The sequence below is a fragment of the Hemicordylus capensis genome, chromosome 6 (genome assembly GCF_027244095.1).
Source record: "Hemicordylus capensis ecotype Gifberg chromosome 6, rHemCap1.1.pri, whole genome shotgun sequence".
Classification (NCBI taxonomy): domain Eukaryota; kingdom Metazoa; phylum Chordata; class Lepidosauria; order Squamata; family Cordylidae; genus Hemicordylus; species Hemicordylus capensis.
This window is the reverse complement of record NC_069662.1, coordinates 29,707,714-29,851,892: the sequence shown is the minus strand read 5'-3', so window position 1 is coordinate 29,851,892 and position 144,179 is coordinate 29,707,714. Positions and strand designations below refer to the sequence as shown.

The following is a 144,179-nucleotide window of genomic DNA, read 5'->3' as shown; positions in this document are numbered from 1 at the left end:
CTGACATGATTTGCTGACCAATGACCGTAATAAATCTTACTACTACTACTATTATACTGACAAGATTAAAATAATATTAAATTATCAAGTTTCCTTTTTGAAATACAATAGACATATTTTCAAGAGGTTGGCTCAGATATGGCTCACACCTTTATTCTCAAGAGGCACTTTCTCCTTCTAACAGTGGTCATAGGATAGAAATGCATTATTTTGTTGCACAAACTGCCCTTCCCATGAATAATCAGATTCCACAAAGTCTTTGTTACCATTTTGCATTGAGTTATATCATTCCTGGAAGGTTAAAAGTTTTAAGGCTCATTATATAATTATATTTAATTATATATGCCTGCCAGGAATGACAAACAGGAAGTACTTTTCAGAACTTTCAGGATAATCTCAAGCTTGTCTATCAACCTCCTCTTGAGTAAGAGGCCTTGAAGGAAAGTGCCCCCCCCACCATGGTTGCATACTATCTCACTTCATTTCCCTGCTGCAACTTTATTATGCAGTTTTCTCTCTGATCATGACTATAACAATTTATGTGAAATGATTAAATAAATAACCATAAACAGGGCAGTAATGTCCAATGTATTTGAATTTTGCATGGTTATTTTTGTTTGTGTGTTTGCATGTAATTTGCAATTATTTCTTCACAAGGGCTATATAATGGGTTGAAAATACTGAGTTCCTGAGTTGGTTACTGTTGTGTGTCCCCCACCCCACACCGCCCCATTGTGCAGCTGTTTTTTCAAATGTGATTTAGAGCATTCATGATGAAGTTTCTTAGATGGCCAACAGATATCCGTGGTTGACATGAGAGTTGTGAAAAGGAAAACCAGCAGAGACCCGAAATGATGCACAGTAGAACGTTAGTGGCTGCTTGCCTTTTCCGAGACACAACTCTTCACTGAAAACAATGGCACTTATCTTAAAAGTAAAGGTAATTATGCTTCTGAGGTGGTGGTTTTCCATTGGAGGATGGAACATACATGAGGCTGGAAATTTCACACTTGGAAAAGTAATATACAAAATCCAAATAAGGGATGCCAATAAATCATTTATCAATTTGTTACAACCAGAACTCATATTTCTTCTTGACAATGAAATGGTGGGGACACCTATTACCATGCCTTGACTAAAATTTGGTGGAACTCTAGGGTCAGATAACATTGCTTTGGGGGATTCACCAAACCATTTTACCCATCCTTGGAGATAGCAGAAATTTAGATGGAGTGGCACAATTTCAGCTTCTGATTGGGTCTATGCTTCCAGTTTAACACAGTAAATCTTTCACTAATTACCACTAGCAGAGGAGGAGAAAACTTGATACTGTATGTCTGGAGCAAATCCCCTTGTTGCAGCTCCACAATCATTCATGATCTGATGCAGAATTTACCCAAATACTCTCTGCAGTTCAGTCCTCTCAACTTTTTTCCTAATTAATTTTATTATTTATTTTCAAATATTCCATCCTGCCTTTCTTCATTGGATTCTGAAGAAGGCTAACAACATAGCAGAAGCATTGTATAATGGTTAGAGTGCTGGATTAGGACTGGGGAGACCCAAGTTCAAATCCCCATTCAGCCATGAAACTCACTGGGTGACTCTGGGTCAGTCACTTATCTTTCAGCCTAACCTACCTCACAGGGTTGTTGTGAGGATAAACATAACCATGTACACCACTCTGGGCTCCTTGGAGGAAGAGTGGGATAATAAATGTAAAAATAAATAAATAAAATAAAATATCAGGCCTACAGAGTGCCAGGGCTTTTCCAGGGATCTTGACTACAGGGCAGGTGACATGTTCTAGCTGCTTAGGATCTTTGGATCTAGGAACTTTCATCGGGATCGGTGGTCTCAGCTGGGGCATGCTCTTCCCCCTCCTGTGACAGGGTCTCCTCCAAGTGGTCTCCAATTAGCTCCTGACACATGGAGAACTCATTACAGAATATAACCTGGAAGTGGCTAGGACACAAATGGTTGTGGTAAGGTCCAGTTTCTTAAGGAAAGAGCACAGCCTGCCTGCCACACAACCAAAAATGGTATAACAAGAAAAAATGGTCTATAAATGTTACAATAGCTCTCATTATATCCAGCTCAATGCATAATTAGTAGCTGATATCTGGACTAATGAAGCACCGGTGCAACAGGAGAAGCATTGGTGTAGCACCAGTACTTCTAAACAGTTCCAGACTACTACACTGCAGTGTGTGTGTGTGTGTGTGTGTGTGTGTGTGTGTGTGTGTGTGTGTGTGTGTGTGTTTCAACTATCTCCCCTTCCCCCCCCCAAAGCCCTCAGGACCAAAAATATTTTCCTGAGGGCAGGGTGACCCTCAGGGACAAATGGGGGGGGGGGTGTTACAGAGCACATTCTGGCAATGGTGAGGTTGATAAAATTCTTCTCCCACCCCAGCAGTGCTCTGTTATTCAGCATGTCAGCCACTTATATCTACCTAGCTTCCTATCTCTCTATCTCACCCACCAATTCATATACTGCTTTTCATCTGAAGAGTTCACATTTACAGATTAGTTTCTGAATGTTCTGCCATCCAGAAAAAACATATGAGCTAGACAAAAACTTCAGCAGGAAAACCACACTAAATCAAGAACATGATTTGCACACTCTGTATGTGGGGTTTTTCGTTAATGAATTAGATACCAAGATATTGATTATTTCATACAAAATACTGCAAGAAAAACAGATAAAGCAGCTACTACACAACATTTATATAACAGATGTTTTTAATTAAGTGATTTTATAATGAAACACAAGTAGGCAGCAGGGTTATAGGTGGACAAGAGCCATCATGCTTTTCATTGGAAGCTTCCAATAAAACAGCGTCCATAACACAGCTTGGACTTAATTATTTCTGGTGCTGTAGATTATTGGGTTCATAACTGGAGGCACTACAGAACACATCACAGCAAATACTTCATTCAGATTAGCTGAAGAGATGTAAGACGGCATTAAGTAGGAAGAGACAGAAGTACTAACCAGGGCATAGCTAGGGGAGAGGGGTCTTCACTGCTGTTCTCTTTAATTTTTTTCATCTGTGTGTGAAAGAGTTTTGTTCTGGGTGGCAGTATCAAGGCAGTGTGTGTGCATGTGCATTCAGAATGTGGCTTTCCTGATTCAACTTGAGTGGGATCTAAAATAAACTGAGTGGTAATCCCAAAACTTGTGAGTGCACACACATGTGCACGCCTTAGAGGGAACACTGGTCTTTAGGGATATGCACAGAACTGGCTGGCCTAGTTCAGTATGAGTCCGGACCAGACTTGAACCTGACCAGACCAGTTCGGTCCGGCACCCCTTAGAACACCCCCACCCGGTTTGGTTTGGTCCTGGGGGGGGTTCATGAAGTTTTTCTAAAAAATTTTTTTACCTTTAGCCCCTTTGGGGGGCTTCCTCTAGGCCATGGGGGATGTCCACGAAGGTTCCCCCTCCCCCCAGCAGCCTCGTTCATCACCGCCATGGCCCATTTTACACCCTTTTCCAGCATGGCCCAGAGCCTTGCAGAGGCCATTTGCACATGCATGGCAGCCATTTTTTTAAAGAAAATTTTTTAAAATGGTGACCGTGAATACGCAAATGGCCTCTGCAAGGCCCTGGGCCATGCCAGACCTCACAGAGGCCATTTGCACATGTGCAGCGGCAGAGGAAATGGCCACCATGCCAACTTATGGAGGTCTGAACGGGCTAAAAGTGGGGGGTAAAATGGGCCATGGCGGTGATAAATGAGGCTGGCAGGTGGAGGGGGAACCTTCGTGGACCCACTACGGCCTCAAGGAAGCCACCCAAAGGAGCTAAAGGTTAAAAAAAAATACCAAAAAGAATCACGAACCCCTGAACCATCAGGGGGGTTCATCTGAGGTCGGAACGAAGGAGGGGGGGTCAGTAGAACCTAACCCCTTCTGAACTGTTCACACATCCCTACTTGTCTTCACCCCTTTCTCTGGAGGCCCCTCAGAGTGAGGGAGATAATGAAGAAAATAAGGAGGGGTAGATTTGGGGGCTTTCAGGAGCTGGGAGGCCCATGTCCTTTGAATCCATTTGCTCAATTATCGCTACACCTCTGGTACCAACCAATAGGGAGACAACTATGAGGTGAGGTGTGCAAGTGGAGAAGTTCTTTTGCCTGTTCTCCATAGGGGGCATTTTCACTACAGTGGTAAAGATCCATCCAGATGAATGAAGCACTGGCACTTTCCTTCAACCAACTCAACTGTGCTATAAACTTCACCAACCTACATAAGGGGGGGGGGTAAATTTCAATAACCTCTTATTCATCAGGAAGCTCTCTCTGCTATAAGAAAATATGTCCCTGAGGGCTGCGCAACCCTCAGGTACATATTCCTCATTACACTTAGGACTTTTGAAACTCTGAAATTCTGAAATTACTGAAATCCACTCCCCTCATCCCTATATAGTCTGGTTACATCTGTAATGAAGTTGAGTCTCTTGCAGAGAAGAGCCTTTTAATATGATGTTTAAATTTATACAATAAGCTGTTTTATAATGAAACACAAGTAGGCAGCAGGGTTACAGGTGAACATGTGCTACTGTGTTTTTCATTGAAAGCTTCCAGTAAAATAGCTTCCACAGAGCAGCCTTGACATCCTTATGCCTCATGCTGTAGATTATTGGGTTCATCATTGAAGGCACCAAAAATTATATCACAGCAAGCACTTCATTACGGTATCACGGTGGGGCGGAGAGGTCTAAAACAATGCCAGTTTTTCTTCACTGTATGCAGTGCAATGCACTAAAAGTGATTCCCATCTATCTCCTGCCAGCTTATCAATCTAATTTCACCAATTGATTTTCCTCTGAGGAGCTCACACTAGCATATTGCTATCCAAACATTCTGCCCTTCAGACATGTTTATGAGCCAGACTTGCTATGCCTCAGCAAGAAATCTGTGCTAAGGCCTTTTTTTTTTTTTTTTACATCTGATATGTACATCTCTAGGCAGTGTACAAAGTTTAAAACAATAAAAAAGTAAAAACATATTTTTTAAAATCCACAAAACACAATTAAAACAATCTCATAAAACAAGTTGTTAAAACAAATTATTAAAATTAATTCAAGTTAAAAACTTGCGAGAACAGCTGCATCTTGAGGTTCTTTTTTATTCTCCTGGAAGCTCTCTCTGTCACAAGGAAATATGTCCCTGAGAGCTATGCAACTCTCTGGTACGTATTTCCACATTACACAGAGCACTTCTGAAATGCTGTAATTCCAAAACTCTGAAATTACTGAAATTCACTCCTCCATTCCAGATATAGTCTACTTATGTCTATAGTGAAGTTGAGTCTGTTGCAGAGAAGAGCCAGTGGTTAATTCATCTGGATATCAGCCAGTGTGGAGTGAGTTTGTTTTTAAGGAGTACTTTAGAGACCAAAACATTGATTATATTGCACAAAACATTTCAGCAAAAAGAGATAAGGCAACTGTTACCTGATGTTTAAATTTTTAAATTAAGCTGTTTTATAATGAAACACAAGTAGGTACAGGGTTAAAAGTGAACATGTGCTATAGCATTTTTCTCTGAAAGCTTCCAGTAAAACAGCTTCCGCAGAGCAGTCTTGACTTCCTTGTGCCTCATACTGTAGATTATTGGGTTCATCATAGGAGGCACCACAGAATATATAAGGACCTGACCTAAACTGTACGAAGAGCTGAAAGTTGGCATGAAATAGGCTGGGATGATAGCACCAATTAACAGGGAGACAACCATGATGTGAGGGATGCAAGTGCTGAAGGCTTTTTGCCTGTTTTCCATGGAGGGCATTTTAAACACAGCGGTGAAAATCCACACATAGGACATCACAATGAACACAAAGCAGCCCACACCTATGAATGAACTAAAGAGGAGAGCCCAGATTTCATTGCGGTATGAATCAGAGCATGAGAGCTTGAGCAGATGTGGGGCTTCACAGAAGAACTGATGAATGATGTTGGAGCAGAAGGGCATTGAAAAAACAGTACCTGTGTGCAGAGTAGCATTAAGCAGACCTGCTATCCATGCACCACCTGCCAGCTGCATACAGGTTCCCCATTTCATCAAAGTTGCATAGTGCAGTGGGTGACAGATGGCAAGATATCGGTCATAGGCCATGGCAGTGAGAAGGAACAAGTCTGATGATATGAAGAAGAGGGGGAAAAAGCATTTGTGCAGCACATTCAGAGTATGAAATTTGTGTTGTGTTAATGAGGGCATTTACCATGGACTGACGAATGGTGACAGAAGTGGCTGCAAGGTCAACAATCGATAGGTTCACAAGAAAGAAATACATTGGAGTGTGCAAGTGAGTATTAATGGCCACCAAAGTAATGATGAGAACATTTCCCACCAGCACAACCAGGTATATTGTGAAGAAGATCACAGCATGTAATATCTGAAGTTCTTGTTTCTCGGAGAATCCCATAAGGAGGAAATATTTGATGATGGTAACATTGGACATGATTTCATTCTTTAATCAATATTATGATGGCTGTATTAGACAGTTGAAGTAAGAAGAAAGATAATCATGAATACAATACAACTTGAGGATAATGGGTTTATCAAATAGACAAATTATACCAAACATTTTATTTTAATAATTATGTTTTAGGAGGCCAAGAAAGTAACTGATCATCTGCTTTAAGCTAAGAAACAGCACATTGAGGTACTAATTAAAATGTAATGAGGAATGATCCCAGAAGAAAAAATAGTCTACAAAACTAATCTAGTTAAGTATATTACTGTAAAAAGTTATCTTAGGGACTAAAAGTAGTGGTGCTCTCTAAATCTGTAATACTGATCTGGAATACAAATAAGCCTAATTTGCATTGCTTGGGCTCCCTATATGTGATAATGTCGGGGCCATGGAGATAATGTGCCCACTGTGATGTCATTGGTGGATGTGCTGATACACTCTTAGCATGTCCGCTAATCACGTGTGAGAAGTGTTCATCCAAATCAACTTTCTAAATGCATTACAGAGGTCATTTGGATGAACACCCCTCACATGTGATTAAAGGACATACAGAGAATGCACCATTACGTCTACCAGTAACATTAGGGCAGACACATTGTTCCTCACTGCAGCTCTGATATTATTTTATGGTCATTATTATTATTATTACATGTATATCCCACTCTTCCTCCAAGAAGACCAGAGTACATGTTTATGTTTATCCTCACAACAACATTCCTGTGAGGTAGGTTAGGCTGAGAGACGCATGACTGGCCCAGAATCACCCAGTGAGTTTCATGCCTGAATGGGGATTTGAACTCAGGTCTCCCTGGTCCGAGTCCAACACAGAACTCGCCCTGGATCAGTTTCAGTTTCTCTCAGACATTTGTCTGCCGCTGGTAATATATTAAAAAATTGTATATATGTGCAGGTAAAAGTAACCATTTTTATCCACATCCTGGATACGAATTACATCTCCAACTTCACTAAGGGATATTTATTGGTTAAGGGAACTAAGGGTGAGTCCTGGAAAGCACTGGCCCTTGAAAAGAACAATGCACAACTTCTGAGCTTATCTGACTAAGTTTTAGGAACTTATCCATACCAAATAAATGATTGCTTTTTGAAAAATTAGGAGTGTTTGAAATTAAGACAAATATGAGAATAGCCATACAGTTATCACTTTCTTCAGCCAGCATACAAAAGGGTTTTGTAATGGCATAGTCAAGATCTTCACATTTTACCTCACAAAGATAAAAGTTAAATTTTCTCTTGTATGGGTCCAAATTTCTGGCATATGAAGGACCTGATTCAGACCTGCTTCTGACATTTTCCCCTGATTGTGTGTTCAAGGTATGTGTGGGTAAATAGGAAACACACTGCTGGGACACTTGCATAGGTCTTGTGGTAGCAAGCATGACTTGTCCCATTAGCTAAGCAGGGTCCACCCAGGTTGCATATGAATGGGAGACTATAAGTGTAAGCACTGTAAGATATTCCCCTTAAAGGATGGAAGAGCAGAAGATTCCAAGTTCCCTCCCTGGCTTCTCCAAGATAGGGCTGAGAGAGATTCCTGCCTGTAACCTTGGAGAAGCTGCTGCCAGTCTGGGTAGACAATACTGAGCTAGATAGACCAATGGTGTGATTCAGTATATGGCAGCTTCCTATGTTCCTATGACCTGCAATGCTATTTTGACAGGGATATCCTACAAATGGATGCCTCCAGTTCCACAATAGCTAGCATCTGAGCCGGAACCATAGGTAGTTGTGCAGAAGCATCTTTAAATCCCTCGGAACCTCCATTCATCCCAGTCTCCACAATCAACAATAGTGGGTCATAATGAAGGCATTATACTCTCTTCCAAAATTTCCTTCAAGAGAACCAAGCAATCCCTACCCTTCCATACTTTTCCGAGCAATCAAGAACTTCCTTGTCCCTCACATTTATTACCTGACTCATCTATAAGATTGAAAAGACCAAAACCTTTCAGAACCACTGGGCACCTCAATTTGCCTTCACTTCTAGTAGTGCTCCTTCACATTTTCCCTGCTTCTTATTTATCACATCACTCATTCTCCCCAAATTTCTGCCTTGCCTGAGAACATCTACAAAATACTTTGAGATCCCTATGTTCAGAAGCAGCATGTATCAGACCACCAGAACTAACAGTATTGTTCTCTACCTCATTCATGGATTCTTCATGCAAAGACTTCATTTTCATCTTCCTGGGTACTGACTATATGCAATCAAAGCAGCTCATGCATGAATGGACAGAAGCTCCATCAATGCAGAAGGGGCTTTTTATTGATCTCCCCTTGTCTACATCCAAACCTAAAAGGTGGATTTGGGGTAGTGCAGGGAGCTGGTGAACTCAGGAAGCTTGTATGAAATTTATTGCACTTTCATTGCTTTAGGATACAATTCACATTAAATACAGAACACTGAGCTAGAGAAATTATTGATCAAGAAACATAGAAATCTATAAAGATGATCTCGCACTTCTCCTATTATATTAATCTTAACAGAAATCTTCTATAACTCCACCAATCTCCATTATTAGATCTAGAAGCAGGGGTAAGCAGCGATGTGGCCAAATTTGCAGATGATACCGAACTCTTCCGGGTAGTGAAATCCAAAACGGATTGCGAGCAGCTCCAAAAGGATCTCTCCAAACTGGGGGAGTGGGCGACAAAATGGCAAATGCGGTTCAATGTGCAAAGTGATGCACATTGGGACGAAAAACCCCAACTTCAAGTATATGCTGATGGGATCCGAGCTGTCGGTGATGGACGAGGAGAGGGATCTTGGGGTGGGGGTGGACAGCTCATTGAAAGTGTCGACTCAATGTGCGGCAGCTGTGAAAAAGGCAAATTCCATGATAGGGATCATTAGGAAGGGGATTGAAAATAAAACGGCTAACATTATAATGCCCTTATACAAAACTATGGTGCAATTACAATTCTGGTCACCACATCTTTAAAAGGACATTGTTGAACTGGAGAAGGTACAGAAGAGGACAACCAAGATGATCAGGGGCCTAGAGCACCTTTCTTATGAGGCAAGACTACAACACCTGGGGCTTTTTAGTTTAGAAAAAAGACGACTGCGGGGAGACATGATAGAGGTCTATAAAATCATGCATGGTGTGGAGAAAGTGGAGAGAGAGAAATTCTTTTCCCTCTCACACAACACTAGAACCAGGGGTCACTCCATGAAATTGATTGCCAGGAGGTCTAGGACCAACAAACGGAAGTACTTTTTCACACAACGCATGATCCACTTGTAGAACTCTCTGCCACAGGATGTGGTGACAGCCAACAACCTGGATGGCTTGAAGAGGGGTTCGGATGACTTCATGGAGGAGAGATCTATCAATGTCTACTAGTCAGAGGGCTGTGGGCCACCTCCAGCCTCAAAGCCAGGATGCCTCTGAGTACCAGTTGCAGGGGAGTAATGGCAGGAGAGAGGGCACACCCTTAACTCCAATCTGTGGCTTCCAGCAGCATCTGGTGGGCCACTGTGCGAAACAGGATGCTGGACTAGATGGGCCTTGGGCCTGATCCAGCAGGGCTGTTCTTATGTTCTTAATAAGCTTATTGTTTTGATCAGAGGTCATAATATAACATAAAATAACATAAAAGAGAAATAAGAAAGAACTCAGTATACCATAGAATTATTTCAACAGTCTACTTAAACTAAAACCAATGCTGCAGTTTAGAACAGGGCATGGCAGCTATAAAATTGTTTCTAAGTTTGTTTGTGTTTGTTTGTTTGTTTGTTTGTTTGTTTGTTTTAAAGGAAAGCATAATTGGCAACTTGAGAACTGGCATATGGAAACACACTGACAAGCATTCCACATCTGAACCTTTAAACATATCTATAATCTGTCCCAGCACTTTTTCCACTGATCACATCATAGATGGAACAGTATAAAACATAGTGGATAATGTCCTCTCCTTGGCCAGCACCACAAGGACAGAGGCTCTGTTCCACTGGAATTTTGCAGAACCTCCTTTCAAGATATGCCATAGGCATAGTATGGAAGCATAACATTGTGAAAGCCTTTCTCAGTGGTGCACAGGTAATGTGAGCCAGATATTGTGAGAAGCTTCTGAGTCTCGTTGATGGAAGGTGTATATAGGAGCCGGTGAGTGAGTGAGTGAGTGTGTGTGTGTGTGTGTTGCCCTAGCAACCAGGCAAAGAAGGTTCATGGGGGGGGGGTTAAAATAAAAGCATTTGTGACAGAGGAGGAGGAGATTTGGTTGTATTGGAGTAAAAGGTGGTTTGGGCTGAGGATTGAGAGCTTGGGGTGTGTGTTCTGAACAGGAGAGATTGTGTAGCGGGGTTGTGTGGAACTTGAATGGTTAATGTGTTAAGGCTGTGGAACGAGCAGTGTACTGAGCAGATCCTAGTTATCTTAATTCCCTATAAGTTACAATTTATCCAGAAGGAAAGAACCACTCAGAAAGTGGAACAGCTGATGTATCAAGAAACTTGGTAGAGAAGGTGGTGGGCCCTAATTTGTGGTGATCTTTATTCTAATCAGTAAATAATAAGCTTGTTCTTGTTTTTATTCTATACACCAAGTTTTGTTTCATTTATATCCTGAACATATATGCTTATCCTGAACTAGCAAAGCTATGACGCCAAAGGTATTGAGTACTGAGAGCAAGGTAACAAGAATTTATATGGTGGCAGCGAGGGGAAATAAAAACTGAATTAATAATGATCAGAACCTAGAGACTAAATGGTCACAGAACAATATAAAAACAAATCACCTCCCTGAAACTGAGAGGGGCATCAGGAAGGGACCCTGACTGTCTCTTATAATAGTGGTACCAAAGTGAGAACTTTGAAGACTGCACCACGGTACCATCTCTATAGGCATCCCATTCAAGGAGATGATCTCTGATAAGTTCTCTGCTCCAAGATCTAAGTTCCTCCACCAGGAACTCTTGGATTGGCAGCTGGAACGCCCCGAGAAAGGCCCAAAATCTTCCTTAGGAAATTGTTCTGGACTATTTCCAGCTGGGCAATAACCTTCACATTCTACCCCCTAATCTCAACACCATACATCTGAGATATCACCTTACCCTGGAGTATGTTTAGGAGCCATTAACTGCCCTCCTTTAGAATAGAAGAACTTCAAAATGGCCCTCACTGAATGACAAGCAGTTGCTAAAACAGTGGTAAGATGTACCTTCCATGCAAAAGTCTTATGGAAGAAAATACCCAGACATCTGAAAAAGGAGCATTGTTCTATTTGTTGGGTGTTAATTTACCTCCTTTGGTTGATGTTGCTATTACAAAAGACTACTACAAAAAGAAAGAGCCTACTGAACCTCTGATTAATCTATTTTTCTGTTTCTTTCTTCTACTTTCCCCCCAAAGAGATCACTATGGCCTATATGTGTCTCTCAAGTGTTGTATTAAAGAAGGAAGTTGTGTTAAAGAAGTAGCCATTTATATTTTTAAATATAATAACCAAAGTACTATGTTTTATTGTGTATGTACAGGAGAGTATAGTGCGTGGAGGGGGGGTTGATGGCAGCTATTATAAAATGCTGATATGATTTTTTTTTAATTAAAGCTTTTTTGTTACAAAAAGGAATACTTTGGAGGCAGAATAAAGACTATTTTCTGCAAGAGACTGTGATGAAAACAATCAATGCAGCAATTAGAGATGTAGAAAAAGTTTTTTAATTAGGTAAATCAATAATTAAACACAAGCAAGGGGCAATGTTATAGCTGAATATGAGCATTCTTGGTTGGAAGCATCCAATAAAAAATCTTCCACAAAGCAGTTTTGACATGCTTATTTCTCATGCTGTAGATTATTGGGTTCATCATTGGAGGCACCACAGAATATAGCACAGCAAGAACCTCATCCAAATTGTATGAGGAACTGGAAGTCGGCATTAAGTAACTAAAGACACATGTACTAACTAAGAGGGAAACAACTATGAGGTGGGGGATGCAAGTCGAAAAGGCCTTTTGCCTGTTCTCCATGGAGGGCATCTTCAACACTGCAGTGAAGATCTGCACATAGGACATCACAATGCATACAAAGCAGCCAAGACCTAAGGATGCACTAAAGAGTAGAGCCCAAAATTCACTGAGGTATGAATCAGAGCATGACAGCTTGACAAGTTGTGGGACTTCACAGAAGAACTGGTTGATGATGTTGGCACAGAAGGGCATTGAAAAAATGGTACTTGTGTGTAGAGCAGCATTAAGCAAACCTACCATCCACGCACCACATGCCAGGTGCATACAGGTTCCCCAATTCATCACAGATGCATAGTGTAGTGGGTGGCAGATGGCAACATATCGGTCATAGGCCATGGCAGTGAGAAGAAACATATCAGATGATATGAAGAAGAGGAAAAAAAATACTTGTGCTGCACATTCCGTATATGAGATCCATGTTGTGTTCATGAGGGCATTGACTATAGATCTGGGAACCGTTGCCGAAGTAGTTCCAAGGTCAATAATGGATAAGTTGACAAGAAAGAAATACATCGGGGTGTGGAGGTGGGTGTTAAAGGCTACCAAAGTAATGATGAGGACATTTCCTAGCAGCACAGTCAGATACATTGCTAAGAAGATGACAACATGTAAAATCTGAAGCTCTCGTTTCTCAGAAAACCCCAGGAGAAGGAAATCTGTAATGATGGATAGATTAGACATGATTTCATTTATTAATATGATGGCTACATTCGATGTGACTTCATGGCTGTTGAAGAAAGCAGAAAGATAATTATAAATACTTTGCTTCTTGAATAAGATGGTTTTATGAAATAAATTATTTTAAAATTTCACTGATATCCTGATTAAAGAAGCACCGTTGCTTCTGAAAAGTTTAAATATCTCCTCTCCATTGCCAGCTCAGATATGAGGGCGCATTGCTCAGCACCCAAGAAGACACAAGACACAAGGTATAAAATAAGGGCCACAATGTTATTAACTCATAATCAACTTGTTAAAGAAAAGGGATTTGCTCTCCACCCCATTCAGTGTGGTATATCCAGGCATGTGTCACCAGGGCATGCCTCGCCTATGGCACAGGGTGACACACCTTGGCTCCAGGCAACCCCAATGCTCTAGAGTGGGGGCTGTCCATCCTAGCCGGCCTAAGTCCAGGCCTCTGCCATAGCAGCACACCCCAGTAGCCGTTCAGCGATTCCATGGAGCTTAGCCTGACAGAGTAGATCAAGCAACGGCAGGTCTCTCTGAGCCATGCATTCTCTAGAGAGTTGCCCTAGCCAGCCTATAGCCAAACGCTTGCCTGAAGGTGCTCACCAGCCTCCGATGTCATTTCCAACCTGCCATATAGTGACCAGGAAGGGTTACAAATTTAACAAGCTAACCCAAAAACAGTACAGTCTAAGGCAGGCGAAAAAGGACGCACACCAACAGCCAATCAGGTGAACGCCCCCAAAATTCCTGCCTGGCCCCAAAAGGCAACCAGCTTGAAACCCAAACTGTACCTTAGGGAGGAAGGGAGGGATGGAGGGAGGGAGGATGCCTTCCAGAGATGAACTGAGGCTTGTCAGTGTCGGAGGTGGTAGCTTGGTGGAAGCTCTGCCCCCTGCATGGGCCCTTTGGCCAATCAGAAGCCCTGAAGCCTCGTGCTTCTTGTGGAGGGCTGTGGCAAACAGGCTACGGTGCCCAGTTGGGCGCCGAACAGCAAGATTTTGACAACCTCTCCTTCCCCAGAAAGCTCTCTGTGCCACCTGAAGATATGTTCTTGTGGGTCATACTGGTGACACAGAGGGCTTGTGAAAGTTCCCCCTATGCATACGACCGCTGTTAGTTTGGAACTCTTCAAAAGCACTGGTGCTTCGTTGGGATATCAGCCATTATATTTTTCAGATTATGTTTTTTCTGTAGGAATGATCTTTGAATTGAGTTTTAACTTGCACCATGCTTTTATCCCTATCTATGCTTTTTATTAGTTTTTAAAAACATTTTTTTAATATTTATTTTCTTGGTTAATTGGTCCCCTGTGGAAGGCATCTTCTATTTTGCTGGTCAATAAACTGTAATAAAAATTATATCTACAAAACTATTGTCTATCAGTTCTAACCTAAATGGTTCAAGCATACATAGAAGACACTTCATTTTTTGCGAGAGGGAAGATTTTTACCGATCCCTCCTTTCCCCCTAAACCCCTCCATCCCCCATAGAGTCCTGTTCTGGAGGGCCCCCTCACCCTCAAGAGCACATTTCTGGGGGTGTAGGTGTCTTCTGAAATGAGGACAGGATGGGGAAATGCACATGCATAAGGTTCTATCCCCTTGTGTTCCTTAGAATACAATCCAGATTTACATGCAGAATACTGAGGTAGATAAAATGGCCATATACATAAACTGGCCATCTCTTTTATCCTAAGAAATAGTATGCTGAGGTACTAATTGCCTTTATTGAGGAACTGGCAAAAAGAATTGGCTAGACTATAAAACAGTCAAGTATATCAGTTTTTAAAAACTGTGTTGTACCCAGGTTTGGGAGCTACATGCTCCCAATTTTCAGTTTTGTGGAAGCAAGGAAGGAGAAAAACCTGTGTAGAAGTGATTGTGTGTAAGCAAGGTAGGAGGAAAACCTGGGTAGCTTTTCCTCCTACCTTGCTTCCACACAATCACTTCTACGCAGGTCTTCCTCCAACCTTGCTTCTGCACAACCGAAAATTGGGAGGCTACACAGCTCCCAAACCTGTGTACAACAGTTTTTGATAGTGTGAATGACCTCCCTGACTAGTGATATTGTCTAAGTCTGTAATTATTTGATTTTGAATATAAATGTGGCTAAATAGCAATGCTTGGAAATATTCCTAATCAAACAGCATTTCTCTGAGATGTTTCCCTACAGCTATGAATCAGAGATGGGCAAAATATTTCTTAAAAGTATTTTAGACACAATACTCAAGCAAATATAATTTGTATACAAAATACAATATACTTGGTAAACAACCAATAAAAATACAAAAGAATATTTTAAAATACATCTTAAAATACAAAATACAATGCCTGAAAAAAGGAAACCATTTTGAGATGTTTGTTACTTATCCATACTTGTTTATATTTCCTTTACACACTACAAGTTTTTCAATGATTTTCAGATCACTCAAGTTGTGCTTTCTGGGATTATGAATCACCCCAGCAAAGGAAAATTACTGTTCTACAGGATCACTTGATATTAGACATGTATTATATCTTTTAAAAGTAGCCATCAGACAATGAGATATCCATCCCACATACTAAAGTGTTCAGATTTGTTCTGCAAAAACTGGAGTTATTTCAGCTTTTTAAACACTCAATCATTTCAATAATTCCAAAGCATCATAATACCATGTTCCTTTTTTGCTATGTTAGCTATGTTTTTCCATTGTCTACAGGCATTGGGAGTGGGAGGTTATATACAAAGTATGTCAATAGAAATCAAAACACAACAGGAGTATCCAGTATTATTCCTGCTTATAGTAGACCCATTGAAATAACTGAAAGTTAGACATGGCAAAGGCAGTCCTATAGCTGTGGCATAGTCAAATGAGCAGAAAGTTGTATTTAAGGTGAAGCAATCATACAGTCAAATCATATAGGGAGGAAAACAATGTTTTTAATCCCAATTAATCTGCTCCTCCTTTCCTATTTCCTCTATACTATTTTTGAAGCACGGTGGGTGGGGTTGGTGTTACAGGAGTGACTCAGAAGGATTCCCCTAAACCCAAGCTTTTACTCAGGAAGAAAGCTAAAGCAAGCTTCTAGTTTATATACAAATTAAAAGGATGTATTTGTATATCATCCTACAAATAAAAAAATAAAGAAGTTTCTAACTTCCTCATTAGCCAATGTGGTGTAGTGATTTGGTTGTTGGATGAGGATTGGGACACCCAGGTTAAAGCCCTCATTCAGTCAGATCACTGGGTGATCTTCTTGGTCACTCACTATTTCTCAGCATAGCTTACCTCAAAAAACAGTTGTGAGGATAAAATGGGAAGAAACAAACTTGGGATACTGTACATGGAGTCATCTGCTTCTATGAGGCTGAGGCTCACCTTTGCTCTCTCTGACCAAATTTAGAGGCTGCTGTGAGGGGAGAGATGGCTTTTAAAGCTTTAGAAGCTTTTAATCCAGTCTAAGCAAGCATGGCTGCTTGATTACCTGTATTGTTCTGTGTGTCCCAAAGTGATACTGAGGCTGTTCTCAAGATCAGCCTAACCCAAGCATGGGCAACCCAGCCTCAGTTAGGCTGGTCACGTGAAGCGTCAGGATCCTCACGGATCCCAGCACTCCTACACATCACACTCAAGCCCTACTGCAATCAATCACCCAAATTAATCACACCTAATTTGAGCCCATTTTTATTGTTAGATTTATTGTTAGATTTATATACCGCCTTTCACTAAAAACAACCCCAACCCCATTGATTTCATTGGACTGAAGTGGGACTAATCTTACTTGAATCAATGCTTTGTCTATAGTCAACTAGCAAATACTCCAGGTAGCCAATAAGCTGAATTGAACTGAAATACTCAAGGCAGCCTGTTGGTAGCCCCTAATGATATAGCACTCAAAAAGAGAACAGCAATGTTTATTTCGTAATACAAACACATTAGCAGACTATTTAAAAAAAAACCAATTAAGGGGAAAGGAGGATACAGAAAGGAACATTATATTAGAACACATAAGTCAAAGGAGAAACAAACAGTGATGGAAAGAGAAAGAAACAAACAGCAGCAATTGAGAGAAACCAGGGAAACGAATATCTCCGAAAGCAGACTGAAGATGGCAAATACCTCAGTGTCCCTTCCTCCAGCTTTGCAGACATCGGCTCTGTGCCTGGCTGATTCTGTGCCTGGCTGGAGAGGAGAGCTGGCAGGACTCTCTGCCTCGCTGGAGAGGAGAGCTGGTCTTGTGGTAGCAACCATGACTTGTCCCCATAGCTAAGCAGGGTCTGCCCTGGTTGCATACGAAAGGGAGTCTAGAAGTGTGAGCACTGTAAGATATTCCCCTCAGGGGATGGAGCTGCTCTGGGAAGAGCAGAAGGTTTCAAGTTCCCTCCCTGGCAGCATCTCCAAGAGAGGGCTGAGAGAGATCCCTGCCTGCAACCTTGGAGAAGCCGCTGCCAGTCTGAAAAGACAATATTGAGCTAGATAGACCAATGGTCTGACTCAGTATGTGGCAGTTTCCTATGTTCCTATGTTCCTATGATTTCAAGCAGCAGTAGATGTGCTAAGAAACTGTAATTAAAAGGAATGTGTGGCTCAAATGGATGTCTAGAGATTAATTCCCTAGAGATCAGGGACCCAGAAGGAGGAGGAAAGATTTTTTTCTTAGTCTGAGAGACTTCTGGGTTTTGCAGTATTACTCCAAACCAGTTTGGTCAAAGCAACCAGCCTGTCCAGTCCATTTGACCAAACTGGTTTAGCAGTTTGGGCGAGCAATATACTTGTAAAGGGGAATCCAGTGAGGATTCCGCTTTACATGTACAGGGGTGGGGGCCTCTCTCAAATGTAAGGGGCAGCCAGGCCAGGGTGGCAAGAGAGGTAATAATCTCCTTACCTGGCCAACATGGCTGCCTGCACTGCCACTCACCACTGCTCGCTCTCCTGGTGCAGCCCCATGCATGCTCCTTCCTCCTTTATACTAAGCCACCTCTAAGCCAATGGCTTGGTAAAGGAGGAAGGAGAGTTCTTGGGGCCATGTCATGAGGGCAAGCCATGGCAAGCAATGGCACCAGCAGCCATGACGGTCAGGTAAATAGCTTATTACTATTCCTCACCACCCCCGCCCAGCTGCCCCTTACCGTTGCCAAACTGGTTCACCCGAACCAGGCCTGGTTCACTTCAGTCATGGACTGAACTGTCCCTGGTTCAGTCCACAATCAAACCTCTGAACCAGCTTGGCTCGAGGTGAACCAGTTCAGCAAGGAACCATTTGTGCACAGTCCAATAGTAAGTTAGACTACTAACAGTCTAGAGGTAAAACTTTTAAATTACAAAAACACTACAGCAGATTTTTAATATAAGATTATCTTGTGTTTGGACAGTGGAGAACAACTCCCCTTGTTCCCCAGTGCAACATCCCTCCAGTGGTTGTTGCTGGGGTCTACCTTGCATTTCCTTTTCAAATATGGGATCTTTGGGAATCATCTTCTAATTCTTTTTCTATGGAAACTGCTTTGAGAATTTTTTGTTGGAGATGTGCATGGTTTGAACCACAGTTGAAGCACTTTTTGGGAAATGGGACAGAGAAATTTAATTAAAAGGAGTTTCTTGCTGGGGCAGCACACATCCCAATAATGCCCAAATGGTGCAGCACATGCGTGTTTTCCACACATGCATGGGCTCCATTTGCATGATCAGTAACACCATGCTGAACACACAAATGGTGCCCACGCATGCATAGATACCATGTGCATGCTGGCACCATGCGAGTGTTATTGGGATGTACTCCATCCCAGCAGGAAGCTGTGTGGGGTAGCAGAGATCAGAGATCATGAATGGTAACACTGGTAAGATAGGATTACTTAACCATTTGGTTTGCAAGTGATCATAGTATTAAACTTTTTAATGTGTGGATTTTTCCTAACTTCTGCCTTGGTCATCTGGATGAAGGCTGGTGGGGAACTGAGAGAACAAATGAAAAATTGTATTCAGAGCTCTCCTTCTGAATTGAGAGCTCTCCTTTTTTCTTAAATTTCTCTGTCCAATTTCCCAAAAAGTGCTGAGAGGGACAGCTCGCTGCATGCACGAGACTAGCGAGGAGGAAGAGTGCAGCGTCCAGACGAGTTCAGCCTGCAGCTGCAGCAGGAGGAGAGGTGGAGGACCAGGACAGCCCCCAGCCGGGAGCAGTAACTCTCCCTAGTCTCTCTCCAGCAGCTGCCTTTGTTCACAGTTTGCCATTGATTCTTGCCTACCAACCCAAACCACAAGGTAATTCTTTTCCTCCTTTACTTCATTTCAGCGGTAGCAGCTGCAAGGAGGGTGGTCACTGCCAGCCATATGGAGTGTGTGTTGCTGCCTTGCTGGGGGGCAGGGGTCTTCAAATGGCGGTGAGGAGGCCACGCCACCACTGCCACTAGCAGCCGTGCTGTGGGGAGGGAGGGAGGGCGGTGCCAGCCAATGTGTTTTGTTGCTGGCCTGGCACCATAACAGCAAAGGGGAAAAAATGCCACCAGATCACTTGGCCTTGCCACCAGGCCCAGCCATGCGCTTGCATATTCTTCTGTCCTGCCTGTGCTGCCCAGCGGCCACAGGGCAGCAGGGGTGCTCCCTTCGCCACCAGCCATGTGCATAAGGCAGGTCTCTGCCCAGAAGATCTCTACCAGCGGTCTAAATGCGTGCACAATCCGCCCCTGCCCCCATATTTCCACAAAAGGCACTGGAGACGCATTTATTCACCAGGCTGGAGAGAGCTAGGGAGAGTTACTGCATTAGGTTGCTGCAATACGTTACACATCTATTCACCCAGGCTTTTAATTAGATTCATGGTTTAAATTTTTAATGCTGGTTTTAAATTATTGTAATGTTAATATTTTTAATGTTTACAGTAAATGACTTTAATTGTTTATTTGATTTAGTTTTGCTTTTAACTGCTAATTGGATTTAATCGTTTTTATTTGTTGTAAAAAACCAATACTGAGCCATTTTTGGAGGGGTGGTATATAAATAAAATAAAATAAAATAAAATAAAATAAATAAATAAATAATTCTCGTGTGTGTGTGTGTGAGAGAGAGAGAGAGAGAGAGAGAGAGGGAGGGAGAGGGAGAGAGGAAGAAAGAGAGAAGACATGTAATAAACATAGGCCTGGGTACCAGTGAGTTTTCAGATATTCAAATACATCTTAAGCACTACGTACATCATTTCATTAGTAAGCGTGTAAGACTAAGAAGCTGGGACTGTGTCTATTCATCATATCCTATTTGTTGTACTGCTAGTGAGAAAAGTTATTCCAATTTCTTAGATAAGAGTTGAGAGGCAGTGATTTAAAGAAGTCCAAGGGCAGCTGCTTGAATGCACTCTTTTTTACTTGGTTACTCAGCACTCTTGAAGCAACTCTGAGCTGTAATTGTGAACTGTCTCTCCACTGAAGAGTATTTGTGTTTGAGTAGACATAGAGAGAAAGACCCAAAATCTTCCTTAGGAAATTGTTCTCGACTATTTCCAGCTGGGCAATAACCTTCACATTCCACCCCTTAATCTCAACTTCATACAACATCTGAGATATCACCTTACCCTGGAGTATTTTAAGTGTAGGAGCCATTAACTGTCCTCCTTTAGAGCAGAAGAACTTCAAAATGGCCCTCACTGAATGACAAGCAGTTGCTAAAACAGTGGTAAGATGTAACTTACATGCAAGAGACTTATGGAAGAAAATACCTAGATATTTGAAACAGGAGCATTGTTCTATTTGTTAGGCATTAATACCCAGATATTTGAAACAGGAGCATAGGTCTATTTGTTGTGCATTGATTGACCACCTATGGTTGATGTTGCTTTAAAAAAGACTACTACGAAATGAAAGAGCCTACTGGATCTATGATTAATCAAGTTTTCTGTATCATTCTTCTACTTTCCCCCCAAAGAGATCACTATAGCCTATATGTGTCTCCCAAGTGTTGTATTAAGGAAGGAAGTTGTGTTAAGGAAGTAGCAATTTTATTTTTAAATAAAAAACCAAAGTACTATTGTTTATTATGTATGTACAGGAGAGCATAGTGTGTGGTGGGGGAGAGATTAATGGTAGCTATTATAAAATGTTGATATGATTTTTTTAAATTAAACCTTTTTTGTTACAAAAAGGAATACTTTGGAAGCAAACATACAGACTATTTTCTGCAAGAGACTGTGATGAAAACAATCAATGCAGCAATTAGAGATGTAGAAAAAGTTTTTTAATTAGGTAAATCAATAATTAAACAAAAGCAAGAGGCAATGTTATAGCTGAATATGAGCATTCTTGGTTGGAAGCATCCAATAAAACATCTTCCAAATCGCAGTTTTGACATGCTTATTTTTCATGCTGTAGATTATTGGGTTCATCATTGGAGGCACCACAGAATAAAGCACAGCAAGAACCTCATTCAAGTTGTATGAGGAACTGGAAGTCGGCATTAAGTAACTAAAGACACCTGTACTAACTAAAAGGGAGACAACTATGAGGTGGGGGATGCAAGTGGAGAAGGCCTTTTGCCTGTTCTCCATGGAGGGCATCTTCAACACTGCAGTGAAGATCTGCACATAGGACATCACAATGCACACGAAGCAGCCAAGACCTAAGGATACACTAAAGAGAAGAGCCCAAAATTCACTGAGGTATGAATCAGAGCATGACAGCTTGACAAGTTGTGGGACTTCACAGAAGAACTGGTTGATGATGTTGGCACAGAAGGGCATTGAAAAAATGGTACCTGTGTGTAGAGCAGCATTAAGCAAAGCTACCATCCACGCACCACATGCCAGCTGCATACAGGTTCCCCAATTCATCACAGATGCGTAGTGTAGTGGGTGGCAGATGGCAACATATCGGTCATAGGCCATGGCAGTGAGAAGAAACAAATCTGATGATAAGAAGAAGAGGAAAAAAAATACTTGTGCAGCACATTCCGTATATGAGATCCATGTTGTGTTCATGAGGGCATTGACTATAGATCTGGGAACCGTTGCCGAAGTAGTTCCAAGGTCAATAATGGATAAGTTGACAAGAAAGAAATACATCGGGGTGTGGAGGTGGGTGTTAAAGGCTACCAAAGTAATGATAAGAACATTTCCTAGCAGCACAGTCAGATACATTGCTAAGAAAATGACAACATGTAAAATTTGAAGCTCTCGTTTCTCAGAAAACCCCAGGAGAAGGAAATCTGTAATGATGGATAAATTAGACATGATTTCATTTATTAATATGATGGCTACATTCGATGTGACTTCATGACTGTTGAAGAAAGCAGAAAGATAATTATAAATACTTTGCTTCTTGAATAAGATGGTTTTATCAAATAAATTATTTTAAAATTTCACCGATATTTTTTCTAAAGAAGCACCTTTGCTTTTGAAAGGTTTAAATATCTCAGCTCCATTGCTGGATGATTGCTGGCTCACAAGGGCACATTTTGGAAACCTCTCCTTCCCCAGAAAGCTCTCTGTGTCACCTGAAGATTTGCTCCTACGGGTTGTGCTGGTGACACAGAGGGCCTATGCATATGACAACTGTTACTTTGGAAGTCTCAGAAGTACTGGTGCTTTGTTGGGTATCAGTAATTACATTTTTCATATTATATTTTTTCTGTAGGAATGATCTTTGGATTAAGTTTTAACTTGAGCCATGATTTTATCCCTATCTATGCTTTTTATTAGTTTTTTTTTTAAAAAAAAATTCTTATATTTATTTTCTTGGATTATTTGTCCCTTTTTGAAGGCATCTTGTATTTTGCTGGTCAATAGACTGTAATAAAAATTATATCTATCTAGGAACATAGGGACATAGGAAGCTGCCATATACTGAGTCAGACCATTGGTCTGTCTAGCTCAGTATTGTCTTCACAGACTGGCAGCAGGTTCTCCAAGGTTGCAAGGAAAAAATGGGGGTCCACAGAATGGAGAAGGAAAAAAATGTACAAAACCCATGAACAGAAAATGATAAATAATAAATGAGAAAGGATGGATGATAAAAAATACAATGACATGATTCCAAATAAGTATACAACATGCAATGGAAAAATAAGAAAACAGTGTATACAGGTATCCAAACAGAGTCTGTGATGTCTTCAGACTCTGTTTGGATACCTGTATACACTGTTTTCCTATTTTTCCATTGTATGTTGTATCCTTATTTGGTATCATGTCATTGTATTTTTACATGTGTTATACAGATGTGTTTGATTGTCTTCATGTGTGTTGAGAGCTGGTTATTCATTATTTATCATTCATCATTTATCATTTATTATTTATCATTTTCTGTTCACTGGTTTTGTACATTTTTTTCCTTCTCCAAGGTTGCAGGCAGGAATCTCTCTCAGCCCTGTCTTGGAGAAGCCAGGGAGGGAACTTGAAACCTTCTGCTCTTCTCTGAGCAGTACCTGAGGGGAATATCTTTCAGTGCTCACACTTCTAGTCTCCCTTTCATATGCAACCAGGGCGGACCCTGCTTAATAAGGGGACAAGTCATGCCTGCTACCACAAGCCCAGCTCTCCTCTCTCTAGACCAGCTCTCCTCTCTCTAAGGATCTAACAATTGCCCATGAGTTCTAACCTAAATGGTTCATGCATACATAGAAAACACATTTTTTTTTTTTGCAAGAGGGAAGATTTTTACCAGTCCCTCCTTTCCCCTTAACCCCTCCATCCCCCATACAGTCCTGTTCTGGAGGGCCCCATCACCCTCAAGAGCACATTTCTGGGGATACAGGTGTCTGCTGAAATGAGGACAGAATGGGGAAATTCACATGTGTAAGCTTCTATCTACTTGTGTTCCTTAGAATACAATCCAGATTTACATGAGGAATACTGAGGTAGGTAGAATGACCATCCATAAACCGACCATCTCTTTTATCCTATGAAATAGTATACTGAGGTACTAATTGCCTTTATTGAGAAACTGGCAAAAAAACAGAACCCTCTAATTAAGTATACAGTTTTTTAAAAACTGTGTTATACCTAGGTTTGGTAGTTTGTGCTCCCCATTTTCAGTTGTGTGGAAACAAGGTAGGATGAAAACCTGTGTAGAAGTGATTGTGTGTAAGCAAGGTAGGAGGAAAACCTGAGTAGCTTTTTCTCCTACCTTGCTTCCACACAATCACTTCTACACAGGTCTTCCTTCAACCTTGCTTCCACACAACCCAAAATTGGGAGCACACACCTCTCTCAAACCTGGGTACAATACAGTTTTTGATTGTGTGAATGACCCTGACTGGTGATATTGTCTAAGTCTGTAAATTATTTGATTTTGAATATAAATGTGGCTAAATAGCAATGCTTGGATATATTCCTAATCAAACAGCATTTCTCTGAGATGTTTCCCTAAAGCTGCGAATCAGAGATGGGCAAAATACTTCTAAAAAGTATTTTAGATACAAAATAACCAAGCAAATATAATTGTATACAGACTACTATATACTTGGTAAACAACCAATAAAAAGAAAAAATAGTATTATAAAATACATCTTAAAATACAAAATACAATGCCTGAAAAAAGGAAACCATTTTGAGATGTTTGTTACTTATCCAAACTTGTTTATATTGGGGAGGGGGGTGTTACAGGAGTGACTCTGAAGGATTCCCCTAAACCCAAGCTTTTACTCAGGAAGAAAGCTTAAGCAAACTTCTAGTTTATATTCAAATCAAAAGGATTTATTTGTATTTCCTTCTACAAATAAAAAAATAGAGAAGTTCCTAACTTCCTCATTAGCCAAAGTGGTGTAGTGATTAGGTTGTTGGATGAGGATTGGGAGACCCAGGTTAAAGCCCTCATTCAGTCAGATCACTGGATGATCTTCTTGGTCACTCACTATTTCTCAGCATAGCTTACCTCAAAAGACGGTTGTGAGGATAAAATGGGAAGAAAAAAAACTTGGGATACTGTACATGGAGTCATCTGCTTCTATGAGACTGAGGCTCACTTTTGCTCTCTCTGACCAAATTTACAGGCTGCTGTGAGGGAAAAGATGGCTTTTAAAGCTTTAGAAGCTTTTAATCCAGTCTAAGCAAGCATGGCTGCTTGATTACCTGTATTGTTCTGTGTGTCCCAAGGTGATACTGAGGCTGTTCCCAAGATCAGCCAAACCCAGGCTCGGTCAGCCCAGCCTCAGTTAGGCTGGTCATGTGAAGTATCAGGATCCTCATGGATCCCAGCACTCCAATCACACACGAGCCCTACTGCAATCAATCACCCGAATTAATCACACTTAATTTGAGCCCTATTGATTTCATTGGACTTAAGTGGGACTAAAACTTACTCAAATCAGTGCTTTGTCTATAGTCAACTGGCAAATACTCAAGGTAGCCAATAAACTGGACTGAACTGAAGTACTCAAGGCAGCCTGTTGGTCGCCCGTAATGATATAGCATTCAAAAAGAGAACATCAATGTTTATTTCATAATACAAACGCATTAGAAGACTATTTTTAAAAACTCAATTAAAGGGAAAGGAGGATACAGAAAGGAGCATTATATTAGAACAGATAAGTCAAAGGAGAAACAAAGAGTGATGGAAAGAGAAAGCAAAAAACAGCAGCAATTTAGATAGATAGATAGATAGATAGATAGATAGATAGATAGATAGATAGATAGATAGATAGATAGAGTTTATTACTGTCATATACCAGCTAAGCAGCAATTGAGAGAAACCAGAGAAATGAATATCTCCAAAAGCAGACGAGATGGCAAATACCTCAGTGTCCTTTCCTCCAGCTTTGCAGGCATCGACTCTGTGCCTGGCTGATTTCAAGCAGCAGTAGAGGTGCTAAGAAACTGCAATTAAAAGGAATGTGTGGCTCAAATGGATGTCTAGAGATTAATTCCCTAGAGATCGGGGACCCAGAAGGAAAAACACGCAAAATACTGTTTTCTTAGTCTGAGAGACTTATGGGGCTTGCACTATTACAGTGCATTCTGTCCATTATTTGTTCCAGTGCATACTTGGTGAAATCAGTAGGTGGGAGACATGGAGGAACAACGTGGACATTCTCAGAGCAAAGAAAATGGTAATTTTGTTCAGGCATTCAGCCTGTGTAACCTGGCTAGAAGAAGAATGGGAGCACACTGACTAACCACACCTCAGTGTACTCCATGGCCATTTCCTTTGCTCTCTTCATATTCAGAGCTCAAATGGCAGTGCAAGCACTGAACCGGGAGAGTTTCTCCCCATGTTCTGGAACTCTGGCTGTTCAGAATTCAATAATTGCCATACTCTTGGAATCATCTCTGCTGACCAGGCAAAGAGGCACCTGTAATATATAGTCACCACCTACTGGTCCAAACAATGTTGTTTTATTAACAAAGGAGTTCACATTACACATACTTCAGGCAGCATCCACCTTGTGGCACACAGCTCACAAGCTGAAGAGGGAAGTACTTTGAACATGCTCAGGCCACTAGACAAGGAGAGCCCCACGGGCATGGTGTGCACGGAACCAAAAAACGTGGTTCATTTTGAAATTGAATCAATTCAAAACTGAACCACATTGCTTCAAACCAGTTTGGTCAATGCAACCAGCTGGTCCAGTCCATTTGACCGAACCGGTTCAGCAGTTCAGGCGACCAATATACTTGTAAAGGGGAATCTGGTGAGGATTATTCACATATGGCTTTATGTCTTGTGGTATCTGAAGACAGAATCTGCTTCACAGCAGATTCTCAAGTTTTTTAATACAGAGCATTAAATGGAAAGTTCACATAGTGTCAGCTCCTCTCCTCAATCCCTGACAGATATTTTTCCTGTCCGTTTGCACCAACTGGCTCCAGGTTTTTCCTCCAACCAAGCCTTGCTTGGCTGGAGGATATGAGAAACCTTTTGTTTTGTTTTGTTAAACAGCAGAACACTCGATCTTGCCAAATCTAACCCAAATCTTTGCTGATTTTTTAGAAAGAACTTGCCTTTGTGAGTGAATGCCTTCATCGCCTCATTTCTCTCCCCACCCCCATCCCCACCCCACCCCCACCCCACCCCCACACACACAGTCCAGAGGCAGGGTAGTTTAAAGTGGAAATCATTGCATTCTCTGTCATGAAGAAAAATGCAGGTGAATCAGCTCAAAAAGGGGGGTCAAGTTACAGCAGGCTGTAGTCTCCATTCTGTATATGGAAAACCTATTTTAAGACCCACATTTTGCAGTTTGTGCTTGCATTTAATTTAGGAATGTCTCCCTCCTGCTCCCCTGGACTCCCTCCCCAGAATTTCACCAGTCTTCTAAAAACCGGGTCATGACCCAGCCATGCATAGTCCCACTGCGCAGGCACAGCAGCCTCCAAAATGGCTGCTGCACCAGGGAATAGGCCCAGAAAGGGCCAAAGATGCCCAAACCAGGCAAGTTTTAACTCCCTAGGAGGCCAACAGGGGGAGGGGGAACCTCCACAGACCCCACCACCACCTTGGAGAAGCCCCCGGAGGGGATACGTTTTTTAAAAAATGTAATTGCTCATCGAAGCCACTGGAATGAACCGAATCAGGGGAGAGGGGATTTGGAAGGGGGCCAAAACCGAACTGGCCCAGTTTGGTTCGCATTCGGTTCAAACTCGAACTGAACCAGGCCAGGTAGTTTTGTGCACATCCCTAATGGATAGTGGCCTCTGAAAACCCATGTGGGTGTGAAGGCTGATCTAAGATAATGACAGGGTTCCTCACTCCCTTTCCAAGGACTGTGTTTCCTGTGGCACCATGCACAGCAGAATCTATGGGGGAAATATGCTTGTCTGATCTAACCACAACTCTCCTCTGCTGCTTAGTGGCAGGGGTGTAGCCAGGGGAGAGTGGGCCTGTGTTCATATAGTGAACACAGGCAGCATCCCCACTCACAATGGTGCTCCCCCAGGGTGGAACACATGCATCCCTCACCCATCCCCTCCACAATGTTCAATTACCTCCCCCAGCTGCAGCTGGCCACCTGCCATCACCGCTACCACCAGCCACCTCCACTTCCTGCTGCCCGGCTCCTAGGCCTGTTCTTCTTTCATCAGCTCATCAGGAGAGCATGCACACACTCTTTCCATTGGCCAGAAGTCCAGCCAGTGGAAGGAGAATGAGCCTGGGAGCTGAGCACATGGCCAAAGGAGGTGGCAGCAGGTATCCAGTGGCAGGAGCTTGTTGGCACCACCAAACACTTGGCAGCTCCCAGATCTAGGGTGTGATTGGTTCTTTGGGTGCTCTGGGTTCTGCTCCTGCTTAGTGAAATAAAAAGGGAACATCAACCCAGTAGCATGTAGGATGACAGAACATTCAACTAGGGTGTTAAAGAAGAGGGGCTGATTATCATCAATGGCAAAAATCTTTTATTCAGAGTTATTGTGTTGCTTCATTAACATCTATCTATATATTTATTTCTCCTAGAAGTACGCATCGCTAGTCCCATGTGTGGCAGCTCTCATGAGAGTCCGTGAGCAGCTGCCCATTAGTGACAGTGATGGGAGAAAATAGTGGGCGGCCAGCTGGTGGGAGCAGGCGGTGGCAGGCAGGCCGCCGGGAGCAGCAGGCAGCGGTGAGCCAGCCTGGCCACCAGGAATTGGCTGGCAGATGGGCAGGAGGAGGTGGCGGGCCGTTTTTCCAACTGGTTCGCCAGCTAGAAACTGCGAATGGGCAGGAAGGAAGAAGTGTGCTGCTCCTGCCAGCAGGCAGGTGACATGAGCAGGCAGCAGCTGCTGGCCCAGATGGGCTGACATGAGCAGTAGGTGGCAGCGGGCCAGCCTGGCCCCCAAGAATGGGCGGGCAGCAGGAGGTGGTGGGCTGGCTTTCCAGCTGGCCCGCCTGCCAGAAACTGTGGGCGGGTGAAGTGGGCGGGGATGGGGGAGAAGCAGGCTGGTGGAGGTGCAGATGTTCTGTGCCCGGCCCAGCTAGTAATAAATAAAAGACTTTTCCACTTCATCCTGCCCATCACTTCCTTCAGATTCCCTTTCACCATCTTCATCTTTTGCCTGCTCAAATCCTTCAGATGCAGCCTAATCCCTAAGCCCCTCACATTCTGATGCAGAGGTCTCCTCCGCAGATATCTTTCTAAGCAGTTCTGCCACGCTTGCTTTGCTTGTCAGAAGCCAAATGTAAGTGAAAGCAGTTGCCCCAATCCAGGGCTGAGCTTCCATTGGACAAGAGGAGGTGATTCCACCTGCAAAGGCGTATCTAGGGAAAATAGCGCCTAGGGCAAACACTGAAATTGCGCCCCCTGTCCAAGCATCTGACACCCATCTTTCAGATAACTTTACCATAATATCAGCTGAAAAATACAAGTCAAGCTCATTAATCTTTTAATATTTCAAAAACTATTTAGCAGTGGACTTAGCCAGACCAAAAAATGCTGGAAAACTACAAATTTCAGTACGTGGGGCTCATGAAATACCCAAATACTATGTGGAGATGTACTTGGAAAACTAAACAGAAGTGCCTGTCTAATTCTCTACTATGCATTGTAGCATCACCATTACATAAGTTTTAAAAATCAATGGAGAATTTGACTTTTCCCAGATACTCTGTAAATAATTAAAGGATATGCAGAGTAAACTGTGTCACTGCTTGGAATATTTCTAGTCTTTCAGAAAGACAGTTAAAAAGAGAGAAAGAGAGCAAGAAACTCCCAGTGGGCCTTAATATTAAGGGTTTCACACTGATTCATAGACAAACTCACCATTAATAGCCATATTAGCAAGACATCACATTTAACTCACTTATCACAAGAAGCAAAGTAAGAGCAAATGAATACAATCCAAGCTCTTAAGCATCAGCTCAGTATTCACAAGCCCTGATTCTCTGTACATAGTGCCAATCTGAATGTGTGTACAGTGTCTTATATTATATTTTTTAATTATTATTTTTACCCGTAGCCCCTTTGGGGGGCTTCCTAAAGGCTGGGTTTTGTTTTTTTCCAAAGATTCCCCCTCACCCTGCTGGCCTCGCAGGGACCATTTGAGCATGTGCAGTGGCCGTTTTAAAAAATAATCTTTTTTTTTAAAAGGCCACTGAAAACAAAATGGCCACCGTGCATGCTCAAATGGCCTCTGCAAAGCCTGGCATGACCTAGAGCCTCACAGAGGCCATTTGAGCATGCACAGTGGCCATTTTGTTTTTGGCAGCCATTTTTTTTTAAGTAGTTTTACCAAATGGCGCCCCCCTTCAAGTGGCGCCCAGGGCACGTGCCCTGCCTGCCCTACCCCTAGATATGTCCCTGTCCACCTGGGCCCACCGAGTTGGAGAGGCCCCCAAGGGCAGTCACCCCTTGTCCATGAGTCACCCTCTCTTATTCTCCTTATTTGCTGCTGCCCAGGCGAGCTGCCAAGTCAGCTAAGCAGCCGCCGATCAGCTGCTTCAGTTCTGCCCACCCATCAGCTGTGCATTCAGGACACGTGATTTCATCTCTCCTGCCTGCCGAAAAAGAGAGTAAAAAGTGCAAGGCTGAGAGGGACGGCTCACGGCATGCATGAGACTAGCGAAGACGGATGGAGTGGAGGACTCCCCTCATGGTGCCACGTGCATCCGGAAGAGTTCAACCTGCAGCTGCAGCAGGAGGAGAGGTAGAGGACCAGGACAGCCCCCAGCCAGGAGCCATAACTCTCCATAGTCTCTCTCTAGCAGCTGCCTTTGTTCAAAATTTGCCATTGATTCTTGCCTACCAAAGGTAATTCTTTTCCTCCTCTATTTCAGTTCAGTGCTAGCAGCTGTGGGGAGGGCGGGCACTGCCAGCCATGTGAAGTGTGTGTTGCTACCTTGCTGGGGGCCAGGGGTCTAAACAAGGCAGTGATCTAAACAAGTCCAAGGGCAGCTTCGTGCATGCACTCTTTGGTTACTCAGCACTCTTGAAGCAACTCTCAACTGTGAACTGATTGTAATTGAGAACTGTCTCTCCACTGAAGAGTATTTGTGTTTGAGTAGAAATTGGGTGATATGGAAATTTTATCTGCATTTATTAATCTGTGATGGCTCATTCAGACATGCTAGTCATCACTGCTGCATATAACATATGTGAATGGGCCCCAAATCCATGAAACTGAAATTTGAGCTCATTTCTTTCAAGTGCCACAGAATCATGATGCATCTCTGTATTTTACTCTCAGGTTTAAAAAAACACAGAACATCTCATTAATATTGATCATGGATAACTTTACTCCAGGAAAAACCACTTGGTTTGCTGATCAAATCTTGCTGGTCATGGGCAGTGGTTGGAGTACTGTAGTAAAATCATTTTACATTTCCTATAGATCCCCCAACTTTCCCAGTAATTCTCCTTTTTCATTTAAGCCACAGCAATATCTGATGGATCCAGAGGGATCACTTATGTAATTATTAGGCAGGGGAACTGCAGTCCACCAGTCTGTTGTGTGGGATCACAGCCTTTGCTTGCTGTTCTTGTCTACCTGACAAATATGTTGGTTTTTAAAAATCCTGCCATGCTACAGCCCTGACAAAAATTGTTAAGCTTGGGACAGAAGCTTCCTTTGGAACCCACAGAAGGGGAGGAGAGCTGGTCTTGTGGTAGCAAGCATGGATTGCCCCCTTTGCTAAGCAGGGTCCTCCCTGGTTTGCATTTGAATGGGAGACTATATGTGAGTGCTGAGCATGAGTGTGGCAGGCAGGGCCTCCGCCACCCCACAGCGAGGGGCCCATTTTGAAATCTCATCCCAAGGCCCACTCCAACCTTGCTATGCCCCTGACCCCAATAAAGACAGGACATACATAATGGAATTAAGTTAAAGCCACACTTTATTAACTATTAACAAGGACCTGTAATCATGCAAAAAGTAGCCATCTATTTTACTAGAGTTCAGGCAACTCCTCCCACCATGCAAACAGCCTCAAAGAGAGGTCTGCTGTAACCCTTATGGGCATACCAACTGAGCTTACAGTCTGCCAGCCGTCTGTCTACTGCCTTAACATCCTCTTCACCACACAGATTCCTGTGTTGAAGGGGGGATTCTCTAAGTCACCTCTCACCAAGCCCCAAAGATCTAAGTGGGTGAGCCAAACAACTTCCTTAAGTGGCTCCATTCCCGGACCCACCAAGCCCCAAATCCCTGAGGGGCTGGTCCATGGAAACCACAGTCGCCTTAATGGTGCTTCTCGTTGCACACGGACTTTCAAATGGACCTCCCTGTTCCAGTACTCACCAGCCTGTGTGACCAACCTTCCTACTTAACAGTCCGCAACCCTAGGATCAGTCCAGCATAAGAGTGCAACAGAGAAGAATAGGCCAAAACAATTTTTTTCACCAAGAGCCAAGTAGGTAAAATTTTTAAAAATCCTACTCAACCCACAAGGTCACCAGCTGACCCTTCACTGTTATGGGAGGGTGGGCGGGCATTGGACCTGGCACACAAATGGCTCATTTGGGGCAGGGATGGCCTCCCCACTCCTGAATGATCAGTCACTTCAAAAGCACATGCCCTAACAGATCAGTGTATATTTACCCTGCCTCGATGGAGTCCAACAGCAACTCCCCCCTCCCCATTAGCCATATTGGGAACTGGAGATCAAAGTGGCTGAGTGAACACAGGGGCTGTTCACATGAGCAGCCCTACTCGGGCTTGTACAGCCCTACTGGGATAGAACTGCTAATGTGGTGCACTGGGATCATGGCCAATCTCAGCCTTGCCTCATGGGGTAACCCAGGGTTTTTACCTGGGCTTTTACCTCAGTAAAAAGGCATGAGCGCACACTTCTCCCCAGGTCCCTGGTTGTGTGTCTACTCAGGCTGCAGGCAGCCCAAGCCGACATGGAGCCAGGCTCCTAGAGTGCCCAGCTGAGGGGAAATCCTTCATGCGGTGCATTTAGGAATATCTGGAGGCCAGACTGCATTTCCCCAGCCTCTAGAATGCCGCGCTGCCAGGAGCAGCATGGATTATGTGGGTGCATGAGCTGCACAGCCCATGAAGAAAAGGTCATCTGGTGAGAAGGTAGAAGCACTCCTGCCTCCCCCCACCCCAACCCTCCCTGCCCAGTGAGAAAGGTTGTTGAAGGGAGGGCTCTCTTATCTGGCATCTTTGGCTGAGGGCTTCTAGTGGTGTTTTCAGCTGGAGTCTGGCAGGTGTTGCTCTTAGAGGCACTCTTGGTCAAATGGACACCTGGACTCAAAAGCTGGTTGGAGTCAGTCAGGCACCCATTCACTCAAACAATCAAAACAAAAAAGAACCCCAAAGAAAAGGAACAGGGGCGTAGCTGTAATTGGGCAAATGGGTTCAAAGAACCCGAGCCGTGCCCAATCAGGAGCTGCCATTCGCAGCCCTGACATGCCCCCCGCGTCTGACGTCAGACGCGGGGGCAGCAGTTTAGATCCCGAGTGGGGGCCGCTCGGCCTCTTCGGGAGCTAAACAAAAGGCTAGCACTGTGAACGCAGTGCCAGCCTAACTAGCTCCTGAAGGGGCCACGCGACCCCTTCAGGAGCTAAGACTGGTGCTGCATTCACAACGCAGCACCAGCCTTTGTCTAACTGCCGAAGGGGCCACGTGGCCCATCTAGCAGTTAAACTGCTTCTCCCGAACGGAGCCTCAAGGCTCCGTTCGGGAGCCAGACCACGCCTCCCCTGCGGCTGACGTCAGATGCGGGGGGCGTGGCTATCCCCTGCATCTGATGTCAGACACAGGGGGCGGGGCTATCGGGGCGCCCGCCGCGGCCACACACGGGCCACTGGCGGGCTAGCTACGCCCCTGAAAAGGAAAACAGTTAGTTTCTGGGCAGACTGGGCAACAGACAGAAGTCACAGCACACCAGCCTGCAAAAGAATAAAAATGAAAATTCCATCCAGACAGCAGCAGCAAAGAAGAGGTCCAGGAAGAGGGGGGAAACCTGCACAGCACTGCAGTTATTTAAGCCACTGGGGTGGGGTTAGCCACAAGCAATAAGGGGGGGGGGAATCCACATAAGGGGGGGAAATGATCAGCACAGCAACACAGTTATTAAAGCCGCTGGGGGCTAGCTAGCTACAAGCAATAGGTTTGGAAGGGGTGGAGATCCAAAAGCAAAAAACCTGCAGGGGAGGGGAGAAACATACAAGGGGAAAAATTTCCAAGCAGCACCCAGTTAAGCCACTGGTGCTGCTGGTACAATTTTTAAAAATGAAGAATAAAATAAAAGCAAAGCAGTTGCTGGCACTGCAATTAAAAGGATAAAAGGGTTGGGGGGGCAGGGGTGTATCTAGGGTGGGGCAGGCAGGGTACGTGCCCCGGGAGCCACTTGAAGGGGGGTGCCATTTTTTTTAAATGAAAAAAAAAATTTAAATGGCTACCGAAAACAAGATGGCCACCACGCATGCTCAAATGGCCTCTGCAAGGCCGTAATATCTGGGAAAAGTCCAATTCTCCATTTATTTTTAAAACTTATGTAATAGTGATGCTACAATGCATAGTAGAGAATTAGACAGGCACTTCTGTTTAGTTTTCCAAGTACACCTCCACATAGTATTTAGGTATTTCATGAGCCCCAGCATACTGAAATTTGTAGTTTTCGAGCATTTTTTGGTCCGGCTACATCCACTGCTAAATAGTTTTGAAATATTAAAAGATTAATGAGCTTGACTTGTATTTTTGAGCTGATATTATGGTAAAGTTATCTGAAAGATGGGTGTCAGATGTTTGGACAGGGGGCACAATTTCAGTGCTTGCCCTAGGCGCTATTTTCCCTAGATACGCCTCTGGGGAGAGGGCAGGCACTCTCTGTCTCTCTCCACTCACTGCTGGGCCAGGCAAGCAGGCAGTCTCTGCTCTCCTCTCAGTGGTGCTGCTGTCTCTCTGTCTCTGATCCTTCTCTCCTCTCCTGAGGCACAAAAAGCAATGGCTCTTCCTGCCTCCAAGCAGCCCCTTATATACACTGTGAAACTCCCTCCTTTTGGCTCCCACCCCCCAGCCAATGGGTGCACAATTGCCCAATTCAACACTTGATTGTAATGACAACAAGCCAACCAGAAACAAGGAGATCTCAAGCCAGTGCCAGAGAACCAACCAGCAAGGGGAAAACATGGAGACAAAATGGTGCCCGAAACGCACATCGCATGAAGTGATTTGCTGTGAATCAGTGCTGATTCGATTCTAACACAAATCAGCTCCTTTATTTCAAGGGCAATTCAATTCATGTTCAAATCAGTGAATCACCCCCCAATTCTGCATGAATCAATCTGTGCACTAATCAACTCGCACATTTCTATCAAACACTGTACACCAACATACTGAAAGTGATAAATTTGGCTTCATTAAATAGGTAACTTCCCAACAAAGAAAGCCACAATGAAGCTGACAACAGCCAGAAATCCGATGCACCCCAGAACACAGTAAAACATAGCGTCATTACACTTCACTACACTTTACTACAATAAGCCACCTAATGGCGAAGTGGGGAAATGACTTGCCTAGCAAGCATGAGGTTGCCACTTCGAATCCCCGCTGGTATGTTTCCCAGACTATGGGAAACACCTGTATCAGGCAGCAGCAATATAGGAAGATGCTGAAAGGCATCATCTCATACTGCGTGGGAGGAGAGGCAATAGTAAACACCTCCTGTATTCTACCAAAAGAAAACCACAGGGCTCTGTGGTCGCCAGGAGTCGACACCGAATTGACGGCACACTTTACCTTACAATTTCTTCAGCTAGAGTGTGAGTGTCCAGATCAAGGAATGGAAGAGTAGTACAGAGCCACACAGTACAGATCCCTGCTTGAATAAGGAAGCAGGAAATAACTGAGATAGCCAGTCCTTTCCCACCAATTTTATATCTTACCTGGGATCCTGGCTTAGTGGTTATGAAAGCCAGAACAACAGTGATGGTTTTGACATTTTTGTTTCCATTAAGGCCATGCTTTGCAGATTGCTTATAAAAAGGGGACTCATAATCTAACTTCTTTTTTAAAAAAATTCATGGACAAAATATTATGTTTTAACAAAACTTCGAACTTCAGTTTTTTTCTAGAATCATTGGGCAAGTTTCAGACTAGGTAGTCATGACTAAATCACCACTGAAATCAGTGAGGCAAATTAGGCATGAGCACCATTATTTTCAATTGGATTTAATCATGACTAACTTTGTCTGGATGTTGCCCACTGAACTTGTGGGAATGATCAGTTACCACCATACCTGCTAGTCAAGGGCCCTGGGAATAAACCAGAAAATTAGGAACTTCCTGCCATCCTTTGAAGTTTGCTTCCTCATCCACATTTATAAGATAACACCACCACAAATCACACAAGTAATGAGGTTACTGTAAAAAGAGAAGTGAACTGGGGGTGGGATAAAATATTTTAAATATCTTTTTAATGTTTCTTCCAGATTCACATTAACATACAATTGTAGAAATGACAAATACATACAAGTATATGCAAGTGGAATGATTACTTGCTTCTTATTAGCAGACAGTCTTTGCTGTTCAGTTCAGGCCTGAAAACAATTATATACCATTTTGGAGTAAAGATACAACCGAGTAATCCAGCACTGGAGGCCAAGATAGAGAAAATCTCCACAGCCACCATGGATTTTCCCTTGGTGCTCAGATAAGTTGGTACAAAGGATAGCCAGACGCTGGAAAACATCAACATGCTGAACGTGATGAATTTGGCTTCATTAAATGTATTGGGCAATTTCCTAGCAAAGAAAGCCACAATGAGAGTGACCAGAGCTATAAATCCCATGTATCCCAAAACACAATAAAACATAGCAACAGATCCTTCATTACATTCCACTACAATTTCTCCAGCCAGAGAGTACATGTCCACATCTCGGAATGGAGGAGAAATACAGAGCCACAGAACACAAATCCCTGCTTGAATTATAGAACAGGAAAGAACAACTGAGTTTGCCAGTCCTTTCCCCACCCATTTCCTTATCCGGGCTCCTGGCTTAGTGGCCATGAAAGCCAGAACCACAGTGATAGTTTTGGCTAACACAGAAGAGACAGCTACTGAGAAGATGACGCCAAAAGCTGTTTGACGTAGATGGCAGGTCACTGTCTGTGGCTGGCCAATGAATAGCAAAGAACAGAGGAAGCAGAGCAGGAGGGAGATGAGGAGGGTGTATGTGAGATCCCGATTGTTGGCTTTGATAATGGGAGTATGCCGGTGTTTAATGAAGATTCCAAGCACCACAGCTGTGATCAGAGAGAAACACAGTGCCAGTGAAACTAAAGTAATCCCCAAAGGTTCATGATAAGACAGGAAATTCAGAACCTTCAGAAGGCATTGGTTTTTGTCTTTGTTTGGATATTGATCTTCTGGGCATTCATGACAGTCATCCATATCTGGGGAGAAAAAGCTTCAGCAATTTAAACATACTGGCTGACATTCAGACTAACACTGAAACAGTGCAATGAACAAAGATGTACCCACGCAAGAAGATCTTGTAGGAGAGAAGATGCTCAATGCTGTTCAGTCTCTTGTACTTCTGGTCTGCTTGCACAAGCAGTGCACCTGCACAAGGGTGGCAGATAGCTTTGCATCATTCTGTCCAACATATGTGGACTCAGGAAGAAGTTTCACTGCAGGGAGGCACACCACAGGATACTCAAGAGCACCAGCACAAAACTAATATGGAACTCAAGGTTCCAACTTAGTGGGACTACGTGGTGTAACATCTTTGCACTAGTGCACCAAGTGTAAGTAACACCAGTGCAGTGTTAGTCTGGATGTCAACCACCATAATATTTCAATCACATATATCTGATTAGAACAATGAAATCTCAAGCAGTTGGACAGGAGATGATCACACAATCTTGAATTGTATTTTGTTCGTTTGTTGGTAATTACTTAGCACATTTCAGTAGGTACAAATATATGAATGCCAGTGGGTTTTCTTTTGATTAGGATTTTTTGTATTATTTTATTTATATTGCTATGATTATGTATACTCCTTGCTTTATCGGATGCTTTAAACTTTGTTTGCTTTGTCCTTTTTCTGGTCAGAGACCATAATAAAGATGATTCTGATTCTGTACGATTCTATGAATGTCCCAGTGTTCATAAAACTGTTTTCACTGAAATATTTATCTGTAGCTAAATTCTAAACACACCAACATTCTAAACACACACAAAAATAAAATAGGAAAGGGGAAATTTATTTGGAGCAGCATGTGATCAGGGATTGAGGTTCTAATAAGCTAACTAAAGGCTCCCACGTCAACCTCCTAGAATACCGGTAACTGCCCTCCAAGAATTTTTCAAAGCACTGGGTTGCTTTGTGTGGAATTAGTACACCTGTTTCTTCGTGGATTTCTACTGGACTATGTCAAGGCCCTGCACAGGAGCAGTGCAGTTCCATGAGCTGAAAGAAGGAGTGTTCCATCTCACTTGTTAACAACAACGTGCCCCTTATTTCCACTTGTTGGAACTCTTTAAATACAAGTGGCTGATAAATTAACTGCCTCATCATCCTTGTAGCAGGATGAATGGAGTGCCTCAACTTGGCTACTGGATTTTCTTCCTATCTTTCCCAACAAAATGTGTTGGAAAACTTCCTATCAAAGATAGCTACCATATGTAAGAAAAGCATATGGTAACAAAAGCCACTGTGCAGTGGTGTACAGTTCCCTGACAACTATGGATCCCTGTTGGGTAAGCTTGTGATATCTATGGTAATAGCTACATTGCAGTAGAACAATTTAGGATTTCAGATTTCAGCTGTATCAGTGGGAGGAGTGCATGAATCAAGGGTGAATTATTATTGAAGAGAGTGAATAACAGAAATAGTACCTCCCTTGGGTTGAACAACAATGGCTAACAAGATGGACAGTGTTACAGCTCCATAACACTGCACCTGAGGCTGTTCTACTTCTAAGGCAGCCTCAGTACTGTTCAGATGTAGCAGTTGTAAAAGCAGCATTTATGCAGGTTTCCCCATTCATGACAAATCTATAATCTACCTTGAATTATAGTTCTCTTTGGAATTCTGCTGGGAAGGCCCCATCCCATCTTTATATTCAGACTATATGTGAATATTCTTCTGATCGGCTGACTCCCAAGAGAAGTTGTGGGTGCATAAGCCAGATCGATCGATCTCTCTCCCCCTCCCCCCCCCTCTGTTGTACACCTCCATGATGTGCACCAATACACTGAGTCACTCCTGTTACAAATTTCATGGGCATGTGTAAAAAGTTCTCATCTACAAAAGAGTGCCTGCTTCTCCTGTATTGATAGTACTGCTAAAATAATTGTAAGCTGCATAATCTAAATACTTTTAGAATATTGACTTTTCTTGTGTATTCCTGACTATATTAAAGCATTGGTCATTGGACCTTGTTGCACCTTGTGCACAAGCATATATAATCTCCATTCATGCAAATATCTCTGTATAGCAGGAGTTCCCAACCTGTGGTACTCCAGATGTTGCTGGACTACAACTCCCATCATCACCAGCCACAAAAAAACTTGTAGCTGGGAATGATGGGAGTTGTAGTTCAGCAACATCTGGAATAGCACCAGCTGGGAACTCCTGTTGTATAGCATTGTATTTTATGTCTCCTACCGCTATGGTCAGAAATCTTCCCTTCTGGACATGGAACACAGTCATAGCAACAAAATGGCTCCCCCTCCTTCTTCTGTTTGCGGTAACCTGGATGGCAGTTGTCGTTACACAAAGAGAGTGGTACAGCCTATCCATGTAAAAAGAAAAAAAGAGAAAGTTTTTACTCTGCCACCAGGTCCAGGTAAGCAAGGGGGACAGGGAGAGGGCAGGGGAAGGCAGGAGGAGGGAGGAGGAGGAGGAGGAGGGGAAAGGGCGCTGCAGGGGGGCATTGTCCAACAAACATGTCAGAATTTTGACTGAGTTCCACAATGACAGGAAAGAATTTTGTCAGAGTTCAGACTGTCAGAGCTCCCTCCTGTTGTAGAACTCATTCTGACCATACCTGTTGGAACAATCCAACTGCACAACCCTAGTGGTCATCATTTGTCATCATTGGTGCACTTTTCCAATTGGCATTTTACTCTATTATTTGCAGGCAGATCCCACCTGATTGAACTTCCTGTGCCATGTGATGAACTCCTTATTAATGGCGAACTCTCTTCCCAGTGGAGCCTCAGGATCCATCTTTCCTACTTTCATTCTTACAAAAGACATGTTTGGGAAAGTAACCCAATTGATAATGTCATATCCTGTTACTAGTTCACCATCCTTATTGAAATATACAAGGTCCCCAGCACTGTTGTTAAAAGAGATGCTCCTCAGAAAAGGATGAAGCTAGATGGAAACAAGCAAAGACAATCTTAGCAAATAAAATGACAACAATGGAGGAAGGGGCTTTCTTTTCCTCTTTCACCAGGAGATTTTACAGACAGGGCTTTCCCCCTGAATCCACTCCTGATTGGAGTGTGTCAGTCCACATATTCACTGGATTTAACCCAACCTCCCTGCGGGCTATCAGGGACCAGGACAGACAAGGCATTGTTTTTCCCCAAAAGGAGGGGGAGAATTCTGGCTTAGCCGGACGTGTGTCTGATTTAAGATAATCCTCTACTTCCAGTGGCTTTTGAAACAAACCTCAATGTTTCTGCTAAGCTCCGACACTTGTCTTTGATGTGCGTAGGGGAGCAGCCAAGGGCTATGTACTCCACCTAATCCCCCGGATTAAATTGTCTCGAATCTTCTACGAAATTGATTCGCTCCTCGGATACCCCACAGCATAAAGCCCTGTCTGTAAAACCTCCAGGAGATTTTGAAGCACTGGCTGTTGAGGTTTTGTTGTTGTTTTTTCTCATTCCAATGAGGCCCTGTTATGAAAGAGCTTGAAATATTGAAAGCTGTGCCATTATCTGGTGCCAGCACCAGAAAATATTTTTAGGGAGGGCACAGAAGGGACCAAGTGCTCCACATGTTAGAGGTGAATCTTTGTCCCAAATGTTAGATTTCAGTTAGATTTCGGAAAGAAAAATAATGGTGAAATACTTCCTCCCTAAACAGAAATACAAGCAAGTCCATGGAAAATTCTTTGCTGAACCATTAACAAACTGGAAGCTTGTGGAAAGGTGTTGCACTGGTGCAAAGCTGTTGAGCTTGCTCCTTGCGTTATGTCTGAGTTTGCATTCCAACTAGTGTTGCACAACCTTTAAAAAAACCAAACATAAATAGCAGACCATTTGTGTGGCAAGCAAAGTTGCACTAGCACAAGACCACATAGTCATGTCAAAATATGCTTGTGGAACACTAGATTAGAATTAAAGCTCAGATGTAATGCAAGGGGCTAGTGCAACAGATTTGCACTAAGGCAACGCCTTTACACAAGCATTCCATTAGTGAGGATGTCAGCCTTTCTATTTACTGTCTTGCATGTTCTGCAGTATTAGGAGGGCATAATGTAGGGACATAGGAAGCTGCCATATACTGAGTCAGACCATTGGTCTATCTAGCTCAGTATTGTCTTCACAGGTTGGCAGCAGCTTCTCCAAGGTTGCAGGCAAGAATGCTTTGGTAGTTTGTTGGTTCAATAAAGAAATCTTGTCCTATAAAAAAATCTTGTCCTATCTTGGAGAAGTCAGGGAGGGAACTTGAAACCACCTGCTCATCCCAGAGCGGCTTCATCCCATAACGGGATATCTTACAGTGCTCACATGTGGTCTCCCTTTCATATGCAACCAGGGCAGATCCTGCTTAGCTAAGGGGACAAGTCATGCTTGCTACCACAAGACCAGCTCTCCTCTCCCATAGGAGAGATAACAAGAGCTGTGTAACCGCAAGAGGCTGCTTCAGAGCTCAGCCAGGATACTGCTGAGCAGCCAAACACCCATGGATAAACACTCATTTATCTCCTCTCCTTCTTCAAGTGATATTTAGCTACCACTGGAGGAAGCTAATAAAGAGCCGCCTTTGGCCAGTTCCCAGAGACATGGATGAAATCCTTTCAAAGTGTCAATCCAAATGGATAGTGGCCGACATCCAGCCTAGCACTCCACTGATGCAACACTGCTGGCTTCCACACTAATGCTGCAGCATCAATTTCCCCTTCCCTCTGAAGTCCACTGTAAAGGAAAGGAAAGGTTGTGCCATTGAGTCGGTGTCAACTCCTGGCGACCACAGAGCCATATAATTTTCTTGGAAGAATACAGGAAGGGTTTACCATTGTCTCCCCCAACCCAACAGTATGAGATGATGCCTTTCAGCATCTTCCTATATCACTGCTGCCCAATATAGGTGTTTTCCATAGTCTGGGGAACACACCAGCTTGGATTCGAACCAACAGCCTCCTGCTCTCTAGGCAGGTTACTTCCCCGCTGTGCCATTAGGTGGCCTGTCATTTGACCTTCAGGGATATATTTTCAGGAGGCACAGTGAGTTTTAGAAGGAAGATAGGAAGCTGCTATATATTGAGTCAGACCATTGGTCTCTCTCACTAAGTTTTGTCTACACAGACCGGCAGCAGCATCTCTGGTTGCAGGCAAGAGACTCTCTCGACCCTATCTTGGAGATGCCAGAGAGGGAACTTGGTAGCTTCTACATGCAAGCAGGCAGGTGCTCCTCCCAGAGTAGCTCCATCCCCAAAGGGTGCTCACACACAGTCTCCCATTCAAGTGCAAACCAGAGCAGACCCTGGTTAGCAAAGGGGACAATTCATGCTTGCTACCAGACGAACAGCTCTCTCTCATGAATGGGGAATGGTAGAAAATCACCCTTCCTGCTTATGCGATGGCACAGAATTAGTGTAAAGGTCAGCACTATTGCACCAGCACAGGGCTAATCTGGATGCCATCCAATATTAAGGGTGTGCAGAACTGGTTCAAATTTAACTGGTTTGATTCAAGCCAACCCAGTTCAAACTCAAACCGGGCTGGCTAAGAAAAAGGGCAGCCAGTTCAAGTTCAAACCAAACCGGGCCCGCTCCATTACAGACTGGTTCAAGCTGGTTTGATGGTTTGAGAGGCTATGCCTGTAAAGGTGAATACGGTGAGGATTCCCCTTTACAAGCAAAGGGGAATCCTGCCTTTAAAAGGCTGCTAAGGGCAGCCATGGTGGTGATGAGAGGGCACTTTACCAGCACTGGTGGCTCCTCTAAATTCTGGTGCTCACCCCCAGTAGTGTGGCCCATGCGGCAGTGTGATTCTGGCCTCTGCGCATGCATGGAGGCCAAAACCATGCCACTGCACTGCCAGAGGGGAGCATCAGGGTTTAGAGGAGCCGCCGCTGCCAGTAAGTTGCCCTCTTGCTGCCCTCCTGGCCACCCTTAGCTTTTTAAAGATAGAATTCCCCTTTGCTTGTAAAGGGGAATCCTCATCAGATTCCCATTTATAAGCATAGTCCCTTGGACTGGGTCGTACCGGATCAATCGAATGAACCGGACTCCCAGTCCATTCAAACTAATCGGTTTGTGGAGTGTCAGTTCACTTGAAACTTGGTCCTAATTTGAACCAAATCTCTAGAAATGGTTCTGTGCACATCCCTAGCCAGTACATTTAACTTCACTGAGCAGTCACTTGGTCAAGTCCTACTTCAGAGAATGAATTACTCAGTTAAGCTATGATCACTCCGACATGCACAATGGAGCTAATAATACGGGTCTATCTGAAGTGGTGATATAATTTAATCAAAGCACTCTGAACACTTGAAAAGTGTTATATAAATCCAAAGTATTATCTACAGCGCAGGGAAGGCAACTGGGTATATGGACACTAAAATGGGCCAAGAGAGAGAAGCAATATCCTGTGCAATATCATGTAGGGCTGTTTGAGCACTTGCATAACATTTCACACTCACTGCTCACGATTTTATCTCAAAATGCATTGGGATTGCAGTTAGTGGCTGATGTCCAAACAGAGTGCTTGTACAAACATGTTGTGCACTAGCTCATTGCAATTCACTGGGAGCCTGCATTCTAGACTAGTGGTACAGTAGCACAAACATCCTTGCACCTGCACAAGAAAGTGAAAAACTTGTTCAACTCCTGCTGGGAAGCTTCTTCCTCCACCTGATTTCATTGCAGAGAACATTCTCACAAGAGCACAAAGTCAACATTTTGCACAGCTACGTGGTTTTCTTGCATGTGCACAATCTGCCACTGTTTTCAGTAAATTTATCAGCTGCACCTATGGATTCTGCTGCTATTACAAAGTATTACTTACTTTGTTTTACCTGCCAAGCTTGCAAATTTGGGGGTTCCAAGCTGTCTCCATCCCCCAGCATTGTCCTGTGTTTCTTTTTCATTGAGTTCATGGCTTGTGCTATGGCATGGACTGCATTGTATATACTGTAGCTTTGGGAAGTCATGCTCATTTCAAAAAATGTCCCAGGAAGGTTCTCCAATTTCTCCTCCCCAGTACATCTGCCTGTTTTCTCCTCATCCTGTTTAGGATCTGGAAGTATACAGTTGAATGCCTGTTCAAGGAAGACCCTAACAAAACCATCTTCTTTTGGCCAGTGAGAACTTATAATATGAAGGAAATCTTGGAAACCAAACACCTCATTCGAGTTTACAGTGAAGGACAAAGCACCATGGAAGAAGTCAATATTCAAATTCCTAGAAAACATGTTTGATGAGAATTCCCACTGTGCTGTCATAATCCACACTTTACCCATCACTGAATCAGCAATATTTTCTAATTCTGTCTGATAGAGAAACCATTTCAAACATAATACGGTAGGAGCATCTGCATTTATGACATATACTTTGGTCTTGGTTCCAAAAAGTCCCATGTTCTCTCTTGAAAATGAGAAGAAAATGTTAATTGTGTCTTCAGTGGAAGTAAAGACTGGTAACTTATCAGTGAAGGCAGAACAGATGCCATTCTCAGAAAGGAGTGGCATCAAGATTTTCAGAAACTTTTCACCTTTATCATCATCTAGTGCGATCATCCCAATCCATGTCCATTGGAAATACAGAAGTAACTGAATAATGCCAGTATACTGATAGCGTTCCTTGGGGACCATCTGGTAGATGGAAGGGAATTGGATGTTAGCATTCATCACTGGAGCAAAGAAGCAGTAGGTGACCTAATTTTAAAAAACAAAACCCTGAATAGTTACAACTGATTATAGATAGTTATGTCTCTCTGCATGTCCCCGTAGTACAATACTTCATAAATCATTATGGCTGACATCTTGATTATTGAAGTGTCAGTGCCAGGGCCTGCTCTAGAATAAATAGTGCCCGGAGTGAAGAGTACCTTTAGTGTCTCAGCCCACCCCAATAGTTAGTTTATCAGTGTTGCCCAGTTGTGCAATTTGTGCAAGCTCAGTTTAGCACACCCTTCAGATAGGTGCCCTAGGCAACTACTAAGCTCACCCATCCCCCAGACCAGCCTTGTTTCATATAGCAGTTTTGTGTTCCTGGTTAAGAATCCAGACTAAAAATATAATTCTCCCTTTCCTTCCACAGGACTGTGTTAGTCAGAAAGTCAGTCAATGATTTCAGCAAACTCACAACAATTTAAATGACTTAAAACAATTTAAACAATTTAAATGTTCTCAAAAGACTTAGTGCAACAAGCTAGTGCAACAGTTCTGAACTAGACCAATGCCCTCTCACAAGTGGTCTGATGCTCTTAATGTCAACTACTAAAAGGAACAGCAGATAGGAGGGTAGCCTGTTCTGGGTGCACTTGAAAAACTAGATATGCAGCTTGGTGGTACTACTGGACTGAAATGTGCTGCCTGAGTAGTGGCCAAGAGAACATGTCTTCAGATTAGCCTCGTGTGCCAGCTGCACCTTATTCTTAGCAATGAGATTATGGAGCATATATTGATTTAGTAAGATCTAGATGAAAGGATTGCCATCTGCTTTACAATAGAGATGTACATGGAATTGATTTGGCTGGTTCAGTTTGAATCCAGACAGGATTTGAACTGACCCAGCACAACACAGCTTTGGGCTTGGCAGATCTGAGTCCGATCCAGTTTGGCCATCGAACTGGGCTGAACCAGTTCACGGGCTGGTTCGGGGATAGTTGTAAAGGGGAATCCTTGAGGATTCCCCTTTACAAGTAAGAGGAGGCATTCTCTAATACCTAATCCTAAAGACTGTGCGGGGGGGGTGTGAGCAAAAGGGTCCTTACTACCTTAAATTTTCAGGTGGTGGTGACAAGTCATTGAAAACATTGGAGGCAGCAGGGGGAGCCCCCTCCAAGCCCCCTGCCCCCTGCCAGCTTCCCAAATGACAGCCCAGACTGGCTGTAGCCCAGTTTGGGCCTCCACGCATATGCAGAGACCATTTGCATCACCACGTGATTTGCATGGTAATGCAAAGGGACTCAATTTCAATCCATTTCAGTTCTTTATTATTATGGTCATTCAGTCAGCAAAGCAAATGGACTCTGTACATGAGTGGAGGTCACAAAAACTGCCTCAGCACATGCGCAGAGGCCCGAACCTGGCTGCAGCTGACCCAAGTTGTCATTCAGGAGGTCGGTAAGAGGCCTAGAAGAGCCCCCACCATCGCCCACCACCATCGCCCACCACCATCTCCGATGTCTTCAGAGACTCTCCATCACCACCACGGCTTGAACATTTAAGGTAATAAGGACCTCCGCCCCCCCGCCTTTATGATTTGGGAATGTCCCCTTTCCCTTTACAGGTATCCACAAACTGGCCTCCAAACTGATTCTTAGAACTGAGGCTGGTCCGGTTCAAACTTGGACTGGCACCCCACTTTGGGGGTGCTGGTTCATTTCTACCTCGGACCAGCCCAACCGGCCCAGTTCAATTCAAACCAGAGTTCAAATTGAGTTGGCTTGCACACCCCTAATTTACAATGGGCTCTTTTAATGAGTGTTCAAAAGCTATTTCTACTTCAGAATATAGCAATTAGATGGATGGGAACAATATCACCATATTCCTGAAAGAACTGCAACAGTTCTTTGCTAGGCACAATTTCTGATGCTGCTTTCAACCTTTAAAGCCCTAAAATCCCTGGTTACCTAAAGATACAACAGTGTGTCTCATACACACAGCTTCCCACTATGTACTGAGATCTTCCAGAGAGATCCTCTTGCAAGTGTACTCAATGTCCATGGTGCCCTAGGTAGGTATGAGACCAAGGGCCACATTGGTAATGTCAGCCAGTTGTGGAAGACATGGTTCATTCATGAAAGGTCACCTGAGGAGATCCTTCTTTCCCTCCCTCCCTTTAGAACAGGGGTGGGAAACCTTGGAAACATCCCATTATGCCAAGTCTGGATAAATTTTTTCACAGATTCTGCTTCCAAACTTGATTATTTATTTTAGAATTCAGTTCATTTCACAATGATTTTTTGTTTTCTATTGCTGATTTCTATTGTTAGCCCCTTTAAGAATCCTGTCTAGCAAGTGAGTTAAAAATGTAAGAATAATTAAGTAGCTTCTGTGCTTCATCCTTTTTAATTGTTCCTGAGCAGAACTGGGAATGTTTGTACAAAACTAAACTCCTCACCCCCACACACAAAATTAACATTGCATCTTCCTTAGCAGGAAACCAATAGCAAACCCAACATCAAGCTCAGATGCACATTATATTTCCAGATGTGTGGCTACACACTGGAGTATTTCTGAGCACTATGAATGCAATGTTTTTGATACCTTTTACTTGAAAAAATAAAGACAACAGCCAGACATGTCTGTTTTGTGCCATTCAGATTTGTATCTTTCTTTGTCCCGAAAGAACAGCTCCTACCTGCGGAATCTTGTAGTTGCTTAAGATATTGGCCATGTGGAGGGAAGTTTCAGAATCAAGATTCCCTATGACAGCTAACAGATTCTTCTGGATGTCACAACTGTAGTTGGGGACAATCCTCTTCAAGTTGAAGAGAAGGTTCAGGGTGTTCTGATAAGTCATTTTTGCATTAGAGTAGCTGTCATAGATGTGGAATCCCAGGCTGACATTTGGTAAGACCTTGGGATTTTCATTGACCTCCTTCAGGGCAAACAGGAAAGCCAGGACATGCTGGTAGTTCTTTGGCTGTATACTAAAACAAGTATTGGATGATGCATTAGATAGCTACTCTGCCCCCCATGAATGTCTTGCAATATTTTTTGTTACCTTGAAAGCATCAGCTAGGAATGTGCATGGAACTGGTTCGGAGACCCTTTATGGGCTTCCAAACCAGTTCGAATGGTAGCCGGTTCCATGGGTTCGATGGCGGGGGTGCTGCTTTAAAACCAGGCGAGGGTGCACTTACCTCTTCCTCCACTCTTCCCCTGCCGGCACTCCTTTTTTCACAGTCGGATACGTCCGGTTGTATCCGGCACAACTGGATACGGTTGTATCCAGCGCATCGGATACTTCCGGTTGTATCCAGTAAATGGGGGCAACAGAGCGGCAGGGAGGTTTGCTGCCGCCCCAATGGTCTTTAGAAAAAAGGTGTGCCGGCGGGGGAAGAGCAGAGGGAAGGATAAGTGCACCCTCCCCACTCTAAAAGCAGCACACCCCACCACCATCCAACCACCCCCGCATGGTTCTGTGCACATCCCTAGCTTCAGCTTCATGGCATGAAACTGTACATCATTTGAGTTATACGTATTATTACTACTGAGGAGTGCATATTCCCAACAGTACTGTAGGTACATAAAATGGAAATAATAATGAATTTCTGATAATTTTTTAAGTATTGCAATACACATAACAAAGCAAGATGCAGGAGCAAACTCATCAGATTCACTAGATTTAGGATTTTGGAAGTTTCTGAATAGCTTTTAGATCCCCCGCCCCCCTTCAATAGGACTTAAATCAGATGAAGGATGAATTGGTAGTGGGGAAATTTATATTCTCTCTAAAGAATATAGTTTAATGTTTGGGATGGGTATTTTTACTGCAGAACACAGTGGGTGTTTGAATTACCTATACGGCAGGGTTTGTTCTCCTCTCTTTATCCAGCAGGTTCTCTGGGAGGTTCAAAATTCCATATGGATGCCTAGATTTAGACTTTGTGTGGCTAGTCAATTAAATATATTTTACTCTTTAGATATACTATTACTATTTTTGTATCTTTCTTATGAATGGGTGTTTTTTTTGTATGGATAAGATCTTGTTTGTAAACATGTATGTTTGCTGGAATCTCAGAGATGTAACATTTTCTGTTTTTACTTATAATACTAATAAAAGCATTTAAAAATCTTTTTTTAAAAAGCAGGGTAAGAATCTGATCCAAAAGATAAACCAAAGCAATGCAAAAGATCAAGAAAAACTGTAATATGTTCCAACATAGACCTACAAAAGACAATATAAATGGGTATTTTAATAATATAGGTTAATAATGCTGCATAAAATTGCTTGAAATTTAAGGATTGTTTTAAAAAGTCATAATACGTTAAAAGTCCTCATATATATGCTGGTTAGGTAATTAGTTTGTGTATTTTTAAAGTCCTCAGACATGCATTGACTAGATAGTCATAGTCTTGTGATTCTAAGTGAATTTGAGTCTTTATAGATCCTTATAAAGTCAGATGCATTTTGACTCATAGTCTTCCTCGGTGACTTTCCATGTATTGTTCTCACGAGGGCATAGTGCCTCCAAAGTCTTTTTGATTCAAATACATTTTCACAATATTTCCAAGGTCCCCTTCTCACTCAGTGGCACATGTTTCTTCTATATGGTGTCGTAGTTAAAAAACATAAGCCACTTATCCAAATACAGTGGCTAAAAGTTCAAACATATAGTTTACAGGGCTAATTGTGTGTATACAACTCTTCTGAGCTGTCTGTGTATACAACTGTTGCAAACTGCCTGCTCTTTCCAGAGTTTTGCTCACAAGGCAAGAAATTCATATTGAGGACCCAAAATGTTATCCTGGCAAAGTTTCAGTAAAATGAGTCATTTTGCACAATAATGGTATGCCATCCATCATTTCTAGGCAAACATAGGAATTAGAACAGTGAACAACCAACAATGGGTCCTTATTCCAAGCAAATATCTTTTCTGTATCCCTTCATATGCAAGTACAAATTCATATAATTCATAAAGGTAAAGGTTGTGCCATCAGGTCAGTGTCAATTCCTGGCAACCACAGAGCCATGTGGTTTTCTTTTGGTAGAATACAGGAGGGGTTTACCATTGTCTCCTCCCATGCAGTACAAGATTATGCCTTTCAGCATCTTCCTATATCGCTGCTGCCCGATATAAGTGTTTCGGGGAAACATACCAACAGGGATTCAAACCAGCAACCCCTTGCTCCCTAGGCAAGTTACTTCCCCGCTGCACTATAAAGTGGATTAGATTAGATTCATACACTCACATAAACATTTCTCACATGACTTCTACTCTACTACTCGCAAATAGAAACAGATGACCAAATATTTTATAATACCAGTTGCACCTGCTCTGTTGAATCCTCATCTAACCCTAAGCCAGAATGGTCATAAACATTCTATAGCACCTCAGCAGCTGAGCTAATTATTAGATGTATTCAGTTTTAATCAACTAAAGTCAAAGTCCACACAGGCAAAAATTTTAAAAAGACCGCAGCCTTTGTTTACTTCAGGTTTTTGGTCAACTTTGATGGGAAAATAAATTTATGGGACACAAACCATGATATGCAATATGTTCTGTACTGTAAATTTTTATACCTCCTTTACAGCCACAGTATTAACCTAAAAAGTTGCTAGAAGCTGGCTCTGACCTCACAGATATATAGACTCCTGCAATAATATTGTTATATAAAATGTAAGGCAGCTTTTTAGTAATTTTCTAAGACATTGCTTATATTATCCACATTTATTGGCTGACATCCTAATGAAGCATGAAGGATATCATTCCACCACAAAGCTTCTGCCCTAACCACTTGTGATAAGTCTGGAGCTTGCATTCAAAACTAGTGTTATTTTGCACTTCTGTTTTAAATGGAACTTTTGCACAATTCCACAAATCTATGGCATTTTTAGTGCAATTCTGTGAGCTTCTTGTGCTAGCACAACTTGACTCGTTACACAAGCACTTTGTTCATCAGGATATCAGCCAGTGGTTTCAATCTGTTCAAACTGTATGTAATGTGAATAAAATCCTTACACTGTTTCCTCAAAAAAGTTTGTCTTTGGGTCTTCTACAAAGGACATGGTTTCAAACATGGCAGTGAGCTGAGAAACAATCCCTCCAATAATGAGGTCACCAGCCTGGTAATATTCATGTGGGATACGGAGGGGATCTCTCATATTGCACATAGAAATATGTGCCTTGCATTCATTTGGAAAGAGCAGCAGTAACAATAAAATATTCTCAACATAAATTATATTGCCATATTGAAGGCACATCCTCTATTTTTAAGGAGCTCAATACAATCCAACACTAGATTAATTACACCCTGACTTCAATCATATCTTGATTTTTCTGATTGATTTGAAACCTATCCTCTAATATTCAAAGAACCTGCAACAACTTCCAACACTTGAAGGCTAATGTCACAACTTGTCTGTCTTTCACCCAAGCACTAAATAGTACTAAAGTCCTTTGAAAAACAAGTTTTTCGTTTATTTATTGTTGCTAGCAGCCTCCAAATGTCCGGGAGGGCTTTGGCAAGTAGGATATTTAATCACAGTGATTTGAGATAATGACAATTACCTCCCTGAAGGACACTAGGTGGCACAAACAATGGAGAAAACTTGTGTGGAGAAACACAGGAGAAATCTGACTACAATTCTACTCCTTGAGCAGGCGGAGCAATATGATGCAAACTGATGCACCATGAGCCAATGTTTTTGGCCCTTGGAAGATGGCAGAGAAATATTGGTGATGTTTTGCACTGAAATGGTGGTGTAGCTGCTGATGTATTCTGGGTCAAATTAGCTGTGCAAATGTGCTTTTAAGAGATAAACTAGAAGTGACTCTTCTCTCCCCCCCCCCCAAAAAAAGATATGCAAGGGTCTCACATCATGATCAGGATCACAGAAGTACACATGAAGTGGGGAAGTCAGCTATTTCCCTGTGCACTGGTTTCCTGCTGAAAATCCCACCCACTCAGAAGATTCAGTATTGCATTGTTCAAAGACATTAGCTGACTTCCAGACTAACAGTGCAGTGGTGCTTTGGGGGAAGGGTGATTTTAACCAAGCTCCCTTACCTCCTGTCGCATGAGCTCCGGGAACATATTTTGGGAAGACACAGTGAGCTTCGGAGGAAAGGGGAAATAGGTGAAAATCCTCTCTCTCCCATAGCACCAGCGCAGTGTTAGTCTGGATGCCAGCCACATAGGTTCACATGCAGCTGCTCTAATAGAATCTATGCATACTGAATAATCTAATTGTTTGGGGGAAGCAAGCAAATCAACAACAAAAATACCACATTGGAAGCAGAGCCCCATCACTTTTAAATAACTATGCTTTAGTCTGATTTCTGAAGGGAAGAAATTGTGAGATCCCTATATCCATGTGTGTATATATCACCCTCTAATAACTTTTGCATTTATAGTTGGATACACACCAACTTCATAGCGCATCGGAGGGGCTCCTCAGGGACCCCACTGGGGGTATATTTTTGACAAACTGTCATATTGGACATATTCGCACGTAATGTGGAACTGCAGGTCCAATGGACCTGCGGTTCTGCTCCCCCTACCCCCACTCTCCCATGCAAATTAGGACATACTGGAGAGCTCCCTCTCCGCTGTCAGAGAGACTGCATCAAGGAGGGGAAACTGCCTGCTGGAACTTCCATCTTGACTGAAGGACAGCCCTGGCAGCCAATAGCAGCTGGAGCAAGGGAGGAGTTTCCTTCCTCAACTCTGGTTACAAAACAACCAGACTGCAGTGTCGCATTTGGACACAACACTGGCACTGCAGAACTGGAGCTCCAGGTGGCAAACCTCACTACAAACCGAAGGTACAAATAACTGTCCGGGGGAGAAACCACAGGTCCATTTTCTGCTGTAACTGCAGTTGCCTGCATTTGGGTGTTCGGAAATTGAAACCGGAGGCCCTTTTACCTCCAGTTTCATGTTTCGTGTGAATGTGGCCATTGGTTCAAGATGGCAGCCACTCAAAGTATAGGCAACACACATCCTCTGTAACCCATGCACTAACAAACCAAACCAAATTTACAGCACTGGGGAGAGAGTCTTAAGAGTGATCATGTTTTAATAACTGTAGATTAGGCTTCATTAGTTCTACTTATAACTACTTGTATTAATTTCCATTTGTGATGGTTTCTGCAACCGCTGCCATCATTTTATTTATTTATTTATTTATTTATTTATTTAAAATATTTCTATACCACCCAAAATATTTCTATACCACATCTCTGGGCAGTTTACAATCAAAATCATTTAAAAGATTAAAAACATTTAAAACCCAACATTAAAATTATTTAAAACTATAAATCTAATTAAAAGCCTGGGTGAATAAATGTGTCTTCAATATCTTTTTAATAGATATTGCCAGAGATGGCTTTTTTAAAGCCAGAGATGGGGAGGCTCTTATTTCAACAGGGAGTGCATTCCAAAGTCCAGGGGCAGCAATGGAGAAGGCCCATTCCCGAGTAGCTGCCAGACGGGTTGGCAGCAGCCGCAGGTGAACCTCTCCAGATGATCTTAGCAGGCAGTGGGGCTCATGGTGAATAAGACGTTCTTTTAAATACCCAGAGCCTACGCTGTTTAGGGCTTTATAGGTAATGACCAGCACCTTGTATTTTGCCTGGAAAAGTATCAGCAGCCAGTGTAATTCCTTCAACATAGGCGTAATATGGTCTCTCCTAGATGACCCAGAGACCAAACTGGCTGCCGCATTCTGAACCAACTGCAGTTTCCGGACTACATAGAAAGGTAGCCCCACACAGAGCACATTGCAGTAATCCAGCCTAGAGGTTACCAGCATATGTACCACTGTTCTGAGGTCATTCATCTCAAGAAACATACATAGCTGGCCTATCAGCTGAAGCTGATAAAAAGCACCCCTGGCCACCGCCTCAACCTGGGACACCAGAGAGAGGCTCAGATCCAGAAGCATCCCCAGACTGCACACCTGTTCCTTCTGAGGGAGCATGACCCCATCCACAACTGGCAGATCAAAATCATCTCCTGAGTTTTGACTCCGCACAATAAGTACTTTCTTCTTATCTGGATTCAGCCTCAGTTTCTTATCCCTCATCCAGCCCATTACTGCCTCCAGGCAGACATTTAGGGAGGTTATGTCTTCTCTCTTGATGATATTGACATGGAGAAATAGATTTGGGTGTCACCAGCATATTGATAACACCCTGCACCAAATCCACTGATGATCTCTCCCAGAGGTTTCATGTACAGTAGATGTTAAACATCAGAGACAGTATGGAGCCCTGAGGGACACGATACGAAAGTTCAGATGTTGATGAACAATAGTCTCCAAGAGACACCATCTGGAATCTGCCTGTGAGGTAGGAGCGTAACCACTGCAAAGCAGTGCCTCCAACCCCCAATCCCCTCAGACGTTCCAGAAGGATACTATGGTCAATAGTATCGAAATCCACCAAGAGATCCAAAAGGACCAACAGAGTCGCACTCCCTCTGTAAATTCCCAATTGGAGATCATCCATCAGGCTGACCCCATAGTCCACCCGAAAGTCAGTTTGAAATGGGTCTAGATAATCAATTTCCTCCAAGACTGCCTGGAGCTGGGAAGCCACCACCTGCTCAATCACTTTGCCTGTATTTATCTGCTACAGATAATCTTCTATAATATTTATTGCTCTCAAATAATGGGGGAATGCTATGGGATTTGGGTGTTACTCCAATAGAGAATGTCCATATATTTTAAAGCCAAAGAGGATTTATTTTTTCAAAAAGAAAAAGAAAAACAGAACAAAAATTGAACCTGTATATTTCAAAGCACAACCAATTACAGCTTTCTGTTATTTATAAGTTGCCTTTTTCCAAGTCAGACCACTGTTCCATCTATGTAGCTCAGTATTCTCTATACAGACAGGCAGTGGCAGCTTCTTCAAGGTTGCAGGCACAAGTCTCTCTCAGCCCTATCTTGGAGATGCCGAGGAGAGAACTTGAAACCTTCTTCATGCAAGATACTTCCTAGAGTGGCTCCATCCCCTAAAGGAAATATCTTACAGTGCTCACACATGTAGTCTCCCATTCAAATACATACTGGGGTATCGGCTTTCAACCATCTATTTCAACTGCGCATGTGCCCTGGAGTGCCTCACAATTATCAAGAGCCGCTGGGCTGGATAGACAAGGCCCAGCGGTCACTCCATCCCCCGGCTGCTAGCCCTCAGCCATGCACATGGCAGCTGAAATTATGAAGAGACAGAAGTTTGGTGTGGTGGGGCAGCAACAGCGGGGGAGCTGCAGGAGCCCCCCCCCCCCCAAGACCTTGTAGTCCACGGTCCAGGCCCAAGGTCCAGGGGTTAGAGCATCTCTGACTGTGTTTAGCAAAGGGGACAATTCATGCTTGTTACCACAAGATCAGCTCTCAGTCCGAGTGCTTTTCTGACAGCTTCTTTCTTGGTAGTTAACTTCCAACTGACTCTGCTTCCTGGGTTCTGAGATCCATGAAATTCTCCTTGTCAGTCCCAGTACCTAGCAACAGTTGCCATGTTTACCTCACTAAACTCCAGACCCAGCAACATATGGAAATATAATTTTTAATGAAACCTGGGAGTTAATTCTTCACGCTATTCATACAATTTACAATAGGCAGGATCCAGACTAAGCCATTACAAAGTCTTATTAAGATTAACAGGACTTAAGGTAGTTGTGACTAAATTGTCTCATTTATTTCAGTGGTGTTTAGTCATGACTAACTTAGACTGGATCTTGTCTGAAGTAAAATAATTGCAAGCATTTAGAGAACAGAAATAGGAGTAACCCATTATAGTCATTTAAATGAACCTGAAATATGGTTTATCTTAAAACTTTCAGCAGTAAATCTGTATGCTACTAAATTAGGATTGGCTCTGATCTGATAAGTACCTTTAATGTAGATTTATGAGAGTTCCATAGAAAAAAATATAGGACTAACAAGGTGTGTGTGTGGGGGGGGGGTCATTAGTCTCCATGTAAAGTAATTATGCTTTGATAAGTACTGTAAATATGTAGACCTGGCATGGCTCATTTTGTCTTTTTGATTTGGTGTGAGATATTTGATTCAATGTGACTCTCCATGGCAAGACACTCCAACACTCTGTGCAGATCCAAAATCTGCAAAATTATGTCTCGAAGCTAAGCCAGTGACCTTGCTGTCGAAGGACAATTTAGTCCACAGAGGAAGAAGTGGCAAACTATGGAGAAGAAAGCTGAAAGTAAAAAGAGAGGCATGGGGTTGCATTTTCCAAGCGTGATGGTGGAACTATTTGACTATATCCACCTAGGTAGCTTTTCCTCCTACCTTGTTTCCACATAATTACTTCCATCTACCTTTTCCTCTTACCAAGCTAAGGTTTTCCTCTTACCTTGCATCCACACAACTGAAAGTTGGGAGCACACATAGCTCCCAGAACCAGGTAGAACAGTTTTTAATTGTGTGAATGACCTCAGGATATTCTCCATGCTCTTTGCCTACAAGAGAAGGAATGAACAGATTTTGGTCTAAGCATCTACAGACATGAAACATGCTAACAGTACTCCAAGAGCATTTTGTGAGGTCTCTTTGACCCCTGGCACCATAAGTGTTGCAAAGACTTTACTTCTCCTCAATTGTACAGGAAGCAACTTTAACTGAGAAAAAAGAGTTTGGTATTATTATTGTTATTATTAATTCGATTTCTATACCACCCTTCCAAAAATGGCTCAGGGCGGTTTACACAGAGAAATAATAAATAAATAAGATGGCTCCCTGTCCCCAAAGGGCTCACATTCTTAAAAAAAACACACACAAGATAGACACCAGCAACATTCACTGGAGGTACTGTGCTGGGGGTGGATAGGGCCAGTTACTCTCCCCCTGCTAAATAAAGAGAATCACCACAGTAAAAGTTGCCTCTTTGCCCAGTTAACAGGGGACTAACTTATTACTAACTAAAACATAGGCTAAGTGGGGTGGGGGGGACAGATTAAGAGTCTCTCATGCAGAAAGAGCCACAAGCATGCTCCCTAGAAAATAGCAGAGACAATGTTTATGCAGTAAATTCTAACATCCCCCTTATCGTTGACTCACTCTTCAGCCCACAAGTTCCATTGCTTCCAGCAAACTCTGAAACTGTTCTCTGGCTAGAGGCTTTGTAAGAATGGCTGCCACCATTTCCTCTGAGGCACAATACTTTAGTTGGATCAAGTTAATGAGCCGGGTCTCACAATCAGTGAGACCTGGTTTGGGAAGGGAAGCAGGGAGAGTGGGATAAGCCTGCTCTCCCTGCACACAAGCAGGGCAGGAGCCCTGGACGGCCGGATCGGCTGCCCACACGATTGCCGGCTCCATGACGGAGCCAGCGGGGGCTGGGGAGTTGGGGGCTGCGTGGCCCCTGGAAGCTCCAGTATGCCCTGCCCGAGCGCTCCGCTAACCCAGTTTTTTGGGTCATATGTTGCTGTGGCGCAGCTCTGCGCCAAGGCAACACACGAGGAGACACCTGCCGGGAGGTTGAAACAAGGGGAGATGGTGCCCACTGGGGAGAGAGCAGATTTGCCCTTATGAGGCAACACTAAGTGAGGCTGCTTCTGCGGAGAACGTTTGGAAACCCCTGAGATTAGTCCTACCAGGAAGGCAGCCTAGCATTTTAACGTGTTTGCAGAGGGACCCCAGTCCATCCTGGAGAAATTGGAGGATGTGTCTTATGGTAGCTGATCCCTTGGGGATTACATGCTTGGTAAGCCATTTTTGGAAGGCACTCCAGGTATGTTGGTAAATCCTACTTGTTGAAGGCTAACATTGTTCGAAGCACCTTGAATGAATAACTGTAACATTTTTAAAAAATTATTTATCACATTTATATCCCACTCTTCCTGCAAGGAGCTCAGAGCTGTGTACATGCTTATTTTTATCCTCACAACAAACCTGTGAGGCAGGTTAGGCTCAGAGATACATGACTAGCCCAGAGTCACCCAGTGAGTTTCATAGTTGAATGAGGATTCAAACTCAGGTCTTCCCGGTCCTAGTCCACTATGCTATGCTGGAGGCATAGGAGTGCTGTTCAGTTTCCAGGTAGCCAGCTTCGGCTGGCTTGGAGCTGGAAGACACACTGAGCCCTGCTAAAGAAGAGCTCCATGACCCTTCTTTAGCATCAGGTGTTCTGTTGTGGACACGTTGGTGATTTCTGACAAACCAGGGTCTTCTTTGGGCTAGAATGGAGCCAAAAAGATTATTTCCACCTTGAGTTTTACTCTCTGAAGGACCTGGGCAAGGAGCGGGGTCGGCGGAAAGGCATACACCCAGCACAGTACCTCCAGTGACTGTTGCTGGTGTCTATCTTATGTTTCTTTTTAGATTGTGAGCCCTTCAGGGAGAGGGTTCCATCTTATTTATTTGTTATTTCTCCGTGTAAACCACCCTGAGCCATTTTTTGGAAGGGTGGTATAGAAATCGAATGAATGAATGAATGAATGAATGAATGAATGAATGAATACAGGAGACCCTCGAGCCAGTGAGCTGAAAGTCCATCCACTGCCTCTACCTGAGGGCAGGGGAACTAGGAGAAAAAGTGCTGTAACTTTGCATTGGATGGAGTCACAAAAAGGTCCACAGATAGCCAGCCAAAATGTGTCATGATAAGGTGGAAGGTACTGTATTCAGGTTCATCTTCCATTCCCCTGGGAGAAGTTCCTTCCAACTGAGCTAGTCTGCCACCATGTTCACGTCTTCCCTGCATACGGTGGGCTGTCATGGATGTCACCTGTTGCTAGGCCCCGTGGAACTGAAGGACCACTTCCAACTGCAGGAATCCCAACCTCATCCCCACTGGTGATTCATGAGCACCTTTGCCATGGTGTTGTCTGTGCATATCAACATGTGTTGATGGACTGGAATGCTCAGAGTGCCATCAGGATAGCTCGGAGCTCCAGCCAGTTGATACTGTGCTCCTTTTCATCTTTTGAACTTTCCTTGAGCTGACTCGCGGAGGCAATGGGCACCCCACCTGTATTTGCTGACGTCTGTGGCGATGATGATCCAGGGCAGACCCAGGAACTCCTTTCCCACCAAGAGGAATGGCATAGTTGTCCCCCAGTGCACAGACTGAAGTACCAGAGACGTCAGGGTGACCCATCTGCTGGATTTTACTGCAATCTCCGGATGGAATGGTAGAAGAAACCGCTTCAGGGGTCTCAGATGAAAGCGTGCCCATGGCACTGCCTCCTTGGCTGCCACCATCAGCCCCAGGATTTTGGAATGGGAGAGCAGTGGAAGGTTCTCTTTACTAGGGCTTGTCTCTCTTCATTCTCCAGAGTGAGCCTGCATTCTGGAGGTATGAATAGTTTGACCCACTGCATGTCTATCAGAATGCCCAGATGGAGCAGTTGGTGAAATGGAGTGAGCTGGCTTTTCTCTCTGTTGATCAAGAAGCTATGGTTATAGAGCACCTGAAGGGTGCTTTGTAGGTCCTTGTTGGTCCCTGCCTGAAGTGAAAGAGATTTTAGCAACTGTTGATGGAGATACACAAATATCCCTAAGCCCAGGAGGCAGAGATGTGCTAGCACTGGTGACCAGATTATTGTAAATATGAGAGGTGCTAAGCCTCTTTAGGTCCATTGAGGTTAGACAGTCAAGATACTGGAAGGCCCCTGTGATTGACCTTATGGACTCCAAGTGGAATTTCCACTTTTTGTACATAGCGGTTGAGAATTTTAAATCCAGCACCGCTCGTAGAGAGCCATCTTTTTGGGGACCGTGAAAATGATGGAGTAATTGCTTGTACCCGACTGAACTCTTGGGACATGCTCTATGGCCCTTATTGACAAGAGCTACTGAATTGCCCCTGTGAGACCCTCGTGTTTCAAGGGTAGGCGGGAGGTTGGAGTGAGCAGGAAGTGTTGGGGATTTGTGTCCCACTCTTATGGAGTAGCCCACCTCAATGGATATGAGTACCCAGTGGACGGAGTCAGTGCACTCTCAGGCATACAAGTGTGCAGAGAGGTGACCATCCAAAAGCACACACCCCCATTTCAGAATTATTGCTTAGACTTTCTTTTTATCTTTTGACTCTATGAGTATTTCTTTTAAAGCCTCATCCCCAAACATTTTTCCCCCATTCAAGGGTACTGCTGTGAGGCTGCTTTTGGAGGTAGCATCAACCTGGCAATATTTCAATCATAAATTACGGCGGCCCACTACTGAAGCCATTGCTATCTCTGATGCAAGGCGAAGAGAGTCAACAATGGAAGCCCAGATAAAGGCCTGCGCCTCATGTAATTTTATGAGTGTTTGCCTTGTGCGAGCGGTACCAGAGTTTGATTTTTGTATTAAGCCATCTAGCCAGATGAGGAATGTCCTGGATATCATAAAGGCAGCTGCAGAAGCTCTCATCACTAAGGCAGCCGAATCATGAGTGCACCTCATGGCCTCTTCCAAGTTTTTATCAGTGGGGACCTTTAGGGTGGGCTCCCCATCCCAGGGGAGGACCAATCTCAAAGTGTCACCACCACCGGAGCATCTGTTGGGGTGGGAGGGAGAGAAAGAGAATTTGTTAGCTATTGCCGAGTTCTTTCTATTGGAGGTGGTAAGTTTTCATTCCATCTTTGCTGCCTCCACAGAAAAAGACAACTTTTGAACTGGAAGGGCCATATTATTTGCCCTTGGGCTAGCAAACACTAGCACACTTTTACTTGGTGGCTTGAATTCTGGAAATGTGGGTGGATCAAGCCCCAAGTACATATAGACTTATTCGTCAGTGGAGCAAAGTCCAAATAGCAGAAAAGTATATGCAAAGCCTCTGAACCTTTTGGTTCTTGCCCGTCAGACCACTCCTCCTCTGCCTGGGTGTTCAGGGTCCAGACTGGCACACCAGAGGGGTCCCCTGGGCCCTCTGGGGAATCCTCCATTGGGATGAGCTCCTCATCCAGAGGGATAATAGGTCCCAGGGTAGATGGAGACTAAGCCAGAGGGTTCTGAGGGGTCCCGCGGGTGCGGGTGTGTGTGTGTTCTGAAACCCTAGAGGTGGGGCTTCTAGGATCAGGCAAGTCAGGGTCTGAGAGTTCAGAAGTGTGTATGCTCTTTTCACTTTGGCTTAGATCTATACTTCCCTTTTTTAGATTTCTTAAAATGTGTTTATGCGCTTCCCCTTTGTGTCTTTTTAGGGGCAGGGCTCCCTAAGGCGGAAGATGAAGCACTTGAGGGAGAAGGTGGCCCCCTTCTAGGCCTGCTTTTTAATTGCTCATAATGTTTCAAATGTGTGCCAGCATATCTACAAGCCAAGAACACCAACTAGGTGGCATATCTGTAGGCATCTGGTTTAAAGTCTACTGAACTGGCATAGGTTGGGAAGTTTCAGATCCCCCACCCCACCCCAGGGCTTGCTAGGGCAGGGAGGGAAGCAGGCGGCGGCGGACCAGCATGGACTGAGATCATCGACTGGCTGCCGCAGCATTCCTGTGACCACTGTCCTTGCTGCCAAGGAGGTCTTTGCAGCTGGGCCCTGGACGGATCCCGCACCCCCTAGTGCAGCTGTAGCCCAATCATTGGCAGTTCGGCACTTGTCCTTTGCCGTGCCTGACATGCTGCTGGTGGAGGCAATGGCAGCCGGCAAGGAAACTAGGTCATTCCCAGCAGCCACGTGCTACACAAGGCTCTGGAGAGCGGTGGTGCTGCTGTTCAGGCTGCCCCAAAGGCAGGGAATAGAAGCGAGGCGGCTTCCTGATCTACTCCTCCCCCAGCTCAGAATTCCCCTTTTTGCAGGCATTTACCTGAACTCACGGTTGGATGGCAGGAGGCTGGGGCTTTCACATTCTCTAGAGCTCTGGGGGCTCTCTAGGCAGTTGCAGTAATGCAGTGTGATGATTGGGCAGTGCTGATTCCATATGCAGATTGGGAGGAGTCTGACAGTTAAGGTCAGTTGGCCTGAAACGGTTACCAGCAGGAAGATATACATCATGTAGCTCTGTATAAAGAAGTGTTACATTTGTTCCAAACAAGAATAAATCCTTCATTGTTTATCCTGGGTGACATCTTTTATTGTCAATTCCCATGTGAATTTAGAATGTTTGTGCCAAGACAACTACTCTGAGATGCTTGGAAGATGAGGGTGAGTGATAAGTTTCCTTAAGTGGTGGAAACCACTTAACCAGAGGCTGATTAACTATGAACGCCTCAACACTCATGGCGAGGTGTCACAGTCCCGCCCTCAGGGGCAACAAAGTCTGGCCCCTCTTCTACAGGTGAAACTCGGAAAATTAGAATATCGTGCAAAAGTCCATTAATTTCAGTAATGCAAATTAAAAGGTGGAACTGATATATGAGACAGACGCATTACATGCAAAGCGAGATAAGTCAAGCCTTAATTTGTTATAATTGTGATGATCATGGTGTACAGCTCATGAAAACCCAAAATCCACAATCTCAGAAAATTAGAATATTACATGGAACCAAGAAGACAAGGATTGAAGAATAGAACAATATCGGACCTCTGAAAAGTATACAGTGTACTGTGCTTGATTGGCCAGCAAACTCGCCTGACCTGACCCCATAGAGAATCTCTGGGGCATTGCCAAGAGAAGGATGAGAGACATGAGACCAAACAATGCAGAAGAGCTGAAGGCCGCTAATGAAGCATCCTGGTCTTCCATAATACCTCATCAGTGCCACAGGCTGATAGCATCCATGCCACGCCGCATTGAGGCAGTAATTGCTGCAAAAGGGGCCCAAACCAAGTACTGAATACATATGCATGCTTATACTTTTAACCTGTAAAGGACAGCCCTTCGTATATTTGAAGATGGCTATCATATCCTCTTCTCTAGGCTAAGCACACACAGCTCTTTCAACCATTCCTTGTAGGACTTGATGTTCAGATCCCTCACTGGCTTAATTGTCTTGTCTGAACCCATTCTAGTTTATCAACATCCTTCTTCAAATGCAGAGCCTGAATTTGGACACAGTAGTCCAAGTGAGGTCTGGCCAGCACAAAATTAATTAATTGATAGATTGATTGATTAAACAAACATATTAGAGAGTGGAACAATTACCTCTCATGATCTGAACACTATAACTTTTAATGCACCCCGAGTTCATTAGCTTTGTTTAAAACAGATACATCACTCATGTTCAACTTGTGCACAAAAATACTTACTTAGCTTTCCCCCACACATGTATGCTGCCAAACCAGTCTCCCTGATCCTGAACTTGTGCATTTGATTTGTTCTTACCCAAATGCAGGATTTTGTCTCTGTTAAGCAAAGTCTTGTTGGTTTTGGACAATATTTGAGCCTGTGCAGATTGAATTGAATTTTGTTCTGTATTGTAAGGGGTTATCTTATTTTTATCATATTAATATACAGCCTGATATGTGTATCCCTAGACAGTGTACATAATTTAAAATACAGCAAATGTTAACACAGAATAAAAAACTATTGAAACATTTTTACAGACTAAAAACAATGAAACAGTTTAATATTAATGGTAACTAAAAGCCTGAGAAAACAGGTGCATCTTGATGATGTTTTTAAAAGCAACCAGAGATGAAGAGGCTCTTATTTTGACAGGGAGCATATTCCAAAGACCTGGGGCAGCCACAGAGAAGACCCGGTCCCAAGTCACCAAACGAGCTGGTGGAAATCATAACTGAAGCCTCCCAAATGATCTTAATAGGTGTCAGGTTCATGGAAACCTGGAGGAACCCTGACTTAAATACCCTGGACACAAGCTGTTAAGGGCATTCTAGGGAATAACCAGCACTTTGTATTTTGCTTGGAAACACATCTGTAGCCAGCACAGTTCTTTTAAAATTGGTGTCATATGGTCTCATTGGTTGTCCCAGAACCAATCTGGCTACCACATTCTGCACCAATTGTAGTTTCCAGACTATGTACAAAGGCCCACGTAGAGTACATTATAGTAGTCAAGGCTGGAGATTACCTGCATATGTACCACTGTTTTAAAGTCATTTGTAAGAAACCCACAAGCGTTTGGGCAGTTTAATTCACTCACCCATTCTCTAGTGTGGTGTTCAGTAATCAATGCCACCATTCTCTGCTTCCAGAGAGAACTGAAATCTGGGTATGAATCAGCCTTTGGAGGATCCCCTCTGTGTCTGGAGAGTGGAAGCCTGATTTAGTTCACCCCTTCAGTTAAGTTTCATTTTTAATAGCTCAATCAAGTGGTCAGCTCATGGGGAGCCACAAGTCCAGAGTTTATGAGCAACACACACAAGAGGCAAGATAGTTCTCTCTAAATTATTACTTTATTAATCTTCAGGAACCAAGGTAGGTGGGGGAGAAGACAGGCATTGAGAAAAACATTTATAACTCTTTACACATTCTAAAGTCTAAAGCAAAGCACATACATATCCTGATGGAGAATGGTCCAGCCAGTAGTTGGAAAAGTAGCAGACAGACCCCCTAACAAAGGCAAAACACAACTTTTTAAAGAGTTTCTTAGGCAAAACACCTGGAAGGGCAGTGAGCCACTTGCCACCAATCAGATGTATGCCATGAAGTATGCAGCTCGTGGACCTTGTACAGTCTTTGAGCAGTTCAAAGTCTCCTGATCATCATATGCCATATTGTACAAAGTCTTTACAGCTCATATGATGTGGAAGTTAAGGTGGGCACCATAACTTGCAATTTCCTTTCTTTTTATAGCACAAGTGAAAATGTAAAGCATTTTAACTCTCATCTTAAACCGAAGGTTTTTGGATTACTGAATTTCCAGGCATTTTTAAAAGTTATCTTACAGTGCTCACATATAGTCTCCCATTCAAATGCATAGCAGGGTGGATCATGCTTAGCAAGGGGACAATTCAGGCTTGCTAACACAAGACTAGCTCTCCTCTACTAGTGTAGCCTGTTCTTGTCTTTAACAGCGATTTGTTCTCCAGAAATTAGCAGGTGACTTTTTCACCACTTGAAGACAGGCATGATCCCCTCAACAGTAAAAAAACCTGGCAGTCCTACTTTGTAGGTTTCTAAACTTTGTATATTTTACCTTCCATCACACACATGCGCATGCACACACACACGCACACAGACACACACTGCAGCCAGCCAGTCACAGTCACACACACACACACACACACCCTGGTCCAACATATGCTTCACCCCAGCACCTGGCCAGCAGCTGGTCCCTGCCAGCTGCACCACCCCAGAGCTCAGACGGCCTCCGCACATGCTCAGAGGACAGGGAAGCTGGCAGGGAATGCTGGCAAAGCATGTGCCAGACCAGGGGAGGCATTCAGCAACAATTTGATCTGCAGAAGCTATGGGAAGAGGAGCTGTGGCAGCAGCCCCAGGTAAGCCAGATGTGGCCATCTGAATCTGAATGTGCATGGGGCTGGGGCTGCCGGCAGGGAATGCCAGCTTGCTTGGGCCAGGGTGAGGGGTATGCACCAGTCTGGGGGAGGTACTCTGCACTGGGAAGGAGTGACAGCAGTGGGCAGCAATAGGTGAGAAAGCCAGCTGTATCCTTGACAAAATTGTGCGCTACAAGACCACCATACTCGTTCAGGGCAATGCTGTGGGCACCACAGCTTCAAAGGTCCTACTGCACTGAACCTTTACGCAGGCAAGATGCATTTTTCTGCCTCTTAAAATGCAACTTTGAGGGTCAATTATGAAATAACCATTAATTGGGTCCCAGAGGAATATACAAAAGGCACTTTTCTTGCATGCGGTTAGAAGGCTGAAACTATGCAAACAGACTAGAAAAATCATTTAAATAGCAGTCCGGGAAAGATTCATCAACCCATAATAACACTGTTCAAAAGAGAAAAACCTTTACACAGCTCTAAGAAATTGCCCATGGATCTTCAGCAAATTTGCAGGGGAGGTGTCTCTTGTGACCTAGTGAATGTGTGCTGATAGCCAGCTAGGGCAAATAGTTGTGATTTTATAAGCAACAGAATGTTCAGAGCTTATAATGGTGGAACGTTGAAAACACTCTCCATCTTACCTGTACTGGTGCTCTCACAAACTTGCCTCACAAACACAGCTGGAACACTATTACAAAGGAACACTATTATGGATAGTCTATATCTTTGAATTTGTCAAGCAGATACATTGATGGAAAGTATCCTCAAGGATAAAATTGTAAAGCACATAGAAGAACAGGCCCTGCTGGGAGAGAACCAGCATGGCTTCTGCAAAGATAAATCTTGCCTCACCAACATTTTGGAGTTCTTTGAGAGTGTCAAGAAGTGTGTGGATCAAGGTGATCCAGTTGACATAGTATACCTGGACTTCCAAAAAGCTTTTGACAAAGTTCCTCATCAAAGACTTCTGAGAAAACTTAGCAGTCATGGGATAAGAGGACAAGTACATGTATGGATTGCTAACTGGTTGGAAAAAACAGGAAACAGAGGGTAGGTATAAATGGAGAGTTTTCATAACGGAGGGAAGTAAGATGTGGGGTGCCCTAGGGATCTGTACTAGGACCCGTGCTTTTTAATTTATTCATAAATAATCTAGAAGTAGGGGTAAGCAGTGAGGTGGCCAAATTTGCAGATGATACCAAATTCTTTCGGGTAGTGAAATCCAAAATAGATTGTGAGGAACTCCAAAAGGATCTCTCCAAACTAGGGGAGTGGGCAACAAAATGGCAAATGCGCTTCAATGTTGGCAAGTGTAAAATGATGCAGTGCTGAGCTGTCAGTGACTGACCAGGAGAGGGATCCTGGGGTCATGGTGGACAGCTCATTGAAAATGTTGACTCAATGTGTGGCAGCTGTTAAAAAGGCCAATCCCATGCTAGCGATCATTAGGAAGGGGATTGAAAATAAAACTGCTAATACTATAATGCCCTTATACGAAACTATGGTGCAGCCACATCTGGAGTACTGCGTACAATTCTGGTCACTACATGTAAAAAAGGACATTGTAGAGCTGGAAAAGGTGCAGAAGAGAGCAAACAAGATGATCAGGGGCCTAGAGCACCTTCATTATGAGGCAAGGCTACAACACCTGGGGCTTTTTAGTTTAGAAAAAAAGACTGTGGGGAGACATGAAGGAGGTCTATAAAATCATGCTTGGTGTGGAGAAAGTGGATAGAGAGAAATTCTTCTCCTTCTCACATAACACCAGAACCAGGGGTCATCCAATGAAATTGATCACCAGGAAATTTAGGATCAACAAACGGAACTTTTTCATACAATGCATCATCAGCTTGTGGAATTCTCTGCCACAAGATGTGGTGACAGCCAACAACCTGGAAGGCTTTAAGAGGGGTTTGGATAACTTTATGGAGGCGAGGTCTATCAATGGCTACTAGCTGGAGGGCTTTAGGCCACCTCCAGCCTCAAGGGCAAGATGTCTCTGAGTACCAGTTGCAGGGGCATAACAGCAGGAGGGAGGGCATGCCCTCACCACTTCCCTGTGGGCTTCTCAGAGACTAGATGGGCCTTGGGCCTGATCCAGCAGGGCTGTTCTTATGTTCTTAACACAATAATTTAAACAGAGAGAGAAAATAGAAACAATTGATCCCTGAGTTTACCAAAGAAATTACTCACATAATCATAAAAATCTATAGAAAGTATTTGAAAAAGATGTAATTGCTGCAATAATATATAGTACTCAATACAAACACAAAACAGCATTTTGATGGCTTTGCAACATGTGAAACTGAGTTAGCTACATGCCTTGCAAACTAGATCCAAACTTCACTAAAAGCCTAATACTGCCCTGGGGTTAAACAGGATCAAATGTAAGAGAATCCCCATTTAGAAAGATGCCTCTTTGCCTAGTTCATAGAGTGTTTCTAGCCTCAAGGCCTACAAAGGTAGTCTTGAAACATCTCAAAATGAACGCTGTGTGGGATGTGCTACATAATTCCCCTCCCCATAACTAATGAAACAACTATTATGCAAAGACCCATGCATATGGGTCACAGAATTTAGCTTCCTTTCAAGACAGGATTTTTTGCCGATTATTATGTTTCTATTCCTTCCTTCCAGGCATTCAGGGTGGTGTAAACGGGTCCCCACCCCCCACATTTTATCCTGACACCAACCCTATGAGGTAGATTAAACTCAGAAAGAGGTTGAGAGGCTCCAGGTCACCCACTGAATTTCATGGGTAAGTGGGGGTTTGAACCTGCGTCTCTTCTATCCTAGTCAGACACTCTCACCACTAGACCACTCTAGTTTAGCACTGGAACGACACAGTGGCCTTCCTATAATTCCTGGCTCATAAACAAAGTCTACTTTGGCCTGCATTTATCATCAGCTTTGAGTTTAAGGCCTGTTTGTCCACATGGATTCTTCCTGCATTCCAGTTTCATACTTCACTGTGGGAAGCAGTCCTAGGAGACCAAAGTGCACCATGGAACGGGGTTGGGGGGTGGGGCTAACACAGTGGCAACATCCAGGCACAAACCAAGATTCCCTGAAACTGGCATGGGTGGGGGATCAAAGTTGGCAGAGCGGAGGATATCTATTTGGATTTAAGTTCTGGATTTGCTCAGTCAGCACATCACAGACCACTCCAGGTGAAAAGATCCTCACAGAGTCCTTCCTGGATGCTTGCTACTACAGGATAACACATTTATCATGGCTTTTGGGAGAAGGCCTGTTCTGGAGAGGAGGGGAATGAAAAGGGTTTGTAGAACCTTGGGTGAAAGTTAGATTCTGGTTACCGGGCAATTGGTGATTATGATTGTCCTGTTTTCCAGCTTCCTTGGAAATGGGCAGTGGAGGCTTTGTTTGGTTGGGAGCACCATAATCCATACTGGCACTATAAGAAGCATTAGGCTGGTTGGATACCTCAGTGGGGAAGTGCAGATGGGTCACTGATCTGGCTGGTCGTATGGGCGAGGTTACGGTAGGGCTCACACTGTTTTGTTGCTGATGTTGGAAAGCCTGAGGATTGGCTTTAGTGCTAGTACTACTGGAAGCAGAAGAGGGCTGCCAGGATGTGGGAGCTGGCTGTGAGCTGGATGATGGTGTGCTTGGGGAGGTTACCACAGAGTTCACCCTCACATATTGCCTTTGTGGCATGGATGCTGGAGGATTAGTGGGTGCTGTGGCTGAAGGCATGGCTGTGATGCTATTATCCACTGTAGGAACAGAATTGCACTGTGGACCATCCAACCATGGATGGTGATAATATTCTTGTTTGTGAATGGTTTGGGATTTGGATGGTTGGATGCTGGATGAATCTTGGGAAGGCAAAGAGACTGGGATGTAGGGACGTCGCTGAATTCTGGAAGGTATCTGTGCCTGAGAAAAGGAACTTAGTCCTGTGGCTATGGGCACGTGGCTCCTCTGTTCTATATTTCGGATGGGCGACACTGGCTGAGCTGGTCTCATCTCAGGCACAGCTTTTATCAGGTGTGAGCTTCGAGATTCCAACTGGTGGGGCTGAATCCTAGGAGCTTTTATGGAAACTGGTGGGAATGGCAGTAAGGAGAGAGGAGGATACTCCAGAGAATGAGAAAGAAATGTGATAGGAGGATACACAACTGGCTGCCCCCATGCTGTAAAATTGGCAGGTCCAGGCTGAGAGAAGGAAGGTGCTGCAGTGCTATTGCTAGAGACCCAAGGGTTAGCCAAATGTGTGGGCTTGGAGACAAAATTCTCACCCCATCTTGTGGCTCGGGAATCTGAAGAGAAAACCACCGGGGAGGAAGGTGTTAAAGGAGTCTCTCTTGGCTGGACTCCAGTCGTCACCTGTCTTTGCACTGGGGCAACTGTTTGGGGTGCTCTCTGGGACGATGACTCAGGCAAAGGATGGCTCTCCTTCTTGCTTGGTCCTTTAAGGCATTCTGAATACAGGAGCACAGAGGAACGGTGTTGAGGCTCAGGTGCCACTGCAGCCTTCGGAAGAGATGTCTTAAGGCATGATGTGGGAACCACTACAGGATCAGCTTTAGACAAATGGCGGCCAGGAACCAATGTATTTTCTTGCACTTTAGAAAAGTCAGACAGACCCGAAAGATCTCCCAAATTTGTTCCAGTCTTCCTGTGCTCTTGCAAAAGAGCTACGGGTTTTGATGCTCCAAGCGGCCAACCTTCAGGGAATGCACAGCTCTCCTTGTCTGGCTCAACTGAAGCCAAGGGGTTAACAAGCCTGGGCTGAGGCATCTCTGGAGCCTTGGGAACAGAAGGCTGGAAAACCACCACAGACTCAGCCACTGGCGCAGAGTGACCAGGAACCACGGCAGCATTTTCCACTCTGGAAGAGATCCGCTGAGCTGAAAGACACAAAATAATTACTGTTGAGATAGATGGATCACAATGAAGACTTCACTCAGCTTCAAAGGAGGCATGAGAGCAAGGAATACAAGGAGAAGAGGTAGAGGTGCAAGTGGTTGCCTCCCTTGAGGCCTGATAAGTTAAGACTGAAAACATTGCAAAGAGGCTTTAATACTGGCTGCACAAGAACAGGCACTAAGAACAAATGCAATAAGAGCAAAAGCAGAAAAGTCAACAACAAACAGCAAGTGCCACCTTTGTAAAGAAGCAGATGAAACAGTGGACCACCTGATCAGCTGTTGTAAGAAGATCGCACAGACTGACTACAAACAAAGGCATGACAAGGTAGCAGGGATGATACACTGGAACATCTGCAAAAAATACAAGCTACCTGGAGCCAAAAATTGGTGGGACCATCAAATTGAAAAAGTTGAAGAAAATGAAGATGTAAAAATATTATGAGACTTCCGACTACAAACAGACAAACATCTGCCACACAATACACCAGATATCACTGTAGTCGAGAAGAAAGAAAAACAAGTCAAAATAATCGACATAACAATACCAGGGGATAGCAGAATAGAAGAAAAAGAAATAGAAAAAATCACCAAATACAAAGATCTACAAATTGAAATTGAAAGGCTGTGACAGAAAAAGACCAAAATAATCCCAGTGGTCATTCGTGCCCTGGGTGCAGTTCCAAAAGATCTTGAAGAGCACCTCAACACCATAGGGGCCACAGAAATCACCATCAGCCAATTACAAAAAGCAGCTTTACTGGGAACAGCCTATATTCTGCGACGATATCTATAACAATTGACAATAAAATTCTGGCATCCCAGGTCCTTGGGACGGACTCGATGTCTGGATAAAACAAACCAGTCAATAACACCTGTCTGACTGTGTAAACAAGAAATAATAAGAATAAAGATTAAAACATCAGTATTAGACTTTTTGAGGAGACCATAAATAGAGAGCCCTCTCATGATCAAGGCCTGAAACCGCAATGCTGAAACCCAACATTCAGCCCTAAGAGTGGTTCTAAATAACAGGCAAGCCGAGGTCTGGCGACCTCAAGCAAACTTCTGATGTGCCCTTACTCTGTAACATTCTATTTCCTAACATATTTTCTCAGCTTGAGCAATTGCCAATTGCTACTCAAATACCTTCACTTTACTTTTGATAGCAGTACTTTGGCCCTTCTCCCAACCCAAAACAGAGCCTGACATGTTCCCAATGCTTTGTCCGAAGAAGCGGTGTATAACATGTCACAGTCGGGTACTTTATTACACAATATTATGAGCAGCAAGCTTTTGAAGTCTCTAGAATCAAGTGGAATATTAAGCTAGAGGGGAGTGGGGGTTAGTGTAATAGTCCCAAAGTCTGCAGCTTACAATCAACTTAAACGGAGTGCATATCAGGAGGTTTTATACATGGGGGAGCATTCAAAAATGACTTCCCCCACCTGTACCCACCTTGTTCTGCACTATGATGTGTATACCAACCCTTACAGCCCAATCTTATGTATGCATACTCAGAAACAAGTATCACTGGCTGACATCCAGACCAACACTGCACTAATGCAAATGTGTTGCACGAGCTCATTTCCCTAAAGCCCTGTTTGAACATTATACAAAAATCATGCCATACACAATCACAGCATTGAAAGCTGGTCTGGAAGCCCCACCTTGGCATGTCACTTACCCTCCTCACTAACCATGAGCGGCAACCCAGGGTAAATGCTGCTTAATCAGATTCGTATTTTCAAAACAAAGTGGTTGAGTAAGGGTGTAGCAGCTCTAACATCACCTTCTCTCTTTAAAGCAACTTAAAATGGGACATGCATTCTCTTCTGTGATTTATGCAGCCTTCCTGAGTTTATCAAAGTGTTTCATGGAGCTATTTGAATTGTGTGCCCCTAATTCTGAATTTTGAATTGTGTGCCCCTAATTTGTGCTATGCAAAAAAGCTTCAATGAAATAATGTGCTCATCATTGTCAGGTGACTCCAGATAAGCTTCTGATTTGTCCTTACTACTGTAACAGATAAGGTCTGTTCAGTATGGATGTGCATGAACCGAGGTTTGAGCAAACATTCAGCACCATGGGGAAGGGAGCGCCCTCCCCATGCTGACCACACAAATGGCACCAGTACATGTACGAATGCCATGTGTGTGTAAGTGCCACATGGGGGTACTTGAGTAAGGACCTGCTTTCCTTAAAAAGGGAAGGGGGGGGGAAGACTCCACTGCTCTCCCTGTAGCACCGAACCAGTTCAGACTTCATCCAAATCAGTTCAGCGCCAATCTTGTGCTCAAACCTTGGTTTGTACACATCCATACTATTTACACAAGCAACAGAAAGAGGGTAGGAGGCAGTATATCCAGGTTATCATGGGAATCTTTCCCAGTCAGCTTGCTCAAACAGGGTAGCCCAACTTTTGTACCCTGCTTAACCCAGGTAGGAGGGAAAGAGATCTCTCCTATTTTACTGCTTTGGATGTGTGGGTCCATTTACCATTCCTAGCAGCTCCAGGGAACTAGCAGCCATGAAAACAATAGAATTGTGGCTACAGGGGCTGCTACATGTGAATGTGCTGCTCTGCAAAGCACACTTTATGGCCCTATGCTTGCAACCTCTTTATCAGTCCTGGGCCTGCCTCCTGGCCCTTTGTGGCCAATCAGAGGACAGCTGCTGATGTAATGAGGCTTGCCAGTCTACTCACAGTGCAAAGCATGGTGGGAAGGCTTCTTTGGCCCTAGGAACATAAGAAGCTGCTTTATACCAAATCAGACCATTAGTCCGGCTACCTCAGTATTGTCCACACAGACTGGCAGCAACTTCTCCAAGGTTGCAGGCAGGAGTCTCTCTCAGTCCTGTCTTGGAGATGCCATGGAGTGAACTTTGAATCTGTTCCCTCAGGTCATCTCAGAGGACCTTCTATTGTTCCCGATCCCAATTTCAGTAATGGAGTCCTCAGCTTACTTACTCATGTATGCTGGGTCTAGTGACCCAAATAGTTTCTGATCAACTGTTGCTACTAGCTCTTTACTCCCCTAATCCATGTGAATGTCCAGTGGAAACACTTGGAAAGCTGTGGCTTAGGAAAAGAATAGAGGAGTAATTCAGGGCTTCTGCCTCCTGTTGATAAACTGTCTGGTGGCTTGTTTTTAAAACACAAATTATAAATAGATTATAATGCACACAGTGCATGACAGCACTTACCAGATTTCACAGGTGTTTCTTTGGTGGATACTAGCTGCAGCAAAGTTTGGACACCATATCCCTTCAGACAGACAACGTCTGGCATTTCCAGCAGACGATGCTTAGCAGAGGAAGCATTTCCTAGTGGCAAGTGTTCTTGATAGGTAGCATTGTAGGCAGCACGGAACTGGAATAGTGACATACCCTCAGGGTGCATTCCCAAGATGTGGGCCACCTTCTGCTTCAATTCATCCAGATCCTTCAAGGAATGAGGATCAGTCAGGTTGGAACTGCTTGGCAGCTGGGCTTTAAACATATAATTTATCTCTTTGGCTGGTGGTGATCCACCAAACTGACATACACTTGCCAGCTGTGATGAAACATCAGAATGAAGAGGGGAGGAATTCTTAGTCTTGCCTGAGGTTCCTGAGAGCTCCCAAGAGGAAGGACAGTTTGGAATTGTGGTGGATGGTACAGGAAGGCTCTTGGTCCAAGCTTTGCTTGCTGAGGAATCATGGAAGTTGAATTAAGGATTAAAGTCAACACTGAGGCCTCAAAAAGGAGGATAAACCATTATTGCTGAGTTAGTAAGCAGAGAAAAACAGGTTGCTTATGTGTAACCAATGATTTTTTAGTCATCCGTGCATTTACACTATTCTACTTTCCAAAGAAGCTACTGCAGAGACACATTGCCCAATAGAGTGAATGCATGGATGACCACAACAAAAATAATTGGTTTAAATATATTTCTGTTTCGCCTTTCAACAAAAAGTCTTCAAAGCAGCAAATAAGGCATATGAAGAATAATATAAGAACATATCAACATTTTTAACACCCTAATGCTTATTATTAGCAGTAACACTGATATGAGTAACAAACTAATCAGCACAACCCAACAGCCCTCCAGCAGAGGGCTGCCTTGCCCTGCTGTCTGAAAGCCAATAACGAAGGAGCAAGGGGAACCTTCCATCACAGAAAAAGCCCTTTCTTTCATCACCACTCACCATACTTTAGATGGCAGGGGTAAATGAAACAGGGCCATCAAAGATGATATTAACATATTGGTAAGTTCATATGCGAGAAAGCAGCTTTATTTTGGATCCGAAGTGTTTAGGGCCTCGAAGATCAAAGCCAGCTCTTTAACCAACTGGGAGTCATTGGGAAAGTGTCGACATAGTAGCAATATACTGGCTAACATCAATGGTTAGCCAGACTAATGCTACATTGCTCCTATGAAGGAGGAGCAAATTTCACCATTCTCCCCTTCACTCTGAAGCCCACTGCACGTCCCCAAAATGCAATGGGCAGGGACATTTTGTAGGGAGGCAATGTGGGTTTCAAAGGGAAGATCAACTAAAGTCACCTATCCCCCATAGCACCAGCACAACATTAGTCTGGGTGTCAGCTACTAAAACTACTGAGGAAAACATATACAATTAGTCAGGGAACAGCAACCAACCTCCACTACTTCTGGAGAATCTCAAGAATCAGTTTTCATTTAACTAACAATAAAAAAGGGTAACAAAACAAAGAACACAATTTGTTTTATATTTTTAGCTTAATATTTTAATTGTCTTTTTTACAATCTTGTTTTTAAATTTTGCTGTAAACCGCCTTGGGATTGTTCTAATGAAAGTGGGTATATAAATTTAACAATCAATCAATCAATCAGTAAATCTAAGCAGTTCTGGGGCTACTCAATGCTTAGTTGTCAGACTGCTCAGGAACACTATATACATTGTGAAGTACTCACTGGTTAACAATTGTTTTTGTGTTTATATGTTATTTAGTCTAGGGATTTAGTGAAGTGAGCACAGCAACAGCTGCTAGGTTCTGGGATTGACAGGGAGAGTTCCATGGATCTCAGAACCCAGGAAGGAGAGTCAGTTGGAAGTTAACTGCCGAGGATGAAGCTGGGAGAAAAGGGACTCTAACGTTAAGATGGCAAACTGTATCTGACTGTGCTTTGAACTATGTGTTCCTTAGAAGGGTTCAACTTCTGTTCCATTTTTTTCTCTCTCTGTGGATTGGGCAGTAAATTAATCCATCCATCCAATCACATACATTACCTTTAATTTTGCAGAAGGAATAAAAGATTCCTTCTTTACCCCTGCAACTTGGCAAAGAGGCACCTTTTAATGCAGTGATTCTCTTTATTTAGCAGGGGGAGAGTAACTGGCCCTATCCACCCCCAGCACAGTACCTCGAGTGACTGTTGCTGGTGTCTATTTTATGTTTCTTTGTAGATTGTGAGCCCTTTGGGGACAGGGATCCATCTTATTTATTTATTATTTCTCTATGTAAACTGTCCTGAGCCATTTTTGGAAGGGCAGTATAGAAATCGAATACATGCAAAAAAATAATAATAATTTAATGAAGTTAATAGCCATGAGTGAGTAGTAAGAAGCTAGGATGGTGTTCTTCATTGTAAGGTCCAGGGCCAGTGGCAGCCCCCATCAACCCTAAGTACGGCCCCTTGACTAATTGTTTATTGGGCCTGTGCAAAGCTGAAGATGAATACTCTGCACCCTGGCCTGGCACCATGTGGAGATGTGCATTCTAACAGTACAGTGCTGTGTCCTGCGCCAGTAGGAAGTTCCTTTATAAGAAACGGAGTCCTCTTTAGGGATGTGCAGAACTGGTCCCGTGGTCCGCGGTCTGACGGTTCGTGATCGAACTGAACTCCACCCCGGTTCCGTCAGGACCGGAACCGAACCGCCGGTCCAGTGCGGACCAGTCCGCGCATTAAAAAAAAATTAAAGTGAAAAATATCTACCTGTAGCGCCTTTGGGGAGGGCTTGCTGTAGGCCGCAGGGGGGCGGTATCCCATGAGGGTTCCCCTCCCCCCACCGACCTCCATTGTTACCACCGTGGCCAGGTAAATGAAGTATTTTGGGCCTTTTGGGGCCTCTGTAAAAGGCGAGCGGTGGCCATTTTGGGGGGGAAAGAGGCAGGAGGGGTAAGTGCAACCCGCCCGCCCTTAAAAGGAGACACCCCCCGCCGGCGTCAAACTTCAAACCGGCACCAGCACGAACCGGTTCACAGGCCTCTTGCATGGCCTTCAGACCGGTTTGTGCACATCCCTACTAGCTTCTTTGTAGAGAAGCCTTTACATGGGACATATCATGAGGTGGGTGGGGGCGGGGATGTATATATCATTGCATCACATCACAGGAAGCAGTCAACTTGGAGATTTACCTGGTACATTGTTTCTGTGGCTCAGCTGTGGCTCAGCTACTCTTGTCATCTGTATGATGGGGACAGCAACATCAACCAAGGAAGAGCCAGAATTAACCCCAGGACCTAACAAGAAAAGAATATAAACTTACAAGAATGGACCATCAACAAAATGTTGCATTATATCCCTGGTGTGCACATGTTACCTGAGCCTCATAAATCTCCCATTCTTTTTGTTCAAGTCATCGACCCACTCCTTTCCACTCCTCGCCACAGAGTCCCATTAGTTCGTCCACCTGCTTGTCTGTTAAACTGCACTCTGAGCTCACAAACATTACGTCCCATTGATTAACATGGGAGCCATTTGGAGGCGGGGTTTTGGTCCCCTAGGGTTCCCCCCCTTCAGATTTTTTTGAACATCAACATATCTGCAGGTCACCCAAGTCTGCTGGTACCTCCCACTTACCCACAGGGAGTTCAGCTCCCTATCCATAAGAACCCCAAATTTCAGCACTTTCAACTATATTATAAAGGTATTTCCTAGGATAGATGCTTGCATGATCCTATTGCAAGAAGCAAAGGACTGAGCAAACATCTGTACTTCGGAAACCAAGTACAGACAATTCTAGATGTATTCATCTTGAAGGACAGGGAATACAAAACTATATTGGGCAGGCCACTACTTATTGGTTGATGAGTATTTAAGCTAATTGTCAGTTCTCACAAAAGTGGCCAGAGGCATCAGTGCCCTTTTTACTCTATCTCCCTTGTAGCTTTCACTGCTGCCACCAAGAAAATATCCTTTCTCTTTCTTTCTTTCTTCCTACCCACTGCCTTGCCTTCCACCTGGCTGTATTCCAATGGTGCTCTTGCACTTCAACCTTTGAGCATTCTTTCATGACTGCCAATATATTTGTTCCAAGAACAGTGGAACAGCCATTAAACACGGTGCAGGAAACAAAAGTTTCAAAGCAAGGTGAGCAAAAAGCAAAATTAAGTTTTGACTAATGACTGGAGGGGGGAATAAACGAGGATTCTATGAGAAGAACAATCCTAAAGCATCATCTGCAGTAAACCATAACAGCAGCAGGATATAAAAACAACACAGAAAAAACTAAATCTATATCGACAAGTTACTTCAGTCAGATTCTAAAATCAGACAGTTTCTTCCAGCTCATATATACCCTTTCTTTGTCTACTCCTTCTCCATTTCTTCAGCAAACACTTTCAGCAAACACTTACACAGCTCTCCTTATCCTGGCTCTCCTGCTGTCTACTTTTCTCTTATCTCACTCTGGCTTAAAGAGGCTGATTTGGACTCCCCGCCCCCTCCAAGATTTTGACCAATCAGAAAGGCAATAGCTTAGGTTTGTTTGGCCAATAACTTAAGTTTCTGTTTCCTGGATTGATCTTTTGAACCTCCAAAGCAAAATGATCTTTTAACTCTCCTGGAAAATGGGAACTGACCTCATTCTTACCTTTTTCCAGCTGAACTACTAAATGACCCTATTAGGGCTAAAATTCTAACACCAATATCTATGCCAAAAAAATTTTTTTAAAGTTCTTGTAAAAATCAATCTGCCTACTTTCCTTTCACTATAATGTTAATTGATAATTGCCATCTTCAAATTGATGCATTTTTGTTGTTAAACATCAAAGGCAATATGCAAAGTACACTAAAAGAATATCCACCTGAGCCTTATCTGTAAGGGGCACCCGGCACAGGTGGAGGATGGCAATGAGATAATGACGTCGTTATAAAATATGCCATCGAGTTGTCTCTATATGGCACTACAACTGTTACAAATGTGATCCAAATGTGATCCAAATGTGATCCAAGCATTGCAAGTTGGTGGGGTGGGGGTGGACACATGGACAGACACAGAGCAAGGTTATCTCATAAGACTACTTTCCTAGGAAAATAGGCTAAAAATCCCAACTCATTAACACACTGAATATATATTTTTTAAAAATTCTAAAATATTGGAAATAGTTCCATTCCTTTGTATCACTTGTCCACAGAGGAAAACTAAACTATTTGAGCATCAACCTGGACATTCTAGTAACAGAAAGGAGTGGTAGAAATATTCTCAAAGCAACACTACCGTTACACATTCTCTCCCCCACTGTCCAAATGCTTCACTTTTCATACCATTTTTTCTAAGCTGTGGTCTCAAACCATAAGTAATATCCAGTTGAGGACAGTGTTCCCTGTCACAGGGGTTCCCAGATGTTGTTGACTAAAGGCAAAAGTGTGCCATCGAGTCAGTGTCGGTTCCTGGTGACCACAGAGCCCTGTGGTTATCTTTGGTAGAATACAGGAGGGGTTGACCATTGCCATCTCCCATGCAGTATGAGATGATGCCTTTCAGCACCTTCCTATATCACTGCTGCCCGATATAGGTGTTTCCCATAGTCTCGGAAACATACTGGCGGGGATTCGAACCGGCAACCTCTGGCTTGCTAGACAAGTCATTTCCCCATTCCGCCTACAACTCCAATAATCCCCAGCCAGACAACACTGCAACTGAGAATTCTGGGAGTTGTAGTCAATAACATCTGGGAATCCCTGGGACAGGGAACACTGAGGGAAAACCTGCCAGTAAGAGAAGGGATTTGCAAGGGAAAATTTCACATACTTTAATTTGTGTTGTTGGGTTTTTGTTTTGTTTTGTTTTGTTTAAGAAATGCTATTGAACAGTTGTGAAATAAATTAGGAGCAAGATGTAATGAGTCTATGGCATTGTGCTCAAAAGTCTGCACAAGCAGGTTAATGGAACTGAGTGCCACTTAATTGGCCACTTATTACTCCTGACTGACTGGGCTCAAGCTCTGTAAAGCATTCTGGACCTAGTGCTCTAAGCAAGTTTGGGAACCAAATGCAAGCCTGCCCTAAAAGAACATAGGAACATAGGAAACTGCCATATACTGAGTCAGACCATTGGTCTATCTAGCTCAGTATTGTCTTCACAGACTGGCAGTGGCTTCTCCAAGGTTGCAGGCAGGAATGTCTCAGCCCTATCTTGGAGAAGCCAGGGAGGGAACATGGAACCTTCTGCTCTTCCCAGGGCGGCTCCATCTCCTGACAGGAATATCTTACAGCGCTCACACTTCTAGTTTCCCTTTCATAGGTAACCAGGGCAGACCCTGTTTAGCTAAGGGGACAAGTCATGCTTGCTACCACAAGACCAGCTCCTAGCAGCCAGAGCTCCACCCTCCAAACTTCACCTGATCCAAGTTGGACAACACAGTTGTGCCTCTCCTCCTGGTATCTGATGTTTAGCTCAGGCATTTGGTGTTCCAAGAAAGCCAGCGAGTCTTGGTGGCCTTGGGCAATGCTGAGCCTTTCCAAATCCACTCCATCCTTGGCCAGAAGGAGTTCCTGCACTTTCTTCACCTTCAAGCCTGACTGGTATGCACCAATGAGGTTGGTGAGTAATGCCAAGACTTCTGACAGTGCTGCCATAGCAAAAACAAAAATGAAATACATTACTATAAGGCTGAGTGCGGGGGATCTAAGAATATAAATCTATATCAGTCCAATAAGGATCTATTAACATTTTGTTTAAACATTCCAATTAGGAAAATGCCAGCATTCTTCTCCCAAAAAGTATTTCATATTAATTAAACAGCAAGATCATAAGTTTTCTTTAGCATATTTTGTAGCTAGATTGGTATGACATCCTGCAAAGCTCCATGATTTGCACTCTCAGATTGTAAACAGTGTATGATTCTCCAAGTCAAAGAAAAACGAACAGTTTGAAAATTGAATTTTTTATTTTTTAAAAAAACTATTTAGTGGGCCCCAGCCTCCCAGAAGAGGGTTTGTTTTTGCTTGTTTCTGTATTTTTCTAGGTCGACATGAGAAGTTAAAGGATGCTACATTATTATGAAAATTGACATCTGTACACCTCTCTCAACTTCATCTAATGGTTAAGCTATTTCCAAGCTAAGCACTGGCCTCAACACATAAGAAGGCCAAAAGCCTGCACGCCCCGCGATCATTGGAGGACATCCTGGTTCACTGTCAGGGCATCCTTTAGTTATGTGAGCATTTATCTGAATCACTGCTCTATACACATTCCAGACCCAATTAAACAATGGATCAGGATGTCCTCCAGTGCCTGCTCTGCAAGAAAAAGGGAATGACACGTAGTAGTCAAGCCTTCATCCTCCAAACATCACCTGGTGCAAGCTGAACAACACAGTTGAGCCTGTCCTCTTGGTATCTGATGTTTAGCTCAGGCATTTGGTGTTCCAAGAAAGCCAGCAAGTCTTGGTGGCCTTGGGCAATGCTGAACCTTTCCAAATCCACTCCATCCTTGGCCAGAAGGAGTTCCTGCACTTTCTTCACCTTCAAGCCAAATCTGTACTTGGCAACAAGGTCAGTGAGTAATGCCAAGACTTCTGACAGTGCTATCAGAGCAAAAACAAAAAAGAAACATGAAGTAATTTGAATAACTTTTAGGAAAAAAATTAAAGATAGCAATCTGCATCAGTCCAATCCAAATCTCAGCAAACGATTTTGTTTAGATATTACAGGCAAAAATACTATTTTCTGCTAGTTAAAAATTAGTCAATGATTGCACCTATCCGTCAGTTAATAAGAAAAGGCTGTGTACACTGAGTATTTCCATGAAAGCAAAGGAAAGGCACATAATGTGACACTGGCCCTAGAATTTGTTTTCTAAAGAATTTCAGTTTTCAATAAATTAAGAAAAAAGCAAGGTTCTAGCCCTTGCAGCTATGGAGATATAGTTGAGAGTGTACGGGCAATACTTGGTGCAGTCTCAGAAGCCAGAGGAATTTCTGCAGATCTGCAGTAATCAGAAAGAAATGCACTCCATGTTCTCTCAAACCCAATTCAAGGAAAGTTGGCAAGCACTGGCAAGGGAGAATCAGCAAGTAGCAGGGGCTGCTTAGTGAACCTTCATAGGTTGCACCTCCCTGTTCAGGTTGTCGCCCATGTTCCTCCACTATGCCACGTGAGCAGAGGGCCTTTCCAGAAATGTCTAATAGGCTCTGGAATCCTCTTCCATAAGAAGTCCATAAGTAGTATAATAGTTCCATAAGAAGTATAATATCAGTTCATTTGTTTGGCTTTTATTGTTAGCAGCCACCCTGGATGTTCTAGTGACAGGAAAGAAAAGACTGTACCGTCGAGCTGGTGTCGACTTCTGGCCACCAGAGAGCCGTGTGGCTTTCTTGGTAGAATGCAGGAGTGGTTTACCATTGCCTTTCTCCCATGCAGTATGAGAGGATGCCTTTGCCGTTGAAACTGAAGTGAGTATCCGCCTCCAGCACCTTCCTATATCGCTGCTGCCCGATATAGGTGACTACAAATATATATTTACTAGGCACAGTCTGGAAAGCACACCAGTGGAGATTTGAACTAACAGCCTCTTGCTCCCTAGGCAAGCTGCTTCCCCTATGCGCCACCACAACTGATTCTAGTGACAGAGACCACCACATATGCTTCTGCTCAAAGACCATTTTTCGCTCCCCCCACCCCCACAACAGTTATCTAAAAACCATAAGAAATATTCAAATATTCAACTATGAGAAAACCTATTACTGCAAAAAAGCATTTGCAAAGGAAAATTCCTTACATTCAGTGTTTCTTAGAAGGCAATACAATCTAAAAGCTGTTGTGAAATCACAAGCTGGGAGACGCAATGACTCACTTGCACTTGGCTCAGGAAAAAACTACAGAAGCAACAGGCCGCCGGAACAGAATGCCATTTGCCAGCAGTCTACGTAACCAACAGTCCCAAGGCAATAACTTTTGAGCCAACAGCCAATGGCCATGACTTCGCACTGGGTTCAAGCTCTGAGAGGCATTTTGGATACAGCGGTCTAAGCAATCTGCATGCATGCCCTGCAAGAAAAAGGAATGACACCTAGCAGCCAGGCCTTCATCCTCCAAAACATCACCTGGTCCAAGCTGAACAACACAGTTGAGCCTGTCCTCTTGATATCTGATGTTTAGCTCAGGCATTTGGTGTTCCAAGAAGGCCAGCGAGTCTTGGTGGCCTTGGGCAATGCTGAACTTCTCCAGATCCACTCCATCCCTGGCCAGAAGGAGTTCCTGCACTTTCTTCACCTTCAAGCCTGACTGGTATGCACCAATGAGGTTGGTGAGTAATGCCAAGACCTCCGACACTACTGCCAGAGCACAAACAAAAAAGAAGAAACATGAAATACATTCACATAAAGCTTAGGGTGGGTGGGGGGAATAAAGATAGCAGTGTGCATCAGTCCAATCCAAAGCTCAGCACAAGGTTTTTTTTAGGAATTACAAACAAAAATGCTAATGATTTTCTGACATTTAAAAATTAGTCAATAGTTGCACCTATTTGTCAGTTAATATGAAAAGGCTGTGTGCACTGCATATTTCCATGAAAGCAAAAGAAAAGGCACAGAGTGTGGCCCTGGAATTGATTCTCTCAAGAATCCCAGTCGACAAAACAATAAGAAAAAAGCAAGGAAATAGGAAAAAAGCACAGCCTTTGTAGCTGTGGAGATATGCTTGAGAGTGTACAGGCAATACCAGATGCAATCTCAGAAGCCAGAAGAATTTCTGCAGATTTCCAGTAACCAGGAAGAAATACAGTGCCCTGTATTCCTTTTCTGCATAAGGAGCAGAATTATGAAGAAAAAGAGAAAAAAGGCCAAGCCATGCAATTCTGCAAAGCTTACAGAGATCAAATCAAAGTACAGAGCATTTCTTGTTGCAGAATCTGGGATGCCTTAGCATAGAACTTGGGCATGTATTCTTAGCAGTACATACAGGAGAACCTCGTTATACACGGATTCTATATCCGCAGTTTCGTGGGTGTCTGGCACCCAATTTTAATATTCACTGAAACCAAAAGGTTAAAGCCCACATAACTGTGGTTCCTAAAGGTCCGAAAGGGACTGCTGAGGTTTCTGCCCTCCATTTTGTGGCTCCTTTCTTTGAAAAATAAGCAATTTCCCCCAATATTTTTCATGGTTTGGGGGCACATTTAGCCGCTTGGGGTCATTGCTGAGCACAAGGAGATCCCGCGGAGCACACTACAGTAGCGGGGTGGGGGTTTTGCCATTTTTTGGTATTTAAAAAACTTCATAGACAAGGAACAGAATCCCCATGAGTAATGAGGTTTGCCTGTACTCAGCCCCCATTAAAGCTTGACCTACTGAAGTTCTATTAAAAACCAATACATTCTTAATCAGTAATAATATTTTTGATTTCATATCCTCCACCTCTGCTAATTTTCTCACTGCATACACTATTTACTTTGAAGCAATTTTTTCCCCACAAACCAATAATTCCTATGCTATTGTACCTATCTGAGCCCATCAAAACCCCAGCATACACTAATTTAGAATTTATCATATTTGGTAGCTAGATTTGAAAGACATCTTGCAAAGAACACAGCTTTTCACTCTCAAAAAGTTTTTTTTTAAATCCATTATTTTTCAGGTCAAAGGGAAAGGTACAATTTGAAAATCAAGCTAAACAAGTCTTTGGTGAGTTATGTCAACAACAAAAAACCCATAGAAGCCCCCCCCCACCCCACCCCGCCATTTCAGTGTTCTCTAGGAAGGTATAAGAAATTTGAGATTACTAAAAAATTATGAAAATGGGACAAGTGTACACCTCACCTCTCTGTCTAAATGGAGAACTTGAACACGTCCTAATGAAGTGTTCTTCATTGACAGGCCTGGCGGCCAGTGGTGGCCCCCATCAACCCAAGTGCAGCCCCCTGACTAATTGGTTATTGGACTTGCATGAAGCTTTGGCCAAAGCTGAATACTCTGCACAGTCCCGACACCATTCCCAAAATGCAGTGCTGCACTTTGCCCTGTGGGGAAGGGGAACCCTATTGGGCCCCTGCACCATCTTGGAAGGCATTCACAGAATCCCTGTGAATCCCTGTCCTTTCTTCCCACAGCAATTTTAAAGAGAGCTCTCTCTCACACAGAGAGAACCTTCACAGCTCTGAGAAAACCACAGTACTGTGTGGAGATCTGCAGAGTGGGAAAAACCATTGTAGGTGGGGTTTTTTGGCCAAAGAGGCCCCTGCTTGAAAAACAGTGAAGATCGCTGTCCTAATGGCTAAACCATGATTCTTTTATATTTAGTAAGGGAAAAGCAACTGGGCCTTTCCAAACCCAGCATAGCATCCATCGTGTGGCTGTTATTGGTGTCTACCTTGTGCCTTTTGTACCTACCTTTTAGACTGTGAACCCAGGTACAGGGAACCATCTTGGTTTTTTCTATGAAAACCACCATGAAAATATTTCTGGGAAAAGTGTATAAAAGTAGTAATAGTAGTAGTAGTACACTATTTCCAAGTCCCACCAAAAGCTGAAACTTGAACTAGATATACCTCGGGACAAACGGGCTGCTAAAAAAAAAACACAACCCTAACTTTTAAACGGCATATTTCCCCCCAGAACATGAGGGATATGGGTATAAAAACTCACAATACAGGTATAAAAATCCCAACTAATAAAAAGCTGAGCAATGTGTGGGATAGAACCCTGAAGTGTGCGAGTTCCAATGCCTATGACAACCTCAGTTCCTGGATTCCTGGTTAAGAAACCTTTACACAAGAAGCACCAAAGGAAGGGAGAATACAAACCACTCTACTATACACATCATTGGAAGGAATCAGTTTGGAAGTTCACCTGGTACAGAAGTTGCTGGCTCAGCTTTTATGTTTGTCCATACGGAAGGTATACGGGCATTAGGCAGGGGAGGGACAAAGTTAATCCCAGGACCTTACAAGGGGAGAAGAGGAAAACGATCATGTTAGCAAGGACAGACGCATGCATAATCCAATGACAAGCAGCATGGGCCTGAACACAAATCTATGCATCAGAAATAAGGTACAGAGAATTCTGGGTACGCCAATCTCAAAAAATGCAGAATATAAGCAAGTATTTAGAAGGCAAACACTTGTTGGCAGATCATCTACATTGTTACAAAGAGTGCATCCTTACACTGAAAAGAATGGTAGCTCACTGCCACTTGTGGACAAAACAGAAGTACTTACAAGCACAACATATTTTCAGTCATGGAATGAGTTAACTAATGGAGGAACTAGATGGTACAAGGAAAATATGGGGTTCCCAACCTCCAGTTTTCTCAAACCAGCTTCGGGGTAGGTGGGGAAGGACTGGCATGCAAGAATCAGCAAGTAGCAGGGGCTGCTTAGTGAACCTTCACAGGATGCACTTTCCTGTTTAGGTTGTTGCCCATGTTCCTCCACTATGCAGTGTAAGCAGAGGGCCTTTCCAGAAATGTCTAACAGGCTCTGGAATCCTCTTCTCTAAGAATTTTATTTTTCTCCGTTTCTCCTGGCCTTTCGGCACTCCGTGAAAAGCCATTTAGGGAAGGGATTTGCTTTTTGTTGTTGATTACGTTTCTATAATATATCACTTCATTCCTTTGGCTTTTACTGTTAGCAGCCACCCTGGATGTCTTAGTGACAGAAACCACCACAGATGCTTCTGCTCAAAGACCATCTTTAACCTCCCCACCCCCTCAGCTGCGATCACAAACCATAAGTAATATTCAACTATGAGGAAACCTGTTAATGCAAAAAAGCATTTGCAAGGAAAAATTCCTCACACATACTAGATTTTTACAGCTGTACTGAAATCACAAGTTGGGAGACGCAATGACGCACTTGCACTTGGCTCAGGAAAAAACCTGCAGAAACAACAGGTTGATGGAAGAGATGCCATTTCCCAGCAGTCTATATAACCAACAGTCCCAAGGCAATAATAATAATGATAATAACTAGCTGGCCCAGGCGCATAACATCTGCGTCTCTAGTTCTCCCCACTCCTTCTCGGCTCTCCCCCATTTCTCAGCCCCCTTGGTCATTGTTGCTTTCTCTCCCCTGCTGCAGTTTTCTATTTCTCCCCACCCCGCCCCCACCGTTTTCTCCGCTGCCACCACCACCACTTTCTCTCCCCCCGACACCGCAATTGTTGTTTTCTTTGCCCTGCCGTTTTCTTCCCCCCACCCGCACGCCTGTCCTTCCCGGCTTTCCTCTGCCCCTCCAAGCAGCTCACTCACGAACTCTCGTGAAAGCTGTCACACATGGGATTAGTGACAGGTACATCTTAGATAATTGTATATCTATGGAGGAAGGGAGGGAGATTTGAGCCACTGACCATGATTGCTGAATGAATTCAAGCTCCAAGAGGCAGTTTGGATGTAGAGGTCTAAGCAATTTTGGGGACCAAATACTATCAAATGTGTATGCGTGCCGTGCAAGAAAAAGGAATGAGACCTGGCAGCCAGGCCTTCATCCTCCAAACCACACCTGATCCAAGCTGAACAACACAGTTAAGCCTGTTCTCTTGGTATCTGATGTTTAGCTCAGGCATTTGGTGTTCCAGAAAAGCCAGCGAGTCTTGGTGGCCTTGGGCAATGCTGAACTTCTCCAAATCCACTCCATCCTTGGCAAGAAGGAGTTCCTGCACTTTCTTCACCTTCAAGCCTAGCTGATATGCACCAATGAGGTTGGTGAGTAATGCCAAGACTTTTGACAGTGCTGCCATAGCAAAAACAAAAATGAAATACATTACTATAAAGTTGGGGGGGGGAATCTGAGAATATAAATCTACATCAGTCCAAATAAGGATCTATGAACATTTTGTTTAAACATTCCAGTTAGGAAAATGCCAGCATTCTTCTCACAAAAAGTATTTCATATTAAATAAAGAGCAAGATCATAAGATTTCTTTAGCATATTTTGTGGCTAGATTGGTATAATAAGCAAAAGCTGTGTGCACTGATTATTTCCAAGAAAGCAAGCAAAGAGCACATAATGTGATATTGGCCCTAGAACTGATTCTCTCAAGCATTTCAGTCGGCAATAAAATAGGAAAAAAAGTAACTTTCTTGTAGCTGTGGAGATATGCTTGAGAGTATATGGGCAATACCTGGTGGAATCTCAGATGCCAGAGGAATTTCTGCATATTTCTAGTAACCAGGAAGAAATACAGTCCCCTGTATTCCTTTACATACAATTTACAATTCCTGTAAATTGTAGCTGTGGAGATATGCTTGAGAGTATATGGGCAATACCTGGTGGAATCTCAGATGCCAGAGGAATTTCTGCATATTTCTAGTAACCAGGAAGAAATACAGTCCCCTGTATTCCTTTTCTGCATTAGGAGCAGAATTACACAAAAAAGGCCAAGCCATGCAAATCTGCAAAACTTACAGGGGTCAAATCAAAGAACAGAGCATTTTCTGGGATACCTCAGCACACAACTTTGGCATGTATTCTTAGCAGTCCATACGGATTCTATATCCAAGGTTTCGCAGGTGTCTAATTTCAGTATCCATGTATATTGAAGGATTAAAACCCACATATCTGCGGTTCCTAGAGGGCCGGAAGTAACTGCCAAGGTCATTTCCACCCTCCATTTTGTCACCACGAGTCATGTTGTGACTCACTTCTTGGAAAAACACACATTTTTTCCATGATTTTTCATGGTGCATTTTGCAGCTAGGCAGGACGACACAAGGAGACCCCATGAAGCATAGTAGAGTACTTTTTCCACTCTTTTCAGCATATTTCTGCTCATTTCTTTTAAAAGAAAAACAAGCATTTTCCAGCAATTTTTTTACAGTTTGAGGGGGTAATGCTGGAAATAAGGAGATCCCTGTGGAGCACATTACAGCAGAGTATGGGGTGGGTGGGTGGGTTTTTTGCCATTTTAGGCATTTTTAAAACTTCTGGAGCCTAACCCCTCGTTTTCCATAGGCAGAATGCCTCGTTACTCACCATTCAATACTTGCGGAGGTAGGCAAGGAATGGAACCCCCGTGAGTAACATGGTTTGCCTGTACTCAGCCCCATTAAAATTTGACCTACGGAAGGCTGAGAGTCATTTGGGAATAGGGAAACATCTTATTTATTTTTCCATATAAACCACTATGGACATTTATTGGAAAATGGTATAAAAATAGTAGTAAGTTACTTCCAAGCCCCTCAAAAAGCTGAAACTTCAAATTGATGTACCTCAGGACACACTGTCTGCTTAAAAAAAAATTTTTAACTTTTAACTTTTAAACTCCATATTTACCCAAGGAACATGAGAGATACAGGCATGAAAAACAAAAAGCCAAGCAACATGTGGGATAGAACTCTGAGGTGTGAAAAAGAAAGAAAGAAAGAAAGAAAGAAAGAAAGAAAGAAAGAAAGAAAGAAAGAAAGAAAGAAAGAAAAGGTACAAACCACTCTACTATACACATCATTGGAAGGAATCGGTTTGGAAGTTCACCTGGTACAGAGGTTTCTGGCTCAGCTTTTATGTTTGTCCATATGGAAGGTATACGGGCATTAGGCAAGGGAGGGACAGAGTTAATCTCAGGACCTTACAAGGGGAGAAGAGGAAAACGATCATGTTAGCCAGGACAGACGCTTGCATGATACAATGACAAGCAGCATGGGCCTGAACACAAATCTATGCATCAGAAACAAGGTACTGAGAATTCTGGGTAAGCTGATCTCAAAAACAGCAAAATATAAGCAAGTATTTAGTAGGCAAGCACTTGTTGGCAGACCATCTACACTGTTACAAAGAGTGCATCATTACACTGAAAAGAATGGTAGCTTACTGCCACTTGTGGACAGAGCAGAAGTACTTACAAGGACAAAATATTTTCAGTCATGGAATGAGTTAACTAATGGAGGAACTAGATGGTACAAGGAAAATATGGGGTTCCCAACCTCCAGTTTTCTCAAACCAGCTTCGGGGTAGGTGGGGAAGCATTGGCATGCAAGAATCAACAAGTAGCAGGGCTGCTTAGTGAACCTTCACAGGTTGCACCTTCCGGTACAGGTTGTTGCCCATGTTCCTCCACTATGCCGTGTGAGCAGAGGGCCTTTCTATTTGTCTCAGTATCGCCTGGCCTTTTGGCACTCCCTGAAATGCCGTTTAGGAAAGGATTTGCTTTTTGTCATTTATTACGTTTCTATCATACATCACTTCATTTCTTTGGCTTTTACTGTTAGCAGCCACCCTGGATTTCCTAGTGACAGAGACACCATAAATGCTCATACTAGTTTTTTTTAGAAGACAATACAATCTAAAAGCTGTTGTGAAATCACAAGCTGGGAGATGCAATGACTCACTCGCACTTGGCTCAGGAAGAAACTGCAGAAGCAACAGGCCACCGGAACAGAATGCCATTTGCCAGCAGTCTATATAACCAACAGTCCCAGTATAAAAATAATAATGACTTCTAACTTGGTTCAAGCTCCAAGAAGCATTTTGCATGTAACAGTCTAAGCACATTTGGAGACCAAATCTGCATTTATGCCCTGCAAGAAAAAAGAATGACACCTAGCAGCCTTAATCCTCCAAACTTCACCTGATCCAAGCTGAACAACACAGTTGGGCCTGTGCTCTTGGTATCTTATGTTTAGCTCAGGCATTTGGTGTTCCAAGAAAGCCAGTGAGTCTTGGTGGCCTTGGGCAGTGCTGAACTTCTCCAAATCTACTCCATCCTTGGCCAGAAGGAGTTCCTGCACTTTCTTCACCTTCAAGCCTGTCTGGTAAGCACCAATGAGGTTGGTGAGTAATGCCAGGACCTCCGACACTGCTGGCAGAACACAATCAAAAAAGAAGAAACATGAAATACATTCACATAAAACCTATAAAATATTTTTGAAGACAGTAATGGGCATCAGTCCAATGAAGATCTATGTACATTTTGTGTAAACATTCCAATTGGGAAAGCACCCTCTCCTACCAGATATAAGCAAAAATGGAGAATTAAAAAGCCCCTTAAAAAAAAAATATGATTTTAGTTGTTTTTTTAAAAAAAACACTGAGGGAGGGAGAATGGCGAAGCTCTTCAAGGAGTGGATTCCAAAGCTGAGGGACCACAACCGAAAAAGCTCTGTCTCCAGTTCCCTCCAACCGATTCTGAGATGCTGAGTGGAACACCCTGGTAGGTTCATATGGGTGAATGGTCCAACAGGTACCCAAGCCCCAATCCATGTAGAGCTTTAAAGGTCAAGACCAGCACCTTGACTCTCGCCCAGAAGTGGACTGGTAACCAATAAAGCTTCTGTAGGACGGGTGTGACCCTCATGAAGCGACTTGTGCCCACAAGCACCCTTGCAGCAGCATTCTGGACCAAAAATCTCATAAGCTTACTTTCCTGAAAGTAAGTAGGCTTTAAAAAACAGTATGGTTCTCCTAAAGAGAAATGTACAGTTTGAAAATCAAGCTAAAAAATTCTTTCAAGAGCCATGTCAATCACCAAGAACCCACAGAAAAGGGGATCCCCCCCATCTTTATTTCAGTGTTCTCTAGTTAGGCACAAGGGAATTACTAGGAATTTATGAAAAATGGGACATCTGTACAGTTCTCTTTAAATGGAGAACTTTGTGTGCATCCCCAATGGTCAAGCTATTGGAAGACCACTAAAAGAAAAAACCCACAGGAATTTAACAGGTATGAATCCCAGAACATGTTGGCTACAAAAAAAAAATTAAAAAATTAAATGGCATTCTGTTCCCTTGAACATGAGGCTAATGTATACTTCACAAAACAGATAAGCACTCCAGAAAATCAAGTGTCAACCTAAATGTGGGATGGTAGCCTGAGGTATGGGAGTTCCATTGTCCATGGCAAGCTCAGTTCCTGGATTCCTGGTTAAGAACAGAAGAACAGCCCTACTGGATCAGGCCCAAAGCCCATCTAATACAACATCCTGTAGCACACAGTGGACCACCAGATGCCGCTGGAAGCCACAGGCAGGAGTTGAGGGCATGCCCTCTCTCCTGCTGTTACTCCCCTGCAACTGGTACTCAGAAGCATCCTGCCTTTGAGGCTGGAGGTGGCCTATAGCCCTCCGACTAGCAGCCGATGAGAGACCTCTCCTCCATGAAGTTATCCAAAACCCTCTTAAAGCCATCCAGGTTGTTGGCTGTCACCACATCTTGTGGCAAAGAATTCCACAAGTTGATTATGCATTGTGTGAAAAAGTACTTCCGTTTGTTGGTCCTAGATTTCCTGGCAATCAATTTCATGGGATGACCTGTGGTTCTTGTGTTATGTGAGAGGGAGAAGAATTTCTCTCTCTCCACTTTCTCTACACCATTCATGATTTTATACACCTTTATCATGTCTCCCCGCAGTCATCTTTTTTCTAAACTAAATATAAGAAAGGTGCTTTAGGCCCCTGATCATCTTGGTTGCCCTCTTCTGCACCTTTTCCAGTTCCACAATGTCCTTTTTTAGATGTGGTGACCAGAATTGTATGCAGTACTCCAGGTGTGGCCACACCATAGTTTTGTATAAGGGCATTAGAATATTACCAATTTTATTTCCAATTCCCTTCCTAATTATCACTAGCATGAAATCTGCCTTTTTCACAGCTGCCGCACATTGAATCAACACTTTCAATGAGCTGTCCACCACAACCCCAAGATCCCTGTCCTGGTCAGTCACAGACAGCTCAGATCCCATTAGCGTATACTTGAAGTTAGGATTTTTCGTCCCAATGTGCATCACTTTACACTTGCCAACACTGAACTGCATTTGCCACTTTGTCACCCATTCACCCAGTTTGGAGAGATCCTTTTGGAGCTCCTCACAATCCATTTTGGATTTCACTACCCGAAGGAATTTGGTATCATCTGCAAATCTGGCCACCTTGCTGCTTACCCCTGCTTCTAGATCATTTATGAATAAATTAAAAAGCACTGGTCCCAGTACAGATCCCTGGGGGATCCCACTTTCCTCCATTGTGAAAACTCTCCATTTATACCTACCCTCTGTTTCCTGTCCTTCAACCAGTTAGCAATCCACACATGTACTTGTCCCCTTATCCCATGACTGCTAAGTTTCCTCAGGAGTCTTTGATGAGGAACTTTGTCAAAAGCTTTTTGGAAGTCCAGGTATACTATGTCAACTGGATCACCTTGATCCACACACTTCTTGACACTCTCAAAGAACTCCAAAATGTTGGTGAGGCAAGGTTTACCTTTGCAGAAGCCATGCTGGTTCTCTCCCAGCAGGGCCTGTTCTTCTATGTGCTTTACAATTTTATCCTTGAGGATGCTTTCCATCAATTTGCCTGGAACGGATATTAAGCTAACCGGCCTGTAATTTCCCAGATCACCCCTGGATCCCTTAGGCTGAAAACCCTCAAAAGGTCGAAAACCTTTTATATGGAAAGTATCCAAGGGAAAAAAATGCGTTCAAACCACTGTACTACTCCTATCATAAGAAAAAAATCAGCTTGAAAGTTTACCTGGAAGAGAGACTGATGGCTCAACTCTTTTTGTCTGTATGCGGGGTACAGAGGCATCAGACAAGGGAGGGACTGAGTTATTCCCAGGACCTAACAAGAGAAGAATAAAACAATCATATTAGCCAGGACAGACACTTGTATGATCTAATGAAAAGAAGCACGGGTCTGAGCACAAACCTATGCATTAGAAACAAAGTACAGTTAATTCTGGGTCAGTTGATCTCAAAACATACAAACAAGGAATACAAGCATTTAGCTGACAAGTAATTGTTGGTCAGACAAATATCTAAGCTGCAGAACACATCAACACAGAGAAGAAAATGGTAGCTTATTGCCAGTTGAGTACAGAACTCAAGTACTTACTAGCACAAAATATTTTCAGTAATGAAATAAGTGCACTAGGGATGGAACTAGATGGTTCAAAGAAAATATTGGGTTTTAAGCCCACATTTCATTTCTTCATACACCAGATGCAGGGGGCGGGCAGGAAGAGACACTGGAAAGGGAGACTCATTAAGTAGGAGGGTTTGCTTGAAGTACCTTCCAAACTGGGCCTTCCCTTTCATTTAGGCTGTTGTCCAAGGCCTTATTCCATGTTCCATCCTCATCTGAAATAAGCAGAGGACTGGGGTGTACACGGAACCGTCTGGCCCAGTTCGGTTCAAGGCCAGTTCGGTCCAGCCCCCATTGAACCGCACCGGTCCGGTCTGGTGGGGGTCCGTGATTTTTTTAAAAATTTAAAATTAATGTTAAATACCTGTAGCCCCTTCGAGAGGCTTGCTTTAGGCCGCGGGGGGTCTGCGAGGGCTCCCCCTCCCCCCACTGGCCTCCCTCATCACCGCCGCAGCCGGGTAAATGTAGCATTTTTGGCCCTTTCGGGCCTCCGTAAAGGCGAGCGGACCTGTTCGGCAGTTCAGTTCCGGTCCGGATGGAACCGGGGGCAGGGGGTCAGTTTGATCCCGAACCCTCGAACCGAACTGCCAGACCACGGACCGGTTCTGCACATCCCTACAGAGGACCCAGGGGCAGAACTGTAACAGAGCAGACAGGTTCAAAGAACCCACCATGCTCTGTGTTGGAGAGCCGCGGAGCATCTGGAGAAGCCGCTGAGCTACCCCCTCTGCCTCCTTTGGAGGCTTGCCCAGTTGTGACCATCTTCTTTCCACTGACCAGGAGTCTGGCTGATGGAAGGAGGATAAGTGGTGCTGTGTGAGTGAAATGCGTGCACCACCACAGGGACAGTGCCATGGGGGAGGGGAGGCCGCCCATGTCATGAACAGAGGCCCATCTCTCCCCCACCCACCCCATGCCCCTAAAAAGGACCTTCTTGGTAATGTTCCTCATCTCTGGGAGGCCCGCTTATCTCAATCTCTTCTGGACTTTTGGCACTCAATAAAATACTATTTATGATGGCATTGCTTTTTGTCATTATGCTGGTATACTATATTTTTTCAGTTGTTAGGCTTTTAGTGTTAGGACCCCCTGAATGTCCTAGAAAGAAAAGCATGGTAGAAATGTTCTCAAACAAAGGTATGCCCCCAGTGGTGTAATTGTGCAGATGTGTTCAAAAAACAAGAGCCATCTACTCATACCGAGGGCCCTTCAACTGTCATCCCACAGCCCTTCCACCCCCCCCCCCAACTCTCCTCCACCGCCACGTGAAGGCCAGTACTAGACCTTTCACACTGCCATCTACCTGCCTTGCCATCACCTCCTCCTCTCTCCTCGCCATCACTCCATATTTACCCAGCTGGTTTTCACAGTGGCAAGCAGGCGGATGGGGTGTTTCCTCTCTTGCCTAAGTGAGAGGGAAAACATCCCATCTACTCACCTGCCACTCCAAGACAGGCCAGATAATGATGTCTGCATCAGGGTACATGTGTGCTTGTCACCATTATTACCCAGTCAACTCTTGGAGTAGCAAGTAGGTGAAACGGGATCAAGTGGGTAGTTTGATCTCTCTCAAGACATTCCATCTACCTGCTTGCTGCCACAACAGCCTACTAGGTAATGGTGGCAGTGGAAGTGATTGGGTGGGAACAGGAATTGAGAGGAGTGGGGAGACTGTGGTGGTAGTAATAGGCAGGCGGGGACAACGCCAAGGTGACTAGCACTGGCCCTCACATACAAATGGCAGGGAGTAGCAAATGGAGTGATGGAGGGGCATAACACAGGTCACCACAGGGCTTGCAACACCACTGCATGCCTCATCCCATCAATTCTCCCACACCACCACCGCAAATGCTTCGGCTCACAGACCACTTTTAACATCACACCCCACCCCGTTGTGGTCACAAACTATGAGTAATATTTGGCTGAGGAAAAACCTGCCAGTGAAGGAAGGAGTCTACAAGGAAGAAATTCTTACGTTCTTTAAAGAGGGTGGTTGTTATTTTTAAAAGAAGGAAATACTATTTAACAGCTGTTGTGTAATCACAAAATGACTCTATTGCATTTTACTGAAAAGAAAATTGCAGAAAGAGGCTGATGGAATGAAAATACCATTTGCTATGCGTCTTTTAAACCAACAGCTCCCAGTTTAATAACGTTTCTTATTCTACTACCTGTGTGACAAGAGGCTTCAAGTCAGGACTCCTGACTGGGTTTCAACTTTGGAAGCAGTTTGGACCCGGAGGCTACAAGCATGTTTTGAGACCAAATGCTATAAAACGTGATTGTCTCCCATGGAAGACAGAAGACTGAACCTAGCAATCAAGCTTTCCAACAGCTGATGCCTGAGGGGAGGAAAACAGATTACAGCTGCTTCCGTACTAGCAGTCATTCTTTTGCTCCGTCCTGACCCCTCCCTGGCTGTAATTGAGCCATGCAGGCTGGTTATTCATCCAATAGGAGAGGGAAGTCCCCAACTAGGAGGATGGCCAAGGTCGAGGATTTCCCTTACCTACTGGACAAAGCTAGCCTGCATGGCTCAATTACAGCTGGGGCAACGACAGGAGGGAGAGTGAGAGAGGTTAAGGTACCAAAGCAGCTGTGGCTCATTTTCCGACCCTCCAGATCATTAGCACAGGTCACTACTAGGAATGTGCAAAGAACCAGTTCACAGGCCCTTTATGGGCCTCAGAACTGGTTCGAAGAACCAGAGGTTCCGCCGGTTCAATGGAGAGGGGTGTTGAGCTTTAAGAGCGAGGAAGGGTGCACTTACCCCTCCCACCACTTTCCCCCCGCCGGCATTTGTTTTTTGAAAAGTCCATAGGGGTGGCAGTGTACCTCCTTGCCGCTTCATTGCCGTTTTCTAGATATGACCGGAAGTCCCCGACGCGCCCGCACACATACCCGTCATATCCAATTTCCGGTCATATCCAGAAAACGGGGGCAACAGAGTACTGCCGCCCCAATGGGCTTTTCAAAAACAAACACCGGCAAGGGGAAAGCGGTGGGAGGGGTAAGTGCAACCTCCCCTGCTCTTAAAGCTGCACCCCTGACGCCTTCGAGCCTCCACACAGCAGTTCCGTGCACATCCCTAGTCACTACTCAAGACTTCATTCTCCAAACTTCACCTGATCCATGTTTAACAACACAGTTGAGTCTGTCCTCGTGGTTTTTGATGTTTAGCTCAGGCATCTGGTGTTCCAAGAAGGCCAGTGAGTCCTTGTGGCCTTGGGCAATGCTGAACTTTTCCAAATCCACTCCATCCTTGGCCAGAAGGAGTTCCTGCACTTTCTTTACCTTCAGGCCTGACTGGTATGCACCAATGAGGTTGGTGAGTAATTCCAAGACTTCTGACAATGCTGCCAAAGCAAAGTAAAAAATGAACATGAAACAGATCAGCATTCAGTTTAAGAAGAAAAACTGAGCGTAGTAATGCACATTAGTCCATTTAGGAAAATGTCAGTGTTCTTATGCTAAATAGTATTTTATATGAAACCAACAAGAGTTCATAATCACTAGAAAAATATGAAAATACAACACCTTTCCAAAGTAGCTTACACATTGAAGGTGCAAAGAATGGGAGACTCTGCACCTTCATTGTATAAGCTACTTTACAAAAATGTTAAGAACATAAGAACAGCCCTGCTGGATCAGGCCCAAGGCCCATCTAGTCCAGCATCCTGTTTCGCACAGTGGCCCACCAGATGCCATTGGGAGCCTACAGTCAGGAGTTGAGGGCATGCCCTCTCACCTGCCATTACTCCCCTGCAACTGGTACTCAGAGGCACCCTGCCCTTGAGGCAGGAGGTGGCCTACAGCCCTCCGACTAGTAGCCATTGATAGACCTCTGCTCCATGAAGTCATCCAAACCCCTCTTAAAGCCATCCAGGTTGTTGGCTGTCACCACATCCTGTGGCAGAGAGTTCCACAAGTGGATCACGCGTTGTGTGAAAGGCAGAGAGTTCCACAAGTGGATCACGCGTTGTGTGAAAGGCAGAGAGTTCCACAAGTGGATCACGCGTTGTGTTGGAATTTGAACTCTCAGGTAAAATGGCTACCAGAAGTTTTCTCTTACATGAGACCTTCACGCACTTCAGTCAGAACCTGGGGCCTGAAGTTTACTTCATAATCGAGGTTTTGTTTGTTTGTTTTTGTTTTTACACTTTATATCCCGCTCTTCCTCCAAGGAGCCAAGAGCAGTGTACTACATACTTAGGTTTCTCCTAACAACCCTGTGAAGTAGGTTAGGCTGAGAGAAGTGACTGGCCTGGAGTCACCCAGCTAGTTTCATGGCTGAGTGGGGATTTGAACTCCGGTCCTAGTCCAGCACTCTAGCCACTACGCCACGCTGTTCTCGAGGTTGCTATTCCAGAGAAAGCCAAGCCCTACATGAGATAGAACACTGGAGTATGTGGAAGTTCCATGGCCTCTTCAGGCTTTGATTTGGACCAGGAGGCCTTTCCAGTTGTGCAGTCAAGGAAATGTAACAATGCTTGCAGACAGCAAACTTCTTTCACTGGTGTATTCCATATGTATCTAAGACCGTTCACAGGGTGGTCAAGACTTTCCTTTTTAGGTAACCTGTAGGATTCACTGAGGAGATTCTTTATACCATTTTAACATGTTTGCTTTCAGCCGTGCGGCTCCTGGCGGCAAACCCAGCTAAATGCCCTCCCCCTTAAACAAGGTTAAGGGAGCGAGCATTCCATTAACCTCAGGTTTTTTGGCAGCCCTGGCAGACACACTCGGGGATGGGGGAGAGGAGACCTCAGAAATGCACCACGCACTCACTCGGTGCATTTCTGAGGCGGGGGGCACGTGGCATCGCTTACCTTTGCCCGGCCCCCAGAGCTGCCGGACGAGCAGTGGGCCAGTGCAAGAGCGAAGCCGCCGCTTGTCTGGGCAGGGAATTCGCCTGCCCAACAATGGGCCAGTGATCGTCTGCAGGGAGAGTGGGTCAAACCCGTTCTCCCCGCAAACCTCCTTACGGCTCTTCACACTAATCATGTGAAGAGCCTCAGTATGTTTTTTGAAAGCATTTAAAAGAGAAACACAATACATTATTTTTACTTTTGTGCAACTTTGCGAGCTACTGTGACAGCCATGTGCTGAATATGCAGTATATTATAATACAAGATGTATCCCATGTCAGGTTTTGGGGGATACTCTGGAAATACAATACCATTTGGGACTACCATTTGAGCTGCTTGATTTGTGGAAGAGATGTACAAACGTGCTCAGAATTTTCTAGAGCAGAAGAACCTTGTTATACGTGAATTCTATATCCGCAGTTGCATGTATTCAGTCATCTAACTGACACCCGATTTCAATATCCGTGGCAATGAAAGGGTTAAAACCCACATATCCATGGTTCCTAGAGGGCTGGAAGTGATTGTGCAGATCACTTCTGGTTGCCATTTTGTCTGCAGGAGCCATTTGGGGGCTCATTTCGGGGGGGGGTTTAAATCTGTGGTTATGGGAACTGTTTTGGACTTGTGTGGGGGCATTGCTGGATGCCAGGAGACCCACTAAGCATGGCAGGGCACTTTATTTGGCTGAATTTGGGGTTTTAAAAATTTGTTTCGATGGTGGGTTGTTGTTTTTTTAAGTCTAGGAAGGGGAAGCCTAACCCCAACATCCCCATAGACTCAATGACTCATTATCCACAGTTTCGTTACCCATGGTAATATGAGGGAACAGAACCCACGCAGATAATGAGGTCCACCTGTAATCAGAAAGCCTTGGAACAACAAAGTTCAGCTTTTTAGTAGTGTGGAAAAAGTTAACCATAGTGGGGTATACTTAGAGTTTCCTGTTTTAGGAAAGAAACACAAAAGTAGCCTGTTTTCAAATTTTTCAACTAAACATAGTGCCTTGCAGTATGTATGTACCAAATTTTAAGACTCCAGGCATCAAGCACTACTCAAACAATACTGATAACACCAAGAGCCAAGTCAATAGTTGTCTAAACAATACAGCCCTGAAGCTTTAGGGCTGTATAATAAATAATACAGAAGCTTCAAGTAGGCTGGATGACAATTATTCTGTGTTTTACCTTGTTTATCTGAAGGAACATCTGCTTCCACATACTCCTCTACAAATTTACACCGTGTGTTTAAACAACAAAGCCTCTCTGACAGATTGCTGTCAGAGGTATACGATTCTTCATACAGAGTCCTACTGAAGCATACCTGCTGAAGGCAAGTTTCAACACAAATATGTTGTAAACTACCCAGAGTCCTATGTTTTGGATGGTATAAAAATATGTTTGTTAAATGAATGAATGAATGAATGAATGAATGTCCCTGGAGAGTCAAAATGCTATTCTTACCAGGCTTCTTGTTTGAGGCTTTAGATTTCCTGGCAGAGCACTTCGAGTCTAAGGACACAGAAGCTCTGATCTGGGATGATGTGGAGCTGTGGGAAGCTGGAAGACCTGAGAAACAGGGGAAGTTACATGGAAAAGAGGGAGGTTGTTTAACTGATAAAAATACATACATACAAGCTAAAACAGGTCTGCTCAACTTAGCTGCCCCCCAGCTGTTTTTGGACTACAAATCCCATAATCCCCAGCCACAGTGGCAAAAGCCAGGAATTATAGGATTTGTAGGCTAACATCTGCAGGAGGGCTGAAGTTGAGCAGGCCGGGGCTAAAGAGTACAATTATTGTTGCTCTATTCTCCGCTTCCTCTCTGCTGACACTGCATTTTTAATGATATTAGCCAATTACCCACCGATGTCACAATGCACCCAAATTACAACTGGAAGCAAGTGAGCCAACTGTCAATGGGTTAACTGCTCTGATATTATATCCCTCACCTGCTCTGTTGACTAAGCTTTCCAAAAAGCATTATGTTAGACCTCTGATCCTGAGGTTAATGGGCAAGTCTGGGCTAAACATCACTACAATTTACCTTACACCTATTTCCAAAATAGCTAGAAATATTATGATCTTTATGGATGCATAACTAGAGCACCTGCTGGAAAGAGAAAGAGAGGTACCTGCAGACTGAGTCTGATTTGGAAAAATCTGGAGAACGAAAAACGTAAGGTGACCCCAAAAAACCCACCAATTGCTCCAGTGGGACAATGGAGCAGAATGTTTCATGGATTCAGAGGGCAGTTAACAGACAACCAGATAGGCAGAGTCAGTGGCACTCTGGGGAATGGAGGAGGGAAGGAGGACTTGAACAAAAAAAAAAGTGGGAAATTTCTCATCTTGAGGAATACTCCTTCAAGACAGTCACAACCCCCTCTGCATCTGAGGGAAGAGGCACCTAAAACTTTCACAGTGCTCAGGCACAAAGCCGGGTAATACATGCACACTAGGGATATACTGCAACATTCTGTTGCAGGTCCAACCTTATAAACTAAATGAATCTATTAAAATGTATAAATTAAATGAATGCACATTGGGATGAAGAACCCCAACGTCAAGTATATGGGAAGTATAAGGGAAATGAATGCACCCAGCCAGCAAATGCTATTCACAGAGCTGGGGCAGGCCCTCCGGGGACTGGACCACGTCCTTTTTGCACGTGATGTCACGTGTAGAGGGCATCACTGGTGCAGATGTGGAAGGGCCACCAGTGGGGCAGAACACGGGTCCCCGTTCCGCTGCCTACACCACTGAATAGTAGTCCAAAAACAGCTGGAGGGCCTAAGTTGTGCAGCCCTGGTTTAGACCATACTGAGCTAGACGAACCAAAGGTCTGACTTGGTATAAGGCAGCTTCCTATATGCTTCTGTTCCAGCATGCTATACATGATTCTCTGAATCCAAGCCACTGATTACTTGATCCTGTATAATTACTGTATGGTAATTAGAGTAAAACTTTGTGAGGTATGAATCTCAAACAAGTTTGCATATGTTTGTATTTTCTAAAAATAAATTGAATTAACTTTTGTTGAAAAGCAGTAGAAGTAAACAAACAACAACAGTTGTTAGCCCTCAAAGCCACAGAATTTTTTTTACCTGGTTTTGTTTCCATCAACTCCTGGGGGAGAATATTTGATGCCCTGGAAGATGAAGGTTTATCCAAAGAGGGACCAGCATTGAGCAGCCATGGAGGGAGGACAGAACTACAGGAAAGAAGCTGGATCACACAGTTGTAAGGCCACTTGCCATTTTTAAAAGAAAAATGGAGGCCTGGCATGTCCATCAGGCAGCATACCATATCTTTATAGCCCAAGTTTTGGCTGAAAGTCTCCAAGTCGAATCCATGCTTCCCCAGGTTCTCTTTCAATTCTTGTAGATTCAAACCAAGGGGTTGGCCTTCCAGGACAGCCAGGATTGGTACTAAGGCAGCAGCCAAGTCTTAAAAGGAAAAAAATAATAATGTTATGTTCTGGAAAGGATTAACATAATGGGAAGCTGATAGGACGACACAGACCAAGGAAAGTCACTCTCCACTTTCTCTGCCAAGACCTGTATAGAAGTGAAGAATGAAAATGGGGTTCTATAATAGATGCATGGCAGTCTTGAGGAGTTTGAAGAGTCCCACAGGAACTGGAAAAAACTTTCCAAGTCATACAGTGCAAACCTTTACAACCAGATTCCATTAATGTGTTCTTGGAAGTAAGTCTTACTATGTGCAGTGTGGTTTACTCCCAGGCACAAGATCATATGATGATCTCCATACTGCAGAAGGGCTCAGGCTGAGAGAACAGGTAGGTCACTTACCAAGTTTATGGCTGTGGCAAGACTTAAGAGGCCCAGTTCATACGTAAAGGGAAACCAGAGGTCCGTTCACCTCTGGTTCCCAAACCTGAATGTACGAACCTGAACAATTACAGTTAAATGTTAAAATGGACCCGCAGTTTCCCTCCCGAAACTGCATTTGTCACCTTTGGTTCTCTTAAAGATCCATTGTCCCAGCCTCTAGTGGGCCTGTGCCAGTGTTACCATACAAGCAGTGGCACATAGTTTCACTACTATGAAACTGGGTGGAAGTTTCAAGGGTGGAAGTTCCTCCCTCACTGCAGCTCCTACTGGCTGTGCAGGCTGCCCTTCAGTAAAGAAGGAAGTCTGCACAGCCAGGTCCCCTGCCTCTCTGCAATCTCGTATGACCCAGGCTTTACACTTTATAGCCCTGGACGCTAACCACTATGTCATGTTAATTCTAGGTAGCACAATTTAACTGTCAACAGTGTGTAAGGTTTGGTTAGAGAACAAAAATATTTTATTATACTTAGAGGTCATTTACACAATCAAAAACTGTGTTCTAACTGGGTTTGGGAGCTGTATGAGCTCCCAATTTTCAGTTGTGTGGAAGCAAAGAAAGAGGAAAACCTGGATAGCTTTTCCTCCCACACAATCACTTCTGCGCAGGTTTTCCTCCTACCTTGCTTCCACACAACTAAAAATTGGGAGCACATACAGTTCCCAAACCCAGGTAGAACACAGTTTTTGATCGTGTGAAGAACCTCTTAAATATTGGACAGATAAGACAAGGAAGCGAGGCTAAAACCAGGAATACCCTGTAAGTAGTGGAGATGGAACTGAGGGGAACCAAAAAAATTTAAAAAATAGAGGTGGCAAGTTATCCATGGACTGATGTTACCATGCTTCTCAGAATCCCTCAGGGTTCAAAGTGCAACCTTACCAGACTTCTTTTCCACAAGCCTCTGGGGAACGGCATGCGAGTTGCAAGCAAAGAAATCTGTGTCAAGAGAAGGTGTAGGGCTGGAGGTACCTAACAGAGGAAAAGAGAGATGTTAAGAAAAGGCTGGGGAAATTTAATTAAATAAACTAATTGTTTAGGTGAGTCCTGAAAAGGTATTTGAATAAGGGGGAATTAGCGTAATAGCCCAAATATGTCAAGAAAACCAAAGAGCCACAGTGTAAGGATGAAGTCACATGATAGATAACATCATGCTTAATCAAGAAAGAGCAGGGAGGTATTTTGAAGTGGGAACTGGGGTCTGAGGAGGGAGCATGGCTGCAGCTTATCTTCCACAGTGTCAGCAGCACCACTATACTCTCAGTATTCTTGGATCTACACAGACAAAGGTTATTTCACCTCTACTCAAAAGGAAGTCCTGCCCATCTTGGAGGAATTTGATCAGGTCAGTCTCTGATTTAGGGAGGATTCTGTCAGCCAGTCTGAGACATGGTATCTCTCATCATGCAAACAAGAGGAGACTACTCCATGCAGGGCAGTATGCTGTAGCCTTGATTATAGTACAGTATGCCTGTCACTTTCCAGGGATGACCTATGCTACATTGCAAGAGGGCAAAGGCATCTGTTTGTTTTTCTTGGGGTGGAGCGAAGATAATCTTCCCTGAGACGATAACCTGCCTGCCCATCTCCTCTCAACCCACACCTCCAGTCCTGAAATTCAGACTGACTGTTTTTGAAGAACACCACAGTATAACTTTGACTACACTTTGCAGGTTAGTTCCTTTAACAAAAATGCACGTGGGAGAAAGCAAGCTTTGTAACCCAGAATCCCTTAAAGTCCCTTACCAGACTTATTTCCCATGAGCTCCTGGGCTGTGGTGTTTGAGTTGTTTGCAGAGAAATCTGTGTCCAGGGAGGGAGCAGGGCTAGATGGACCTGGCAAATGACAGAAAGACAGACAGCATAAGATGAAGCATACCTTGTGCCTGCAGAGAAACCTGTCACGAGTCAGGACTTGTGTTCTTAGCAGGCCTTACACCTGGGACCTAGTTGGGTTATAAAGTGAATCCCGCTTATGCACTACTAATGAGTTCTGACTAAAGATGAGAACTACAGAAATAAAAGAAGCAATAGGCACGCAAAGCCACTGGAATACCAGATAGGCTGGGGATGTTCATAGGACAAAACCTACCTCACTTCTGTTGGTTCTTGCCAAATATCACAGCTCCTTTAACCTAACCCTCTACCCTCAAACTGGCCATTCCACATATTCCTGTCCATTCTGATAATGAGGCTAGCCTCCATTGCCATATCCACAAAAGCCTACCCGCCCCCCACACACACACACACAACTGACCGCAATTTTGCCCTACCTGACTGAAGCAGGACAACACAATTCTTGGTCCTACTGCTGTTCAGGAGAAGGAGATCAGGAATGTCCTGCAGGCAGGACACCGTATCCTTGTAGCCCAGGTCACTGCAAAATCTCTCCAAGTCAAATTGGTGCTTCTCTTTCAGGACCTCTTTTAGCTTCTTCAATTTCAAACCCTGAGGATGATGCTGAAGGACATCCTGAATAGGCACCAAGGCAACTGATAGATCTGTAATGAAGAGAGCAGCTTCAGGAGGAGAGGGCAGAAATAGGCTGTTGCCTTCCTGCTCTGTCTGTGGGCTTCTCAGAAGCTGGTCATCACGTGCAATTGGTTACTGGGCTAAATGGACCTTCATTGTGATTCAGCAGAACTCCCTTTGGGGACTGGGGACAAAATCTAGTAGTAGTAGAAGACTCTGAGACAGAAGCTTAAGGATTAAGGGAAGAAACATATCAGCTTATTGAAGCAGTAGATGGGAAAACCAAGTACATTGCAGGAAGAGCAATTTCACTCCGCATGCATACTGGGCTGGCTCCAGGTTTCAGTGGGCACTTTGCTAACTGTCTTCCATGGGCCTTCTGGGTGAGACCCAAAACAGTTGCTCTGCCATCACCACACAAAAACTATAGACACAGAGGTGGTCTCAGCAATGGCCCTTCTTAGGCTCTGAGCACCTGCCCAAAGATGTGACCCTCTGACATTGGCCCTGCATGAATGGGATTTGGTACCTTTGGTTCACTTACTTGGGACTTCCTCTCTTACTCAAGATTTGCCTGGAAAAGCTTTAATATTTCTAAACTGGCAGTTCTGAAATTGAGTTTTCCATGAAAACACAGGCAGTGCAGATATTTGACAGCTCCATAGATTTGGATTTTAAGGGAACTTCCTTTCAGCCCTATAGCTGCATTGCATGGGAAATTCAGATCCATTTCATTTTCATTTCATTCAACTGCAGCTTGCCATAGCCTCAAGGCCAAGATATTTGGGTCTCCTGATTTGTGGTCTCCCCACCCCAGATCCAATCAGGAAGCTGATTGGACCTTGCTGACCCTGTCCAGCTACAAATACTTCCAAGAGAGCTGCCATAAGCATCAGTTGCAGTTTAACTGCACTCTTTTGTCCTTGCTTACTATATTGAACCTGATCCCTCCCAATTCCTCCCTTTGTACCACTTCAAATATGCATGTAGGGGGTCGCTAAAGCATCAGGAAAGACCTAAGCTAGAAAGGTCTTATAGCCAGCAACCTAGCTTTGCAAGTTACAGGGATATTCTGACATAGCAGCAATTTAAATTGTGAGACCTTTGGAGACAGGGAACCATTTTCTTCTTCGCCCTATAAAATCAACTTTGTCAACTCTTGTGGAAAAGCAGTATTTAGGGTGTGTGTGTGTGTGTGTGTGTGTACACACACACACACACACATATATATATACACACACACACACCATTAAGAAAAATTACAATGCAAATAATCAGTATCAAAATATTTCACACTAGTATTCAACTATATAAATTATACTACCCACGAAAGAAAAGACACAAGAAGCCGCATCCAACAAAAAATTAAAAACATATAGAGAAAGATAAGGGAACCACTTCATTGATTACAGGTGTTAATAAAGGACTCCCATTTATTTCCAATCACATCATACAACCCAGCAAAAGATCTTGAGAGACCTATTAGTTATTTTTATCCATACCCATCTAATTTTCTAGCACCAACATGAAGCACATTCAGATCTGCATACTTCCCTTTTGAATGATCACTTGGAAAGATAATAATGTGCAGAAGGAAGCATGGTGAAATTCTCTTACACAGCTATTAAAGATACAGCAGTCCTGTCCACTTCTGCATCTGTTCAACTATTTCACATGCACATCCTGCAAAGGCAGTTTCACAAGGCATGTACCACACGCCCTGCTGACCAAGTAAACAGGGCCTTAGGCTAGGGGTTCCCAACCTTGGCTGATTGAGAATGACGGGAGTTGTAGTTCAACAACATCTGGGGACCCAAGGGTGAAAATCCCTGCCTTAGATCAATCCCTTCAGTTTGTGTCCGGATTTTGTTACCACAAAATCTATCTGACTGAGTCAAGGTGCTGATAGGAAGAATGGCAACAACCGTATGCTTCTGTTCCTAGTCTTGCTACACCAATGTTGGTGCTGAGCCATGGGACAGAGCCTAGCAAAGACTTAACTATGTGCAGCACACCCAAGTTAGGCATTTACCTGCTTCTTCTCCTGCTTGTTCTTCATCTGTCAAGCTCTGAGTTTCCCCTTCAGAGCTGTCCAGTCCGTTCTCTTCTCCTCCTTCCAGCCAGTGGTAGAGATAGGAGCCATTTGCTATCTTGATGACCGGTTCCAGAGAATTGTTTTCCAGAATCACAAAGTCCTTCATGTCAGAGACCAAATTCTTGAGTGAGCGGTACCCATGAAGAGCAAGTTTGGGGTGGTAACCATGGAATTGGTAGAAGGCCCCAGAAAAGTCACTAAATCTGACCCCCTGGGGGTGCTGGAGCAGCAAGTGCAACACATTGCGTTTCAAGGTACCAGAATCTCCATCCTCTGCAGCCATCAGCCCCTAAGCTGCAAGAAACACAACAGACACATTAGGAACATTGGTACTTGTAGTATGAAAGAGCAGGGATTCCCAACTGTGGGTCCCCAGATGATGTGGGATTACAACTCCCATCTTCCCCAGCCACAATGGCCTGCTGTAGTTGGACAGCATCTGGGGACCCAAAGTTGGGAGCCCTGGTCATAGAGGATCCACCTCCTTGAACAGCTTCCCTGACTCATTTTGTATGGGTATATCTCCTACCTTTTGCCAGTACAGTTTAAGTGCCAGCTGTACTGCACTGCATATATGTACAATAGAACAACACAAAAGTCTCACATTTCCTTGCCTTGGAGAGCTGCCAAAGCTTGAACATTTTCTGAAGCACTCAGAATGCAGGCTGGCTTTTGGTGACCAAGGTGAAGTTGAGGGGTGGCATATCTATTACAATGGCATTTTATATCCAGTGGATGTTTGATTCTACTGGTCATGACCTACTCTGAACCTTCAAGGCTGAGGTCAGAAGACTTTTTTTAAAAAATCATATAAACTGGTGGCTCGCTAGCCCAATTTGGCCCCTAAAGGGCACCATCTGGTTCCCTGACTCCTGCCCACACTCCTTAATACAGCTTAGAGGGCACTGTCTGTTCCTTTTTCTCCTCTGAAGGGGCAAGTACACAGGGAAGTCAAGACTGGGGCATACCTTTCCTGACACACCACTGCTAATCTCTTCTCACCTCTAACTGCCCAGAGACGAAAGTTTGGGAGGTATAGAAGTTTAAGAAAGAAAGACAGAGTTAGTTCAGTGGTAGACTGTATGCCCTGCAAGCAAAGTTTTATTCCCCAACATCTACTGTTACAAGGTCCTGAAGTTATAAAGATGAGGGAAGGCCTCTGAGTGCAAAACTGTACTTCCATTAAGCCCATTATTAGACCCGACAGCCTTGCTTTTTACTCCTAAAGACAGAACCGGGGCAGGGGGCAAGCTACATTTTTATTAGCCCCACCCCCAAAGTTTCTACAGACAAATAATTATAAAACTACAGTACTGTAATGTAATGGAGAGCAACTAAGGTGGTAAAACCTGCCCTCCCCAGCATGCGTGTGTTAGGGTTAACCTTGCCACAGTCCCAGCGAGGATCACAATGAAACGTAATTCTAAGTAAATATGCATTGGGCTGTAAATTTAGGAGGAAGACCCTACATGTTAAAAAAAAACAAACCCTGATTTGTTAACTCAAATGTTTGACATTAAAAAGGGGGGATTCTTTTCTTATTATTTATAAATACAAAAAATTTGGCAATATTACAAGTGTCCTATACTAACAACAATATATTAAATTAAATAATTCACACACATAGCAGTTCTGGACATTTTAAAGGAAGAGTTGTGGAGGATCAAGTACAGTGTGGGGTGCTCAGCTAAAACCCCAGTCAATGGGTGGAGAGCAGGAACAGAAAGTGATACTTTCATTAACTGGGAAAGATCTCCATTTGAAAACCTAGAGAACTGCTGCCAGTCAGTGCAGAGAAATCAATGGTGCTGAGCTAGAGAAGCCATAGTAAGGCAGTTCCCTATACCTGGAAATGATATATTTACACCCTAGAAGCTCTTTCCACATAATCCAAAGCAGGTAAGGCAGGGCTGTCCCTATGAGTGGGGAAAGCACTCTGCTCTATTACTTGTTACAAGAACAAATTACATAGGAAGTTGCCTTATAGGAAATCAGACCATTCCCCCATCTAGCTCAGTATTGTCTACACGGATTGGCAGCAGCTCTCCGATTTTTCAGACAGGAGTGTTTCCAGCCCTACCTGGAGACGCCAAGGATTGAACTCAGGGCTTTCTGCATGCTTGGCACTATATTTGGATGAGCTCTAGCACAGATAACAGCGCTATACCTCCTTACTCACACTAAACCCCGGAGTACAATGGGACTTACTTTCTTTTATGTATCAAGGATTGCAACAACCCTATGAACACTCCCAGGGGAATAAGCAAGTCCTAGTGTGGAATTTACTGCGGCATAAACAACGAATCCTCGTTGAGGATTTGTAAATTCATCTGATGAGCTTTGCTATCAGTGTCGGATCCTAACTCCAAACGCGACTTCGTGTTCCTTTTCCTCCCACCTGCGAGGAGGAAAAGAGCGAAAAAAACAGATACAATCTCATCTGAACCTCAGTGAAGATTGTGGATTCCACCGGGAATTAGCAAGAAAAGCGGAACAAAATTCAACGAATCGGCTAAACTCAATTTGGCACCAAAATAACAGGGGTGTGGTGATGGGGAGTGATGACAAAAACAAAAACAGCCCTCACACACACCCCCAAATGCACAATCAAACAACAAAGCATTTGAGCCTTACCTAGATTACAGCTCTTTCTCCAACAGCGAAGCCGTAAAGAGGGAGGACAACACGCGCGCACATAAACAATTACAGGAACACTTTGGCAACAGTGTGAATCTTGTAACAATCAGGCAACTGCTCAGTTTCGTTTTCGTTTCGTCATGTGATCAGAAGCCTAGCAACATGTGACTGAGTCAGTGCCTCGCCCCCCGTTAAAGGGAAACTTGGGTAGGGAAGCGGGAGGGGTTAGCTCTGTGTTAAGCCTGGCCAATTTTCATTTAGTCAGCATCTTTGAGTTCATTTTCAGTTGCTTGTTTGGTTTTTAAGTGAAGGCTGGAATCAGGCAGGTGTTCTAAGTGCTGTGGAAGTGGCTGGAACAGGCAGTCTCTTCCCTGAGCACAAAAGCCACAACCCCTTGCGGGGGCAGGGGAGAGACGATATTATGTCGGGTGTGCCAGCAAGGGCCTCTCCCCGGCACGGCTGTGCTAAGAAACCTTACACTGCTGCTCTCTCCATGCTTACAGCATTTGTCTGACGAGGTGGGGTGCCTCTGGATCCCAGCTGCAGGGGGGAGTGACAGCAGGGAGGAGTCATGCCTTCATCTCTTACCTCACCTGCAGGCTTTCCAGTGGGCCACTGTGTGAAACATTTCTGTGATCCGAATAATGGACAAGACTGTCGTCATGCTTACACAGTTTGTCTCTTGAGATACAGCATAATGTCTGAATCAGCAATCCAGGTGGGACTTCTAGGCAGGCTCTTGGTATGTTTTACATCCTATTTCTGCATGTCTGAAGAGGGCTTTAGAATGCAGCTAATTTGTTTTCAGGAGCACCTTCTTTGTGGAATTCAAGTTTACTTTAGGATGCTAGTTTGGTCCTGTTCATTTGTACAGGGGCTGTACACGTGCAGATGTGTTTGTGTGAATGACAGGCCCGTTCACATGTTATGTTCAACACTACTACAACAAGTGTACAGCATACACAGATAGAGATCTGTACACAGGTACAGTCTTTCACTTGTTATGCTGAAAGCAGGTGCAGAAGTCAAATACCTCTGAACCATGCATTTGAAGGGCCCGTATCCAGGTTCATTATTTAAATGAACCCTGGTACAGTCATTCAAACAAACAAACACATGTGCAGACATCTGTACACTCGTACAGTATAATGTCTGAATTAGGCTTTATAAGCATTCAATTTAAAAGTGAACCAGGGTACAAGCCCACTCAAGTTCAGAGTACAGATAAGACATTTACAGGACTTTCTTTTAATGTGCAACCAGATACAAACCATGCAGTGTTTTGTTTTGTTTTTTAAGGGACAATTCTAAAAGAACATTTGTAGTGGTTAGAGTGCTAGACTAGGGTGAGCCACATTCCAGTCCCCATTTAGCCATGAAACTCACTGAGTGATTCTGGACTAGTCATGATCCAGTCTAACCTACAGGAATGTTGCGAGGATAAACATAACCAAGTAAAGTGAGTATTCCAGGCTCCTCAACATAGACCATGGTCAAGCATACCAATTTCTTCTTCTCTTGCCAAAGATGCTTTCCTCAGACTTCACTCCTACTCTCCACAGAGTCTTCACCAATTAATATAACACTCTTGCACAATAGTGGTCAGATTTCCGTTTCTCCCGCTCTATACAGGCTTACAAATGTCATTCTAGGCAACAAAGTATGTGTGTACAAAGAAAATGCACAGGTGTGTGTTGCAGTGATGCTTCTGTTGCATGTAAATTGCACTCACATGCAGTTCTGACTTTTCCTTTTGAAAAGCTCTGAAGTGCCCTATGGCTTTTTAGTTTAATGGCGGGGGGAGGTAACTAAGTAGGATACATGATAGAAGTTTATAAAATGATGTATTGTGTGACTAGAGAAAATTAGTTCTCAGTCTCCCATAAAATTAGATCTCTGATAGCTCAATGAAATTAACTGGCAGTATCTTCAAGACAAACAAAAGGAAGCACTTCACATGGTACATGGCTTTAAAAAAGGATTGCACAAATTCATGGAGTTCAATAGGTTTATCAGTGGTTTTTAGACATGGTGATTATGTAGAACAACTTCCACAGAGGTAGTATGTCACTGACTATCTGATGCTAGAGGTAAACATTAGGGGAAGACTACAGTCACAATCTTTCTATCTTGTAGACTTCCTGAAAGAACCTGTCTGGTCAACATTAGAAAAGAAAGATTGTTGGACGTGATAGATGCTTGGTCTGCTCTAGCAGGACTTTTGTTATGTCATTAGTGTTGGCATTACTGCCAATTCTTATTGACACAGGCTCTGTGCCTTTCACACAGCGTTGCCAACATTTTCCTGATCCAGACTAGTGATGTATGAGAGGGAGATTCTAGAAAGAGAAATTTACTGACTCATGACAAGTAGCCAGTGTGGTGCAGTGCTGGAGTAGGATGGGGAAGACCTGAGTTCAAATCTCCATTCAGTCATGAAATTTACTGGATGACTCGACCAGTCAATTACCTCTCAGCCTAACCTACCTTACAGGATTGTTGTGAGCATAAACGTAACCATGTACATTGCTCTGGACTCTTTAGAGGAAGAGTGAGATATAAAATAAGTATAGTTCTTGCCTTAATGCATCTATACATTTCACTCTTTCCTTGAAGCTAAAGAGGAGATAAAGTAGAATTGCAGTTTGTCTTCCTGTCCACTTCTAGGGTTGCCACCTTTTCACTGGCTCTGCTCTGGTGCTCAACTACAGCTCCCATGCCTTAGTGCAGACATTAAGGAAGTGAAGTTTTTCCAGCAATATAAGTATAAGGAGAACACCACACTGGGATTTGCCTAACTCTGCTACCCCGAAAAACCTTTGGATCCTTCCAGATCATGTGTGCGTATAGATTTTTGGAGAATATATATATATATATATATATATATATATATATATATAATTATTGTATCAGTCACATACATTGAAAGGGACAACACAGATCTATTAATAAGCTAGGTATCAAACAGAGGTCTTATAACTACTACAACAAATATTTATATACCACTATTCAACCAAAGTTCTCAAAGCAATTTATATAGAAAAACAGATTAAAAAATAAAATGGTCCGCTGTCCCCAGAGGGCTCACAGTCTAAGACTAAACATACGGCAGATGCCAGCAACAGCCACTGGAGGGACCATATGCTTGAATAGGGCCAGTTGCTCTCTCCCTGCTAAATAGAGAATCACTACTTTAAGAGGTGTCTCTTTGCTCAGTTAACAGGGGTAAACTTCCACATTTGTCCTGCTCTTGTCTCCTTTACGAACAGAAATGCTATTCACACATTATGTTCAACACACTAACAATCTGTACAACATACATACAGTTGTGTATGCACATACAGTTAACACATTATGTTCAACACAAGCAGCACAGAACACTTCCTATCTGTACCCTGCATCTGAAGGACCTGTACCCAGGTTTGCTTTTAAAGTGAACCCATATAGTTGTTCTACATGAAAACATATACAGCATAATGTCTGAATATTTCATCCTGAAAAGATGTAAATAGTGCATGACTGACTTTATTTTTGAATACTCAGAACTTACCTCTACAGAACAACCACTCTTCAAATTGCCACAGTGATGATTGTATTTGAGATTGCGTCAAAGCATTCCTAAGTCCACAGATAGATTCATAGTTTATCTATCTAGGTGAGAGGTACTATAAACACTACTGACATTTAGTGAAGTTTGCTTTCCTTCCCATCATATCAGCAGAGCTTGCAGGGCGAGGGCACTCTGGGGTTTACGTTTTAGATTCATTTCATCAGATCCAGCATGATGAAATCAATTGAAACTAGCAATGACTCAGAGGGAGAGCTTCTAGAAAGGGAAACATACTGACTCAGCACAAAATAGTTCTTACCTGGATGGAGATAGTGTGGAAAACCTTACTGGCTACATTTCTGCATGTTAGCTGTTAGACCCCAAAAGAAGATGTCATGGATCCCACCATGCTGCTACCACATGTCACAGCCCAGTCTCAACCAGCCCTGTGATACTAAAATTCCCCACCACCACCACTGGCTGGGCCTACTAAAACAGCCTTCCAAACCTCTTAGGTAGGAGTGGAAAGGCTTCTAAGCATGGAGTGAGGAAACAGACAACACCTACAAATTTTTAACTTCAAAACAAGAAAACTTTACTTTGAAATATTTCACTTCAGAACAATAGTTCTTGTGCAAGACAGCAACCAAGTGAGTACAAGGAAGAAATAAAATATGAGTAAACACATCCAATCTATCCTGCACTAATAGTGAGTCCTCCTGACTCAGAGTCCTCCGCAAGAGTCCTCTTGCAGTCACTCCTAATCAGCTTCTGCAGCAAGCCTGGCTGGTCCCTTGCTCAGTCTCAGGTCCTGCTCTTCTTCCTTCCCCTTCCTAGGGTTCAGCCCTAGACTGTTTCTTCAGCTGCTGCTTTAGGAGTACTTAAATCCTCCAGAGAGTCACAACTCTCTCAATGATTTCTCAGCTCTCTTTCCAGCACCAGCCCTGATTCACACTCAGACTGTGACAGCAACCCCTTCACTTGAACTCTCTTCAGCTCTCCAACTTATACTGCACTCCTCTGCTGAAGGCAGACTCCTTATATCCCCCTTCCCCTCCAAATTTAGACAAACCAATCAACACAACTCAAGTTCCCTTCATTTAAAACACACACACACACACACACACACACACACACTGAATCAAACCCTCTCTTCCCTCTCTTCTTTAAACCAGTACAATTCTTCTCCCTCCAAAACCAAACTGTAGAACAGGAGCTGTGAACCTTTGACCCTTGCATAGCTTTTTAACATAGGGAATAAGCAAAGCAATTGCAGTACAGGAGTCGTATATACAAAAAGAGGAGCTTCAGGCCTCATTCCTTCACAGAAGGCTAGTAAAAGAAGAAAAAGTCCCTCTCAGTCAGAAACTGGTAAAATCTTATTTTTTGACCTGTGCTATCTCGGAAATAGTAGTAACAAAGGAAGAGAGCAGTGGTGCAGTATATTACAATCATTCCCTTTCCAAGGTCGGCCATATATCCTGTTCCACTGAAAGTTTACTGTCAACTCAGCCCTACGATTCAGACATTTTACTTCACATACATGGAAGAGGCAAAGACAGTTGTCAGTTCTGAAGAAAAATGTCTACATGAACTTCCCTCTGATGGGTTTTGACAGCTGTCTAGGATTAAATGTAAACATGTTGAAAATAACCAATAATTCCAACAACTTGATACTAATAATGAAATACTAAGACTACTGACAACTGAAGAGTTTCTCTCCATATTCTCCCTCTCAACTGACTCTAACTGCACTTCCCAAACTGACTCTCCTAACCCTGACAGACTCTGACCCTAACCGACTCCAACTGCCATGGAATGCTCCTGTTAATTATCACCACCAACATTCCAAAAGGCCTAGAGCATGACATGTTGTCGACTCTGGGACAAGTCCCCCTGAGTTTGGTAGGACTTACCCTGAAATAAGTGTGCACAGGAACACAGCCTTAGTTACCACACCGGAAAAGAAAGCAAGGGCCACATGTGCACACTTTCATTCCTTTCTCACTAAACTGCAAGGAATTCAAGGTAGAGGTGTGCGAGGTCAGACTAGGATGATCTGGAATGGCCCAACACTGACACTGCCTGCTTCGGAGGGCTTCGGAGGTACTCCAGCCCTGAACTAGGGAAGCCAATTGTAGGTTGGGGTTCTCTGATTCTGTTTGACTAAATTTGGAGCAGTTTGGAGCTCCAAATGGTAGCAGGAGTCTGCTCCCTGCCCTTGATCACAGCTGGGGCCCATCTTCTGGCATCTCTCTTCCTGCTTGCCCATCCATTTATTTACTTCTAAAAGTTTTTAGCCTGATATTTTACTCACAATTTTAAAAAGAAAGCAGCTGATTTCCAGGTTTCACATCACTTCCCCTGAGATTCTCGGATGTGTCATAGCTTTTCTTTCGTGATTCGCTGCGAGTACAATTTCCAGGTTACTTTTTTTAAAAAATTAAAAACAATGGATGGTTGGATGCATTTGTAATTAAGTACATAAAATCCAGCCATCCTTACCTACATCTGTGCCTACTTTCTGGGCTCCCTTTCTAGCTGGGTTGTTTGGTTTTATTTGGCTTTTTTAAAAAATGCCTGTAAACTTCTATGGGGATTTTTGCTGGCACGGGGGTAGGGGGAGGAAGGTTCCAGATCAGTCTGATCCCAACATTCTGAAGGGTCCAAAGAAGGGATTCTCAACGTTGGATCTCCAGATGTTATTGGACCAACTCCCATAATCCCCAACCAAAGACCACTGGGGCTGGGAATTATGGGAGTTGTCGTCCAGTACTATCTGGGGACCCAACATTGAGAATCCCTGGTTCAAAGAACCTAAACTTAACATCTGTAGTTGCAGATCAGACCTGATCTGAACTTTGTGATCACACAGAGTCTTAGTTCAAGATACCCTTTTAAGCAAGTGTGGCTCCAGAAGGGGGGCAAGTAGGCTGTTTGCCTCCTGTGCAGCTCCTCCCCTCCCATTTCTGTTTCAGAAATCTTACATGTGGGATGCAGTTCATGCACCTAGAAATACAGTTTGCCCTTTCGGTCTCCCCTCCCCACCACATTTTTTCCTCGTGCTATCATTGCTTTTTGGTAGAAACCATTGGCAAGTTATGGTAGTGTTACCTCACTTGCTCAGACACATGTCTGCATCCATGATCTTTCACTATGCTTTGGCTTGAATTGGGGGAATTAGCTGTGATCGATTTGCAAATGTACAACAGCAAATAATACTGAACGGTTTGGTGAGGCCAAAGACAGATTGACATTAGAGTACACCTAGGGGAGCAACCAACTCAGAGGCAAGGCTTGTGAAAACAGGAATAAAGTTTATTGGAACAGCAGAAGCACAATGCAAAAAGTATTTGGCAACCAGGATCAAAACACAGACCAATTCTGCAGGGAAATAGTTAAGGGTCCAAATGCAATTAAAACAACCAAGTGAGAAACCAAAGGGGAGGGGGAGATAGGGTAGACAGTACAGAGTGAGATAGACTGTATACCAGATAGGCATTGCACAAGAGATCAGCAGTATACCTTTAGTATTCTGCTGATTTATTCAGCAATGCCTTAAAAATGCAGAGGTGGGGTGCAAGCATAGATCTCAATATGTTTGCTCTACATGAGCTCACAGCAATCTGGCAAGGGGAACTGCGAGTAATGGACTCACAGCAAGCCCAGTCCAGGAAGATCTGGCTCAAAGACATTCTCTCTGGGCTTCTTGTCCACCTGGTGACCAGTCCAGGCCTTCGCAGACAATCAACACAAAAGATAAGACCACAGGACTCCTGTGTGTTGGGGGTTGTAAGTCCCACTCCTGTGTGTTGGGGGTTGTAATTTTTACCCCCAGATAATTAGCAGAGTACTCAAGAAGCTACCCACTCCAGTTACAGAGTGGAATGCAAAGTTTAATTGTTGCAACTATCCAGAGAAGACACATGGAGATTCTTGTAGAACTAAATACTAAGTATTTTATTATGGACTAGACATTAAGCCTGTTACATTAACGGGCGCTAGAAGAGTTGTGTAGCGAACAGTCATTCTTCAAGGGCAAGGGACGTGGACCTCCTTGTGCTTGTTGCCTTAGGTTTAACGGATTGCTACATGGACCTACGATGCAGAGACGGTAACTACGCGCGCACGCAGTTGTGTGCGTAGTTTACGTTGATGCGTCCGCGCGCGCCACGCATGCGCAGAACACCTGCAAGAAACACGGATGCAGGTACCTTAGGGTTTTATTATATAGGATGGGATGTGCATGGAACCAGGTGAGGGTGGTTCAAAGGTGCGTGCATCTTTAAGGGTGGGGGAGATTTACCCCTCCTGCCACTTTCCCCCCACTGGCACTCCATTTTCTTAAAGTTGTTGGAATATTATTCAGCCTTAGCTCAAGTTTGTGTGATATTAACAGGTAACTAGTTTTAAGGCAGGCTGTTGACAGAGGGGCCCACCTGTCTCTCTGTAATGGGATGTAGCTAACCACTGATTGTTCCAGGATGTGACTATTTACTAAGAGCTAGTTTTTAGCTGACACGCTAAAATACAAGTAACAGAGATAATGTAGAGAAATGGGCCTGGCCTTCTAGGAAGGGCAGGAGCATCAGATGACTTGAACGTGTGCAGGAGAGATGAGATGCCTATGCCAATCAGAGCTTGTATGTCTGAAAGGTAACCATATAGGGATGCTTGCCTGAAGTGGGCTTGTGTGCGCAGGTGCAAGAACAAGTTGGTTACTGCATGGTATATAAGGGGGCTGCCCCAGATGTCGCGGCAGCCGCCACCTGAACTGTTTGCAAACTTAGGAAATAAAGCTTGTTTGAAACGCTGATACTGGTGTCCGGTGAATGACCTAACCAAGAGAACGAATAGAGGTGTCAGGGAAGCCCCTCTGACTCTCACCCAACAAAGTCCATCGGGGCAGCCGTGTACTGCCCTGTTGCCCCCTAGTAATTGGAAGTATCTGACATGCCTGGGCATGGGCACGTGCCCGCTGCACCCATCAAGCACCCACATCCCTAGTATTTATTAGTAAACTTTGGATAGGAAATACCTATTCCTTAATTTAAAGGACCACATAATGAATAGTTAGGGGAGAGAGATATGTTTCCATTTGCTCTCTATGAGGAAAGGAAGGGAATCTGACTCTCACAGGAAATACCTGAGGAGTCCAATCAGGGGAGACAGGTAGAACAGCTAGAGAGACCCTTACTCACTATCTCTACTCCCAGTGCCCCTAGTGGTCATTAGGATAGTTGGTGCAAAAGGCCCATGCACTAGAACTCCATCTCCAACACTGTGGAGGTTTCTCTCTTCACAAGCCTGAACCAACCAAGGCAATACAGTCCCACAGGCAGCACGTTCGAGGCTAGCGTTTCTGGATCCCGCAGTCCAGTGTTCCAGCAGGGCTCAGCCTAGTGATTTCAGCTCAGAAAGAGGGAAGGATCATGGCTGACAGAACTCTGGTGCAGTGGTGGCTAGCACGGTGTGCCACTAAACCAGAAGCAGGCCCAGAGAATAAAGTCCCAAAAGCCGTTTCATCAGAGCTCCAGCTAGCTTATCCCTGTCTTGTTCTTTTCCTATCCTGTTTCAAAAACTAGATGGGTAGAATAAAGCCGCCTTTTTTTTCAGTCATGGGGTCAAATCAGGTAGTGGAGAAGTTTGAGAAAGCATTTCTCCAGTCAGGTGATGAACTGGAAAAAGGTGTGGATCCTAGTGCCCACAAAGGAGTTGACTTGGAACAGTGGGGCATTGTTGACTCTAATCTGCATACTTAATATATTCCCAGGCAATTGATTGAATTGGGAGGGGTTTTGCATTGCAGGTGGGGCCTAGTGGCCTTGGATGCTTTCTGAAAACATTAGTATTTCTTTTGTCCCATGGAACCTCATGCTGCCTCATGGACACAGATCCAAGAGGCACAAGGAGTCTCTCTTTTCTGGGTAGCCCTCCCTAGTAGACATGCTTTCTCACGCGCTAATGTGACCCCCACCATTACTACCAGTACTATTGGTAGGTTCCCTGAACTGGCAACTAAAGAGTGTATGATCTCTCCTCCCCTCCCACTTCTTATTGGATTGTGGAGCATCCGCAGAAGGTCCTTAGAATCTTCTAGTTTTCAAGCCCAGCGGAAAGCTCCTGAGCAGAGAAGGGGAGAAAGATCTGGAGATCTTCTATTCTTTTATGAACTTGCTTATATATTGCAGTTCTTTTTGGGGCAAGATTTGCCCACTGGTTTGGGTTTCTGGATGGGCCCACCTGACCTTGTTGCACCAGGTCTTCATCATTTCAGCTGCTCACTCATGGGACTTTGAGAATGGACTATGCAAAAGTACAGTTGGGATAGTACCCTTAGAAGAAAGAGAATGGAGTTTGGTTTGGGTTTTATTTAGTGGCCCTATGATTATACTGTATGTACCTTGCTTGATTTTCTATTAATTTGTAATTGGGTATTTTAATTTTATGCATGCTTGGCAAATTTGTTTCTACAAAGAAGAACAATGTAAATGTTTATAAACCCTTGAGTTTGGCATAAGAAATGATTCTTTTTTATTTTCTTTCTTGCAACACTGGGAAACACACTGTTTCAAAATATACAGATTAGAGAGAGACTTGAACCCAAAAACCCCATTTCCTGAGTAAGAGGGGTTACACTAAGATTTTTTAAATTTTCTATTTACTTTATTCCATTTATATCCTGTTCTTCCTCTGAGGTACATGGTTATTTTTATTTTATGTCATTTTATTTTATGATTTAGATGTCACTGTCAACTCACACTGCTAATTCTGCTTCAGTGATAAACCTTGGTCACAACAACAACAAAAACACAAACCGCTCTGAGCCATTTTTGGAAGGGCGGTATAGAAATCGAATGAATGAATAAATAAATAAAGGAAAGGGGAAGGATCAAAAGCTGGGTGGCGGTGGGGAGTAGCAGACTTTTTGTTAACAGTAGTTAAATCGAAATGTATATTTCTATAATTAAGATTGATTGCGGCTACTGTTGCAATGGTCAATGAGATTGAAAGAACTGCTGTTTCATTTGTTGGCCATTGGGTGGCAGCAGTGAGGTTCACTGAGATGAAACTTGTTTTTACATCCTGAATTTCAGCCTAGCTTCAGGGAGGGAGGATGGGTGGTTACGTGTAGTGTGAAAGCTATCTTGTACAAATGTTGAAACAGTTAAAGGTGTGTTTCAATCAGAGCAGGCAAAAAAAACCTACCTTAAATACACCAATAAAATCAGAACAGCTGCAGCAAACTTGAATATGTATGGATCTAAAAGGCCTGCAGCAAATTCCTCATGCTCAAGGGGTTTTTGGGTTGGATTGCCAAATTATTAGGCCTAACTGCAGCTTGATATGCAAGTGCAGCTTTTTTCAGCATGGAAATGAATTTTATCACCTGTACAGATACAGGAGCCAGTTGAGAAGTTGGTAGTGCTAGACTTTGCATTACCGTTTTGGAAATGAACTTTGTTATACAAAAGGTCAGAAAAATGCACTTTCGTTGTACATTTTCTATACTTCCATTAAAGGCACAGGAGTCATGTTCTCCTTTGCACCCAGTTATCCTATGAACAGCACACACAACAGCCACCATCCACTCCCCCAGAAACTACTTTGGAAAGATATGGCAGTTTCCATAGATGTTTATTATATGGTCCAGAATGCAGCGGCTCACCTAATCATGGGTGCCAGAAAATATGACAGGATAACACCTCTCCTACAGTCATTGCACTGGTTGCCTATTCGCTTCCGAGTTCAATTTAAGGTCCTGGTTCTGACCTTCAAAGCCTTGTGGGGCCTGTCGCCTGTCTACCTACAGACCCGCCTCTCCCATCCAGTTATATCCCATCCGGTTAGATCATCTCAGGTGGCCCTTCTGTCGGTCCCTGATTTCTGAGATGTTCGAGGCTCTAGGACCCATGCAAGGGCCTTTTCGGTTGCTGCCCCACTCCTTTGGAACTCTCTCCCCCTACAGATTCGGCTAGCCCCTTCCTTACCGATCTTCAAATTGCTATTGAAGACTTTTATTTTTCGCCAGGCTTTTGCCGTGTAGTTCATTTTTCTGTTCTTTGGTAGTTACTTTAGCTTTTAAAATAATTTTTAATTATTAATGTAATGTAATTTTTAATGCTGCCTGTTTGCATGTTGTTGTGTACTGCCCGGAGTGGGTGGTATATTAAATGTCTCTAATAAATAAATAAATGATGGCCTTCAAAGAAGAAAAACACATATATAAATCCCCATGGGCACACACAGCCTAAAGCAGCTCCTTGAATCGTGTGTGTGTGTACGTGTGTACATGGACACACAAACACCAGTGAGCCCCATTCCTCAGACATTGGCTAAACTGCTGTGATGTCATACCATGTATATACAATTTATAGCTGCTGGGGAAGAAATTGTCAATCATATAGCATTTGTTTGATACATCTGGATGTTGTAAGAGCTGGGATTTTAACACACCAGAGTGAATAGCTGAAGACTTAGTTTGCTCTGACATGGTAAATGCCAGTTGTCATCATGTTACTGAGAGTTTCCCTTTCAGAACTTAGAAGGCTGTTTCTAAATCTAGCTATTCAGTGTCTATCAATGTGAACCACAGATTACATAAAGGCTTCCTGCTGCTATTGCCCATGGATGACCCCACCCTCCACTATACACCTTCTATCACTTGATTTATTTAAACAAGACCAAAGAGGAGGAACTGAGAATCTCCAACTTACCAAGAATTTTCTCTTTCCATCAACAGAGCTGCCAGCTTCTTCACTGACATCTGCAGCTGTGCCTTAAACAACAGCTTGATGTGTAGCAATTAGCAGGCAATGTTTCTCTCCATACTGTGGAAAACATCACCTGCTAACTCCAGTGCATCAAACTGCTCTTAAAGGCATAGCTACAGAGGCCAGTGGGAAGTGCTGACAACTTTCCAGCTCATAGATCTTCTCAGCTTCTTCATGTTCTCTTGCGCAGAGCACACAGTGCCCCAGAATGGTTTCCTGAAAACATTCAGTTTAACTACTATAGATAAGAATGGTGAGCTGACATTACATTTAAATGGATGCATCCAAGTCCTTCAAGTTTCTTGCCACCAGAACACAACCAGTGCTGCAGATTTCTCTCCTGTCAGTGGGTGAAATGCAGAAAATTATTGGCCACTAATGGATGACACATTTCTAAAACTAACAGGAACTTGGCCCATTTCATCTGGATTGTAAAAAGAATGCTGCAGGACAGATGAGAATTTTATCAACTCAACATGTATTTTTGCTTTGTTAGGTCACCTTGTGTCAATGGATCCCATCTTAAAATGGTGAAAGGATGCTATCAAGTCAAGGTAGTAAGTCCCTCTTAACTCAGTAGGCCATACTGTTGAGTAAACAATATACATAGGATTAGGTTGTAAGAGTTGCATAGAAGGGAGAACTGCATCTCATGCAGTTTCTCCCATCACAGGGTTGGGGCAAGAGTGAAAATGAGCGTAGCATGATAAGTGGTATATTTGGGTAGCATTACAAGGCAGCAAATTATTGTTTTGTTGATTATATTTTAAATCATAATGGAAGGTGCATTTTAATACTTTGCCACAGTCGGGAGCATAGCAAGGTTGGATTGGGCTCTGGGACAAAACGTAAAGATGGGTCTCTGCCCATCTGCTTTTATCTTCAGAGAGGTATGGGGTGGGGAGCAAAGCACAAGCTGTCACCCAGCTGGCAGCCTCACTCCTTCAGGGGCATCCCACCCACCCACCTTATTCAGTTGTAGCTATCTATGTGCATGGCCCAGTCACCAAAATGCCTTGAGAGATCTCTGAGCTAACTACAGTATGTGGGATCACCCAGAGAAGTCTGGAACAGCATCTGGCATAACTTGTAACTCCCAAAATTGAATGCAGTTTATATCAGTCGTGTTTTGTAGCCTGTCAGGTGCTTGACAACCCCTCAGGTTGTTTTTGCAGCCCCAGGCAGGCAAACAGCAACTACAAGAGGCGTTCTGAATCCCTGTTCTATACTGTTCTACACAGCTGTAGGGCTGTTCTGCAGACTGTATGAAGCTTGATCTGTACTATTGCAGGACCTCTGTGAACCTGGTAAGAACTGAAAAAGACCTTGATCTGTGAATACTGCTGATCCTGCACTCACATGCATTCTTGTCTAAAGTGAAGACTTTAAAGGCTGATGAACGTGGTGAAGAAGGGTGCATGAAGGGGCAGCCCTTTTCTGAAGCAGGGGGAGGCCGATGCCTCAGACAGCAGATTCCTGAGTCACCAGTTGGGGGGTGAGATGCCCCTTACTGCTGCCCTTGGAACAACTATTCAGTACCAAACTGACCCTCACAAGGTTTGCAAGGAGGACCGCCTCTCCTCAAAGAGCTTGCAAGGAGCATAAGAAGAGAAAAGGAGACAGCTGGCAACCTCCTCTCCTCCCCAACTCCACACCACTTGTAAGTGTCAGTTTTGAAAGGGAGCTGGTCCCCACCAGGGGCAAGGGCAAGGCAGAATTTGGCTCTTCACCTCAGGTGCCACAATGCCTTGGTTGCATGACAGGAGTTCTCATTGAAATGTTGGCCATTCCTTTAGTGATATATGATACAATGTGGGTCTGGAAGTGATTATGACAGAAACAACTTGCTTTTTTAAATGAAGTCAGAACAAAATGAGACAGGATATGAGTATACCACAGTATTTATTGTGGGCAGTAGAAGCCAGAAGGGGTATATAATGAATGAATTATCAAGGATTGAATGTTGTGGACATCTTAAGTCTTCCTATGGACCCTTCTAGGCCACGTCTTCTCATGTGAACAAGGGAGAAGAAGGCGGCAGAAAGAGAGCCTACCGTGTGATAGCTTGTGTGGTGTAGTAGTTAAGAGACTGAGTGGAAAAGTAGGACTTTTTCTGGTTTGTATCTCAACTCCGCCATTTGACTTGCAATGTGGATTTGGCCAAACCACTCCCTCTCAGCCTCTACTCAGCTGCAATATGGGGATAATACCGTATTTTACGGACTATAAGACGCTACGGACTATAAGACGCACCTTAATTTTAATCCAGTTTTTCAGAGTTTTAACATATTAAACCGTTAAAACATATAAGACGCACCTGAATTTTGGCGGATATTTTTCGAGGAAAAAAGTGAGTCTTATAGTCCATAAAATACGGTAATACTTCCCTTAAAGGGCTGTTGTTAGGATTAGGTCAGGATCATACATCTGAAGTGCTCCACACACACCAAAAGTGCAATGCAATGCTAAGTAGAGAACCAGCATGGTGCAGTGTAGGGATGTGCACGGAACCGGGCGGGTGAGGCTTGAAGGTGGGGGCGTACTGCTTTAAGGGTGGGGGAGGGGGCACTTACCCCTCCCTCCACTCCCCCCCCCCCAGCGCTCTGTTTCACCAAAGTCCATTGGGGCGGCAGCATGCCGCCCTGTTGCTGCCTTTACCAGAAGTATCCGACGCACCAGGCATGGCACACACACATCACGCCCACTGTGCTCATGCCCCGGTACACGCAGGCACATTGGATACTTCTGGTTACTTCTGGTAAAAGCAGCAACGGGGTGGCAGGGAGGCACGCTGCCACCCTGCTGGACTTTGGGAAAACAGAGCACCAGCAGGGAGAAAGTGGAGGGAGGGGTAAGTGCACCCTTCCCTGCCCTTAAAGCAGGACCCCTGCCTTCGAACCAGCGGAACCGCCTGCTATTTGAACCAGATTGGAGGCCCATACAGCCTTCGGACCGGTTCCATGTACATCCCTGGTGTAGTGGTTAGAGGGCTGGAATAGGACCAGGGAGGTCCGAGTCCAAATCCCCATTCAGCCATGAAACTCACTGGGTGACTGTGGCCAGTCACTTATCTCTCTGCCTAACCTACCAAACAGGGTTGAAGTGAGGTTAAACAACTACACACACCAGTCTGGACTCCTTGGAGGAAAAACAGGATAAAAATGTAATTAATACCTTTGAATGAAGAGAGACTTGAGTTGCCAGTTCTTTACCAGCCACGGCTCCTATTATTTTCACAGCAACTTCATCTGCAGACACTAGCAGACAATAAAGCTTCTGATAAAGGCTCCACCTACCGAAGTACACAGAGCAAACTGCCATTGCGGGGGGGGGGAGCAGTTTGAGGAGAAATTGAACAGTTCAGGCTTATACATTGTTGGGAAAGGTCAGAAAAGGCCCCGAGAAAATGGGTGGTGGGGCGAGAGGGCAAATGAGCATGGGTGTCCTATGAAAGAGCTGAATTAAGAAAGAGGAGACTGCCACGACCTCTCTTCTCAGGTGTCGGAAAGGTCTCTCTTCAGGATACGAACATGCAATGTCCCCTGAAAGGCTTAGCACTGCCCAGGCGGGTAACACGGCTGCAGGGCTATTTTGGATCCTGTTGGGACACGTCGTGGTAATTATTAAGGCATCTTCTGTCACCACCTTGGAGCTTGCCAGCCTTCTCTTTGCAGCTTCTGCCCCCTAGCCTCCCATGCAGGTTGCCTGGGTACTCGTAAATATATCCTTCTGGCTGCAGAGTGCAGCCACCGCCCACAGGTAGCAAACCACTCATGGGGAAGGGTACTGATCCCTCCTGGGGTGGAAGAACACAGCGGAGAAATCAAAGAGCTAGGCTGTCACAAGAAAGGTCCGGTTCCCTCACACTTTGCGGCTGAAGCACTCTCCTTTCCCTAGAGGAGGTCTCCATGCATTAAGAGGTGTGGTTTAGAAAGACTCTTCTGCCCCTGAGGCCTACTTAAAGTGCCTGGTAATGCTAGGCTTGGCAAGAACTTAGCACATGTTACGTTTTAAAATAGAAGATGTTGGGAAATGTCAGAAGTGAGTTTAGGTTAGGGTTAGTCCATCCATGGCCAGATCCAGCTCCTCTGAAACGGAGGACTGGGCAGGCCAGGAGTCTTAGTTTAGCACAGGGGCTCCCAAGGTTGGGTTCTCAGATGTTGTTGGGCTACAACTGCCATCACCCCCTGCCTCAACGCCTTTCAGGGATGATGGGAGTTGTATTCCAAGAACATCTGGGAATCCAACTTTGGGAGCCACATCTGGTGTGTATATCTTTGCTATATTTCATCTCAGTCCTGCCTAGGTCACCTTGTTTTCCTGGTATCCTGCATCTGGATATCATTTCCTGTGGCTATTTTCAGAACATTGATACTTGAGGTTTGTCAGTCTAGGAGCTACAGTTGAACACCTAGAGACATCACTATACAAGGGCAGTGACAAATGCACAATAGAAGAATCGATTCGGATTGAGATTAATTCGGATCCGAATCAAATCAGGGGTGATTCAGATGGGCCATATTCGGATACAGAACAGAACAGGGGTCTTTCGGTTTGGATCTGAATCGAAACACCGAAAATCCGAAATGCAGACCCCTACTCACCAGGTCAAAAAGTTGACCTCTCTTCCAGTTGCTGATTGTCTTTGGACAGATGTTGGTGGCTGGTTATGCAGTCCTATTTTGAGTCTTTGGAGAAGAGGTAGCAGATTAGAACAGGTGGCAGAAGTGCAGAGATTCACATGGGAGCTGAGCAATGCAAAGAAGCAACTTATCAGACATGTGTTACATAGGCAAGAACTGATCTGATGGCTGCTCTCTTTTCTTGCCACACTATGAGATCATCCACAGAATCAAAAAGCTTTTTCTCCTACCTTGCTTCCACACAATCACTTTTACCCAGGTTTTCCTCCTACTTTGTTTCCACACAACCGAAAATTGGGAGCACACATAGCTCCCACACCCAGGCAGAACACAGTTTTTGATTGTGTGAATGACCTCTATGTTTGACATTCCATGGATTAGATAACAGGGCATTGTTCCAAAAGCTTTGAGAAAGCCAGCCCTTTCCTTTCCTGTTCAGAGATGAGAAGAGATTCACCTAGCAGGAATAGAAGGAGCAGTGGGCTCTTGCCTGGAAAAGAGAGGTTGTAGAAGGAGAGAACAAGAGGTATTTGGACAAAGGAATCAAGAGGAGCATGGCCGATGGAAAAATATTAGGTGGTAGAGGAGAATCAAGAATCTGAAGAATTCCTAGTGGAGAAGCCTGAGAAAAAGGTGAAAATGGCACAGAGTGGAGGAAATGAAGGCTTGGGGAAACCTGACAGAGGACCTAGGAAGTAGAAATGGTGTACTATGGGTAAAAAGAGATTTAAGGAGTGAGAGATCAGTGGACTAAGAAGAGAGAGAACCTAAATAATTTAGAAGGAGAGCTGAGATCCACATCTTGACCTTTGCCTGCAGGTCACCAGATTCCTTCATTTTTAGAGGCCTTTTCTTGTCAGTCCTGAGCCATTATCACTTTGCCCCAGCTAATCCCCATTACAGCTGTCTGCAATTATCACTTTGAGCATTTGCTCTCAGCCCAGCTGCTCTTTCTCTCTTCTACTACTACTATGTATAAATATAACACACTTCAACCAAAATTATCAAAGCGGTTTACACAGAAAAATAAATAATACATAAATATTATGGTCCCATCCCCAAAGGGCTCGCAATCTAAAAAGAAACATAAGGCAGATACCGGCAACTGCCACTGGAGGGATGTTGTGCTGGGGTGGCTGGATAGGACCAGTTGCTCTCCCCATACTAAATATAAGAGAATCAGCATTTTAAAAGGTGCCTCTTTGCTCAATTAGCAGGATTTCTGTCACCACCGAATCTTCTCAGCCCCTCTACAATGCATCTCAGTGTTCCAGAGTATATTGTAGAATTGGTTTCCTTAAGAGGAAACATTGTATGTTAAACAATGTATTTATTTACACTGTGTGTTAAACAATGTATTTATTGGTGAACTCCAGGGCAAGCAATCAGTATAGCAGGTGGATGGGACCTAGAGAGCGGTTGCTGGGAATTCTAGAAACAAGAAGGGTGGTCTTTTCATCAGGATATTTGGTACAGGGTACTATCAAAACGCTGATGACACCCAGATCTTTTTCTCCATATCAACTTCATTAGGAGATGACTTAACCTCTCTAAATGCCTGCTTGGAATCGGTAATGGGCTGGATGAGGGAGAACAAACTGAAGTTGAATCCAAACAAGACAGAGGTACTCGTTGTGGGAGGCCAGAACTTAGGAAGTGGTTTAGATCTAGCTGTTTTGGATGGGGTTAGACTCCCCCTGAAAGATCAGGTATGTAGCTTGGAAGTACTGCTGGACCCAAACCTCTCCCTGATATCTCACAGTGGCAGTGGCCAGGAGTGCTTTTTATCAGCTTCGGCTGATACGCCAGCTATGTCCATTTCTTAATGACTTCAGAACAGTGGTGCATATGCTGGTAACATCCAGGCTTGACAGCTGCAATGAGCTCTACATTCAGCTGCCTTTGTATGTAGTTTGGAAACTGCAACTGGTGCAGAATGCAGTAGCCAGATTGGTCTCCAGGGTCACCCATAGAGACCACATTACTTCTATTTGAAAAGAACTACACTGGCTGCCAATTAGTTTCCAGGCAAAATACAAAGTGCTGGTTATTACCTATAAAGCCCTTAATGGCTTGGGCCCATGGTATTTAAGAGAGCTTCTTCTTCTTCATGGACCCCGCCATCTATTAAGATCATCGGGGAAGATCTGGTTATGGCTACCACCAGCTTGCTTGGTGGCGACCCAAAACTAGGCTGTGGATCACACTCCCAAATGAAATTAGAATATCCACTTCACTGGCTATTTTAAATTACTCTTGAAAACACACCTGTTCTTCAGGCTTTTAGTTTGATGTTTTAAAGTTTTAATGTTTTATTTATGGTAATTTTAATCTGTTTTATGTGATTGTTTAAATTGTAAACCACCCTGAGATTTTAAATAAGGTGGTATAAAAATGTGACAAAAATAAATTAATTAAATAGTTCCCTGTCCTCAAGGAGCCCATAATCTGGAAAGAGAGAGAGACCAGCAACAGCCAGAGGAGAGATGCTATGCTGGGCTGAATAGGGTTCTTGCTCTCCTCCTATTAAATATATGTAACGTGTTTTATACAACCATTTGAATTTAGGTTTGAAGTCAGTAACCAACGTTAGCATAATTATGTGAACCCACATCAAGATTATAGATGTCAGTTTGTGTCCTGAGATGAATCAGAGATTCCTGCCTTGACATGGGTTCACATGATCACACTAATGTCAGTTATCTACTTTAAAACTAAATCTTAACTCTTGTAACATAGCTCCTACCAGAGCCAGAGGAGGAGGAAGGAGTTCAATTATTAACTTTTCTCTTTTTTAAAAAGTGTGTTTCCACCCCACACCCAAATCCACACGCACCTTAATATTTATTTATTTATTTAGATTTATATGTCGCCCTACTCCCATAGGACTCTGGGCAGCTTACAAGCAATAACATACAAGCAACACAGTTCTATAAAATACAACATACATAACATCATAATCACAACCCATACAATACTCATTACAAGACATAATAACTATGGATTACCAGATCACTCTACAACCAGCTATCTCAGCGACCGAACACCCGATGGAACATTTCCATCTTGCATGCCTTACGGAAAGCCAACAAATCATGGAGAGCTCTGATATTATCCGGGACACCGTACCATAGTGCTGGGGGTGGCCAGCTGAGAAGGCCCTGGCTCTCGTTGATTGCAGTTTAACATCCCTAAGGCCTGGGATCACCAAGGTATTACTTATGGCCGATCTCAGGACCCGGCAAGGGACATATCGAACAACGCGGTCCTGGAGGTATGGAGGGCCCATATTGTGTAGGGCTTTAAATGTTAAAGTTATGCATGTTTCCTGGTGCTGCTAGGTTCCACATAGCTAGAGGTTGCATGTCAAGGCATGGCTCCTCACCTCCTAGGGGCAAAAAAAAAGAATACTTGTAAGTTACCCTTATAACCACCCCCCTGCCCCCGGTAAACCCTATCGACCAGTGTTCCAGGAGAGACTGCTGCAATGGCCTACATTATTTCCTGCCACATTTCATAAACTTGTTGGTCATCATCTTCTGTGCGTTTGGTTGGCGAAAACCTCTCATCATCAGAACTTGTGCTAATATAGCATTTTCTCGGATTAGGTTTTACAACCAGCTGTGGCACAGTTGGCCCTCAGGGGACTCCATCATCACACAGCCTGATGATGCTGCAGGAAAAGATAGTTCAAAGGATTGGGACCTACTCTTAGAAATACGGGAATTCAGGGCATGTATTTAGAGGGTTCACTTGACCCCATTTCAGCCAACACAAAATGGCCACTGCTCCATTGTTCTGAAGAATGCAGAGAGGACGGGGAAGTGGCTGCCGGGCTTCCTCCTTTGTTTGATGGATAGCCGTGGCAGCCAATCAGGATGGAGAGACGGAGGATATTCGTTCCTTCAACTCTGGTCCCAGGGAAGGCTGCCTCAGTTACTGAATTCAGACGTAACGGAGGCAGCCACAAACCGGAGGCTGGGGCAGTGAACCTCACATCAAAGCAAGCGTTCAAACTGGAGTTTGGTGAGTGAACCCTTGGTTTGAGTTAGGATCCAAACTGCGCTTTCCCATATTTGGACATTGAAGTTTGGGGACCTCTGGCTGCTCTACCTCCAGTTCCCTGTTATGTCCGAATCTGGCCTAAGATTTTAGACAGGACACTTTCCCAGGTCTACCTCGAGATTCTATGAACTGAACCTGGGACCTTCTGTATACAAAGCAGATGCTCTACCACTGAACTATGGACCCATCCTCACTTCACTAATTGAATAAATCTCACACTTTTAAACCTTTCTTCATAAGGAAAATAACCCTATGTCCCACGTCATTTTAGCTATCTCATATCTTTGTGTCTTTTTTTTTTTTTTTTTTTTGGAACAACTAAAATTGCACTTAACAAAGAAGGGAAGAATGTATTTGCCCTGGGAAAAGCAACAATTCCAGTTAAGTGACCATTTTTCTTTCACTGCCTTTCTGATCAACCAGTTGCCAGGATTACACTCAACTCTTGAATTTGCTGAGCGGTGGAAATGAGTTTGTTTCTGGCTGTGTGAGCAGCTGAAAAGAGAAAGTGGGAGCAGCATGCTTGCCATCTTCTGAGAATCCAAAAGAGGGCGACCTAGGATCCTTTTCCTGATCTTGAAATTCTCTCTTCCTTGTTCCATACTTATTAGATTTATATCCCACATTTATTCTGTGATAGAACTCATAGGGCTACTATATGGAAAAGAGGACACATGTCATGTAGCTTTAATAGATGCACAGGAATGCCAACAGATGGAGTCTTTCTTTCCCCTCTTAATAAGCTTCATCTGTTGAAATTCCCTCTTCTCTGTGCATCTCCAAAAGGTATAGGATATATCTTTCTTTCTGTATGGTAGCCATAAGTGCTTAGCGCAGCATATGTAGGATTCCCAGATAATTTCCCATCCAGGCACTGACCAGAATGAGACCTGCTCAGTACCATCAAGTTGGCTGCATCATGTGCCTACAGTACATATTGTGGGAACATATTCATCAGGAGGTGTGACTCGTGTTTGGCCCGAAGGCATGTTTTTGCCTATTTCAACCCCAAGCCCCGATCACTGGTGTGCTCCTTCTTCGGACCCACCATTTATGTTTGCTTTGGCTCTGGCAAGTCCATATACCATGGTCATTGCTCCACTTTTGCTTCCAGCTTCTAGTTTGGACTTATCTCCTGATCCAAACCACACTTGGATGCCTTAGAGAACTGACCTCCCTGGGATTTCCCCTGCAACCAGCCGCTTTCCTGGTTCCCTGGCTTGCGAGTGGCACACGCCTTTTCTCTACCCTGCCCTTCTGCCTGGTTCCTGGGAAGGAGGACTCCCGCATTCCCCATCCTGCAAGTGTGACAGATACACTAACAGAATTGGAAAGAGGTATTACTAATAATCTTCCCCTCTCTCTCCCCGCTTCCTCCTAATTCTGAACTCTGCACTTCAGTCTCTCTCTCTAACCAGCCTTAAGCTGATTTAATTGCAATTTAGACCTTTAAGCTAAAATGCCTCTTTGGGAGTTTCTAATTGATATTGTTGGTCAAGTTTCTATGACCTTTTATCACCTGCCTATTTTTCATTTCCTATACCCCAATAATCCTTGAATAAATCTGATTGTACCATATCCCTAGCTCAAGTCTATTTCCAGACCAAAGCTTTGCTCAAATTGACACTGTAATGAACTGTTCACTCTAGTTTTGCTAATTCTCCAAACAAGCCCAAAGTAGTCTCAGGAAGTCCTGCCAGTGTTCCAGAACAATTCATAAGAACATAAGAATAGCCCTGCTGCCCAAGGCCCATCCTGCCCAGCATCCTGCCCCACACAGTGGCCCACCAGATGCCGCTGGAAGCCACAGGCCACTCCCCACAACTGGCACTCAGAGGAATCCTGCCTTTGAGGCTGGAGGTGGCCTATAGCCCTCCAACTAGTAGCCAATGATAGACCTCTCCTCCATGAAGTTATCCAAACCCCTCTTAAAGCCATCCAGGTTGTTGACTGTCACCATATCTTGTGGCAGAGAATTCCACAAGTGGATTACGTGTTGTGTGAAAAAGTACTTCCATTTGTTGGCCCTAAATTTCCTGGCAATCAATTTCATTGGGATGACCCCTGGTTCTAGTGTTATATGACAGGGAGATGATCCCATCAGCATATACTTGAAGTTGGTGTTCTTCGTCCCAATGTGCATCACTTTACACTTGCCAACATAGAACTGCATTTGCCACTTTGTCGCCCACTCACCCAGTTTGGAGAGATCTTTTTGGAGCTCCGCACAATCCGTCTTGGATTTCACTACCCAAAAGAGTTTGGTATCATCTGCAAATTTGGCCACCTCGCTGCTTACCCCTACTTCTAGATCATTTATGAATAAATTAAAAAGCACCGGTCCCCCTGGGTGACCCCACTTCTTACTTCCCTCCATTGTGAAAACTCTCCATTTATACCTACCCTCTGTTTCCTGTCTTTCAACCAGTTAGCAATTCACACATGTACTTGTCCCCTTATCTCATGACTGCTAAGTTTCCTCAGGAGTCCTTGATGAGGAACTTTGTCAAAAGCTTTTTGGAAGTCCAGGTATACTATGTCAACTGGATCACCTTGATCCACACACTTCTTGACACTCTCAAAGAACTCCAAAAGGTTTGTGAGGCAAGGTTTACCTTTGCAGAAGCCATGTTGGTTCTCTCCCAGCAGGGCCTGTTCTTCTATGAGCTTTAAAATTTTATCCTTGAGGATGCTTTCCATCAATTTGCCTGCTTGACATATTCAGGGATATATACTATCCGTAATAGTGTTACTTTGTAATAGTGTTCCAGCTGTATGGGTACTGCATCTGAACCAATTCCACTTCCCACTCCCCAGGAAGACCCAGGGGCCTTGCTAATTGGATAGTGAAGGCTGAAATTCCCACAGTATTGTGTAGCAAAGCCTTATTGCTAGCACTACTAGGGAGATTAACGTAAAATCCCATCAACCATTCTATACCGGTTCGCTAAGGTCTGATGTGGGCACCCAATTGTTGAACTTCTCAGGCCAACCTAGTCACTTCACTAAATGTTGTTTTACTTTGCCATGACCTTTTGTGGCTAGATTGTTTTCAACCCTATACACCTTGTCCTCTTCCACTTGAACTTTCCACAATTCTTCAGGACAGAAGCTGTGAAGAACTTCCTCACCCTTTAATCTTTTCAGGTAGACAAGCCTTTTGGTTTTTCTGATGACTTGGTCCACTATAAAGAAATCTGTGGTGTAGTTCTGTTCATAACCTTTCTCAAAAACTCCTTTAATTTTAGAAATCCTAATGTGATCTCCTTTTCTTAGCATAGGAGGCTTGATTTTTAATGGATAGTGCTGCTATAAACTGTTTTCCAAAAAGTCAGATCAGTGGTAGGGTTAACATCCACAGGCCTGGTTTGAATGGTTCTGTGAAAGTTGTGATTATAGCTCTTTAGGAGCTCAGGCAAAACACTGATATACCTGGAGGTGTTGTGAGTTGTAAAATGCCTCCTCTAAGCACATGTCACAGAGTGTGTTCATAGAAGGTCACTTTACCCCATTTTGACCGATAAAGTTACACAAAATGGCTGATGTTCCATTTTCACACCTATGCTGTCAAGCCCCTCTGGGCTCTGAAACCTGTTCTTATTGATCCAGGGCAATGGAGCATGCACATAGAGGGGTTACACATCCACCCTTAGGGCATGCCCAGGCATGTTGTGGGGCAAAAAGGCCATCAAGTCTTCCCAAACTCTGAAATCTGTTCCTATTGATCCATGGTGGCAGGGCATATATATAGAGAGAACACTTGACCCTGTTTCGACCAATAAAGTTACATAAAATGGTGTCATTCCATTTTCATGCCTGTGCTGTCAAACCTTTCTGGGCTCTGAAACCTGTTCCTGTTGGTCCAGAGTGATGAGGTATGTTCATAGAGGGGTCACACGCCCACCATCAGGGCATGCCTTGGCATGTTCTGGGCTGGGGGTGGAGGCAGAATTTTCGAGGTAAGGGTGTAGGCCTGGTTCTGACCATTTCTGCTGACATAGGTTCACCTCTGCCCATTTCCTGTGATGTTAGCATGCACGTGACTTCCAGTGATGTAAGCCTGCATGCTCTAAGGGGGCAGAACTTCCGCTGCACAAATGGAAGTTCCGCCATACTGGGTGGTTTTGACATAAAGTATGTATTGTGATACTACTACTGTCCCATATTCTTAGCCTTTTCCTGGCACTAGCACTGCTGACCGACTAGATTGGCCAGTCATACCGTATTTACCAGAATCGAAGACGACTCTGAATTTAAGATGACGCCTTTAAAAAGTAGAGGTTAAATACAGGTTATACCTGCATTTGCAAGAAAGGATTGAGACTACTTACTGATTTAAAATATCAAATTACTTGGAAAAAACTTAGTCTGGGATTAAGTAAATACAGTATACTAGCTGAACCCACACAGAGCATCTGTGCGGCAGTACACACACCCCACCTTCTGCCCAACTCCCCCGCCCCCTTCTGCTCCAGCCTCCTCTCCCCACCACCCCTTCTGACTCCTCTCCCTCCCTGTTGTCCTCCACCGCTGATTTTCCTCCTGCTCCTTGACGGCAGGTGTCCATTGTCTCGCCACCCTCTCTGAGGTCCGGTTTCCTCCTTTCTTCCTCCCCCCGCCCCGCCGACTCTGCCATGCCGGTTCTCCTTCAACTTTCCTCCTTCCTCCAGTTTCTTCCTTTCTTCCTCCTTTCCCCTCAACTCTGCCATGCCAATTCCCGCCTGCCTCCCTCACTGCCGTTCCCTCCCAAGGCAATGGTTGGAACTCTTGCAGGACCTCACGAGAGTTCCACCAGGCATCCAGACGCATCCAGATGCAGTTCCCTATGTGGTCGGCCATAAAAGAATTAAATATATAGATGGTTGAGTAAATCCCTTCCCCAACTTTCCAGATCATCTCTAGAGTTAGCAAGGGTGCTATGTTGACTGAGATTTGTGGTGAAGTATGTGGACAGAGAGATCACTTTTCTCCAGTGGCATTGCCGGGGAAAACCAAGTATACGGTGGGGGGGGGGGTGAGGTAAGGTGCTCCAAATCCAACTGTGTTTAAACAATGGTCATTTTATAAACTGTTATTAAACAAAGTAAACACATAATACAGGTTTCTTTCATTTCTCACCTGCGCTTTTGTTACTGTCACATTCATTTTGCATATTGATTGTGCTTATTGAAGTAAAACACTCCTAACCCTCTCTTGTGCAAAGAATGCCACAGGGTGGGGAGTGCAAACCAGCCACCAAGCTCCTCTGTCAAGCACTCTTTCCAATCCAGGTCCAATACATAAGAGTTTTGTAACTCCCACCACCACCACAAGTGTGTCCAGGAATTCTCTCCAGGGAATGTGCCAACCCTACCTGAGGAAATTCCTCACAACGGGCAAGATTCTGGAATAGATTCTGCTGCTTTCTGTTGGTATGAATGGAATGGACCAATAGGAAGGCTATGGAGGCAAGTTAAACTGTATAGCTGTGAGGCCAAAGAGACAGTGGGCGGCAATAGGGTTGAATTCTGTTGAACTGACATATCTAATCTAACTGCCAGCTGCAGAACCCAGAAGTTGAGGCAACCAGGCAAAAGCCTACAACTCACTGGGTATTTGGAACTCGATGCAATCAAGAGTCTTGATCATCCCAGCTGGCTAAAAAGCTCGGCTAAGTGAAACAGGAGTTGTCTACCGCCCGTGGGATCTATTGCATGCATGGAAATAATGCTAACTATGTGCAAAGAGAACATGCAAATGAGCTCTGGCTCCTGATGTGTTTCTCTGACAAGGCCATGCATGCCAAGCAAGCAGCCGTGCACCGGCAGTTGGGGCTTTCTGCACAGCAAGCTCCTGGATGGCTGGTTGAGGGTTTCGGAGTCTCTGGAGACATCCAGCAAGGTTTCATTTCTTTAAAAAGAAAGAAAGAACATGTCTGGCCCTGGGAAGCATTTCTTTCTAATGCCAGATGTAAGGACTGGCTGTGTTTATCTAGGGGTGGAAGATACCACTGCAAATAATAATGCTTTGCATTTACATATATATAAATAAATAAGATAATAATAATAATAATACAGCAATAGCACTCTTTGAGGGCTGAAAGTACTTCATGTCTCAGTTACCCTTACAACAACCCTGCATGGTTGGCTAGTGTGACTGTCCTCATACTTGGGGATGATACTTGGGATGTCCTCATACTTGGGACTATGGGGATGGGGCCATAGCTCAGTAGCAGAGCATCCACTTTACATGCAGAAAGTCCCAGTGCACAAGCGGTGGGTCGAACCACAGTTTGTGCACGTTTTGTGAGCGGGGAGTGGGAACTTTAAGAAAGAGGAAAGCAGGTCTTTACTTGCCTTCCGTCACCTCATTCAGTTTTCTGCGGCGGTGGCATACATCCCAAGTAGTCCTGTGTGGTACCAGCATGCACATGGTGTCCGCGCATGCACGGGTGCCATTTGCATGGCCAGCATGGTGTTGACCACGCAAATGGTGTCCACACATGTGCGGGGGGTACTTGGGATACGTGCCGCCCCAAAAGGAAGCTGCATGGGTCAGTGGAGAGAAAGTAAAGACCTGCTTTTCTCTTTCTTAAAGTTCCTGCTCCTCCGCGGATCAAACTGCGGTTCGTGCACACACCTAGTCCTAGGTTTAATCCATGGCATCTTCAAGTAGGACTGGGAAAGATTCTTGTCTGAAACCTTGGAGGAGCTGCTGCCAGTCAGTGTAGACAAATTTAGCTAGATGGACCAATCATCTGTCTCCGTATAAGTCACTTTCCTTTGTACAGATATTAGCTTGCCCAAGGCCAGCAAAGTCATTGCTGTGGCGAAATTTGAATCAGGGACTTCCCAGCTCACAGGACAATACAATTCACAGCTGCATTGATACTAGAGAATTGGGGGTTTTAACCTGACTTTTAACTTGTTTACTCAATTTGGTTAATTTTATTACTTTTATTGTATATTGTATCTATTTTATTGTTGTGAGCTGCACCGAGCAGTAGTGTACTGGAGGGGTGGGGTATAAATATTTTAAAATAATAATAATAATAATAATAATAATAATAATAATAATAATAATAATAATAATAATTATTATTATTATTATTATTATTATTATTATTATTTAAAATATTTACACCCCACCCCTCCAGTACACTACTGCTCGGTGTGGCTCAGATCATCCATGTACAGCAGATGGTTGATTTGACTTGATGTTTTAGATGTTTGGTATCTGAGGCCTGTTTTGTTTAGTATTTGTGAAAGTGGGGTCATGGCGATTACAAACAACAGAGGGGATAGTAAGTCCCCTTGGAAAATGCCTCTTCTAATGCTAACCTGTCCAAGTGTCTCGCCATTGATTGTTAACTGTGTACTCCACATGCTCATGGCGTTTTTTATAAATATCTGCATGTTTTTGCTGACACCAGTTGTTTCTAAACATTTTTGTATCCATGTGTGAGGCAATGAATCGAAGGCTTTCTTGTAGTCAATCCATGCAACACTTAGATTGGTTTTTCTTCTCTTGCAATTTTCTAAAATCATTTTGTCAATCAGCAGCTGGTCTTTTGTGCCTCTGGTGTTTGGGCAATTTCCTTTCTGTTCAACTGGAAGCTGTTTCTAACGGTCTATATTCTGCAACGATATCTATAACAATTGACAATAAAATTCTGGCATCCCAGGTCCTTGGGAAGGACTCGATGTCTGGATAAAACAAACCAGTCAATAACGCCTGTCTGACTGTGTAAACAAGAAATAATAATAATAATAATAATAATAATAATAGAGAGTCCTATTCTCTGATGGTGTAAGCAGGATAAATATCAGTGGTTTGGGATTGGACCGTGGAGGCAGGACAAGGAACTATGGGCAATGCTCCACCTTAAGTTAGGTATTGTTATGGAATAGCTTTACAGGAGAAAGAGAGCCAAGACAAGACAGAAGAAAGTTTAAAGATAAAAGGTGACTTGAGGTATACCTATCCTAAATCTGCTGAGTGGAGTTTCTGTTGTCCGTGTGGTGAAGCCAGATAATGGGGAAGAAGAGTGAATGTTGAAGCCTCCAGCAGAGGAAATCAGGAGCAGAGCTATACAGGGAACTGTTAGTCCCACCTTCCTTATTTTTTTGCTCAAAAAACATACCCAAGCTATATTGAAATTTTTATATGAAAAATGGAAGGGGGGGACATTGTGGTGTATGGGGGGCAAAGCAGGGAAACCATTTCAGGAGGTACTAACTGGAATGGCCATTAATGGTTCTGGAATGGCTTTTAATGGGGCTCAACAAAAGAACTGAACTTGCTTGAAGAAACTGAGAGGGCAATCTGAACTGGGACTTGTGGCAGGGACAAACTCTCCCCCCCACACACACACACACTGCAATCCCAACCAGGATCAGCCCTCCACCCCACCCTCTCTGTCTGCTGCTATTTAGGGAATAAAAAACAAACATGCCAGTGCCAAGTGCATGCATAATGTAATGTGTAGTTTGGCTTCCTAAACAGAAGTTTTGCATATACATAGGTTATAGGATAGGGCTCTGTTACTGCATTTGATCTTTTCCCTCTTCCTACTCTACTGCTCACAGCCCCTTTTGAAGATGAATAGGTGGCATGTAGGCTGCCTTACACAATAATAGTATGAACGCAACCTCAAAAGCATGCAGCTCCTTAATTTCTATGGGGAACCAGGTTTACATTACACACTTAAACCAGTTTCACTGTCGCAGCTTTTCTCAAGTTGTCTCCAGGAGCATTCCCAGAGAGTGGGCTTAAACATGGGCTTAAACGCAGGAGAGGGGTATCCTAGACCGAATCTATTAGCCAACCAAAAAACCGACACAAAAAGTGGATTTTTTTAAATCCTGGAAATAAATTGGGCTAAGCTCCAATGTGCAATGAAAAACCTGAATTGTGCATAGAGTGCTCCCCAATAGCTTGCAGGGACTTCAGCGTAAATCTGGAGGTTATATGGACGCACACCTGCCCTTCCGTGGGGAAGCAAAGTAAAATCGCCATCTGGGAATGCTCCAGGAAATGCAGAGCCATAAAGAGCTGGGGATTTCCAGGACAGATTCTCAAATGACAATTCCCAAGGTTATTTGATGGAAACTACAACAATTACATCACTTTCAATAAACTATAAATATGTCTGTTTTAAATTGATGCAGCTGCCATAGCTCCCATCAAAGAACCCTGGGAACTGTAGCTTTAAGAAGATGCTCAGAATGATGTGATAGAAATCCCCTTTCCTTCTTAATCTACAGTTCCTGGAATTCTTAATGGAGAGGTGTGCCCATAAACTATTCTGCCTTTCAGTTACATGCCTGACTGAAATAAGGGGAAATGAAGTATTTAAAAAACAAGGACAATCTCAGAATAAATGCATACTGACAGTGCCATTAAAAATAAAACCATCTCATTTTCATAATAAAAAGCACTGTCATAATGGCTCAGAAAATTAATGACGTTAAAGCTGACATAGTACCTGGACCTCACCAAATGAAAATGATTAACAGAAGCACAAACTTCATTTTCTCAGTACTTGTTGGCTGTATAGAGAGAAAACCTTTCCATTATAGGAAACAATAATGAGTAGAACCCATTGCTTGGGGTACACATGCTCATTTCTCTATCCTGCCACAGTCTTCGGTCATTAGCACTTCAGTCATCACTTGGGAAAAGTTAAAACAAGCTTCCAGAAGTGCTGCTGGCATCACTGAAAAGAATGTGCCAACAAAAGGAAGTACTTCTTCACCTAGCACATAATTAATCTATGGAATTAATAACATTACATGGGGTGTGATGATGGCCTCTAGCTTGGATGGCTTTAAAAGGGGCTTAGACAAATTCATGGAGGACACAAGTCTATCAATGGCTACTAGTCCGGTGGCTATAGGCCACCTTCATCTTCAGAGGCAAGATGCCTCTAAATACCAGTTGCAGGGGAGCAACAGCAAGAGAGAGGGCAAGCCCTCATCTCTTGCCCGTGGGCTTCCCGCAGACATCTGGTGGGCCACTGTGTGAAATAGGATGCTGGACTAGATAGGCCTTGGTCCTGATCCAGCAGGACTATATGGATATATAGCATTTTTTGACACTTACTGGACAGTGACAGTGATGTTGCTGTCTTTCCTTTAGGACTCAAAATGCCACAGCAGTGATAAGGGAACAGTTGCAATTAACATAATTGATCATTTGTGGCTATAAGCCAATTTCACAAATGCAACTTAAAAGTGCTTTTGAGCCCTTCTGCAGTTGCTCTGCATGTATACAAGGCAGGAATGCATTTTAAAATTCATTTGTTCAGATTTCTGATTGATTGATGATCATGTAGGAGGTTTGAAAGGGTTTACAAATGCATTTCAATCTTCCTGCAGTTTTTGATGGAATCAATACAGCTCAGGCACCTTGAAACTCCTATTTTTGTAGGCACAACAGAACTCTTTGCTTTCAGGCTGCATGGCTTACATCATACTGATAACACAGTTGGGGTGGGACAAAGCACAGAATGCCCACTCATTTCCCCTTTCAAAACCACCATGCAGGGATAATGAGAAGATTGAAGAAGGTAGCTGGGCACATTTGAATCAAACAGGGAATTAGGAACTGCAAATAATAAACAGGGAACCAACCTCAGCTTTATTCTGGTACAGAGATTTATCCTGGAGCTTCTTCTTGTGTACAACTTTGGTGGAATTTGTTGTGACTGTAGAGTCAGCTTTCTTCTTTCTTGTTTTGATTTCGCACCACTTTGGGAACTGTAGAATTGAAAAAGGGTATCTCATGATAATTATGGACAAATACACAGAAGGGTACTTCTACTTCCACTGAGTTACATCCCCACCTTCTCTCTCTGATTCACCCTCCTTGTTATCTCTTTATTCCGTCCTCAAGAGGAATGAATTCCTGGCCCTTCCCTCCCCCTTAACAGCCACTTGATGCCTCTGGGGACGTTACTGGATCTGCCCCACTGCATTAGCTGAAGTGTTGCCCTTTCATGGATCCAGGCACAAGGCCAGTGACCTCCCACTCTGTGAGCAGCGAGACTGTGAACAGACCAGTGTATTTACAAACACCTCCACTCTGCTTTGCAGTCACAGCAGCTGCTACTATGCCAGGGTGACAAGAATGAAAAGATCAATTTCCAGACCCCTGAGATCCTTCCCCCCCACCAACCCCCCATCAATGCCTTTTCCTCCCGCTCCCCTTCTTTGGTCAATGGATTTCAGCAGGCCTAACAGAGTTGATTTAAGCAATCCAATTGTAAGTGCTGAGCAGTCCCCAGGGAACATGGAAACCAGCCAGCGGTGATGGATGTATTCCCGATAATAGTCACACCTGTGTGAGAAGCCAAGCGTGCTCTTCCTTCTTTAAAAAAAATGAATAATACTGGGCAGGAGGGGGGCTTCCATGTGGTGCTGAAGGAATTTGGAGAATACAGTTCTCAGTTTGTTTTGTCTCATTTCAAGTTTCTGGCAAAAATGCATATGTATAATCTAACTGGATCTTCTCAAAAAATAGTTGCAGTTTTGGATTTTGTTGGATTTAGGAGGCTGGCGTGCATGGGAGGTGGGAAAGTGTGTAAAAGGTTGAATTTTTCAAGTTAATACTTACCAGTATTGCCTTTGACTTACATCTCCAACTTGCAAAATCTGTGAATTTGTGTAAAATTTTGTTTCAGCTCAAGTTTTGTGGAATCAACAGGCAGCTTTTAATAATCTGACTTTTAATGTTTCTAGTTCTCAAGGCTATAAAGAACTGAAAACAAGCAGCTCCTACTAAACACTTTAGACCTACTAAGGGCAGGGTGAATTGATGGTTTTCAGCATTTAGGGACTGGCATATCTTTTTTTCCATTTCTTCAAACAGCCAAGGAGAAGTCCCTTGTTTTCTTCTCAAGGGCAAAAGCAATGTTATAAATTAGGAGGAGTCTACCCTCCTGGCTTTCTAGCTCAGCAGCAGCACTGGAATTAGTTTGCTCTAAAAATGTTCAGGTACTGAAAATGGTTCTAGGGTCTGCTTCCACACTAGCCATTTTCTATGGAGCCAACATCACTCATCCGCTTAGTACAGAAAATCCAAATGAAATTCTTGCCAAGTGGTTGTGTTTGTGTAGTCCTGTCTTTCTGAAGACCCCGTTTGTGGCAGGGTTTTTTTCTGACTTAAACATGGTTGCTGTATTCAGTGTGGATGGTTAAAGCACTACTGATACACTTGACAGGAGGTATGATCTATAGGACAGCTGGGGATGTAGCCACTGATGCCTCATACCTTTCTGTATTGCTTGTCCTGTATGTCCTGGTTGCACTAGCATTGCATCCCTGCAACATCCCTGTCCCACCACCCATAAGTATTAAACAGCTGGAGTCCCTCCCTTCTTTCTTTCTTTCTTTTTTTTAGGATTTCATTTTTGTGCTAAAGTATGAGTGCACAAATGAAAATATGTTATGGTCTCTCTAACATGCAAAGGCTATAATCCAAAGTAACTTTCTAAAAACAAACGTGACTTACTTTGCATCTTGCTGTAGGGCTGCAGTCATACACCCGGTATGCACCACACACATTTATCTTTGCCATGGGGACAAGCACTGTGGGATAGTTATGGAAGACACAGCTCCATTGAGAGTGCCATGTGGAACACCATTTTAATTCCATTTCCAGTTGACTGTAAAGACAATGCCTCAACAGTGCTAACTGCCCCAGTGTGGAAGAGAACCCAACAACTCCTGGGTTGCTTAGCAACTCTTTGTTACATGTCTGGGGCCTGGGGCTTCTGACTCTCATGCCTGACAGGGTTGAGCCATGGGCAGGAGCCACTAGGTAAGCCAAGGCTAGCGGCTGAGAGGACTGAGAGAGCCAGGCAGGGAATATAGCTATTGTTGAACGGGGTGGGGGGATGCCCCTGGGCCCCTGAATGGTGACAGCTTGCTCTTTCCCCCACACCTCTCTGAAGAAGAGGAACACAGGCCCATCCTCACTTTTTGTCCCAGGACCCACTCCAACCTTGCTACAGCCCTGCATTCAGGGCTCAGAAATCAAATTGGTACCCAAAGATCAGGAACACACCAGAGGTCAGACTAAGCCATGAGTGGGGAACCTTGGCCCTCCAGCTGTTTTTGAACTACAACCTCCACCATCCCCAGCCACAATTAGATGGTGGGAGTTGTAGTTCAAAAACAGCTGGAGGACCAAGGTTCCCCACCCCTATGGTGTAGGCCTGAACCAGACCGAAGCCATGTTACCTTTGATATATTCTGTCTGTGTAAGGGGGGCCTAGGGGATTCCTTATAAGGAGTTGCTTTTCTGTACCAAGGAGGGCCAGGAGAGACTAGATAAGGTGGTGATGAGGTATTCACCTAAAAGAGTACATGCGCAGAAGTTAGCTGGAAATTTACTGAAAGTCCAGACAAAGGAAAGGGGCAGTATCTCCTAGGTTATAAATATGTCATGCTTGTAAATGGACGGGGTCTTGGACTTGAGCGAGAGCTATCCATGACCGTTGCTACTATAGAGCAAATAAAGCCTTTTACATCCTTCTCGGCTGGTGAAGTGTTTGGCTACTGACCCAGAAAAGAACCTCCCTTTGTTGGGGTACAACACCTAGACTAAGCAAACAGTCTGGAATCAAGGACAAACCTGGAGTCAAAGGTCAGGAGGACACCAAAGGCAAGCAGGCAGATCATCAAGGTGGTAAACCAGAACAGCCGCAATAGCAGCAAGGAGATACAGTAGTCCCTCAACCTACGAACTACTCGACAACCAACGTTTTTGACTTACGAACAACAAAAAAGACCGGAAGTAGTTGGCGGTTTAGATTTGGCTTCCTCGACTTACAAATTTTTAGATGCGGTTTCCTCGACTTACGAATGTTTCCAGAACTCCGTGGGTGCGTTTTTCGACCTACGAAAATTTCGACTTACGAACGTCCGTTCGGAACGGATTAACTACGTAAGTCGAGGGACCACTGTATTGAAATAGAGGCAAGATTTGC

General features: G+C 43.8%; 4 protein-coding genes and 1 long non-coding RNA gene across 15 annotated transcripts; 1 reads left to right on the top strand and 4 right to left on the bottom strand.

Moving 5' to 3' along the window:
* Window positions 1-12,205: 12,205 nt before the first annotated feature.
* Window positions 12,206-13,153, bottom strand: LOC128331059 (olfactory receptor 14A16-like). Its single transcript, XM_053264423.1, has one exon. The coding sequence runs from the start codon at window positions 13,151-13,153 to the stop codon at window positions 12,206-12,208; it is 948 nt and encodes a 315-aa protein (XP_053120398.1).
* Window positions 13,154-21,405: 8,252 nt separating this feature from the next.
* Window positions 21,406-22,353, bottom strand: LOC128331058 (olfactory receptor 14A16-like). Its single transcript, XM_053264422.1, has one exon. It carries the CDS (start codon window positions 22,351-22,353, stop codon window positions 21,406-21,408), a length of 948 nt encoding a protein of 315 aa, XP_053120397.1.
* A 14,015-nt stretch (window positions 22,354-36,368) lies between these two features.
* Window positions 36,369-61,819, bottom strand: LOC128328922 (vomeronasal type-2 receptor 26-like). The gene is made up of 6 exons (XM_053259167.1): window positions 61,764-61,819; window positions 56,387-56,492; window positions 47,698-47,989; window positions 44,187-45,044; window positions 39,594-39,720; window positions 36,369-37,374 (listed from the first exon to the last, which is right to left on the bottom strand). The coding sequence occupies exons 3-6, from the start codon at window positions 47,857-47,859 to the stop codon at window positions 36,473-36,475; spliced, it is 2,049 nt and encodes a 682-aa protein (XP_053115142.1). The 5' UTR covers window positions 47,860-47,989; window positions 56,387-56,492; window positions 61,764-61,819; the 3' UTR covers window positions 36,369-36,472.
* Window positions 61,820-64,236: 2,417 nt separating this feature from the next.
* LOC128330242 (uncharacterized) lies at window positions 64,237-114,486 on the bottom strand. Of its 10 annotated transcripts, none has more exons than XM_053262761.1 (20): window positions 113,045-114,486; window positions 108,747-108,936; window positions 106,476-106,832; window positions 104,245-104,472; window positions 103,718-103,807; window positions 102,854-102,943; window positions 101,224-101,565; window positions 99,581-99,685; window positions 96,378-96,608; window positions 92,860-92,949; window positions 89,965-90,195; window positions 88,872-88,964; window positions 86,901-87,131; window positions 85,252-85,344; window positions 82,510-82,740; window positions 80,761-80,991; window positions 79,804-80,034; window positions 76,597-76,701; window positions 73,420-73,902; window positions 64,237-70,194 (listed from the first exon to the last, which is right to left on the bottom strand). In XM_053262761.1, exons 3-20 carry the CDS (start codon window positions 106,819-106,821, stop codon window positions 68,531-68,533), a joined length of 5,115 nt encoding a protein of 1,704 aa, XP_053118736.1. In that variant the 5' UTR covers window positions 106,822-106,832; window positions 108,747-108,936; window positions 113,045-114,486; the 3' UTR covers window positions 64,237-68,530. The 10 variants fall into 10 exon arrangements, with proteins under 10 accessions (XP_053118736.1, XP_053118746.1, XP_053118745.1 ...); XM_053262771.1 differs by having other exon boundaries at window positions 82,510-82,737; XM_053262770.1 differs by having other exon boundaries at window positions 89,965-90,192.
* LOC128330244 (uncharacterized) lies at window positions 109,408-123,276 on the top strand. Of its 2 annotated transcripts, none has more exons than XR_008310025.1 (3): window positions 109,408-109,893; window positions 121,996-122,053; window positions 122,791-123,276. It is a non-coding gene; the product is annotated as an uncharacterized LOC128330244 (long non-coding RNA). The 2 variants fall into 2 exon arrangements; XR_008310024.1 differs by lacking the exon at window positions 109,408-109,893 and adding an exon at window positions 114,785-114,862.
* Window positions 123,277-144,179: the final 20,903 nt, after the last annotated feature.

Bases quoted from the DNA above. Each gene is read 5' to 3' on its own strand.
- LOC128331059 (XM_053264423.1), bottom strand. From the start codon at position 13,153: ATGTCTAATCTATCCATCATTACAGATTTCCTTCTCCTGGGGTTTTCT.
- LOC128331058 (XM_053264422.1), bottom strand. From the start codon at position 22,353: ATGTCTAATTTATCCATCATTACAGATTTCCTTCTCCTGGGGTTTTCT.
- LOC128328922 (XM_053259167.1), bottom strand. From the start codon at position 47,859: ATGACTTATCAGAACACCCTGAACCTTCTCTTCAACTTGAAGAGGATT. The intron at 39,721-44,186 runs GTAAAACAAAGT...TTACATGGATAG, and splicing joins CAAATTTGCAAGCTTGGCAG to GCTGTACCACTCTCTTTGTG. The intron at 37,375-39,593 runs GTAGGAGACATA...TTTTCTCCCCAG, and splicing joins GAAGATTTCTGACCATAGCG to ATATGGATGACTGTCATGAA.
- LOC128330242 (XM_053262761.1), bottom strand. From the start codon at position 106,821: ATGGCTGCAGAGGATGGAGATTCTGGTACCTTGAAACGCAATGTGTTG. The intron at 99,686-101,223 runs GTAAAAAAAATT...CCTGTTTCTCAG, and splicing joins GTTGATGGAAACAAAACCAG to GTCTTCCAGCTTCCCACAGC. The intron at 92,950-96,377 runs GTGAAGTTTGGA...TTCTCTTGTTAG, and splicing joins TGTTGTTAAACATGGATCAG to GTCCTGGGAATAACTCAGTC.